A 121,896-nucleotide genomic window follows, 5' to 3' on the forward strand; every position below is an offset into this window, starting at 1 on the left:
TCTTGGATTAAACTATTACAATCTTGAACTTTATACAATAAAAAAAGTCAAACCGAACATCAGTTAAGACGCTTGTACCATTCTCAAAATTGTTAAACATGACATAGGTTATATAGCTTTTTACAACAGAGAGATCAAATATATGCTTAAATTATCACATGGCAAAATTAAATAACAAAACGCATAAAAAACAAATGGACAAGAACTGTCATAATCCTAACTTGGTACAGGCATTTTCAAATGTAGAAAATGGTGGATTAAACTTGGTTCTATAGCGCTAACCTTCTCACTTTAATAACAGTTTCATCAAATTCCGTTATATTTTCACGATGCGTTAAATAAAAAGTCACAATTAATGATTTTGAATCCCGCAGAAAAACGGACAAAATTTAATCAGCAGAACAATCTAATTTTAACATTGTTGGGTGTAATTTTCAGACTTATATATATAAAAGTAATTGGGTAAATGTAACTGGGTCCCTAAACCAAGCAAAAATACCACATAAGAATCATTTATAGACAATGTTAAAACTGATATATTTACAAATGTAAAAATAAACAATCAGACCTATGCCAATTTAACACCTCGTAAACGTGTGGCTGTATCTAATTTTAGAGATAATGACGACATTGTTATTAAACCTGCAGACAAAGGGAGTGCAGTTGTCGTCATGGACAAATCTGACTATGTCCAAGAGGCCATTTGCCAATCAGATGATGACCGGTTTTACAAAAAACTTAATTCGGACCCCACCCTCCAACTCAGCATGGAAATAACAGAATGTTTAAAGGAAATGTGTGACAATAACATCATTGATACAGATACTCTCAAATACTCAAAACCTGAAGATTCTAAACCTGGACGATTCTACTTGCTCCCTAAAATTCATAAACCTTGTAACCCAGGAAGGCCAATCGTCTCAGTTAATGGTCATCCCACCGAGAAAATATCCCAATTCGTTGATTTCTTTCTTCGACCACATGTAAAAAACTTGCCATCTTTTATAAAAGATTCTACATTTTACCTACTGAAATGCAGGATTTAAACCCTCTACCTGCCAACATTACTCTTGTCACACTGGATGTCACCTCCCTCTATACGAATATTCCCCATGCGGATGGTATTGAAGCATGTAGTGAAGTTTGGGACTCTCGATCTCTTAAAATTCCACCTACTAATTGCTTAGTAGAAATGTTTTCTATGGTCTTGAAAAAGAACAACTTCACATTCCAAGGAGAACACTATTTACAGACAAATGGCACTGCTATTGGTACAAAAATTGCTCCATCTTGTGCCAATGTATTCATGGGTAAAGTTGTAAAACAACTGCTGGAGTGCTCCATTGGAAAACCGCTTTCCTGGTATCGATTCATTGATGACGTTGACATGAAATAGGACAAGGGAGACCAAGTATTACAAACTTTGATGACAAATGCTAACAATCAACACCCTACCATCAAATTCACCCATGAAACATCTAATTCCACTATAAACTTCCTTGATACATCTAGCACTCTCTCTGTAGGTTTAATGAACACAGATATATACTCTAATTCTACAGATACTCATCAATACTTGTCGCCTGAAAGTTGCAATCCTCCACACTGCACGAAGCGCATTCCATACAGCCAAGCTCTCAGAATAAGGCGAATCTGCTCCTCTGAAGACACTGCAAAACAACATCTTGGGCAGCTCAAATGACATTTGAAAAGAAAGGGATATACACACAATAACATCAAAAATAGTTTTCGAAAAGCGGAATTCAACTCCAAAAGCAGTCTGCTAACTTACAAAGGAAGATTCCCATGTGTGCTCACTTACCATCCATGCCTCCGAAATAGTTTCAAGACCATTCGTGATCATTGGAAAGCAATCGAGAAACATTCTAAGTTATTCAAAATCTTTCCCGAGCCTCCCATGAGTGCCTTCAAATAACCTAACAGCCTGAGAAATATACTTGTCCGTGCTGATCTTTCCAAACCTAACCACACTGTAGGGGATAAACGCTGCAAATGTTGCAACCAATTGCAGCATTCGTCAAAATTTCACAGTAAGACAACAGAAAAGACAAACAAGATCTTCTGCAATGTCAACTGCAAAAGCTCAAACGTGACTTACGTTCTTGAGTCTCCTAGATGTGATCTCCAATATATTGATGAATCTATACAGCCATTTCACTAACGCCTTAAATAATCGCCACATGAGTTACCTCACAAAAAAACGTATATTCCTGTCAGTCAACACTTCAGGTTACCAGATCACAATCTGAAAGATTTTGATCACATGAAGATCCTTGTGATCGAACAGGATTGTTCATGGCAAAATAGGCAAAAAGGGAAAAGGGAGAATTTTTGGATAAAAAACACTGGGTGTCCTCCATCTAGATGGAATCAATAGAAAGAAATAATTAAATTAACAGTCTAGTGTCTATATTATGATATTCAGGATTTTTAATTTAAATCAATCGACCAACCTTAACTGTATTATTACTGATCTATGTTTACACCTTATACATTATATATCAGTATTGTTAAAACGTTTGTCACCGAAGAAGGCCATTTGTTGAGCCGAAATATTTGCAATTATTGTATAGTTTATATCATCTGTTCATTTTTTCCATCTTTGTGCGATGATATTCATAACTTTTTAGTGTTTTGTTTTCCATCTATTTATCGGTATTTTTACACAATCTTTTAGACTCATTTATATATATACTCATATATTATATAAATGTCTAGAATATAACTTAAACACGCTAGTTAATACGTTGAAAAGTTCTATTAGATTTAGATAGAAATACGCAATATTTCGCTAAACAAAATAGCTTCATCACCGCGCTGAAGTACGTCTATTATTCATAGTACATTATTCATTATTCAATAATGAATAATAAATAGTTCACTATTCACTATTCAATATTAAAAAATGAATAATTAATAATGACATAGTTTATGTTTCATTATTCAAATTAAAGCGGTGAATAGTGAAATAAAAAAAAACAACGAATTGACTGTGATACAACAGCTATATTTCGACCATAAGAGGGTTTAAGGAGGACCTAAATGCCACAACATGCGTAAAAATGAGGAAATTTAAAAAAAAAGAAGATGTGACATGATTGCCAATGAGACAACTATCCACAAATGACCAAAATAACAAAGACATTAACAACTATAGGTCACCGTACGGCCTTCAACAATAAGCAAAGCCCATACCGCATAGTCAGCTATAAAAGGCTCCGATAAGACAACGTAAAACAATTCAAACGAGAAAACTTACGGTCTTATAATACGTAAAAAATGAACGAAAAACAAATATGTAACATAAAAAACGACAACCACTAAATTGCAGGCTCCTGACTTGGGACAGGCACATACATAAATGATATGGCAGGGTTAAACATGTAAGCCAATTTTGAATAATGAAATGGATATTTTAAATAATGGAATAGACTGCTATGCCCCTTCAGCCCCTAATTACAGATATATATTAAACTTCAATCAAAATCTTATTAAGAGAGGAACTCAAGGTATATAGTTAATATGTTCCGCAACGCATATATTTGGAGTAACGAAGGACTTAAATATCGAATACGTCTTAACATTGAGAAATAGCCAATTTTGAATAATGAAATGGATATTTTGAATAATGAAAAGGACTGGTAGGACCCTGAAGCCCTAAATTACTGATATATATATCTATATATATATAATATACTTCGATCGAAAGCTTATTAAGAGAGGAACAAAAGGTAAATAGTCAATATGTTCCGCAACGCATATTACAGGAGGAACGAAGGACTTAAATATCGAAATTCGCGTGCACATTGAGCAATAACTTATTTTGAATAATGGAATGGACTGCTGCAACCCGTCAGATTCTTATTAAGAGAAAAAATAGACACCAAATTTAAGCTTATGGATGGAGGAATTAAATGAGTATAATCGGTATGTACCGCAATACCATACAGATGTTACAGAGGGAACAAATGCCATAATATTTTTGAAAATTAAGAAAAAGTCAATTTTGAAAAATGAAATAGATATTTTGAATAATGGAAATATTTGTGAAAATTAAGAAAAAGTAAATTTTGAAAAATGAAATAGATATTTTGAATAATGGAATGGACTGGTAGGACCTTTCAGCCCCTTATTACAGATATATATATATATTACCTCAATCAAAAGATTATTAAGAGAGGAACACAATGTATATATTCAATATGTTCTGCAACGCATATTAGAGGAGTAACGAAGGAACTTAATATCGAAATACGCCTGAACATTGAGAAATAGCCAATTTGGAATAATGAAATGGATATTTATTTACGGAATGGATTGGAAGGACCCTTTTGTCCCTAAGTACAGATATATATTAAACCTCAATCGAAAGCTTATAAAGAGAGGAACAAAAGGTATAAAGTCAATAGGTTCAGCAACGCATATAAGTGGAGTAACGAAGGACTTAAATATCGAAATACGCATTAACATTGAGAAATAGCCAATTTTGAAAAATGAAATAGATATTTTGAATAATGGATTGGACTGGTAGGACCCTTCAGCCCCTTATTACAGATATGTTTATATATATTATACCTAGATCAAAAGATTATTAAGAGAGGAGCTAAAGGTATATAGTCAATATGTTCTGCAACGCATATTAGAGGAGAAAATAAGAACTTTAATATCGAAATACGTCTGAACATTGAGAAATAGTCAATTTTGAATAATGAAGTGGATATTTTGAATAATGGAATGGACTGGTAGGACCCTTCAACCCCTAATTACAGATATATATTTATATAATACCTCAATCAAAAGATTATTTAGAGAGGAACAACAGGTATATCGTCAATATGTTCTGCAACGCATATTAGAGGAGTAACGAAGGACTTTAATATCGAAATACGCCTGAACATTGAAAAACAGCCAATTTGGAATAATAAAATGGATATTTTGAACAACGGAATGGATTGGCAGGACCTTCGCCCCCTAATTACAGATATATATATTATACCTCAATTGAAAGCTTATTAAGAGAGAAACAAAAGGAATATAGTCAATATGCTCCGCAACGGATATTACAGGAGTAACGAAGGACTTAAATATCAAAATACGCGTGAACATTGAGAAATAACATATTTTGAATAATTGAATGGACTGCTTCAACCGTCAGCTTCTTATTAAGGAAAAAACAATATACACCAAATTAAAGCTTAGTGAAGGCTGTATGTGACGCAATGATAATTACAGATGTAAGAGAGAGAATAAATGCCAAAATACGCGAGAAAATTAAGAAATAGCCAATTTGGAATAATGAAATGGATATTTTGAATAATGGATGGAGTGATAAGACTCTTAAGCCCCTAATTACAGATATATATTATACCTCTATCGAAAGCTTATTAAGAAAGGAACAAAATGTATATAGATAATATGTTCATCAACGAATATTACAGGAGAAAAGAAGGACTTAAATATCGGAATACGCGTGAACATTGAGAATTCTAACATGACGTCCTTCAAACGCTTTGAGTACACACCCGTGGTAAATATGAATATACTGCATTGGCTATTACGATCGTACTCCCAGGTCATATGTTGTTTATGAATGAATTACCCTACGTCATGACATGATGACGTTATAATTTAAGCATTTTACGGGAAAAAACACGCTTCTGATTCCGAAAATCATCACAACAAGGAAACGTAAACAGACGATGCTCAAATGTAGTATAAGCCCATTTTTTTTATACACAGAAGACATATAGGAAAATTATCATTAAAATTCATCTAAATACGTTATTGTAAATAGTTTGAGCATGTCACTTATTCTGTTTGCTTTGTTGTTTACGCCAATATAAAAGTGCGTTAATTTATGGGAACGGCAAATATTTGCCTCCACATAGAGCGCGTCGATCCAAAAAAAATGCCGTATTTGTCCTATTAGAATCGAAATAATTAATGGGGGCTTGGATATATCTAGATTTTACCACGGGTTGTCCCTTTATGCCGATATTTTACCCCTCGCTATCGCTCAGGGTAAAATATTTGTCATAAAGGGCCAACCCGTGGTAAAATCACGATATATTCAAGCCCCCATGAATTATTTCTTAAATAACTTACAGGTCTTCAATGTAGCGAGAAATTCCCGCACACGGAGGCGTCCTTCAGTTGGTCCCTGAACAAATATATACTATTTCAGTGATAATGAACGCCATACTAATTTCCAAATTGTACACAAGAAACTCAAAAATTCAAATAATACAAGACTAACAAAGGCCAGAGGCTCCTGACTTGGGACAGGCGCAAAAATGCGGCGGGGTTAAACATGTTTGTGAGATCTCAACCCTCCCCCTATACCTCTAACCAATGTAGAAAAGTAAACGCATAACAATACGCACATTAAAATTCAGTTCAAGATAAGTCCGAGTCTATGTCAATAAAGGCTTTGATTTTGTTAATATTGCCGGTATATTTAACGGCCATTCTGTTAAAGAACAAATTCCTGGATATTTTGACAATACTGAGCCACCTCTTATTTGTTATATTTACAAGACATCTACCCGGAAGTTTGTATTTAATTATAGTCAATTGTGTAAAGATGTTAATATCAGTGACAATACACCTACGTCATGTTATTGCAGTAATTCCGAATATATTTATGGACCCATTTCCCATGTTATAACAGGAGATCTTAACATCGTTCAAGACCGAGAGTTAAGATCATTCCTCAGTAAAGGACCTACATATCGTCCCCCGTCAATTATTAGTTGGAACGAGTGTCGTTATATCATCCACGACTCACTCCATACTTACTTTATGAAATGGATAAAACGGGAAAAAAGCTGACAAAAAATCTTTGGACTCCTTTTTTAATTCAGTAATGAAGATAGTTGATATACGTATTCAACATTTAAAGAACATTTTACTATTAACAATAACCACAATAAATCTATTTCTCGTATCAAACATAAACTAAAAGAACTAGCCAAGGAATTTGTTTTTGTCCCGGTCGATAAAGCTGCTTATAATATTATTATTGTTTGACGTAAATTTTACATTGAGGTTCTGAAAAAGGAAACCACAAATTCACCAACATTACAGCTGACTCCATTTTCAGAAAACGAAATCTGTAACAAACAAACTTATAGCCACCGCTTTACAAGCAGAGCCAAATACCATGAAAGTCCCAACCATGTATTGGCTTCCGAAGCTTCACAAAACACCTTACAGATATAGATTTATTTCGTCTTCAAGCCATTGTTCAACTACTAAGTTGTCTATTCTTCTTACCAGCACACTTGGTACAATTAAAAACCTGATAATAAATTGTACAAATAAGGCCTTCGAAAATAGTGGAATAAATTACTTTTGGAGTGTCAAGAACTCGTTGGAAGTGCTTGATAAATTGCATGCTTATATTGGTGATTTTGAATCTGTTCAAAGTTTTGATTTTTCTACCCTGTATACCACACTGCCTCACATTCTCATTAAGAAAAAATTCACACACCTAATTAAATGGGCATTCAAAAAATCAGAATGTGAATATATATGTTCAAACTCTTTCAGGTCATTTTTTAGTAGCAATAAACAAAAAAACTATGTTAATTGAACATGCTTTGATACTATATATGCCCTTGAATTTTTACCGGATAACATTTGTGTTCGCTTTGGGGATTCTGTATATCGTCAGACACTGAACTAGTATATATTTGTTTAGGGGCCAGCTGAAGGACGCCTCCGGGTGCGGGAATTTCTCGCTACATTGAAGACCTGTTGGTGACCTTCTGCTGTTGTTTTTTCTATTTGGTCGGGTTGTTGTCTCTTTGACACATTCCCCATTTCCATTCTCAATTTTATACTTAATTTTAATAAAATGTTTTTATGATCTTCAGGGCGATCAATTTTGGGAAATAATTTAGAATAACAATATGCCAAAATAATTTGAACAATTTCATACTTAGGACTGCTATATGAAATTGTGTTGCAATCATCCAAAGTTTTATTTAACTTATTAACCGGTAACGAACAGAGTTTTTTTAACAGATAATGTCTGCCGTTGTTTTTTTTAAATACAAATTAGGTCCGAAATATTGGTATGATTGGCCCGAAATTTTCTTTGATTGCGATTTGTTCTACGACCGTGAGAACGGTTTTTACGAACAGTTTTAGAAACTATATCCAAGATGTTTACGGAATTGGTTCTAGATATATTACCAATTTCCATTATATAATCATTTAGATCGAGAGGGTAAACTGTCTGTATTTTTTAATCCAATTTAATTCAATTATTTTCCGTTATCGTACAAACTTTGAATGCGATTCACCAGGCTGCTTATTTACTACTTTTAAAGGTTGAACTGCTAAATATTTAAAAGGATTGTTGTGCTTCTTAAGATGTTGGTAAATGATACTTTTGAATTTGTTGGGTCTTTTAAAACGATACAGATGTTCTTGAGTGTGTTTAGATAAATATCGTCAAGTTTCTCCTACGTACCGAATACCACACCCCGGTTGGTTTCATGTGAGTAAATAAATAGTACTGTTTGTTTTTCAAGTTATATCAGTTTCAAAATTTGAAGAAAATGTGCGCCCATTAAACGTGGACCTTACCGTATTGTTGGTGGAAAGACGGGGACATTTAAGTCATTTTTAGGCATGATACTTATCGATATAAGGGTAACCACGATTTTTATTGGTAAAAATGTTAGCGATGGTAGTATTTTTAGATAACCGATTTTGAAGATTGAGACGTGTAGATGCCTTTGAACAAGTTTTGTTTTAGTATTTTTTCCATTTTTAAGCTTCATAATTGTTAGTTAGGGAATTATATAATAAAGGAGCAAAGATTGGCGTCCATAATATGAACCAGCATTCATTAATTTAAGTTATGTAAAATTGATAGATTTGTTCGGCTAAACATGTCAAACGCTATCAGTATTAATTACCCGAAAAAGATAGGGTATATTAGGGTAGGACTGATGGCTGACTAAATAGTAGAATGGGGCTGAATATTGAAATAGTCAATTTGGAATAATGAAATGAATATTTCAATTAATGGAATGGACTGGTAGGACCCTTAAGCCCATAATTACAAATGTATATTATACTAGTACTTCAATCGAAAGCGTATTAAGAGAGGAACAAAATGTATATAGTCAATATGCTCCGCAACGGATATTATAGGAGAAACGAAGGACTTACACATCAAAATACGCGTGAACATTGAGAAATAGTCAATTTTGAATAATGAAATGGATATTTTGAATAATGGGATGGACTGATAGGACTCTTCAGCCCCTAATTACAGATATATGTTATACCTTAATGGAAAGCTTATACAGAGAGGAACAAAAGGTATATAGTCAATATATATGCTCCGCAACGGATATTACAGGAAGAACGAAGGACTTAAATATCGAAATACGCGTGAACTTTGACAAATAACTTATTTTGAATAATGAAATGGACTGCTGTCATCCGTCAGCTCCTAACACTAACTAGTTCCTTAATAAGGAAAAAACAATATACACCGAATTAAAGATTATGGATGGATAATCGATATGTGCCGGAATGACCATTACAGAGGTTACAGAGGGAATAAATACCAAAATACGCCTGAAAAATAAGAAATAATAATAAGAAATAGCCAATTTTGAATAATGAAATTGATATTTTGAATAATGAAATGGATATTTTGAATAATGGAATGGATATTTCGAATAATGGAATGGACTGGCAGGACAAGCTTATCAAGAGAGGAACAAAATGAATATACTCAATTTGTTCCGCAACAGATATTAGAGAAGTAACGAAGGATTTTAATATCGAAATACGCGTGAACATTGAGAAATATCTTATTTTGAATAATTGAATGGACTGCTGCAACCCTTTAGTCCCTAATTAAGACGCAAGAGGTAGAAATTACGAAAAAAAATTTACCACTGTTAAGGCCAATCGAGAACAGCGCTGTTATGATGAGGAAATTCTCAAATGGCGAGAAGTAGGACAGGACGCACCCCGGATTATCAAAGACATTAAGGATGTTGACACGAAGTAAAGGTCTGCAAAATTATTACCATGTGCTAGAAAGGGTAAACTTTTCTCACATGGGGATGTGAGAAATTAAACAAGCAGCTGACTACCGTCTTTCTAGCAAAGAGAGAGACCGATGGAGCTGTGCAAATTGTGAGCTATGGGATGAAAAAATCCAGACGTATCGGGTACGTTTCACGACTTCCTTATTTTCTATAAGAATTGTAGGATCGGAAGTGTTAGATTATGCTGTGTTGACTCGAAAACTGGGTCTAAAAAACAGTGAATTTGGGATTGTAGTTTTGGGTGACCTAATTGTTTTTATTGTCGGAATAAAGACATTGATTCAATAGTGAACATGGAATTAGTAGTTGAAAATTTCAAAGCCATGAGAGGTACGACCAAAATGAACCACCTTCGAGGGATTGAGGAAAGTTGGTTGAGAGTTGATAAAAACGAAGACAAATCTTCGTTATCGTCCCCAACCCCACACGAGGAAGCAGATTAAAACCCAGGCAAAACAACTTGGGTTGAAAGAGGTTAGCAAGCTGTCGATAGATTGACTGCTAAAGAAGGTGCAGGAAAAGATTTGGAAAGATAGGAAAGACATTGGGGATAAAATTGAGGTTCATTCGCCGAAGAAAGTCGTTAAATTTTATTTACTACCTGGAATATGACCCCTATTATTAACATGGACGTGCAGACCTCCCTTGAGTTGTCACTGATGTCACGGATGGAACTTATAGAAGAATGGGATTGAACGAGTGATACTTTCACTCGGGAAACTAGATTTTCAACACTGCCACAGACTTGGTTGAAAACCTTGAGTAGATTGATGAAATGATCGTAGAAAAGATTGCCAAGTTGACCTTTGACTAAACTAGAGAAATGGTGAATAATTCCTCGGTCCAGCGGGGGTGTATCCCTTCTGGAATGTACCTTTCTTCTTGGTGATTTGGAAAATCGTGGTGATGATAGCATGCGAACCTGGTTGTTTAAACAAATCCTTTACGTCAGTATAGTTGTGGTTTTACTTTATTGTCGATTTCGAGTTTTTCAAAACTAAAAGCCTATCACTGACCTCTTTATTTTCTCCCATCGGTAAACAGAAAAGCGTTAATTTGCAATGCAAAGCGGTAAGGCGTTCACTGTTGTAAATCTATAAATGAAAATCAATTCTCAAGTTCCATGACTATGATCGCTTTATTGAACTGACAGTTATCAGTTTTGTTTGCAAATTAAAAGAACGGAAAAATGAGGCGATCATAATTTGTACAAGGTGCCAAGTTCGAAGTTGTTGACAAAAATTAATATGACGTCAGGGACCTTCTGACGTAATGCGGAGGAATATAGACGGATAGCCTTGACTTAATTAAGTTACTTTACCAGTACACTTAATTATAATAATAGCAATTGATTACAAAACAACCTGTTGTGTTTATACTTGGTATTGGTAATTATTAAAAAGTCAAAGAGAAAGGACTATTTATCTGCGGAGTCACGCACTCCATATAGATGACGTCATTTATAAATGTAAACAATTTGAATGATCAATGAAGGAGTTCCCCTCAGAAAATGGACAAAAATACGCTCTATTATCTTGATTTGAATAAACCAAAAACAAAACAAAATGTCGGATATATTTTTTGTACATTTTTCACGATTTCATTTAACACCCTCTTTTATGGAGGTCGGCTTGAACATATACACATACAAGAGGTAGAATCTATCAAAAATAAGGGGGTGCTATGCCAGTGCTTTGTGGGAAACTGTTAGTTGATTTAATGAGGGAAACAGTACTGAAGCGTCCATCTTTAAAGAAGTCATGCAGTGCCCTCCCAATCTCATCCCCCTTATGTAACTTCTGGATATTCATGTCTTATTCTTATAACTTTTAGGGAAACAACTGTCCCAGGTAAAAAAAAAAAGGGGGGAAACCGGGAAGCTGAGCGCTCACATATTAAAACCGGCCACACTATATAGTCTTTATATACCTGTCCCAAGTCAGGAGCCTGACTGTTGAAGTTGCCATTGGTTCATATTTTTCCGGTTTTTCTTTTTCGTAAATGTTTTGCTATACATTATTATTTCTTATTTTTCATGTAAGGTCCCATAGGCGGATACAAAAGGTACCTGTCCTTCTTTTGTGGGAAACATTTGGTTGATTATATAGGAAGCACTGAACCTTGGCTGGAACCCCCTTTAAGTGATCAATGCAAAAAGTTTCTTACAAAATCGTGCTATGAACCACTGTCCTTAAATTAGATTTAACCTTGCTTTGATAAACGTCCAAATGTTATAACATTTCTACTGTGCAACTCATGTACCGTACAGACTGGCACATTTAATAATAATCAAGATGAAATATCATTCAACAAATTAAGTATAATTGACCATAAAATCTTTGATGTAGTTGACAACGCCACTCAATGTTAAATTTATGAAGTGTAAAATATTTACTCGCATGTATATATGTATATAATATGTAGTTTCCATTTCTCGTCTCAGCATTTTTCAAACATTGGCTATACCTTTCATGTAACTATTTATGTGTTGCTTATGAATTTAATTGTAACATTTCGTAGTGACTGGATAGGTTAAACCAAAGCCTTCCTAGAAAACTATGACACCAATGATGAACACCGTCTTTTTGCTGTTCCTGCTAATAATGTATGCACGGTTTCAATAAAAAAGGCATTAATTCTTTGGCTTTCCTGGTTGAAGGATTCGTTTTTACAACTCCAGCGTATACACCATTGTTACCATAGTATATAGTTGGTTGACCGTTATGGAATAACCGTTTCACATATGATATCAGATATGTTTCTCACGTCATAACGACAATCCCCTTCCCTTTTCATGAATTTCACTTACTGTATAAAGCTAGTTATCGGGTTTGTAAAAACATGAGAAACCCGACGGTGCCAGTGTTGGACATGTGGCACCTGAGATCATCCCCAGTTTTTGGTTAGGGTTTGTGTTGCTCAGACTTTGTTTGTTTTCTATGCTGTTTTTGTGTACTTTAATTTGTATATTTCATGTAATGGTGTTTTCAGTTTATTTTCGATTTATGAGTTTGACTGTTCCTCTGGTATATTTCGCCCATCTTGAAGTCTATAACTTAGAGAATGATATAAAATAATAGTTTTGCAATTCAAAATATGAATACAATATAAGGCTGGTTAGAATGCAACCATTCATCTTGCTTAATATCTAATAAGTGCAACCAAATATGTAGACATTTAAGACAGGGGGCAAACAATACACAATAACACATGCTTACTGAACACCAGCTTGGTTCGACAATATTAGAATGTATGTTAAACTGCACTTCAATAAAACATAGATTGGTATACAAGCAATTAAAGCTTGTATGTATCCATGCAAGAAAAATAAGTTTTCACCGTACACCAGTGTTGTATGAGAGAATACCGTGAACTGAAAATGTCAAACAAATATGCAAACTTGTATGTTCCAATGGGTATATGATTATATGTTGGTATGCCGACAATCAAACCCATAAATTCCATTGTTTTACAAGGGTTTATTGAAAAGCGGGTTGGTATACGGGAATAAACCCCTGAGTGTTGCAGTTAAGAATTAAGAGCTTTCTTTCAAATTCAAATGAAGTTTAAGGCTATACATAAGTAATTCCCAACATCCATGTAATTCGACCTTTTCATTTCACAATCATACACATCTCCTTATTTTGTAAGGGAGGTATGCAAACATAAGTAAATAAGAAATGTTACTACTCAGTAAATACTTAGCATACAGACATACAGAATTGCCAATACAAACATGAATCCAGAATAAAATTTTAGAATCCATGCAGGCATACAAGTACCTAGCAGAAAAAAGCCAAAATAAATAAAAAAAATCGGTTTATATATCCCAGGTTCGTATACAGGCATACAGACCTTAACTATGCCAAGCCAAAATAAATATTTTGATGGTTCTAAATACACCAGATTTGTATGCAGGAATACAGACCTGACAAATACTTATATACGCAGAAAGTGAGAGTTTAACATACACCAGGTCGGTATATATATGCTATCATACAGACCTGACAAATACTAGTATATGCACAGAGTGAGAGTTTAACATACACCAGGTCGTAGACATGACAAATACTAGTATATATGCATAGAGTGGGAGTTTAACATACACCAGGTCGGTATGCTAGCATACAGACCTGACAAATACTAGAATGTGCATAGAGAGTGAATTAAGCATTAACCAGGTCGGTATGCTAGCATATATAACTGAAAAATGCTAGTTTATGCATAGAGTGAGAAATTAGCATTTACCAGGTCGGTATACTAGCATACAGACATGCAAAATACTTGTATATGCAAAGAGTGAGAGTTTAGCATTAACAAGGTCGGTACGCTGGCATACAGACATGTCAAGTTGTTTGCCAAAAGATGACAAACACATATTATTAATGCTATTCAGTGAGTTTTTAACGCAAAATATATCAATAATCCCAAATGTTGTAGCCTTTTCACACAAAAATAAGTTAAGTGGCATATAAGAATTTCTAATTGTAGATGAGAACGTGTTCTATATACCTTGTGTACCTCTCGTAATAAGCTTTCGAATGTGGTATAAGGGATATCTATAATTAGGGGCTTAAGGGTCGCACTAGTCCATTTCATTATTCAAAATATCCATTTCATTATTCAAATTGGCTATTTGTTAATTTTCACGCATATTTCGACATTTAGGTCCTCCGTAACCCCTCTAATGGTCATTGCGGCACATATCTTTTATCCTAAATTTATACTTTGATTAGGGATTAGAGGGTTGTATCAGTTTTTAACCATTCTCTTTTTTTAAATAAGCTATTTCTTCATGTTCAAGCATATTTCGATATCAAGGTCCTTCGTTACTCCTCTAATATGCGTTGCGGAACATGTTGACTACATATCTGTTGTTCCTCTAGTAATAAGCTTTCGAATGACATATAAGGTTTATCTATAATAAGGGGCTAAAGGATCGCAGCGTTCCATTCCATTATTCAAAATTGGCTATTTCTTAATTTTCACTCGTATTTAGGCATTAAGGTCCTCCGTAACTCCTCTCATGGTCATTGTGGCACGTACCTGGTACATCTGGCTTTTTCGTCCCATAGCTCACAATTTGCACAGCTCCATTGGTCTCTCTCCATGCTAAGACGGTAGTCAGCTGCTTGTTTAATCTCTCACATCCCCATGTGAGAAAAGTTTCCCCTTTCCAGCACATGGTTATAATTTTGCAGACCTTTACTTCGTGTCAACATCTTCAATGTCTTTGACAATCAAGGGTGCGTCCTGTCCTGCTTCTCATTTGTGAATTTCCTCATCATAACAGCGCGGTTCTCGATTGGCCTACTTTAACAGAGGTGAGGGTTTTTTTCCCCAGAATTTCTACCTCTTGAGTCTTGATTTGGGACTAAAGGGTTGCAGCAGTCCATTCTATTATTAAACATAACCTATTTCTCAATGTTCACGCGTATTTCGACATTTAAATCCTTCGTTAATCCTCTAATATCCGTAGCAGAATATATTGACTATTTACCTATTATTCCTCTCTTGATAAGCTTTTGATTGAGGTATAATATAAGTATATGTAATAAGGGGCTGAAGTGTCAAAGCAGTCCATTTCATTATTCAAAATTGGCTATTTCTCAATGATCACGCGTATTTCGATATTTAAGTGCTTTATTTCTCCTCTTATGCCCGTTTTGGAATAAATTGACTATATAACTTTTCTTTATCTTTTGAAAAGCTTTCGATTGAGATATAATATATATATATCTGTAATTAGGGGCTGTAGGGTCCTTCCAGTCCATCCGTTCTTCAAAATATCCATTTCATAAGTAGTATTTAAAATTGGCTATTTCTCAATGTTCACGCGGATTTCGATATCAAGTCCTTCGTTACTCCTCTTATGTCCGTTGTGGAATATATTGACTATATGCATTTTGTTCCTCTCTTAATAAGCTTTATATTGAGACATAATATATATCTGTAATTAGGGCTGAAGAGTCCTACCAGTCCATTCCATTATTCAAAATATCCATTTCATTATTCAAAATTGGCTATTTCTTAATGTTCATGCGTATTTCGATATCCAAGTCCTTCGTTTCTCCTGTAATATCCGTTGCAGAACATATTGACTATACAAATGATGTTCCTCTTTTGATAACTTTTCGATTGAAGTATAATATAATTATCCGAAATAAGGCCGGGACTAAAGGGTCAAAGCATTCCATCTCATTATTTAAAATTGGCTATTTCTTAATGTTCACGCGTATTTCGATATTCAAGAATTTCATTTCTGCTTTATGTCCGTTTCAGAATGTATTGACTATAAACATTTTGTTTCTCTCTTGATAAACTTTGGATTGAGGTATAATATTAATCTGTAATTAGGGGCTAAAGGGTCCTACAAGTCCATTCCATTATTAAAAATTGGCTATTTCTCAATGTTCACACGTATTTCAATATTCAAGTTCTACGTTACTCCTGTAATATCTGTTGCGGAACATATTGGCTATTTCTTAATGTTCACACGTATTTCGATATTCAAGAATTTCATTTCTGCTTTTATGTCCGTTTCGGAATGTATTGACTATATACATTTTGTTCCTCTCTTGATAAGCTTTCGATTAAGGTATGATATAAATATATCTGTAATTACAGGCTGAAGGCTCATAGCAGTACATTCTATTATTCGAAATATCCATTTCATTATTCAAAATTGGCTATTTCTAAATTTGCACTGCGTATTTCGAAATTCAAGTCCTATGTTTCTCCTGTAATATCCGTTGCCGATCGTATTGGTAATATACATTTTGTTCCTCACTTGATAAGCTTTCCATTGAGGTAGAATATATATCTGTAATAAGGGGCTCAAGGGTCATAGCAGTCCATTCCATTATTAAAAATATCAATTTCAGTATTTAAAATTGTTCACGCGTATTTCGATATTCAAGTCCTTCGTTTCTCCTGTAATATCCGTTGCGGAACATATTGACTACTAGTATATGCATTATTCCTCTGTTTATAAGCTTTCGATTGAGGTATACTATATATCTTTAATTAGGGACTGAAGGGTGCTACCAGTCCATTCGATTAATCAAAATATTCATTGCATTATTCAAAATTGGCCAATTCTCAATGTTCACGCTTATTTCGATATTAAAGTCCTTCGTTCCTCCTCTTATGTCTGCTGTGTGATATATTGACTATATACCTTTTGTTCCTGTCTTGATAAGCTTTCGATTGAGGTAAAATATGTATCTGTTATTAGGGACTGATGGGTCCAGCAGTCCATTCCATTATTCAAACTATCCATTTCATTATTCAAAATTGGCTAATTTTCAATGTTCACGCGTATTTTGATATTAAAGTCTATCGTTACTCCTCTCATGTCTGTTGTGTGATATATTGCCTATGTACCTTTTGTTACTCTCTTGTTAAGCTTTCGCTTCAGATATAATATATATCTGTAACTAGGGGCTGAAGTGTCCTACCAGTCCATTCCATTATTCAAAATTGGCTATTTCTCAATGTTCAGGCGTTTTTCGATATTCAAGTTTTGAGTTTCTCCTGTAATATCCGTTGCGGAACATATTGACTATATGCATAATTCCTCTGTTGATAAGCATTCGTTTGAGGTATACTATATAACTGTAATTAGGGACTGAAGGGTGCTACTAGTCCATTCGATTATTCAAAATATCCGTTTCATTATTCAAATTAATTGGCTTATTCTCAATGTTCATGCGTATTTCGATATTCAAGTCCTTAGTCAGTCCTGTAATATCCGTTGCGGAACATATTGACTATATACCTTTTGATAAGTTTTCGATTGAGGTATCATATACATCTGAAAAAGGGCTAAAGACTCCTATCACTCCATTTCATTATTCAAAATTGGCTATTTCTCAAGGTTTATGCGTATTTCGATATTTAAGTCCTTCGTTTCTCTGTAATATCCGTATCTCTGTATATATAACGCCACGATCATCAATGCTTTTTTGAAAATTAACATTCGGTGTAATTAAACAGATTTAGCATGCTCTTGAGGGGTATTTGCGAAAAATACCAGTCATGAGAATGAATTTCCCTCTCTTATACGGATCGCGAAATTTAACACTCTCTCGACAGGTATTTTTCGCAAATACCTCTCCTTAACAAGATATATATGTTTAATGTTCACGTGTATTTCGATATTGAAGTCCTTCGTTACTCCTCTAATATCCGTTGCGGAACATATTGACTATATACATTTTGTTCCTCTGTTGAGAAGCTTTCGATTGAGGTATAATATATATCTGTAATTAGTGGCTGAAGGGTCATAGCAGTCCATTTCATTATTTAAAATATCCATTTCGTTATTCAAAATTAGCTATTTCCTCATTTTTACGCTGATCTCTAACAATAACATCTTCATGCCTTATATATCATGTACTGCAGTACGCCACTAGATTAAAACTGACGTGGAATGGTAACACACGGCCAGCGAAAGCTTTATTATTGTAGAGCCCAGGTGGTCGTGTGATCTAGCGGGACAGCTGCAGTGCAGACGATTTGGTGTCACTATATCACAGTAGCATGGATTCGAATCCCGGCGAGGGAAGAACCAAAAATTTGTTGGGTTGATGTTAAGACGAGTTATATATATACATATATAGATATTATATATATCTTGTTCTTCCCTCGCCGGGATTCGAACCAATGCTACTGAGGTATCGTGACACCAAATCGCCTGTACTGTAGCCGTCCCGCTAGACCACACGATTTTCTGGGCTTCAGAAAAATGAAGCTTTCAGTGGCTGAGTGTTACCTTTCAACGTCAGTTTTAATCTAGTGTTGTACTACAGTACATGATATATAAGGGATGGAGATGTTATTTTTACAGATCAGCTAAATTATCTATAGTTAAGGATCTTACAAATTAATGTAAGATACAGTCACAGAAAATAATTATATTTATAAGTACATCTGAACAGTGACAACTCTACAACAGATTTATCTATGGTGATATATTGCTGTTTGCATTATGTTTATACAACTCGTCTAAACATCAAACCAACATTTTTAGATCTGTAAATTTGCTTTTGCAAATCTATATTTTGTCCCGCTAGACCACACGACCACCTGGGCTTCATAAAAATGAAGCTTTCGGCGGCCGAGTGTTACCTTTCCAAGTCAGTATTAATCTAGCGTCGTAATACGGTACATGATATATAAGGCATGGAGATGTTATTTTTACAGATCAGCTAAATTATCTACTAGTAAAGTAAAGTATCCTACAAATTGATGTACGTTACAGTCACAGAAAATAATTATATTTACAAGTACGTATGAGACAGTGACAACTCTACAACATATTTATCCATCGGATCACCAGCAGTGATGGTGATACATGGCTGTGTACATTACGTATATACAACTCGTCTAAACGTCAACCCCACAATGTTAGATCTGTAAATTTGCTTTCGCAAATGTTTAGTTCTTCTCTCGCCAGGCTACTGAGATATCGTGACACCAAATCACCTAAACTGTAGCCGTCCAACTAGACCACACGACCACCTGGGCCTCATGAAAATGAAGCTTTTGGTGGCCGTGTATATATAAAAAGTAAAAAAGTATATTTAAACAAAACGCATTTGACTAACAGGTCGAACAACTGATGTTGTTTAACACAGCTGACTGCCATTGACGATTGCCCAATAAAATTGATCACAAGATGTAACAAAATTGATCTTAATATAAATTTAATACTAAACAGAAAAAAATTAACTCATGGCCACGATGTAATGTCACAAATATAAGGTGTCAATATTTTTTTTGTACACCAGATCCGGATTTCAACAATAAATGTCTCTTTAGTGATGTTAGGCATCGAAACGGTATTTGGAAGGCCATATAATTTACCCTCATTTTTAGATAACCTCTAGCATTTTAAGAGATAATATAGGATGAACGGATCAAATAAACTGGAGGGAAAATATGATACAAGCCCAAACGAAAAAATATAAAAAAGTCTAAATTGAAAACTACGTTATATACATATAAACAATAAGTATGAAATTCGGTCTATTTCTGCACCCAAATGTCACTGTTATATGTATCTTTCTTCTCATTCCAAATTGAGAATATGTTTGATACCAACCCCCAAATGGATTTGGTAACTATAATAGGGTCCTTTTACGACACAAAGCTCATCACGTGTTACGTTATTTGTGATTTTAAAATTTTGATATCAGCATCATAAAAAAGATAAATACAGAATAGGGATGTGTATATATAAAATAAATCTTTTTGGAATGTTTTATCCTCAATGCTCTTCAACTTCGTCCTTTATTTTGCCTTTTAAGCATTTTTTTTTATTCGAACGTCACTGATGGGTCTTTTGTAGACGAAACGCGCGTCTAGTAACATTAGTGATTTTTTTTTATTCCTGGTCTGTATAATGAGTTTATTTATATACTTAGATGACGTGTTATATTTAGTTTTGAAATATTAATTTATAGTGGATTGGAATTATATTAATTCCTCTCCATGTAGCTGATGCGGCATTTACCTGCTCTTTTATGAAATTTTGAAGATTGTCTATTAAGCGCCAGAGATATTACTCTGTCTCACCACGGGTTAGCCACTTTCGACGGACAATCAATATTTCTTCAAACCATACCCTCAAATGATGTCAATAAAAAACTGATAATTCGAGGTATAAAAATCTCCTCCGGATGGGGATCGAATCAGAAAGTCAAACATATGTGTTCGAAATTCGGTGCGCTAACCACTAAACACCGGATGTCATCTTTATATTTATCTTCAGGTATACATTTTGTTATTTAAGCCAATATTGCTAATATAAGCTATACATATTATTTTCAGATGATGTCAGTAAAAACATGAACAAGTGTGCATGTCATGGTAAGATTTAATTTAACATTTGCATAACATTATTTTAATGGACTTTCCCGAAAATGTGCAGTATAATCCTTGTGATATAAAAGAGAATAATTCATTAAAGAAATGGTGTTAATACTATCGACGTAATTTATTAATTCTGCATGTAAATGACAGTATTTGAATGAAACAATATACCTTTGCGTCTCGTATGATAGTTTTGATAAAGATTTAACAAACTGACAATTTGGTAAAATATGTGACTCAATTAATAAAATTGAGAATGAAAATGGAGAATGTACCAAAGAGACAACAACCCGACCAAAGAAAAAACAACATCAGAAGATCACCAACAGGTCTTCAATGTAACGAGAAATTCCCGCACCCGGAGGTGTCCTTCAGCTGGTCCCTAAACAAATATATACAATTTTCAGTGATAATGAAAAATAATTGTTTTCAAACTGAACATAACCTTGTTTGATTTTGTTTGTAAATTCTGGTTGTTCAATAATGTTTATTTGTTATCAAGTAGTTATTAAAGCAATGATGGAGAATATATATGTGATATGCGATGAGTGTTTAACAGTCTTTTCCTTCTCTTACAATACAGTTGCTTTTTTGGTCTGCCAGCGGCAATTTTGAAACTGGAATTTCTCTTCCATTTTAAACTCATCTGGCCCGAAGGGCCAAGTGAGCTTTTCTCATCACTTGGCGTCCGTCGTCCGTCGTCTGTCGTCTGTGGTCCGTCGTCGTTAACTTTTACAAAAATCTTCTCCTCTTAAACTACTGGGCTAAATTAAACCAAACTTGGCCACAATCATCATTTGGGTATCTAGTTTCAAATTTGTGTTCGTAGACCCGGCCATCCAACCAAGATTGCCGCCATGGCTAAAGATAAAACATAGGGGTAAAATGCAGTATTTGGCTTATTACTCAAAACCCAAAGCATTTACAGCAAATCTAACAGGCAGTGAAATTGTATATAAGTTCATGATCAATCTGCTCTAAAATTTTCAGATGAATTGGACAACTATTTGTTAGATTGTTGCCCCTGAATTGGTAATTTTCAGGAAATTTTGCCGTTTTTCGTTATTATTTTGAATATTATTATAGATAGAGATAAACTGTAAACAGCAATAATTTACAACGAAGTAAGACCTAAAAATCAATCAACATGACCAACATGTTCAATCGACCCCCTCGAAGTTATTGCCCCTTTTAGTCAATTTTTAACAATTTTCATAAAATTTGTAAATTATTACTAACATTTTCAACTGAAACTACTGGGGCAATCATTAAAGATAGAGATAATTGTAAGCAGCAAGAATGTTCAGTTAAGTAAGATCTACAAACACATCACAACACCAAAACACAATTTTGTCATGAATCCATCTGTGTTCTTAGTTGAATATTCACATAGACCAAGGTGAGCGACACAGGCTTGCTATTTGCATTTTTTTTACGTTTTTTATTGCTGTTGAACAGATTACATAAAATTTCGGGCACCTCTTTCGAAGGAAGGTTTGTAAAAATATACTATACGATAAAAAGCCAAATCACAAAAATTCTGAACTCGGAGGAAAATTAAAAAACGAAAAGTCCCTAATCAAATGGCAAAATCAAAATGTCAAACAAAAATGAATGGATAACAGCTCTCATATTCCAGAATCGGTACGGGCATTTTATCATTAATTTTATAACATGATATCAAACCCATAGCCGAAGGGACTGTGTGATTTTTATTGCATGAAAACATTATCTGTCGATCAGTATAATTGCAGTCTGGAGCTGGCATGATTGAATAGAAACTGTTAGTGGTCAATTTATTCTGATTACATATGTTTTGTTTATTCTGTTACCTATTCAAAAATAGGACTCTGACTTTTATCTAAGTATATTGCTTTGTGTTTAATTATTCCGCATTAACCTGAAATATAGGGAAGGAATGATATCCCATAATAGCATAACCTGTAACAACTTTTCTGCACCAAATGTGCTTTTCGATATTTTATGTTTCTTCAGTGATGTTAAAGGCCAAATCATGTGAAAATCCAAAGCTAGATAAAATGATGAACCGCAAATTTTAATAAAAAAAAACATATAACATGAATTCATGGCAGTACCGAACTACTGGTTACTGGTCTAGTATATATATTTGGAGACTATCAGTCCAGTGGAAGTCATAAACGGAACATATGTTGCTATACACATACATACGTAAATTCGCCTCTTGAATGACATCAAAGGCCATATATTCCTAAATTTTAAATAATTTCAAAAATGTTATAACGGTAAGTTTTAAAACCCACAAAAGCCTATTTTCTTGTCATGTCTGGGCTGATGATACCTGGCGGGAAGTTTAAGTCTAGCAGCAAATACATATACACAGTGGTTGTATTACCATAAACGATACTATTTTTACTGCACCAGACACACATTTCTTGTCTTTAGTTAAGCACGAAACAAAAATATTTGAAAATCTAGAGGTTATTAAAAAGAGGAAAAACTATATACATCAAAGAACAAAAAAAGTTAATTCCGATGCCGTGCAATAAATCAGAGCTTTGCATTAGGGAGATATATTTATTAAATTAAGTTAATTTCAAAAATTTTGAAAGAACAAATTTTGTTTACACAAAATCCATACTTTTTTCATTCCATTACTGAGGTACTGGCTCTTGGGCTGGTTAAACACTTTGGGCTATCAGTCAATCAGCAGAGTACTCGACCTAGTGTTATAAATGACCAAAAAAGTACCAAACATGTTTAACTCCTCCGCTCATTCGTTTTTGACCCAAGACATGAACCTCTAGCCCTTGTTAGTTTTGTATATTATTTTGGTTAATTTTAATAATTCAGAATTTAGTTTAAACTTCGGTACAAATGTGCGTTGAAGATATTATTGGCTTTGTGGTGTTTACTATTCTTTGGTTTGGTTGTACTCCCTGTGACACATTCTCCGTTTCACTTCTCTAATCCAGATTAATTATTGCCCTTTGAATTTTCGGCTCTTCCAAATTTCTGGCAATGTGAACCAAAATGTAGCGCTTTAGAGGAGAGGTGCGGCTAGCTGTACAACCAAGTAAAATCCACTATTTTCTACATAAGGAAATGCCTGTACCAAATCAGGAATTTGACATTAGTTTTCCGTTTGCTTTATGTGTATAAGCTTTGAAGAGGTAGAGCCAATTTGCCGCCAATTTGTTTCATTCGATAAGATAGGGAAATCATGTTTTAAATAGCCCGATAGATGCTAATTATAGTACATGAAAATACGTCACATCATCTATTTTCATACCTTGAACAGGTATTCCTACAAAAACAAGGCCATGACTATTGATTTTTTAATATTGATTTTATTTTATTATTAACATCCTTAATGCAAGATGCCATACCATGTAACTTTTCAAGGAGGCAAATAATATCAAACTAATTCAAATCTTGATTTTCTCATTCTGAATATGGATACCTGTATTTGTCATGGTCTTTTAAGGTTTTATCGTCTATAAGATAAGATAAGATAATACATGTATATATTTTAACCGGAGAACATCTTACATCAGTTGGTCATAGATCACCATGTGTTACTAACACATGTTATATTGCCTTTTCTGTAATTTTAACAAATTGGCCCTTCGTTGCGATACACATGCAACAACTTTTTGATGTTTTACCTACAATCCCGATTTGTAGTGTAACTGATTTGTTCTATTCTGTTGTTTTATTTTTCTAATGAGTAAGGTTCCGGTGTAGGGACGGTGGTACAAATTTCAGTACCAGTATCTATACAGTTTGTGATTTGGCGACAAAATTGTTGTTGACTGCATTTGTTACATATAATACCATGTTCAAAAAAGGTTTCGAAAAATTGTTTTTGCTGTTATGAAACTTGTATACAATGGCCTTATTTTAAGTTATGTGTATATTACACCCGCAACATGTATGCTTCATTTCTATAGAATTAATTCTCGTGTTACTGGTTATGTACAGGCACCTACATCAGTTTGACGGCAGTTGTCCCTTGGATGTATTTAATAAATGTAAACACATGAATAGAAAGTAATTCAAGAGTATGGACAGTCATAGGATTGCACACAATAAGCGATACATTATTTATTTTTGATACATGTAAAATTATATACTAGTAGACTAAATAGTTAAAATGAACCAGAAAGACTCTATTAATTAAGCAAACATCCGAAAAAGTATGATAGAAACTTGAAAATTTAATATAACAACACAAAAAATGCATAAGTTCTGAGCGAGGTTCGAACCCTTTCTTCAAAAATCAGCACTTTTTTAGTAGTTCTGTGCTCTACTGGTGGAGCTACGGCGATGCATATCAGTAAGTTCGTTATTAAGAAGCTATATCTGTACAATTTATCGATGTTACAGTTTTTTCTTTAAAAAGTTGTTTTTTATGTTACTAGGACACACTAAACCAATTTCATTTTTGAAGGAAAAAGTAGTATGAATAACGACAGTCATAAAAAGCATAACTTTGTTTGGGTTTGAAGTGTCCTTCTTGGGGGATTCCCTGTTTTTTCCACATAAAAACACCCGAAAATTCGGATATTGGACTCTCATCCTTTTTGAGGGTTAAATTAACTATTGATCACACATATCATACTATATGTAAATCGAGATATTGATCAAATAACAGATATATTCCTGTATTGCAATGAATCACAGTTTATGGACAGTCATACTCAGAAAATTTATGTCATTGTGACAAATGGTTGGCACATTCAACAAGACCTACCGTTATTTTGATGATATTTTTATGTTAAATAATCAAAAGTTGTCTTTGACAATACTGAGCTACCTCTTATTTGTTATATTTACAAGAAATCTACCCGGAAATTTGTGTTTAATTATAGTCAATTGTGTAAAGATGTTAATATCAGTGAAAATCCACCTATTTCATGTAATTGCAGTAATTCCGAATAAGATTATGGACCCATTTCACATGTTATAACAGGAGATCTTAACATCGTTCAAGACCGAGAGTTAAAATCATTCCTCAGTAAAGGACCTAAATATCGCGTCCCCCGTCAATTATTAATTGGAATGAGTGTCGTAATATCATCCACGACTCACTCCATACTTACTGTATGAAATGGATAAAGCGGGAAAAAGCTGACAAAAAATCTTTGGAATCTTTTTTTAATTCAGTAATGAAGATAGTTGATATACGTATTCAACATTTTAAAGAACATTTTACTATTAACAATAACCACAATGAACCTATTTCTCGTATCAAACATAAACTAAAAGAACTAGCCAAGGAATTTTTCAGAAAACGAAATCTGTAACAAACATAAACTTTTAGCCACCGCTTTACAAGCAGAGCCAAATACAATGAAAGTCCCATCTATGTATTGGCTTCCGAAGCTACACAAAACCCCTTACAAATATAAATTTATTTCGTCTTCAAGCCATTGTTTAACTACTAAATTGTCTATTCTTCTTAACAGCACACTTGGTACAATTAAAAACCTTATAATAAATTGTTCAAATAAGGCCCTCGAAAACAGTGGAATAAATTACTTTTGGAGTATCAAGAACTCGTTGGAAGTACTTGATAAATTGCATGCTTATATTGGTGATTTTGAATCTGTTCAAAGTTTTGATTTTTCTACCCTGTATACCACATTGCCTCACATTCTCATTAAGAAAAAAATCACACACCTAAATAAATGGGCATTCAAAAAATCAGAATGTGAATATATATGTTCAAACTCTTTTAGGTCATTTTTCAGTAGCAATAAACAAAAAAACTATGGTACAAACTAGTCAAAACATTCACTAAATTTTATCATCGGTATAAAGACATCATTCGTAAATATAGCTCAACATGCAGACTTCTTATACGTTCAGGTATTTCACATCCAATATTTTATGGAAGTATTCTTTATAAAGCACAAAGGTGTCAGTATTCACCTCAGAAACTTACAAAACCTTTGCATAGACTTATTAAGAAGGGATACAATTACGATACTGTTGTCAAGTCATTAACAATTGCATATTTTTGGCGTTAATATTGAGTCACTGACAAGGTCTTTGCGTCTGAACTAAACACATTTATTCTAAAAACAGTTGTTTTCATGACACGGGTTATGTTCTTCTCATATATGTTTTGATGCTATGATACTAAAACCCTAAAGGGAAGGATTGTGCCTGATGTTCATATGATGAAATCATAATCTTTCAGTCAGTTTAATTGAAGTCTGGAGCTGGCATGTCAGTTAACTGCTAGTAGTCTGTTGTTATTTATGTATTATTGTCATTTTGTTTATTTTCTTTGGTTATATCTTCTGACATCAGACTCGGACTTCTCTTGAACTTAATTTTAATCTGCGTATTGTTATGCGTTTACTTTTCTACATTGGTTAGAGGTATAGGGGGAGGGTTGAGATCTCACAAACATGTTTAACCCCGCCGCATTTTTGCGCCTGTCCCAAGTCAGGAGCCTCTGTCCTTTGTTAGTCTTGTACTATTTTAATTTTAGTTTCTTGTGTACAATTTGGAAATTAGTATGGCGTTCATTATCACTGAACTAGTATATATTTGTTTAGGGGCCAGCTGAAGGACGCCTCCGGGTGCAGGAATTTCTCGCTAAATTGAAAACCTGTTGGTGACCTTCTGCTGTTGTTTTTTATTTGGTCGGGTTGTTGTCTCTTTGACACATTCCCCATTTCCATTCTCAATTTTAAATATACCGCCGATATTTATCCAAAAGGAACTTACTTTTAATACATCTAATGAAAATAGCCGAACTGGTCCATTTTTAGTTTTAGATATTTCAATTTCTAAATGGAAAATCAATCATAAAAATTTATGACAAAAGAGACGAACTTTCACTCCCTACTCTTCATTTTCTTTTTCAAAACAGCGATGTTCCTTTATCTCCACCTTATACAGCGTTTATTTATCCCAACTCGTGTGTTATGCCAGTGTTTGTATTAATTTCACAGAATGTTTCAAACGTAATCACTGCAACACTAGTAAATTATGAAGTCAGGGATTCCGCTACCATAAATAACTGGGTTGAGTTCAATATCGTAGCAGCAACGTAGCCACTACGTAGCTGCTATCAATATTTATGTAGTAGCTAGTCAAAAGCTACACGTTCAATAGTACTACGTAGCAGCTACGATATTGAACGTGGCCCTGTTAACATTATTTTTAAATTACTTCGAATTCATAGATACAGAGATTTGATTCAAGGAATAACTGTAATAGTTTTTCTGTCTAAGAAGAAATAATATAATAAATTTGAATAACCCATGTAGCGATTTATTTTAATTTTAAAAGGATGACTTTGGCAATCATATTTTACTTTTTATACATTGTGTCTTGGATGGAGAGTATTCTCATTGACACTCATATCAATCTTCTTATCTATTTATACTTATTTTCATGAAACGAGCGTCTGGCGCACCAAATTTAAAACTTGCTTTCTTAAATGAGTTTTTACAACCCCTGATTAAATGCCACTCCTAGTGAACATATGCATATGCATAGGTTGCCTAAGCTTTATTTTGCAAACCATTTGTAAATTTTCATTTTAAAATGCTCTTCAACCTTTTATTTTGTTTTTCCAGCCAACGGCTTTATTCAATCATCATTAATGTACCTGATGTAGACAAACACATACATCTGGCGTTACAAATTACATACCTTGTTTCTTTGATAAGTTTTGACAGGATTCCGTTTATGAAAATTATAAATTTAGTTTCATGGTTGGACAGAATCTTCAAAGTCTTCTGAACTTTTTTTATTCAAATCTTTCTCTTAAAGGTAATGAAAGGAAATGTCATATGACGAGTATACATTTATATATAAAGATATGGCCATGGAATAAGAACAAATAATGTTTATTAAAACGCCCGAAATCGATTAAAATTATTAGTTAAAACCACTTTTGCTATTTGTAGATTCGCACAATGTCCATATGGAGTTATGGAAAGAAGAGGAAGCTATGTTCGTTGAGACACATGTTGTAGAAGATATTTCACTGATCCTTGAATCAAAACATAGTGTATTAATAATAGGTGAACCTGGTATTGGTAAGAGTGTGTTGATGCGTCATATCGCGTCAAAACTTCATTCATTAACGAATTATATCATAATTCCATGTTCAGCAATTAAAGATATAACCGATCATTATAAAGATGATATGAATCAGATGTTTGTTCTTGATGATATGTGTGGACGATTTAAAGCTAGTTTTGATGAGACTGAATATTTGCGAAAAAATGTAGAAACTTTCAAAATGATGCTGAAAAAGGGGAAGACAAAAATAGCAGCAACATGTCGGTTAGATATTTACAGTGATGAAAATGTCCGTGTGTCATGTACATTTTTCACATCAAATATCATTAATTTGTCTGAGGAATATTCAAAAGAGAACAGGCTATTAATCTGTGCCAAGTATTTGACCGAAAATAATATCAAGCAGTTGAAAGATGAGAATATAGAGTTTACACCTTTTATGTGTTATCTTTATTCCAAAAATGAAAATTTCAAACTGACTGATTTTTTACATTGTCCTTACAAAACTTACCAAGAGGAATGGAATCAGTTAAAATCAATTGATTCATACAAATATTGCGCACTTTTTCTGTGTGTTCTTCACAATGGCATTGTTAAGGAGTCCTTATTTGATATCTTTAGTGACAATATAAGTAGAAAAAGTGTTTTATTGGAAAACAGTTTTGAAATCTGTGGATTAGAACGTGGTACATCAAGATGTAAAATGGAAATGGTCTTTGAAAGCATTATTGGAACCTACGTACGAAAAACAAGTAATGGATATAGGGTGATACATGATCAAATGTTTGATTTCATGTGTGGTTATTTCGGCAGCGATCCAAAATTTGTCAGATGTATATTGCGGAATGCATGCATTCACGTTTTAAATGAACGCACACAGCTAGAATCGATCAATGAAAAACCTCAAACATTTTCTATATTCATACCACGTAAGCATGACCAGGAATACTTTGGAAGGATACAAAATGAATTACAGCTTGGAAACCAGAAAGAATGTTTTCGCAATCCACAGATGAATCATGACAAATACCGGGCTTCGTTTATCAAAGTCTTAAAGTCAATGGACGACAAGTTTCTTTTTGAAGAAATACATCCTGGAACCATTTCAAAAAGATACAAAGAAAGTTATTTCAAATTTCTTATACTATCATGTAGCCGAGGATATTATGATATAGTTCAATTCTATATATTCAAAGATGCTGATTTAGAAAACATAGCTTCAATCAAAACACCTCTGACAGCTGCTTGTGGAGAAGGACATGAGAACATAGTTCAGTTACTTATAGACAAAGGATGTGATGTTGACAAGGCTGATGGTAAGGGACAAACACCTCTGACAGCTGCTTGTATTGGCGGAAATGAGAAGGTAGTGCAGCTACTTATAGACAAACGATGCAATGTTAAAAAGGCAGCTGGTAATGGACAGACACCTCTGACAGCTGCTTGTGAGGGAGCAAATGAGATAATAGTGCAGCTACTTATAGACAAAGGATGTAATTTTGAAAAGGCAGATGGTAAAGGACAGACACCTTTGACAGCTGCTTGTGAGCATGGAAATGCGAAGATAGTACAGTTACTTATAGACAAAGGATGCAATATATATAAGGCTGATGTTAAGGGACATACTCCTCTGACAGTAGCTTGTCTGAATGGAAATGTGAATATAGTGCAGTTACTTATATACAAAGGATGTTATGTTAACCAGGCTGATGGTTTGGGACAGACTCCTCTCAGAGTTGCTTGTCTTAACGGACACGAGAAGGTAGTGCAGTTACTTATAGCCAAAGGATGTAATATAAACCAGGTTGATGGTAATAGCAAAACACCTCTGACAGCTGCTTGTAAAGGAGGACATGAGAGGATAGTGCAGATACTTATAGATAAAGGATGTAATGTAAATCCCGTTAATGTTATGGAACAGACACCTTTGCAAGCTGCTTGTATTGGACGAAATGAGAAGATAGTGAAGTTACTTATAGATAAAGGTTGTAATGTCAACCAATATCATTTATTCGAGAAGACAGCTCTGACAGCTGCATGTATGTTTGAAAATGAGAAGATAGTACAGTTACTTATAGAGTACGGATGTAACGTAAATCAGAATGATGGTATGCAACAGACACCTTTGATAGCTGCTTGTTCAGGAGGACGCGAGAAGACAGTGCGGTTGCTTATAGACAAAGGATGTAAGTTAAATCAGGGAAATGGTAAGGGGCAGACACCTCTGACAGCTGCTTGTGAGGGGGGACATGACACGACGGTGCAGTTACTTATAGACAAAGGATGTAATGTAAACCAAGCTGATGGTATGGGCTACACACCTCTGACAGCTGCTTGTGAGGAAGGAACTGAGGACATAGTGCAGTTCCTTATAGACAAAGGATGCAATGTTAAACACGTCGATGGTATGAGAAAGACACCTCTGACAGCTGCTTGTGAGGGAGGAAATGAGAAGATAGTGCAATTACTTATCGACAAAGGATGCAATGTAAACCACGTTGATGGTATGGAAAATACACCCCTGACAGCTGCTTGTGAGGAAGGAAATGAGAAGATAGTGCAGTTACTTATAGACAAAGGATGCAATGTTCAACACGTCGATGGTATGAGAAAGACACCTCTGACAGCTGCTTGTGAGGGAGGATATGAGAAGATAGTGCAGTTTCTTATAGACAAAGGATGTAATGTTAACCAGGCTGATGGTAAGGGACAGACACCTATGACAGTTGCTTGTGGGGAAGGAAATGAGAAGATAGTGCAGTTACTTATAGACAAAGGATGCAATGTTAAACACGTCGATGGTATGAGAAAGACACCTCTGACAGCTGCTTGTGAGGGAGGATATGAGAAGATAGTGCAGTTTCTTATAGGCAAAGGATGTAATGTTAACCAGGTTGATGGTAAGGGACAGACACCTATGACAGTTGCTTGTGAGGAAGGAAATGAGAAGATAGTGCAGCTACTGACAGACAAAAGGTGTAATATTAATCAGGTTGATGGTAAGGGACAGACACCTATGACAGTTGCTTGTGAAGAAGGAAATGAGAAGATAGTGCAGATACTTATAGAAAAAGGGTGTAATGTTAACCAGGCTAATGGTAAGGGAGAAACACCTATGATGGCTGCTTGTGAGGAAGGAAATGAGAAGATAGTGCAGTTACTTAAAGACAAAGGGTGTAATGTCAACCACGTTAATGAAACGAGACAGACATCTCTGGCAGCTGACATCTGTGAGAGAAGAAATAAGAAGTTAGCGAAGTCACTTTTCGGCAAAAGATGGGATGTAAATCAGCCTGATCCTTCTGGACATACACCTCTGATAACTGCGTGTATGCTTGGAGATAAAAAGCAAATGAAGGTGCTTATAAAGAAAGGATGTAATATAAACCAGGTTGATGAAATGGGATGGTCAGCTTTGTTAGCTGCTTGTGATAATGGAAACGAGAAGATAGTAAAATTACTTATAGACAAAGGATGTGACATTAACGAGTCTGGGGGTACGAGAGTGACACCAATTAGAGTTGCGCGTTGGAGAGGACATATGAATATCATACAATTACTTAAAGACAAAGGATGTTCACCAGACTGATAGTTCTGAACATTAACCTCGTACAGTGAGAGAGAGAGTGAGAGAGAGAAAAAAAGAAAAAGTACTGTTTCATAGAAACAGAGAATGTGCTGTCATTTAGATATATCGAAGTCAAATCCTTTCCAGCACCCCAACTCCATAGATCACGAGGTGTTTCGAACATTTATTTAGACTTATTGGAATAATTCAATTGATCATGACCACGTTGATCACCAGGACTCACACCATTGTTTGGTAACACTTTTAAATCTTCTAAATACTACAATTTGTATTTAGAGCTCGACATCTTGTGATCTATTTGACTAACATTTCTTTTCCATCCATGTTTATCAATTCAAAACATAGCATATAATATAATTTAAGAATGCAATATGTTAACAATCAATAGTTGCTGACATTACTATTTTTCATAGTAATTATACCTACGGTAGAAGAACATTAGATTTGAAAATGGAAATGGGGAATGTGTAAGAGAGACCACAACCAAACCACAGAACGGACAACAGCAGAAGGTCAACAACAGGTCTTGAATGCAGCGAAAAATTCCCACACCCACAGGCGTCCTTCAGCTGGCCACTAAACATATATATATACTAGTTCACTGATAGTGATATGATGGTACATTTATAAATAAAGTTAAACGATATTTTGTTAACTGGGCTGTACAATGAGTGAGACCTTGAACAGCTACTGGAAGGGAAAAGGAATTAGATTTTGTACTAAAAGTTCTTGAAAGACAAAATTTATTTTGTTTTCTTGATCGATTGATAAAATATGCATTTTTACCCAGGGTTGTAATTAGTGGGGTATAAGATTTCTTACCATGAAATAAAAATCCTCTAATTTTGGTCCATCTTTTTTTTAACCTCGAATGTCGTAAGTTGAGTTTTAGATAATATGTAATTCTAAGAAATCTATATAGTATAATTTACTAATCTATCTTTCAAAAGAAACCTTACATTTACCCTTTTCAAATAACACAAAAAAATCAATACATGAAAGCTGTTTGTTAGAGATATGAGAAGTTGGAAAATTAACTTATGGACATCCAAAGTAATATTAAAAATGCTTATTTCCATTCTCAATTTTCTTATATTATGAGATGAAACACATACTTTTATTGGTTATAACTACACATTATAAGTTGCACTTATGCAAAATAGGCAATGCGTTTTCCAATTTGAACTCATATTACGGTTAACACTGCTGATCTTCAAACTTATGCCGTGTTGATTTAAAAAAAAATTTTTGATTGTGCTGTTTTGATGAAAAGATGACAACCTAATAAAGGAAGTATTTCTTATGTTTCCGTGCAAGGGAAAGGGTCAACTGAAACATGTAACTGTCATACGATGGAACAAAGCGTACTAGGTTACTGGTTCGAAAATAAAAGGATGATTAAATCATCACGTTTATCATAGCTTTTAATTTAAAAGACGTCCATTGTGTCAATATTGTTGAATGCTGTATTGATATCTTCACTAGAAGAAATTTCCGTTTACCTAACATGTGTTAAATTTTGTAATATTCTATCTTTGTATCTTGCTATGGATGCTGTGATCAGGAAATGCGATAGTGTACAATACATATATTTGTAATTTTGTAATTTTTCTATTTGTTGTTCTTTGTCTATAATATTGCGTGCATTTCTTTTTAACACGAACGATGCAAACGGCCAAGCGCTCCTATATTTTGATAATTTTTTCCTAACATATGCTTGCAAAGTTTACATAAACTTTGACAAATTACACACTTGCTAAACATGCATCTACAATTTGTCGTTCATCATTTGTTAGTACAAACGCTACATTTGTTTCCAATTTAAACCTGATTACACGATGTATGTGTTTCTACTTTTGTAATAAGTATGTTTACAAGCAACATGTGCATGTTTAATTGAAATTTCAAACAGGGTCAGTAAACACGGGTTAAACGATGCATTTTTTTTTTACTTTTGAAGCGTTAAGAAAACGATAACAAACGCTACACAACGTTCGCATAATTTTGGTTTGAAGGAAATGCACACAATATATTGATGATACTAACCATACGATTATATCCAAAAGAAGTATTTGATTTATTCCTAACGATATACTATGATATTGATCTTCTGTATTTTCTGTTGTGTTGTTATTTGTGTGCTTATTTTCGTTTTAACTATTCAATAATATTGGACAACTTTTCAGTATATGTCATATCCTATCCTCTTTATATACATGTACTACACGATAATGCTATATATGTTTTGATTGAGTATTTAAACACTTTAAAACTGATTCTTACTGTTACTACAACTTCAATTGTACTGTTTAATAATTCATATATCTATCTTTTGAAACAACAATGTACTATCTGTTATTGATGATTTGTATTATTTTGTTCAGTAACATTTTCGTATTTGGTCAAATATGAAATGTATTCCAATTCTAGTTAATTAAATGGCAACATGTAAACTAAATCAATGTAATTGCTGATTACGCCTTTTAATAGTATAGCACAAGTGAACGCATATTCATTTCACATGCATTGTACTGTATTGATATATTTTCATAATATGTACATACGGACCTTTCGTTGTAAAACATTCAAAAAGTATAAGGATATAATTTGTGTTTATTATATTATGTATATTAAGCATTTAAAGTAACATTGTTTATAGTCTTAAGTCTCCCAAATTATGATTCCATACGCTTAAACTAGGAACCATAATTGAATATAAGATATCTACAATGTCACAATGCCAACTAACGTTACTGTATTCTTTGTAATCAAATCATTGACAAATTGTTTCATACACAGCTACTTTTGCATAGGTACTATTTCTGTACTAAAAAAGTGCAGTACTGGAAATTTACCTTTAATATTTAGTACTATTTCTTTACTTGAAAACTATTGTAGTATTTGGGTATTTGTAATTTACAGTACTTGATTTGTACTAAATATTTTGGTACAGAAATAATACAATATACCATGTTTGAACATCATAACTTTAAGAGATTTGAAATAGAAAAACTTTCAAAAAAATGCAGAAAATGTAACGGTAGTAACCACAAATCTGTAGTACCTAAACTTCAAGTACAAATAAAGTACTGTAAAATACAGGTACCTCAATATTACAATAATAACAAAGAGTAACAAAATAGTACTGAATTTTAGAAGTAGATTTCCAGTACTACTAATTTTTTGTACAGAAATAGTACCTATGCAAAAAGTAGCTGTGTACCTCGTTAGGATATAATCGATAAGCATGCATTTTGATTACTGTTTTCATTATTTATTTCTAGTTACAAAGCAGTTTATATATTGTACAGATCTTATTTAGTTGCTTTTTTACTAACATGTTTTCTTTTTTAATCATTGAGCATCGTTCATTGCATTTCTAAAATATATATTAAAAATAGTTGATTAAAAAGTCTTTCATTTTCATCTTTTTTCAACAAGAATTTTTATTTTTTCAAGCTTAACTTATTCAATTTTATTCCTTTTTATGCGCTCTGATGTTTTTTTCTAGTTGTTTTAATCACATCTCAAAAGATGCCCATAGCTATTATTTTATAGAGTAAATAATTGTTCACAATCAATCCTAGAAAGTGCGAGGTATGTAAAACAGTTATTTATATTTGTCACTAACCTCACAATGCAATGCAGTTCAAATAATTCTTTACCGAGTTGTTGTTATTGTATGAAAGTAAAATTATTATGTCTAAAAATGAAACAAATGATGTCATATCTGTATTTTTTTTCATCTCTTGTTTAGGATAATATATTATTTGGACACAATCAAAAAGTTTGGATAGTGAAAGGAAAGAACATTGTCAATATACTTGGATATTAAATTAAATGATCATTTTGTTTTTGTTTTGTGTTTTACTATTTTTTTGAAAAATTTCGATACATATGAAAATATGAGAGGTTGGCAAGATGTTGCACACAATTGGTTCCCATAGGTAAGTTGACGATCTGCTGAAATATTCTAAATCAATATTCAACAAACATAGTATCATCTTGAAGGTCCAGCATACTGGTTAGATATAAGAAGATTTGGTATGAGTGCCAATGAGACAACTCTACCATCTAAGTCACAATTTGTGAAAGTATTAAATTAATGTAGTAAATTGTTATAGGTCAAAGTACGGTCATGAACACGTAACCTTTGCTCACACCGAACAGCAAGCTATAAAGGGACCTTGTTTTTATGCACAGGAATTTGATAGTATTTATTATAGACAGTGATAGAGATTAACACATATGCAGAATTTTTTTTCGAGTTTTCAAGCATCCACATATGCCTCCAAGCCACTATCCTTTAAATAGTATTGCTCATTTTCTTCAAAACAATCCATTTCGTATTATCGTCCAATGACTTTGACAGGTAAGAGAAAATTGAAAGCGTAACCCCTTACATGAAACCTGTTGTAACGGCACAACACAAGAGTAAGCTGTGCAAAACAATAAACGAACAACAAATATGAGAAACAACAAAAACGACAACCGACTCGTTACCGTCTCCGGACTTTGCATATGTGCAAAAATAAATTGGCCTGGTTCAACATGTTTGAAGTCCCTTAGCCTGGGATAGTGGTGTAACAGTACAAATTAATAATAAAACAAACTATAAAAATCAGTTGACATGTTTGACGCATTAGATCGATATAAATCAGAAAAAGCATATACCCAAAACACGGACCAAACGTGCAATGGTATCTTTACATTCCTCAAGACAAAATTAGACACAAAGATTAGATCTGAGATTATTCGTTCTTACTGTAAGTTGTTTCAAAGCTAATAGAGGTTCAGCTAAACTTCCAAACTTATGAAAGTATTTTTTCAGTCACGAAATCATTGACTTAGAAATTTATCAGTAACACATAGATATTTAAAGTAGTCACTTCATACACATGCATAGCGAACGAGATTAGATATATAAACCCAATAAGATGATACCGAAAAAACATCAACGTCAAATAAAGAAAAAGAATTTGAAAAAAAACTCGTGTATTTTGTCGTACGGTCTTGTGTATTAAATCTAAATCTATGAAAGGATAGTTATTGTTGTCAGTATTTGATTTATCTAGTTAACTTTACTTTGGGCAAATGTTAGCAATATATAACGGACTACCTAGTGTTTCAGAGAACAAAATATCGTCACCATAACGGAAAGGGTTGTTGAAATTAAGGTACCCAATACATAATAATTACATTAGATGTATGTTTCATTATAATACGTTATTCTGTTTGGCTAACTGCACATCACATGTTATTCCGTAAGCAATTGCATTAGACAATAACATTTATCATTTATGATGACACGAGGTCCCACAATAAAGTGCCTAGCAGGTGAATTAAATAAAGCTTGATAAAAATCGTGTTTTCATGATCCTAGCTAAAGAATGTTATTATAATTAAGTATTGAATGCTTCTTTTTGTAACTTTATAGGGTTGTAAAAGCGTTGACCGTGCGTACATTTTTAGAAATGAAGCGCTTCCACGCTCCATACAAAATGTACTTCGGTCAACGCTTTTACACCCCAATAGATTTACAAAAGAAGCATTCAATTCTTAAGTGGAGACTATTCATATAGACTTCTGTTTAGTATATTCGTCTAACAATCACCATATTGCTGACTGCTATGTCGATCGGAACGAACAAAAAACAAACGCTTTACTAGTAAATGAACTTTGTTTTAAATCTTAGAAATGGACGTTTTACTTCCTTTTGTAGTCAGTTCTAAATTATGTTTCAAAAACTGATAAGCCAATATAATTACATTAGATGTATGTTTCATTATAATACTTTATTTTGATTAGCTAACTGCACATCACGTGTTATTCCATAAGCAATTGCATCACTCAATAAAACTTTTCACTCGTAATAACACGTGATCCCACAATAAAGTGCACAGGTGAATAAAATACAAAAATTATAAAAATCGTGTTTTCAAGATCATAGCTAAAAAATATAACTATAAGTATTGAATGCTTCTTTTTGTAACTTTATAGGGTTGTAAAAGCGTTGACCGTGCGCACATCTTTATTATGAAGCGCTTCCAAAATGTTCTTCGGGCAACGCTTTTACACCCCAATAAATTTACAAAAAGAAGCATTCAATTCTTAAATAAAAAATAAGCAGACATTTTTTTAATATAGTTAAATAATCTCATGTCAGATTTCTCCCGTTTACAAGAATTGTTAGAATAAAACGTAAGAGTACCTTTAATTAAATGTTTGCACCTGTCCTAAGTCAGGAATCTGATGTACAGTAGTTGTCGTTTGTTTATGTAATATATTCGTGTTTCTCGTTTCTCGTTTTGTTTATATAGATTAGACCGTTGGTTTTCCCGTTTGAATGGTTTTACACTAGTAATTTTGGGGCCCTTTATAGCTTGTTGTTCGGTGTGAGCCAAGGCTCCGTGTTGAAGGCCGTACTTTAACCTATAATGGTTTAATTTTTAAATTGTTATTTGGATGGAGAGTTGTCTCATTGGCACTCACACCACATCTTCCTATATCTATGAACATTCTGTTTCTAATTAATTTTTGAAGGGGGCGGTATTTTGGTCCTATTTCAGAAAAGTTGTTAACACTGGGTACTGAACGATGTTGATGTCCCCTGTAATAACATGGTCACAGTAAACATATCTTAACTTCGATGTTTCACAGTCTCATAGTGGAGGAATACTATTTTCTATACTTGCGTCTAATGTACATGGCGTATAATAAAGACATAAATTCTATTTGGTTTTTTTACGCAAATTAGAGTTTATCTAGGTGACTCTGTCTATGTAACGATGGAATATCTCAATTTGATACACGGATGATGTTCCAAATCTTATATTAACTACTCGTGATTTTACCCGTGTTGAATATAATGTTTTATCAAAAAACTACAACAATCAATGGAGGTATCAAGTTTTTATTTAAATGGTAAAGTATTAGTTATGTGTTACATATAGTTAAAGACAGACGACATATACCAAAAAGACATTCAAACTCATAAGTCGAACATACTGTGACATGTCAAGCAATGAAATAGATACACAACAGAAAAAAACCCACAACAATCTAAAACAAACAACCCCACAAAATTACGAGGATGATCTCTCAAGTTCCCCGGAATGGATAGGCAGTCTCTACTTCACTTTCATATTACAGAATTTGATAGGATTAAGAATGGGAATAGAGAATGTGTCGAAGACAACAACCCGACTGAAGAGCACAAAACAGCCGACGGCCACGAATGGGTCTACAACATAGCGAGAAAATGGGACTCGGACTTCTTTTACATTGATGTTAACTGTGCGTATTGGTGTGTGTTTGTTTATCTACAACATTGGCTTGAGGTGTAAAGGGGGGGGGGGGGGTGAATTAATTTAACACGCAACATGTTTATCCCCGACGCATTTTAGGAAACATCGATTCAGTTGGCAACTGTGACAAAAAAAATATATAAATGTGAACAGTGAACAGATGCGGGTTACAATTTTGGCGCTTATATGTGCATTTCTTGTTGGGTTCGAGTTGGAGTAGATTGTATGGGGTAAATAGGGAAAACACAATGGCATTTACATGATGTCATAGACCTATGTCTATGTAACCTTGGAATATCTCAATTTGATACACGGATGCTGTTCCAAATTTTATATTAACTACTCGTGTTGAATATAATGTTTTATCAAAGAGTATTTCCAATGTGGTAAGCCATTAAACACCTGAACATTAATAGTCATATAATTAAAAAATATGTTGATTCATAACAATTTTTATTGTAAATAATTCGAAAAGATGCGTCTACAAATGCTCTTTTCAGTATGGAACCCCATTATTAAAGAAAACAATTTTGTCATATCTAACTGAATAATTACCTAAATTAGATTTTTTTTTTAAATCCTTTTTTTTATGAATATATTAGAAATTACTTAGATCTATTAAAACCGTTATTGTCTTGTTACGGAATTTATAGCTTTTTGGTCATATTTCAATAAGGCATACGTGTGTCATAATCTCATACTATGACACTGTACTCAGAGGAAAATAAAATCGGAAAATCCATAATCACATGGCAATATTGACCTGCAACAATATCATATCATAACCATGATACCTTATAGAACTGAATATTTCTTTTAAAATATAGATTGTTTTATCTGGAAGCAGCAAGGTATACACAATTATCTGACAAAATGATTGACAAAATGAACAGGCGTTGTTCAAATAAAATTATAATCTCAGCCTGATCGAATCCAATGTTGTTTGGAAACGGATTTAATTGGATTAAGTTTGTTACGATAAACAATATATTAAGAAATACGGAAATATAACTCAAAGAATGGACAATCTTGTGGTAAGCATTTAAATTTTTTTTTTCTGATTAACGTGTTTAATGATTTGTTAATTGTAAATTTTCAAAATATACATTTTAATTCTTTGTAAATGCCAAAAGTCCTAACCTGTATTGTTAGGTTCTTTATCAGACAAGTACTTAAAGATTTTTATTTACAATGGAAAAGACATGATATTTTATATTAATTTATGACAAATTATTTCTGCTTGCACTTGACATTAATCCCTACTAGCAATAGACCACTTTTGAGTCCATCCGTCACCGGAAAAAACTCGTCAATTATTTGCGCCTTTATGACGTCATTTACCAGATAGAGGGGGTCGCCTGTATCCCTGCACTATTTACGTTCATCAAGCGTCTTAGTGGTCGTAATTGTGCAGGATAAACTAGAAATAATGGTTGTTCTGTAGGTACTAAATGACAATTCCCTAATGACAGCAATGCTGATTGTCAATTTTGCGAATTCAATTTGCCGAATAATTCGTACAATATAGAAATATAGTTTTCCAACCACTCGCTCAACATTGGAATGGAAGTGCCGATGCCCCTAAACGCACAAATGACGTTCACTAAAACCAAAGTTTTTGACGGACATGCATCGAACATCGAAATATTCTAATCTCTCGCATATTGCAAAATCGCCATTCGCACATGACACACTACGTATTCATACTTGATAAAATACCTGCTTGCACATGAAATATTCATAACTTCCACATTACAAAATCCCTACTAGCACTTGGTGAAATCCCTATTTGCACTCTATAAAATCCCTGCGCGTACATGACAAAAATGCCCTACTGAATTGCTTTAACTGCACTTGACAAAATCACTAATCGTATTTAATGAAATGACTTCTGGCACAGGACAAAACCCTATTCCTACATGACGAAATCCCTACTCATAAAAGAAAATCCCTATCGTACATGACAGAATCTATATTCAATCATTACAAAATCCTTATACTCGCACACGAACAATTCAAAACTCGCACAAAAATCCCTTGAAGAACACATATACTGCATTACAAGCCATCACAGACCTAGATATCATACATGTAGAAATGTTTCAACAAGAAAACCAATGTCCTGTTTTATGTATAAAAAAATGATATACAACTACAAACAGCGAAAATAAAATCGTTATCAGGTGCACCAACTAATACACTTGAGAAAACGAACAGTACAAAGCATTTTTAATGTGAGGAGTGCATCTGGATTAATAAACAACGATGCAGAGTTTTAGAAAGAAATATACACACTTAACTTAATTTATTTAAAATAGTAAACGCTACATGTGAGTAAGTTGTTTTAGAGAATGATATTTTACAATTACTGTCTTTGATGAAGTAAATATGCAGTTTTATCATCAGTATAAGAAAATAATGCTTAAATGTAAATCAACATGCAATTTTAGTAATTTTAGTTTCTTGTGTCTAATTCGGAGTTAATAGATATAGGAAGATGTGGTGTGAGTGCAGACAACTCTCCATCCAAATAACAATTTAAAAAAAGAAAAGCATTATAGGTCAATGTAGGACTTCCATTATCATTGTACTAGTATACATACTTTTTAAGTGGCCAGCTAAAGGACGCCTCTGGGTACGGGAGTTTCTCGCTACATTGAAGACCCATTGGTGACCTTCGGCTGATGTCTACACTATGGTCAGGTTGTTGGCGCTTTGACACATTCCTCATTTTCTTTCTCAATTGTAGTTTTCTTGACTTTTGAAAAACTGATATTCACTGAGGCCAATGGCCGAAGTGAATATCAGTTTTTCAAAAGTCAATTAAACCACACATTTACCGAAACAAAAAACAGGAATCATTTCATTTTTTATATTCCGAGAGAAATGTATAGAATGGCAATTATTTACCAAGACCAATTGTACACCAAACGTGTTTTTACCAAAATTATGCATGTAAAAGTACGCGACGTTTTGCGCGGTGGATATCCCTTTTGCGCTAGTGGATATGCTTATTTATTTAAAATCACATAGAAAAAACTACTAAAATTTTATCATATGGAATAACATAGCTTATTCTTCGGAGAATTACCTATCAAATGCTTTTAAAAGCAATATTGTTGAGGCAACGTTAACTGCGATGTTTTAAGATGCCCTTTAGCAAATAAAATCCTAGTTTCCTCATTCAGACCTTAAACTGAATATAGGTCTTAAATCCCAAAATATACACATTTTTTTTATATAAATAAATAAAATAATGCATGCTATTGAAGAATCAATTACATTTGCAAACAAGCATATCATAGCTCAAATCCTTGAATCAAAAACTAATAATGTTATCAGTGTTTTCTATTTAAATCAACTATCCTCCTTAATCTAAGTATATAGTTTCTATCTGAAAGAAACTACTTTTTACATAGAGGATATCTTGACTCTTGGTAATTTAAATATTAGTTAACTAGGTTCCTACAAGGGAAAGATGCCGGTTTTAAGTCATTTGTTAAACATTCTATTCGGAGTATCTCCGACGTTAATTTAAAAAAGGATATACAAAGTTGTGATTGATGTCCAACATGAGTTCTCTATTGAAAACTTAATAAATGAATGAACTTATAACGGTGACCTATACTTATTAATGTATGTGTCATTTGGTCTTTTGTGGAGAATTGTCGCATTGGTAATTATACCACATCTTCTTTTTTATATTACATTATAAGTTAGTTCGTATTGATAGATAATTGGTGAAAAGTAAAATTCTTTCATTTTTTGATTTCTGAAAAAAGGAAAATCACAAATACCGAACTCCGAGTAACATTCAAAATGGAATGTTAGTAATCAAATTGCAAAACAAAAATCTAAAACGAATAGATAACAACTGTCATATTTCTGACTTGGTACAGGCATGCTCATCTGTAGAAAATGGTGGATTGAACCTGGTTTTTGATAGAGGGTTACTGCTCACAAGGAAGCTATTAAACCAAGAGTTCCAAATGGTGAAGTTGAAATCATCCCTTGTAAATTTTACGGACGCCATCACGAGTTGGTTGACCGTTATGGAATAACCGTTTCACAAATGATATCGGATATGTTCCTTACGTCGTAACTACAATCGCCTTCCCTTTCATGAATTTGACCTACCGATTTAGACTATTTACCGGATTTGTAATTACATAAGCAACACGACGGGTGCCGCATGTGGAGCAGGATCTGCTTACCCTTCCGGAGCACCCGAGATCACCCCTAGTTTTTGGTGGGGTTCGTGTTGTTTATTCTTTGGTTTTCTACGTTGTGTCATGTGTGCTATTGTTTTTCTGTTTGTCTTTTTCATTTTTAGCCATGGCGTTGTCAGTTTGTTTTAGATTCATAAGTTTGACTGTCACTTTGGTATCTTTCGCCCCTCTTTTATTGCTAGTTAAACCTTTCACTTGACGTATGACAGTCGCACAAAATCCATTATATTGACAACGATGTGGGAACAAAACAAACAGGCATATAGGAAAAAGTGTCAAAAAGAGGTATAGCAGTCAACATTGTGTTATAATCTTAATCGTTATAAAAACAAACAAATCTGCAACACAAAATTACAAAAAACATATCGACACAGCATATTAGCAAAAATGAAAGTCAATTGAAACATGTAATGAAACTTATACATGTAAAGAAATTCTGATTGCAACACGAGAACTGAGTTATCACCTATTCTACCATTCAATTCACATACACCTTACAATGACATTTGTCATGTCTAGAATATTCCGCTCTGACCACTTCCTGTCAATTCAAAGATAAATAATTAAGTCTGTGTTTGTTTTCAACTTGTTTTCTTCTTGTTAGTACTATCGTATTTTCAATTACTTTTCTCTTACTCTTTCTCTTTCTCAACTTTGTTGGAAAGTTGTCCTTCATTATTTTTTATAATCAGCACGAACCACACTAAAACCCCGGTACTTTCATATATCATGTTGCTCCTTTAAGTTGAAAATCTTTGCAATATCAAAAATGAGTAAAAAGGGAAATAATGACTACGACGAATGGAAAAAAGAGTGGTTATATGTGACAGGCATATTCAATAAAAGATGGACGAAAGAAACCAGAGGGACAGTCAAACTCATAAATCGAAAATAAAGTGACAACGCCATATCTAAAAATGAAAAATACAAACAGACAAACAATAGAACACATAGCACAACATAGAAAACTATAGAATTAGCAACTAGAACCCCACCAAAAACTGGGAATGAGCTCAGGTGCTCCGGAAGAGTAAGCAGATCATGTTTCACATGTGGCACCCGTCTTGTTGCTTATGTGTTAACAAATCCAGTAAATAATCTAATTCGGTAAGTCACATTCATGAAAGGGAAGGGTGTTGTAGTTACGACGTAAGGAACATATCCGATAACATTTTGAGAAACGGTTATTCCATAATCGTAAACCAATTCGTGAGAGTCAGTGAAATCTTGATGACATCCATCAAACATTTGAACGAAAACTTTAAATTAACCACCATTTTTTACATAAGGACATGTCGATACCAAGTGAAGAATATGATAGCTTTTACCCACAAATGATGTGTTTGAGCTCTTCATTTTGCTATTTGGTAAGGGATTTTCCATTTAGAGTTTTCCTCGGAATTCGTTTCGGTATTTTTGTTATATCGCTTTTTACCGATAAGAACGCATAAGGCTTCATTGTGAGCGGCTACCATCAATCAGGGAAATAATGATAGTGCAGCATACTATGGATAATTGTTTCAACAGGGTGGTTATACAAATACTCCATATGCAATTCCTGCTGGAATGCTTTGTGCCAAACATGTATTACCAGCACAGGTATACTTTTGATAAGTGAGTAAATACAACTCTTCTATTCTAAAAAAACATCATCGGCGTGTTGATTTTTTTTTTGCTGCAGACAGTTTTATACCTGATTTACAGCAGCACTATATGTTACCATTTAAACCTATCCCATTGTTACATTATTCCATAGAGCAATGGTTATTGTTTATTTACAGGTAACACTGTTTATTGCTTACAGCCTGATATGTACAGGTATGTGTTACAATTAGATATGGATCAAAATGATATAGGTACTGCACAATATCGGGTGGTATACAAACTATAATTGAACCAAAAAGGAAGAGAAGCGACACACAAAATGAGGTATTCTCGTTTAATACTCCTAGCATTTCAAAAATTAAATAGAGAAGAATCTAAAATGACATATAAAAGTTTACAAATAGAATGCATGCGATACACTAAACAAGTATAAGTTTAATAAACCTGCTATCTGTATAATATAATAACATATTGCTGTTGTAACAAAGTAATTATTCACATGTTGCTGTTTTATTTGACGTTGACATATTTTAATATTAAACATTAAGTAAATGACAAGTAATCAATTAAGCAGATAAGAACAGTGAGGTAGGATAATAAATAGGATTAAAATGTATTATATTAAAGATTCTGGAAAGACTTCATTGATACAATGATAAAAATATTTATTTAAGTTGAGGCCATGTTTAAATTTTGTAAATTAATAAAGAAGAGCCAAATCAGGGTATCAAACAGAAAGTGAGGGAATCGCAACTCCAATAGTTGAATAGAGAACAAAGTTAATCAAATTACTTGTAAACCCATATAATAGTAATTGGGTAATATTACTTTACAACTAATTCCAAGATAACGCAACGTCAAAATAGTAAACAAACAAACAAAAAAAACCTTAGGTCAACCAAGATGGTCACCTACCAAAATGTTGCCTTCCAACTGTTTTTTAAAAGGGACTTTTTAATATGACTTCATGTGTAATTTTCCTTTGGTTTCTTGTTATTTGATGTAGTTTGATTCTATTAAGTTTGAGTTTGGTGTTTTGTGTTTCAAACAAAATATCTTATAATACTCTTTGTGTTTTTGCACATGAACTCAAGTTAACTCCTATAATGTCGTTAGGGTTACTGTTTGCTATATGAAAAATGTAAAATCTCAAAAATACTGAACTCTGAGGAAAATTAAAAACGAAACGTTCCTAACAAATGGCAAAATCAAAAGTTCCAACACATCAAATGAATGAATAACAATTGTCATATTCCTGACTTGGTGCAGGTATTTTCTTTTTTAGAAAATGTTAGATTAAACCTGGTTTTAAAAATACCTAAACATCTCACTTGTAGGACAGTCGCATCAAATTCCTTTATATTGACAATGATGTGTGCACAAAACAAAACGACACGATAGGTAAAAATGTTACAAATAGGGGTACAATAGCAACACGTACCCAACTCAAAACTAGGGATGATCTCACCTGCTCCGCACATGACACCCGTCGTGTTGCTCATGGTATTACAAAATCGGTCATTAGTCTAATTTGTTTTGTTACATTCTCGAAAAGTGGACGGGATTGTAGCAACGACATAATGAACATATTCGATATCATCCGTGAAACGGATATTCCATAACAGTCAACCAACTCGTGATAGCGTCCGTAAATTTACAAAGTGGTGATTTCCAATTCACCAGTTTCAAAATAATATTCATAATTGTGAAACTAAAATCATCTCTTATTTTGTAATGTTTTGTTTTCATACACCCTCAAAGTCAATTTCTAGATTAAAGTTCATATCAAATGATTTACATCAAAAGCTGAAACAGATCAATCGAATGGATTATAACTGTCATATTCCTGACTTGGTATAGGCATTCTCTTATGCAGAAAATGGTGGATTGAACATATTTTTTTGGCTAGTTGAACTTCTCACTTGTATGAACGGGAATGTATCGATTAAGTCGTAAAGCGTTAAGCTTGCTTTTTTTGATTGCGAGTATTGTTAAATGCGATATTATGTCGTATTCCTGAACTTGTATCTTTTTAACTATTGTATGAAATATCAAGATGTGTGCGTGTTTTTCTTTTTGAACGGAATATACTGAGTGCCAATGAAAATGCAACACTTTTGTTTTTCCAAAAAATCTTATGATTTTATTTCAATTTATTGAAAATTACTTTCAAGACAATTGTCGACAACTTTACGGTTGAGTGATTTTTGTAACAAATGCGAAGTAAGGGTTGTTTTGAACGGACATAAACCGAGTTCACCGCTTTTCAACATACGCATCATTTTCACGATTTTGTCATTTTAAGCTTGGCTTGTGTCATGATTTGTTCCGCCCTTATTGTTAAGAATCTGCAATAAACATCTAAGTAAATGCCAGGACTATCTATTTTTTGATTGAGTTAAGTCTGCCAATTGATATTTTATCGTATGTTTTTCTATGTTGTGATGTTATGCTATTGTTTCAGAAAAAAGGAGAAGGTTTGGGCCCATTAAAACGTTTAATCCCGCTGCAAATGTTTGCACCTGTCCTAAGTCAGGAATCTGATGTACAGTAGTTGTCGTTTGTTTATGTAATATATACGTGTTTCTCGTTTCTCGTTTTGTTTATATAGATTAGACCGTTGGTTTTCCCGTTTGAATGGTTTTACACTAGTTATTTTGGGGCCCTTTATAGCTTGTTGTTCGGTGTGAGCCAAGGCTCCGTCTTGAAGGCCGTACTTTAACCTATAATGGTTTAATTTTTAAATTGTTATTTGGATGGAGAGTTGTCTCATTGGCACTCACACCAAATCTTCCTATATCTATCTGACAACCAGCGAAATGCAGTTTTGGGCATGATCCAATGAAGCCCTTCACAGCATACAATTACGAGAAGACTGAAGTTGTAGCCTCCACAATAACCCAAATCATCCACAAAATCAACCAAAATGGATCATTTAATGATAAACCACATCCCGGGTTACAAAAAGCAAGACACGCTGAGCAAGACCGATACATTTGGTCTTTAACATATTCGATATCGTTTCTGATGCTGTCCAGAGGTCACGAGAGTTCAATAGTTTTCACGGTAGAACCTTTGGAGCAATTAAAGTAAAGCAACATTTGCGCAGAAATTGTTAAAGAGCACCACAGTCTTTCCGTAGTGACATCTAAACGGCCGTCTGGCGTAAACATCGAATTAGGTAGACCAAAGATCATTTATTATTAACCAAAAACCGTCAGTGGTAGTTTTATAGACATTTGGCATCCACCTTGGTCAATAGTCATGCTTTTCGACGGATTTAACCCGATCGAGCAAAATTTGACATGGTTGAGACGACGAAAACAACCACCAATATCATAAAGTTAGCTCGAGTTGCTTTGCGGGACAAGTGGAACAACATTCCTCGGGATCACATTAAACGTCTGGGATGATCAATTCCACAGCTCTGTCGAAATCGCGCTGCACCACAGGGTTGTGACATAAAATGTTAGGGCTGTGATTTGATGATTCGACATTGAATTTTTCATTTACCAATTTTGCCCGAAAAAATTACAATAACATATTTTTGTGTGCTATCGATCTATTGCTAAAATTGTTAATTTTCAAGAACAATTTGTTTTAAAAGATTATTATTTCTAATATAAATTTTATTTTTGTAAAAACCAAGTGTTGCGTAATTATTGGCACTCAGTTTACATTTCTTATTAATGGTAATGAATTTATCATTTCAGCATCCTCTAGAAATCTTGGCGCATGCTATCAAGGATGGACTTGGCTTTCTGATCTTTGCTACATAGTAGAACATACTCCTTTGTCTTGGGAAGATGCAAGGGAACGTTGTATTGCCATTGAAGGACATCTTGTACAGTTTGAAGACATACCTCAGCAAACAGAGGTTCAGAAGATTTTGTTTTCTAATATGAATGATGACGTGTGGATCGGTTTGAAAGCAAATGTAAGACAACATCATTTTAAAATAGCTGTGTATATCATTACTATGATTCGAGAACATTTTGTATTTCATTATTTACAGATAGACTGGCACATCAAAGGCTTCGGTATTTTAATGGGAAGAATATTTAGAAAAAGTATTTAGAAAATATGATTTTAGAAATTCTGTATTGTTACAGACTACTGATGTTGTACGTTATCTTAAACTGCTTTTAAATTATAAATTTCAGAAATCTGGTTGGACCTGGACAGACAGTCAGAGTAACCAGTATAACAGTTTCAAAGACCAAACACAAGGTACATGTTAGTAATGAGATTTTTTTTTTCTTAAATAAGAAAATTTATTAAAAAGATAATCCGAGGTAAATTCCAGGGAAAGTCTTAAAAAATGTCTACGTCAATATATCAACCAACGGAATGTACCGTTTAACATAAGAGTGCATTAGTTTTGTTTACATGAAACATGATTAAGATGTTGTTTATAAAATTAGGAGGTATCCAAAAACACACAAATGCATTTTACAGCAAAGTCTGTATTTGTATTTCCGAGTTTTGATAACATTTATTTTATGTCATTTTAATTTTTAGCACATATTTTATCCCCTCTTCATTCTGATATAATTCGTTCCTTTTTGATAGAAGTATCTTTATACAAAAGTTGAAAAATAAGATAGGCAAATGTAGGTTAAATCGCACACAAACATCCTAAACCCTGCCAAATAAAAGACAATTTTTCTGTCCCAAGTCAGGAGCCTGTACTACAGTGGTTGTCTTTGGTTCATTTATTATAACAAGTTTAATAACAAACATACCGAGCACAAGGACAACTGAAAACGCAAAGTCCCTCAATAAATGGCTAAATCAAAAGATCGATCACATCAAACAAATAAAAACTTTTTTTCTTCAATTTAGTTTGTTTTCGTTTGAATAATTGGACCATAAGTTTTCTCGTTTGAATTATTTTTCGTGCCTTTTTTTTAGTTAACTTATATAGTTTTATAATTGTTGGAGTCCGTAGTACTGTGGTCTATAATTGCTGATTGCATCTTCATTTTAACTCTTGATGTATCGTTGTCTGATTGGAAATTAAGCCATTTTTTGTTAATTTTATATGATAATAGTCTACATATACAAAAGATAGCATTAGCAAATAATAAAAAAAAAAATGATTTTGTTTAATACCAGACAATGGCCAATGTGTGATGATGGATAGAAGATTTTGGTATGAAACAAATTGCAGCAATAATCATCCCTTTGTATGTCAGACTGCACCCACAGGTATGTGCTTCTACCACAAAGGTACGGGTCGGCCTGCAACCAGAGGTTCTTTTATGACTCATACACACAGGTCCGTATCAGAATGCTATAATGTATCTTTTAGGCTGCAGCATACAGATGCGTGATATAATGCAAATGCATGCAAGTTCTGAAAACCCACCAAGATTTTAAAAAATTGAACAAACTGTGCAAAACAAAAACAAAAAAATAGAAAATGTTATTTTTTAAAACCTTTAAACAAAAAATTACAAAACAGTGTCCCTCTGTGTCCCTCTGCTTGCCGACGTGTTTCTTTACCCATATGAGGCTGACTTCATATAGCCGATTTACTTCTTACGAACAAAGAAAAGAAGTTGACAGTTTATCTTTACTTTCCGCTATATATAGATGATGTTCTCTGAATAAATAAATCAACTTTTGTGACTATGAACGAATCTATCTTATCGAAAAACAGTTAAGTTTGCCTCATATTTTGACACACCAATCAAATTGAAAATAAGGGTTTGCACCAAAAGAGATGATTCAACCGTTCCAATTGTTGTTTATGGGATTCGTGTTGCTCATTATTTAGTTTTCGATGTTGTGTTTTGTGACCTACAGTTTTTCTGCTGCACTGTTATTAGCCATAGCGTGTTCAGTTTAAGTTAGACTCAAAGGTTTAAATGTCCCTTTGGTGTCGTTCGACTCCCTTCCATAAGAAAATACTTCGCTGCTATCAACTGCGAAAATTAAATCATAATTAACTTTTATCCCCGTTTTATTACTCAAGTTGACAAAACATAAATTTAAAATAACCTAATACGCATCTAACAACAAATAAATCCCAAAGAATATTTAAAAGAATGAAAATAAAACAAAAATATTAGGTACCTGGAACTTTTATCACCTAATGAACTTTTAACTTTTTTTTTCAGAATGTAATATTGCAGATGAATGGCTGTTAACACCAAGCTATCACTGTATCAAGGCACAACAGGCAAACACAACTTGGTACAAAGCCCGAAAATATTGTGAAAAATACAACGCTGATCTTGTTTTATGGGATAGCAATACTGAACTACAGATGTTAAACAATATAAGCATCAGGTACAATATAGATATGATATGAAATAAAAAATAAATTTCGTGGAATGTTTAGCAATCTACCCAGTAAACAACATACTCTCTGCTTTTATCACTTATTCTAGTAATAAGAAAGCAGAAATTTCGTTTTTTCTTCTTAAACAAGTAATTTAGCCATGATAATTTGACTCTTGAATATATAAATGTGCTTCGTTTTCCGTCTGAGATAATCAACTTACTCAAATTTGTTTTCAAAATTTACCTTGAAATGTTAAGTTAAGATCATAATATTCGTATGTAGGTAAAATGACAAGCTGCTTGTACGTCATTGTATCCATGTAACACATCTTGATGGTTCGTAGATGTCTCTATTTTCAAGAAGTTTTCCGAATTTAAGGTAACTTCTTTCAGAAGACCAAATCTTAAGCACCTGCTTATACCTTTTAATTGTTATTTCCCACTTATGGTAACAACATGATCAGGAGTCTGGATAATAGCATATGAAACTTAGAGAGCAGAACAACTAAATCTAGCCCATACACGAGATTATACTTCCATCTTTCATTATGATTATCTATTTCAAAACATTTCAGTTTGTTTGACGCAGGAGATAAATTTTAGAGCGTACTATAAGCAGGAATTTGTATTTGGATTATTTTATTACAGCTTAAACATTACTTTGTGGATAGGCCTTTACTACAACGATACAAATAAGTTATTTACCTGGGTCAATGGAACAGCAGCATCTACAGTTATATCAAGTCAACACACATATTCGTGAGTAGTAATTAGATATAGGAAGATGTGGTGTGAGTGCCAATGAGACAACTCTACATCCAAATAATAATTAAAATATAAAAAGTAACCATTATAGGTTAAAGTACGGCCTTCAACACGATTCCTTGGCTCACACCGAACAACAAGCTATAAAGGGCCCCAAAATTACTAGTGTAAAACCATTCAAACGGGAAAACCAACGGTCTAATCTATATAAACAAAACGAGAAACGAGAAACACGTATATATTACATAAACAAACGACAACTACTGTACATCAGATTCCTGACTTAGGACAGGTGCAAACATTTGCAGGGGGGTTAAACGTTTTAATGGATCCAAACCTTCTCCCTTTTTCTGAAACAATAGCATAACATCACAACATAGAGAAACATACGATAAAATATCAATTGGCAGACTTAACTCAATCAAAAAACGTATGATTACACAATGAACGAATAAATTTGATCTGCGATATCTGAATACAAATGCAAAGTTAATTAAATATTAGAGACAAACATTTATGACCAAAAAGCTAGCAAACAAATTCAAACACAGGACATCACTGAGAAATATTTAACCAATCAATGTTCACTTTAGAAATTTTATAATCTTGAAGTTTATACAAATGTTGTAAGAATAAGTGAAAAATTGAAGATATTACAAATAATCAAAGCTGGTGTACATACAAGATCCATATAAATAAAAAATAACAAAAAAGCATTATAAACAGTATCAACAGGTCGAATTAACAAGAAAATACGATTTGAAAGTACTCGCAGTTACTGACAGCTAGTTAAAAGCCAAAACCAATTAATAATAAAAAATCATGCATCAGAGACTAAAACACATCACAGGGATTTAGTATTTAAACGTCATTTATAGTCAAAGAAGACATGACTTGTGCAATGCCAAAAATAAATGTATCGACAGGTAGTAGTATAGTGAAGAGCGACTTCTATATAAATAAAAGTTAACGTGTCTGTGTCTCTATACATCTCGCCTCAAAAGATAATTAAATTTAGTTATGTTTTAATTTGCTAATGACAAAATCAATATTAGTGCCAATGTGAACTATATTCAGAGATTTAATTACAATATTGGTACGATAACCCTTACTTATAAGTTTGTTTAAAGGTTCGATGAGTTTACAAGGATCACATAGTGATTTCCTCGCTTTAAGTACAAAATTACCATAAAATTTAGGATGTGAAATACCATTTTTAATAAGCTTTCTACAGATATAGCCAAATTTACTAATCAAATCTTTGTATCTATGAAAGAATTTAGTAAAAGTTTTAAGTAATTTATGGTATCGAAATCCCTGACACAACAATTTACCAGTGATGCATTGATTACGTTCTTTAAAATCTATGACATTATAACACACACGGGCAAACTGAACGAGTTGCGATATATAAACACCGTATGATGGAGCCAAAGGCACATTGCCGTCTAAAAAAGGAAAATTAACAATAGGAAATGAAAAATCGTCTCTTTTGTCGTAAATTTTAGTGTGAAGTTTTCCGTTTGAAATTGAAATGTCTAAATCTAGAAAAGGACAACTGCTGCTGTTTATGTTAGATTTAATTAAAGTAAGTTCGTTTGGGTAAATTTTCAGATAACGGTAGGTATTTTTGAATGTATCAACTAAATGTAACAATGATGGGTCTTTACTGAGTTTGGTCATAAACTGAGATTCATAGCAATATAGAAATAAATCTGCTATTAAACGGGCACAGTTGGTGCCCATAGGAATACCTACTACCTGACGATACACTTTATCGCCGAAACGTACATAAATGTTATGAAGCAGAAAGTTTAAAGCTTCAATCATATCCTCACATTTCCAGTAAGTGTATCGAGCATACTTTCCTTTTTTGTTACAGAAAAAGGCCTTAAACGAGTTACAGCAAATAAAATTACAATGAGATTTTTCGAAAGACCATTTTATAAAATACAAAAACTTTTTCTTTATAAGATTGTGTGGAAGTGCTTATTTAAGATTTGTTATGTTAAAGAGCATACTCGAAAATACACATCATAAATTGGATATATATCCTGTATTCGAATTATGAGTTGTTAGCTTTATATATAACTACTTTTCCAAGTAAGTTTTAATAGATGATACAATATAAAAGCACTAATAAAATTTCCATCTATCAAATTAAATTTTCATTTAAAGTTTGGTACCCAAATCATATACGTTTTCTTTTCATCGTTTTAAAATGTTTTATAATTTGTTCGGTCGGATTTTGGTTTATAGCTAACAATACAGTATGGGTTTTACTCAATGTTACAGACCTTACTTTGACCTATGATTTCTAACAGCTACATAAATTGGTCTTTTTGGATAGTTGTCTCATTGTTTATCATGTTTTATCATCTTCTTTTCCTATTGACATTCAGATCTATGACTATAGATGCGAGGCTAAAAGCGATGAAAAAAATCCCTTCAGCTCGTACGTCTTAGTTGATAAAAGACTTCTTTTTACATTTTTGACTGACATCTGGCATTTGCTAACTGAATTTAACCGTTGGAACTTATAGATTCTTCAATTATACCATTTGGTGTCGATTTATCAATTGTCGCCAATTCAAGGTCGAGTTGCAATTATTTGACGCTTTCCAAGTCCGATAAATTTGTAAGCTTTGGCTTTAACAACTTTGTGATTACAACCTGCTCTTAATTGTCTGAACACTGCACGAGACCATCCAGGAGTATATAGTTGTTTTTCTAGTTGTTCTGAGCTATAATTTCCATGTTTCAGTTCAACCTCCAAACAGTGTATAGCTTTGCAACCAGATAATAATCAACAGAAATCGGTAATGTCTCAGCAATCATGTGATGAACAAATTGGATTTATTTGTCAACTTGGTGGGTTTATCTTAATCTAAGTTATATCAAAAACATATTCCTATCGTGCCATTTGATATATAAATTGAATTTTACGTACGATAGCTTTAAGAAAATCAGAGAATATATGTAGTTTGTCCGATATGCATATCTAGATTAATAAGCTTTCAGTTAACGTATAGACAGACCATCTATCATACCTTTACAGATTTCGAGACGATCTATTCACTAAGGATAATAGAAAAATCCAATTATATGCCAATGAGTACTTTGCTAAAGAAAAAACCTTCTGAAGTTATTATGTCTTATTCATTAAATATATAAAAGGAATTTATTTGGTGACCTTTACTTTTCCGTGATTTTTAGAACAGCGAGTCTATAACAACACTTTTCAACAGTTAACTTCTGATATATCTAGTCTCCTAACAAAAGATAGAACATATTCTAAAATATTATTCAAAACAAAATGAAAAATAAATCTTTATCGATCAACATTATGGAATAGAAAATTATCATTTTATAGTATAATGTGCAATTCAAGATGTTTAGAAAACTGTTGTTATTCAATTATTTTATGCAATTCTGCAGAAACACTGATTTTTTTTCACAAGGATATGCATTCCAAGTAAAAAATGTAAATAACAGTAGAATGGTGTATGTCTAAATCACCAAAGCAGCATTAATTCTCAACATATTGATTAAAATATAATTTTTACATACCAAAAGGATATAAAAATTATAAAAAACCCAATTTTCCTCCTTACCCTGCCGATTAATATGTGACCAAACATACATATATATATATAACCAGACAAAGCAACTGTACTATCCCATTTAAGGTCCAACAAATACATATTCTATTGATATGGTATTGCAGGTCCAGAATATCAGCAGATATAATAATAAGAAGGTATGGTATGATTGTCAGTGAGACAACAACTAACAAAACACCAAATGATAAAACAGTGAAACACTATAGATCACCATGAGGATTTCCACAATGAGCAGTACTCAGCTATAATAAAAGACCACAAAATAAGAATTGTAAAAGATATCAAACGAAAAATCAAACGGCCTGCTTTCAGAAAAAAACCAACGGAGGATAAAACAAATTTGGTTCACAGAAATAAGCAACAATTAGATTATATGCTCCTGACGTCGGACATGCCCATTGAGAAAGTGGCGGAGTTAACCCTGTTTTCTGGAGCCCAACCTCCCCTTAACCAGTTGTCTAACAGCAAAATAAAAAAACGAACTGTGGAAACCAGTTGAAAAATGCATAGCTTATGAGATAAATTAAATGTAGAAAACCATGTTGCAAATACACAGACCGGTCGTGGCAGTGTATTTGTACATTCACACAAAAAAACTACAATAAGTAAATATCGGAGAGAACTAGCAGGTAAAGAATGTATTAAACAAAATTTTTATTTCAAATTTCATTATAAGTATTCAATACTTTTTTTTCAATAGTATCTGACAGAAGAAATACATATATAACAACAGATTCAGAACCCACAACCGATGCAATTTCAACAACAGACGAAACATCAACGGCGATGATTTCACCGACGTTAGATGAAAGCATCACTACTGCATTGTTTACACCTTCTTACAAGATGTCTACTAAGGGTGCAACATCTGGGCTCACAACACATAGTGTTCATGACACCATGACAACATATTCTACACAGGATAGGCAATATCATCTCGAAAGAGATGCATTGCAGGTTTGAATATCACACACTCTCTCGCAAATAAAAGCCAGTCTTGAAAGGTTATCTTGATCTAATGAAAGTAAATTTGTCCACTGCGGTTGTATCAGTATTTTTCTGATTTTTCCTCACCACAAAAAAAAACAAACATAGTGCAGTGGATTTTTTTTCTATTTAATTACTATAAAATATATTTGGTGGTTTCGTCAGCAAACCATGTACACATCAGCTCATATTTATATCTCTTTCTCTTTCTGAACTTAATGACATTAGCTCAGAATTGGAACACACAATATCATTTTGTATCTCTTTTCTTGTGTTATATCTCACTCATCAATTGATATTAAATATCGCTTACCAAAGCAAGCACTCAGCAAAACGAAAAATCACAAAAATTCTGAACTACGACGAAAATTTAAAACGGAGAGTCCCAAATCAAAAAATAAACCCAGAAGCCCAAAAGCACCAAACGAGTGGACAACAACTGTCATATTCATGACTTGGTACAGGCATGTTCTTATGCAGAAAATGGTGGATTGTACCTTGTTGTATAGCTCGCTCAACCTCTGAATTGTATGACATGTGCATAAAATTCCATTATATTGCCAATGATTTGTGAACAAAACAAACAGACATTACAGGTACGAATGATAAAAATAGGGATACAGAAGTCAACGGAAGTGACGATGAATTCGAATAGGCTAATTTGCTTAGTTTCCTAGTATAGTTGATGTATATTGTTTAATACATATTAAAAGCATATTAAGGAATGTTTGTACTAAAAAAAATGGCAAAATGAGCAAATGTGTTTCCATCCTCAGGCAATGTTGAGCTTAGAAGAATTTAATTACTTAATTGGTTCCTTTGGTTATATAACTTTTCAAGTTGTGCAATGCTAAAACACCAATGGCTTCAAAATTTGACCTTGAGTGTTCCTGGTGGAAGTAATATAGAAAGGTGCTTGGGACGCATTCAATTCATAAAGTGTTTATTTTATCAACGTTATTTTATGACATCAAAACAACTTTGCGTTTGTTTTTACTTTAATACAGTTTTCTCACCAATTCAATGTCCAGTGTAATGTTGATGGAATAGACAATATGACAAAGGCAGTTACAAGAATTTGTACAAACTATCTAACACTCCTCGACTACACGGTCCTTTTGAAGGTAAGGTGTTGGCAGATTTTCTCTTTTAATGTATGCAATATGAAGCTGTAGATATTACCAAGTACACACTGACATTGAAAATCGATCGAACCAGTCGATCTAATAATTATACATTGACAGTTTTATATAGAAGTACAATATTTGAATGCAGCAACAAATGTCATCTACAAGTATCTCTATTTAGTCGAAATTTATTCGATTTTTGTGGGTTTCATTATAACGTACGATGCTCTTATTAATGCTTTGAAAGTTTTTTTAACACACTTTTAGGAACTGTTTGCTACCATAAAGTTTGATAACCGTACACTATTGAAGACGATAAACCTATGATAACATTATGGTTTCCAAATTTGTATTCCAGATAACGTTAAACTTATAACAACAGCAATAATATAATATCAAGTATTTAACAAATGCAGGAAATATTGTTAAGGCTTTTATGTCTTTAGCTAAAGATTCTTGCGGCAAACATAATCAATTTTACCCATTTTGATTTATTTTCTTTCTTCTATCTACATAAACTGTGTGTAACAACAATCATCATAATAGAATATATTCCTAGTAGTATTTAACAGGTTCTCCTTAAATTGTCTATTTTTACTCATAAACTCTAATGAAAGAATAAAAATAATAAAATGCCATTCACATTTTTAATACAAGACTAAGAAGATGCGGTTGGATCAACAATGAAATATTTTTCTACCTGAGATAACATGATCCAAAAGCATCTAAAGGTATCTGCATGACCTTTAAGAATAAACAAACCTCTTACAGCATACCAACCAATAAAAGGCAATGACCAAAAAACGTAAAATAATTCAAAAAAGAAAGCTTATAGTTTGATGTGTGAACAAATAATTAACGAAAATAACTATGATAAACAGAAATTAACAACAATCACTTAATTGCAGATTCCTATTTTGGAAATGCACAAACAGACTATGAAGAAATTCACATTTCCCCTTAATTGGAACATGTAACAGAACTAACTCTTTTTACCAAAATTTATTGCAGATTCTATTAAAAATCTTGGATAGTGCTTTAAATAACGATATTGAGAGCAGCCTTCACGATTGCCTGGTAAGACACTTGTTTTACCTACTTGCAAAAAAAAAGAGTGTTCACGAATTGCAATTAATTATTCAGGAAAAATAGAACTACTCTTTGATAAAAGGACAAATAACAGTCAATGCATCATCATATAAATTGTTTTCAGAACAAGCAACCCGAACGACACAAACACACTAATACTGAATACGTGTGTTCCAATAAGATAACAAGTTAATGATCCACTAGAATCGTGTTTCTCACTTGAAAGTTTACATTCTATGATACGTTATATTTCGGTTTGATCGTGGAAACGTCGACATGATTATTTCAGCGGCTAGCACAACATCAACGGAGTAGTGATTTCTATGACGGTTCATAGATGTTAGTCTAGGTATAAAACTCATTTGTACTGTAGCTTAATTTCAAGTAATATTCTGTAAATGCAATAAACACCGCTTCAAACAGTAGGTAATTTCATAATAACTCACCACGTCGGTTTTATTGTAGATGAAATAGAAGTTAAAAACCGTTGAACAGATTTCGTTTATATTTGGCAGATCCATCAATATTTTTTTTAAAGACGTACAGTAAACTAACAATTAAGTTAATTTAGATACAATTGCAATGTTGTCTTTTTATCAGATAAAACTTCAACAGCAGAACGTCTGTAAGAGATCATCCATGTAAGTTAAAGAGGAGAATACACGGATGAAGTATTACCTCCCTTATTGTCTTTAAAATGAACGAAAGATTACAAATATTTTTTTTCTTATCAGAACGGTTACAGACATTGATTTACAATTATTTGTCTAGATTTTGTCATAAGAAGAGTTACTATTCTTTTTTTCGCGTCATCGGGTTTCCTACTGAATTGAATTGACCTGACATGAATTTATTTAGCATTGCTTATATGAATTATCTAATTCTAAATATGTTTGGGAATATAAGTTAAAAAACACCACACATATTAAAATATGTCAATAAAGTCATCTTCAGTCATATTGATAATTAACTATTACAGTACTTATGTAAACTCAATTTAACTACATATATTGATAAATGTATAAATACAGAAGATGATAGATGTGTTATGATTGTGTTTACCGCAATTATCCACCAACACAAGTACCAATAATGTATCAACTAAATTATATATAAAATATTTCAGCAATCTAAAGAATCTATAGATTTGATCGAGCCTTTTGTTAGTTTTGCTTTGAAAAGACTGAATATATCTACGAAACAAGAACTTCATCTTCAAAACCTAGGTGAGATAAATAGCAAAATAATTAATTTATCCATAATCCTTTATTACAGAGTTATGGTGACTAAACAAATTGTAAATTTTGTTAACCTCCATGCCATTTGTTTAATCGTCGTCTCATTGACAACCCTTCAACATCTTCTTAATTTTATATTATAATCAAGCGACAGATATATTTAGTACACAAGGAATGTCCACCGTTGGACTTTTGAGATGTATAAATATAGTACTTATGCAGGCGCAGAATTAAATAATCATGATTGATTAAGACTGTAAAAAATCAAAAGTCAAGCCCTTTTCTATCTAACTTTCAAGAGTCACCAGTGACGCCCGAGTAAAAAAAAGGCAAAGTAAAAAACAGCATTGAGAATCATCTATTTTGACGATTTTAAAAATATGGCTTAGGTTATCTAGTTCTGGGTTCGAAAAATCCTATATATTCGAACACGTTTCGTAACAGTAAATCAACAAATATGACCGTATCAATGATATTTCAAATAAAACTGATTAAAAAATTAGATTATTGATAACGAACACAAATCCTTAAACATGTTAAAACCGCATCAAATTATCCCACTGGATATTAGGAAAAATTAAAAAACAAACCTCAAACATGTCACATGTCATTTTTTGTATTTGTGCAATACTCACATTTATGCATCGTGTAAAACATGTTATGACACATGTTTTTTTTTATATATATGTATATGCTATCACATTATAACTCTACATGTGCTTACAAATGCACTTGTTGCCTACACGTACTTATTGTTCTTATATTTTTCAGATTATATTCTAGACATAGTTAACATAAACAATGTTTCAGATACAAACTATAATTTACAGAACGTAAGAATCCAGGAGATAGAACCCATGGGCAATGCAGGTACAACATATCTATACTTTTTCTGCTTTTGTATTTTCTATGGTTGGGTTGGTGTCTCTTTGACACATTTCCCATTTCCATTCTCAATTTTATTTTAAACGAAAATACCTCATTTTGTATGTCGCTTCTCTTCCGTCCACAATAAATTAATCATCATCCACTATGTCCTATAGGTACCATGCATAGTCGCATTTAGCATCCATTCTTAGGATAATTCAGATTGAGTTATTTTGCGAGAAAAAAAAAGAAAAGACTATTGTTTTCGTCGTGAAACCGATTGTTAGTCATAGATAGGACTACCCGTTTAAACTTGCACAAGTACTCAGAGGGAGGACAATTATTTTCACGTTTGTCTATATGTATACAATGATTATACTACTATAATATAGAGACTCTCTGTATTCTTTCTACTGTGTTCTTTGATTATATCTTATATGTCAGATGTGAATATTATACTCGAGGGCCAAATAATATCACGTAGAGTAGTCACATCAAATCGAATGTTGATTTCAGTGAAACATGTATAGTTATCGCATGAATATATGTGAATAATGATCCGAAAGATTTAAAGGATAGTAATCATCAATATCAAAGTTTCATTTTATTGTATAAAATCAATAATCTGAAGCCATATTTGCAGTAGTACTATAAAATAGAGTATTATCTTAAACTTACCCTTCTCATTGTGAAAAAATATGGTGTTAACAAAAATGTTTAATCTTGAAATAAGACTTCAGGTGAATGTTGATGATGTATTTGCCTTTTTGTGATATAAGTCTTTATTTATTGAAAATACCAAAATCACAGATATGTAACATATAAACACAGATTCCTTAGCCACATATGTCATCTCTGTAGAGGTGTGTGGGTCTTTTTTATTGTCTCACCAACATGTTCCAATCTTCATTTAACATTTACCTTAAATAATGTTTTTTCAGTATAAACGTTTGACTACATATGATGTGTAAAAACAAGTTTTGCATGGCATGTTTTATTAAATAATATTAAGTCTTTGAAATCGAAGTAGTAAGAGCAGTTTATAGTTTGAACCTGTTTATACCATGAGTTATTCCTCTTTTATTTTATTTTAAACAGATACAGACTTGGTCTTGTCAATCTTGGTATTACGTCTAAACCTATCAACAGAGGTCAGATTCATAGGAATGAATAAGTTAGTATATTTTGTACTTATATAACTCTTTATCAATAATGTACATATACGTTCATTTACCATTGTATACTGCATATTGTCCCTATCTGTATTTCCCAAAATTTAGGCATAAGTCTTCTATTTTTACTCTATTTATTTTCAAAATTCCAACCTCAGTCTAGTGTTTTGATCTGTGGATGTAATCTTTTTTGTTCCCCATATTAGTTCTAAAAAGTAAATTCACAAAAATACTGAACTCCGAGGAAAAATATATTCAGAAAATCCCTAATCACATGGCAAAATCAAATGACAAAACACATCAAACGAATGCACAACTGTTATATTCCTGACTTAGTACAGGCATTTTCACATGTAGAAAATGATGGATTGAACCTGGTTTTATAACGCTAAACCTCTCTCTACGATAGTCTCATCAAATTCCGTTTTATTTACAACGGTACGTGAACAAAACAGACATAATAAATTAAATAGTCAAAATATGGATACAACAGTCATCACTATGTAACAATCATAAAACAAACAATTTTACCAAAAAACACAAAATCATCTATCAAATTGAAAACCCATTCATTGCTTCACCTGTCTGACGTAAAACATGTATACTTCACATAGGAAAACATTTTGTTTATACAAAACAATCTTATAATTTCACATGGGGAATGTTGGCATACAGGGTTGAAAAATCAAAAGTATGTAAAAATTAGTTTCAAAAACAGACCGATATTTCAAATTGTTCAGAAGTTCTTGAGAATTTCTAAGAATCCACAAATGGTTAATACCACTACGCGATTGAAATAATTTTGTAGTTTGTCGTTCAAAGTATTTTTGCCAGCAAAAAATGAAAGATAAAACAAACACATTGACGGGAAGTACCGAGCCACGTCAGATGGATATAACAGATTAATCCAAACAGTAAAAGTAGTATTAATAAAAGAACAAAGACAAACAAAAGAACAATATAACACTTTGTTTAGATGATAAACAACGTCAGTATGAAGAATCTATACATCAAGACCATCATGTATTATTTGTGAAGTTGATACGGAATATTTATCAACAAGGTCTTGGTACCTTCTGATGAACTTTGTTAGAAAAGGGACGAGACGTTCTTTGACATACCCTGGTTCATCAACTTTCTGCTCAGACACTGGATACGTTTTACAGAGTAGGAGCTGCAAGCTCTTGATTATCGAATAAGTTGGGAAATACTAATACTCTAAACTTCAGTATGTGTACACTTGATGGAAACTTAATTATTAGTTATATTTTACCCTTCCATTATTCCCAAACTGTAACGGTCAGTGTTTAAAATTGTTGAAGTACGCAGATGTGTTATAAGTAATTTATCATGAATATATCATCGTTGTTGCATGATTTCTACAATGCAAATTAAAAGTCATCATTAAGACGATGAATAGGTTATAAATTTTGTGATTTTTAATTTTTATTGGGTATACAATTACAGACTTGGTTTTTTGTCTGTACGCGTTCTTGGAGCAGTCAGATCCGGAAATGCAGTTTTGACGTACATTGATATTTTGATATTTTAATAACAGTCGCTCTGGAACTTGTTTATCCTCTAGTTTATTTTGAACATATTAATTGTTCCAAAAAGAGACAAATGAATTAGACACAAGTTTTTTTAAATTAGTAACGTCTTCCTTATCCTCTAAGCCTGTGATATGGAGTTTTTCCTTGAAAGTAAAATTCAAGTTGCTGTTCCTACGGCCATGATATTACGTACTGGAGATCATAACTTAATTCAACATGAACATTAGTTCAGAGTACTCCAAAACGTCAATTGGAGCTATAAATAATTTTGGATTTCATTGAATACTTCGCCAGTGCATGGGCTATGGAAGTTACGCTTAAGACTTTCAAAAAATGGATTAAAGCAATGAGGTCTCAGATATAAGATATATATCAGAATATAGGAGCTTTCTATTGACAGCTTATTTGTTGAATTCGGAGGAAGAGTTGATGCGTTTGAGCTCTTAGTTTTGCCTTTCGATAAGGGACACTTCGTTTGAAATTGACAATGAACATATATATGTTATATGTTTTTTAATATACTAAAAATGTACCTTAGAGTTCGACAAGTTTTATAAAATATATATAACAGTAACTTTTCCATTTAATGTATAATGATAATAGCATTTATAACTGCCATGTTTTTTTTTTTATATCTTCATTATCGAATCTTTATGATAATGCATATGCGAAATAATCATGTTAATATTTCAATGAATGGGACCGCCGAGTTGATTGAAAAAAGAAGATCCTGGATATATTTTAATCAGCCATAAAAAGTGTAGTTACCACCTATTTACTACATCGTTTATTTTTCAGCAAATTATACATTATATTTGATATTCAATTTCCATTATATTACCAATTTAAAACGTGACTTCTACCTGTAATTATAATAAAATATTAATAGGATATAATGACAATATCTTGTTATTTTAATATAAATTTGGAATAATTACTTAGACTAACCTTAAATCCACTTTGACATCGCAGTACGGACCACTTTAGGGACTTAGTTTTTATAATTGTTATAAAAATGATGACCTTGATGTGCATGATTGCTAAATTTATTAATGAATCGTAGACGATGTAGGAAATATGCTACTCAATTACATTCTTGTTATGACCTGTTGCATAATTATAGAAATGTTATGGTGCAGGTCGATGAAGTAGTATATGTATTCAGGAAAACACTAAGTAGTATAATTTACAAAAGTAAAACAATCACACGACATTTCGGATGAAATTAATTGATATATTTTTTCTAAACTATCTTTAAATATTTTAAAACAACATAAGATATTTTTGGTCACATCATATCATTATGATTATAAACAGTAAATATTACCTTACTACGTAATGTTTTCTAATTCACTTTTCCTTTATAATATTGCTTGGAATTTTGTGTAGAATACTTATAGTATTAGTAATATTAGCCAACTTATTGTATTGTACATGCATAGTTATGACACCCTAACCAAAAAGAAACAAAGAAAAACAAAAACACTAAAAAACGACAAAAAACAACAAAAACAGCAGAAATAGACGTTACGAAGTGAAATTGCTTAAATTACAATATAAGAACAGGCGGTTAATAGGTGTGTTTCATACTTAAATCAATTTCCATTTATTTGGCTCGGGATATCTTTTACTATGATTTTAGAGATCTAGAATGATTTAATTTGCGACAACCAAGAACCCGAAATCAATTTGACAAAGAATTTATATGCTACCAAGTATAAACACTGTTCGGCCTTCAAGGAAGAGCAAACCCGATAACTTATACAGCCCCTGCAAAAAGTCACTTTGAAGGCAAAACAATGGCTTCTACCATACCACTTTCTTTGCAGCAAAAAATGATAGAAAACTACAAATAAATAACGTCAGTTAATGGAAAAACTGTTAACTTATCATTGGAATTATTATACACCTTGTTGCTTGGATAGAGATTGGCACTTATTCCACATCTTCTTATTTCTAACTGCAAGTAAAAATACACGTCATAAATTCAGCCATTATCTTACCATTTACGTAATGACACAAGGTAAAAAGTTTAAAAAGTCCTTTCTACACCATTGGTTTTTTTTAAAAGTCAATCATGTTATTGTAGCCATTTTTCTAGTGTTGGATACATCAAATTATTAGTTATCAGAAGTACAATTTGGAAACAATTAGGCCGTTAATATGAATACATGGTTATATGGTTACAAAGGTATTAGAAAATATTGTTGTTTACTCTAAGATGAGAACTTTCTTTTATAGATCAAATACCTCGTTCTATAGTGACAAAGCCTACATTATAAGTCCTATATTGTCTCTAACAGCATTTTCTGCACACAAGGAGATATCACTTAGTCATATATTTCAAATTCAACATTATATGTTAATATCTCAGGTAAGAAGCTTTAGTATTATTGTGTATGTTGTATTTCATTAAAAAGTCAATGTTACTTCAACTTTATCTGAGGAATAGTTAACAAGGGCATATTGTAGTTATGTTATTCCGTTTAAGTACTTGAAATGCAAAACGTTCTAATGAACGTTTATCATTATAACGACCTCTAAGCTGACATTTGACGTCCATTTTAATATAAAAAAAATCAGACAACTAATAATAACTAATATATACTGGTAAGACCAAACCAAAAATAACAAAAGAACTGTGAAATGATGAGATTCTATACTATCGGTACTGTAATTTGGGTAATCTGTTGTTTAATCATATTCCTAATCGAAGCACTGATACACTTGACTGTCTTTGGTCGCAACACAATCCGAATTAATTTGTTTAAATGCCTGGAAATCATTTGCATGCTCTCTAAAATTACATTTGTTATCTTATGGCAACAGATATTTTATCGATGTCCATATTTCATTAATCGGTTAAAAAGAAAAAACCAAGGTAACAAAAAAATAAAAAAAGAGAGGCATGAAATGCGTCTCCTGATATGTATGCCTTACACGCGATACGAAATGGTTACATTTGACAATAGGGCACAATCAGTACTATTACATATTAGGTGAATAGTCTGGTAGCTAAAGATCTAACACTGCAAAAAGGTATTGCTGGTGAGTTAAAAAACCCCAGCCAAAACGGAACGGTCAACCAAATTGTTATGGTGAACGGAAAAAAACATACGTATAGTCGATTTCAGTAGCAAGGAGGACAATTTAAAAAAAAATCCTTAACTGATAACATGAACGGGGTTAAGCGTAAACAAATAAGTAAACCCTTATCGATAAATAAGGTATGTTACTGCTGAGAAATGAGAAGTTGATAATTGAAAAATCTTCGACGAAAGGAACATAACTGCATCAAATGTCTCTTCAGTGATGTTCGAGGTATAAATAAAGGAAAACGATTGTTGACTGTTCCTTTGTGATTGCCTGTTTCAGATCAGTCAAATTAAATCAAAATTTTTGCAAATATGGTTTTCTTTTATTATTTTTGCAAGATTGCTGTTTTGCCTATCTTTTTATTATAATACGCTGAAAATTCCCATATGTTTTATAATGATATTTGATTTTTATATTTTCTTATTTTTATTGCAGATCAACATATCTGAAGGCGCAAACAATACTGTGTGTGCCTATTATGATAACAATGAAAGGTAGGATTTCCATATGAACAATACAAATCTAATGAATAATTAATATCTAATTGATTATGGTTAAAATATTGAAAACATGAATAAAACAGTTTACTACGTGAAATACACAGGGAAGATGGTTAGATTGTATCAAAACAGTCAAACGCGAAAATTATATTTCGTGATGTTCAAAAACAAATCCCGATTGTGTCCATGTAACTCCACAGACATTATAAACTGTACCTTTGACATTCAATGATGCTCAAGGACACCTTGCCAGTATCAAATAAATCCTTCCAGGAAATCTACTTTATAGCAATATCGGATCGTCTTAACATATTTATCAAATATACACATTGTATCGAAAAGTTTCATTATAAAAAAGAGAAAAAAAAACGCTGCTGTAAACTTGACGTATTTTTTTCTGAGTTGTGAAGTTTAAATCCCTCCGCAAAGATATCGAAGTATCAAAATCTGGCCAAGCAATGTTATTGTCACTTTAATTGGTGCAATTCAACTAACTAGATGTTTTCATAAATAGAATCTATAAATAGTACAGAATTCCCTTTTGGTTTGACACGTCAGGGCATAGTGACATATTTTTAAATTCTTACGTATATAACAATAGTTTTCCTGTTAATTATTAATTTTCCAAAGCTTAATCTTTGACATCTTAATTGTTTTCAGAAAAGACAAGATAAAAAAGCGATGTTTTCGATACATAAATAACAACGTAAAGACTGATCGTTTCAATCGAATAAGAATCTGACGTCTTGACACTGACACAAGTCCCTCTAGAGATTTTAATCCGAACGGATATATATTCTCTTGTACTGTTATTAAAAAAAGCACATTATGGAAAGCTTTAAATGGTAATTATTGGTGATTTTTATAGATTCTAAATCAATGGTTTGAAAGTCGACACAGTAGCGTATTAACTTAAATAGGTGTATTAATCCCAGTCACAATGGAATGCACAGTCTATAGCGTATTCTCGTGGCATAACGATACAAGATGAAAATTATCCCATTGACTGGGACATATTAGGTGAACGTTTGTCTGTAACGACCATTGCTAACTTCTTACTTATTATAGAATTTAAACTGTGGGGTCACCAAAGGTTCTTAACGCCTTTAATAATAAAATAATTCGAAAAATTATTCAGGAACAACCTTTATGTTTTGATTTATATTATTTATATAATCAACACATCGTATTATTCCGGATTCGTTTTTCGAATTGCTTTATTTAGGTGTTGAGAACCTTTGGTGACCCCACAGATTCAGTGTCTTTAACAAGTACATAATAGCAGTGATTGTTACCGACAAACGTTCACCTAATCTGTCCCAGTCAATGGGATAATTTAGGTCGTCAATCAATGGCCAGGACCACACTGTTTTGAATATGATTCTAAATGTTCCCTTGTATACTTCTAATAGATTTTGCATTGATTTCTTAATCTTATCGACATGCACTATGTCTTGATTGAAATGGCATCGGCGATTGTATGAACGACCTTTTTAATTTCTTATGTACTCTGTTTGACAAATAACTGACATGTCTTCTAAACTTAGCCCATCTTGGTAACTGCTGCAGAACCGAAAACAAACTGACCAAAGTCCTGATTGATACGCATAAAATTCACTAAAAAAAATTATATTCTGAAACCTTAAATAGATTTGAATTGAAATCTATGAATTCAGAAAAATTGCGTAACTTATTACAACTATGATGCTGGTGACTTTTTTCAACTGACTTTATTATGTTTATCGCCAATAATTTCAAGCGAGTTTGGTAGGTAGTATCATGATGTTATTGGGCAATATTGGCAAACAGTTTACTGACAATAGTTTTGGTATTGTGGATAAAATAAGCTACATGTACTTTTTGTGTAATTTGGTTCTTTAAGAGTCGACAGAGAAACAGGTAATAGAAAATGAATTTAAAGGTTTTGTCAACGAAAGTCACAAAATTTAAAACTGTATCATACATGAAAGAAAATAAACCACTTTTTAATGTTATTATATAAAGGATTGTTTATGTTTTAGTGTGTGGTCGGATTATGGATGTTTGAAACTGACAGGAAATAGTCATAAGACGATGTGTAAATGTAACCATACAACAAACTTTGCTATTCTAATGCAAGTTCGTGAATTGAAGGTACTGTTTCTGATTTTTTTTATATTATGGCTACTTTGATTTATAATGGTGCAAAAATATTAATTGAGTGTTTGTTGTGAAAATGAACAATTTTTAATTTTTAATTCATGAGGCATAGTTGTATCATATTTAATGTTTATTATGACTTCTACTCTGTAACTGCGTGTTACGTTCAAAAGGGTGAATATAACTCAGTGCTGGATGTTGCAATACAGATTTTCTATCAATAAATTATTAGAATGTCTATTGGAGCAGATGAACAATCAATAATGACGTCAATAGTTTTGCTCATTGTCAATATTGACGGCTAAACGAACTCCTTTAGATTCGTTAGAGATGTCAGTATTCATATACAGGTCTTAGAGTCTTTTACGAGAGGTTTGAAGCTGTCAATTGACCACGGTGTACAGTATGTGCAGAAAAGAGGATGAAATCATAGAATCGTATATCATGCTGCTCATATTACAAGGGTATACTGGTTCGACAAAAGATTTTTGATTGTTTGCGTCCGGAAAATTCATGTACAACTGTTGATAGACCGGCTATTTGTGTTACTTTTAAACATAATATTATTTCGTGTTCATTTTTGTCGGACTTGGTACTTCATTTCATATTAGTTGGAGTAAGAGTAGTTATTTCAGTTCTTACTAGTTCAGCATAGACATTTAAAAAACATAATAGCATTCCTTATACCTTAAATATACACTAGTCAGGTTGTTTTCGATACATATTGAAGAAATTATATACTAGTAAACTTTTCAAATTCTGCCAATATATTTAACAAATCACGAAAGACCCCAACTTATCATGTTGTATGACAACTGCGCGTTTTGTCGACAAAAGACCCATCAATGACCCTCAAATAAAAAACCCGTTAAAATACAATCGAAGTACTCCCATAAAGAGCATTAAGGATCCAACAATTGAGAAATATTTTGCCAAATACAAAACAGATACTGTATTTCAATTAGAGACGGCCGAAATCGGAACAATTATCAATAAATGACAGACTATAAATATGAGCTTCTTTCTGTTGTCTGTTTTCATCTATGTGTACTTAATATTTTGGCAATTACTATCCACTATTAGAAATACAATTTATCTGATCTTGTCTTATCCACAGTTAGATAGTGTCCATGTTTTGGTATTGGACGTTATAACATACATAGGATGTAGTATATCACTTCTCACCCAGCTCATAACACTTACTGTATTTACCTGTGTTGGGTGAGTATAAATTTCGAGTAGATGACTTCAACATTAGTATTTAAGTGCATTTACAAAATAACAATATTCCTTTTAGTGACGATTGTTGTTAATACCAATAACACCCATACAAAAAAAAATAAAACGTGATGACAAATCTCCTCAAGAAACCGAGTGATGTAGAAGTTAGATACAACAATGAATAGATAACCGTGCTGTCTTTATACGTGTTAACCAGTTATGTTTTTCAGATATGTCTTAACAAGTAATTAAGAAAAGAGCTATCAAGTGAAACGGGTAATTAAAGAATGTTGCTATCCTTGTTTTGTTCTTTTGAGAAGAACCGGTAGGAATTTTAACTAGTTTTTGCATTTTGTTTCAGGAACACATAGTGCTTTCAGACCCGGTCTTATCATATTTAAATGCAGGATCAATACAATTAAAACCATTTTTGGAGAACGGTTTTAAAAAGACTAGTTTTTTTTGTATACCTTTGTTATTACACTAACGTTTAGTTGTTGACAAATAGGCCATAGGTTACTAGTTCCTAACAAATATCTTAAATTGTGGATGGAGTTTCGTATTCCAAACTCCTTTCTTCTCATTGTCATTTTATTTTCAGAACAAAATACCATATGTATTGATTTAAGAATATTAGAACTTTTGTATCTTTATAATATAATATAAATAATATGAAACGTCATGATTGATAATCATACATCAATTTCAGATCCTTAAACTCAGAACGTGTGTTTGTTCACAGAAATTTGTGTATATCAATCATTTGTGCCCAGTTAGGATTTCTGTCTGGCATCAAGGCAATAGAATACAAGGTAATCATCACAACAAGTACAAAACTATAGGTAAAGCAGATTCCAGTGAAAGGGAAACGCAAACAAAAAGCAACTATAACAGTTGTAAAGGCGAACAGGAAAAACAGATGTTCTGCTAAGATACTTATTATCCCTTCATGTTTTGGTGACTTTTTATTGTTTTTTGTTAAGTTCCTGTCACATTGACATAAACACCACACAATACACAAACAGCATACAATTCAGTAGTCAATTAAGCATTTATAATACAAGTACTTGATACCATTTCACCTATTTTCTGTGTATAATAGGACCAGGTTTGTTTAAAAATACAATAGAGACAAAAAAATAGTCGAAGATTCACGGATAAAAACATGACCCGAATTGAAACAAATTCGAAATACAAACAACATTGTAGTTCCTATTTTTAATCACCAGCCTCATGCAAAATATATCGTGATAGTAAACCATATAGTAACATACCAAATTGAGAGCATATTATATGCAGAAAAAATACCTTCCGTTGACTGAAAGATATGCAATGGTGTAGATGTATTCTAAGAAGGTGCAATGTAAACAAATGTGCACTTCATACCTTTTCCACCGTGTTTACCTTTTACAATTGCATGAAAGACTTACTAAAAATGTTGTATTTGATTACCACAATTATATATATTTACATGCAGACAGTATGTGCTATAGTAGCAGCTGTCCTGCACTATTTTTACACAGCTGTGTTTGTATGGATGCTTGTGGAAGGGTTACTCCTGTACAGTAAAGTAGTCCAAGTGTTTGGCACAGAGAAGTCACGTGTGACCTACTATTGTATATTTGGTTGGGGTGAGTTTCTGTATCATCTTTATGAATAATGTTGCCGTTTTTCAATAAATTTTGACAAAGTATTTACTTTGACTCTTTGACAAAAATATACTAATTTCAAAAAATTTGAACCAACCATTTTATCAGAAAAAAATACACTGGTTATATAGCAGTTTGAAAAACACTATTTTTTATCATAAAAAAGCTTAATCTTCCCTACACAACACAACGTAATTAAAACGTTTAGATAATTTAACAGAGATATCTCCCTGCAGTGTAATGTACCACCTTAACTTTATTGATTTCTATGTTAGGAGTGCCAGTAGTTATAGTTGCTGTGTCTGCTTCTGCTAACTGGGACGGATACGGGACGTCTACCAGGTAAATAAAGTAATGTCTTTTGTTATCTCTAAAAACCTTTCAGGAACACTCAGGAAATCTGTACTGATAGATTTTCTAGAACAGTATTCCTGGCAATCTACCTTAGAACAGTTAGGCTAGTAGCCTGATCAGTAATAGATATATCTACCGAAAAAAGATTTATGAAAGCACTAACGAGTATAAGATAGTTCTACCCAACCACAGTTAATGATATGTTTAACCCTATCACAGTTCATAGACCAGAACAATATAAAATAGTAAAGAGTGTGTAAATTGTTATTCCGTTTTATAAACGTAGATGCAAAACATGGTATGGGTGCTTCCCATTGACAATTCCATAGAGTGATATGTATATATATGTTATATCTTTTCTCAGGTTAATAGCTGTCTCATGGACAATCTAACAACCTCAACTAACAACATTTCCATTCGTTTCATAGTTATTATTGGGATGTACCCCAATCCTCACATTTTATATAGATGCCGTATGTTAAACATGATCTGGTTGACATATCGAGACACCGCAGAAGAAAACAAAATCGGCTTTGGTGATATTCTTCTTATTCAGTCTGTTTCTTATAATGGGTTTTGAAGACATATGAAAATAAAAATATTATTGTCATTGGATACCAATTGACATAGAAGTTAAAAGCTATAAATCAACGTTTAACTGTTATTATGTTTTGGTTTTTGCTCTTTCGTTGTCATTGTTTCTTCCACTTTCTTGACTTTCAAAGTTGTATTTTGTCAAACTGCAACAGAATATTAGATTCATAGAAGTTTTATTTCAAGAAAAAAGTGCAAAATATTATAATTATACCTTTCCTGTGTTAAATCAATATCTTTCAGTTGTAAAGAAAAATCTGGCCAACTCCATAACGACATAAAAGAAACGGACAAAAATGAAACATTACAAACGAGAAAGCAGTTACAATAGCCACCGAATTTCATTTCCCTGGCTTATGGCATACGAGAAATAAGTGGTCAAAACAGATACCGATGCTGAATTTTTTTTTAGTACGACTTATGTTGATGTGAACTTGTCATACATACTATGAAGTTTATCAAGGAAGTGAACTGCAGTAACCTAGAATATGTTAATGGCTTTCCTTCAATTTGGTGTTAAAAACATGTGATACTATATATTGTACAGTCTCAAAACAAAATTATGTTCTTATTTTCAAATAGTTGTTGGTTATCAACAAAGACGGGAGCAATTTGGGCATTTGTTGGACCAGCTATCGCAATTATTTTGGTAATTTTAATTACTTAAAAAGTTATATTACAAAAATAACCCAACATACATCGTCATGGTTGCCTACAACTGCATGCATTCACTACGTTTGAAATGTAATTGATAATCATACCACATCTCCTTATGTTTATATGTATTTACTTACATATTGTGATTAAGAGAAGGTTTTTTATTCTTCTAAAAAGTAAAGACACCAATACAATGGATATTGTAAATGTAACACCATTGAACGAAGAATTTTTCTAGGAATTTCAATGTTCTTAATAAATTAAAAAAAAAAAATTACTACTTAATCTTAAACTGAAGGACAGTTTATTTTCTTATATTAACTGGAACAACACTAAGTTGAACTGTAATGTCGCTATATCGTTTAACGTAGTGGGTGAACAAAGTGACTCAATTTAAAAATTTCTTTACATTTATAGGTGAATGTTGTTATTTTATGGATGGTAATCAAGATTGTCATATCATCAGCAAAACATGACCAGAAAACAGAATACAGTCAAATAAGGTAGATTTTATAAGTTAAATCATGTCATTAAATATCTGTGTATACAAGTGTATATGGTCATTTGAAAAATACAAAAGGATGTAAGAGATACTACAACTGAAACATAAATTGGACGGTAATTTACCATAAAAAAAGCAAACTTAAAGAATAAAGAAAAGAGAAAAAACATATTTCTCAACGGCAATCTACATTTTGATCGCATACGCTTGGCTTCAATGACTATTTGATATTTTGTGCAGACATAAATAGATTTTGTTAGGCAATAATAAATAATTTATTTTGTTTTGTATGCGAAACTGCAAAATGTTTTCTTAATATTGGTAATTTATGACCTAGGGCTGGAGTAAAGGGAGCTTTGATTCTGATTCCACTACTTGGATTGACTTGGATGTTTGGTCTCATGGCCGTCAATGAAGACTTTGTCATATTTCAGTACATGTTTGCTATCTTTAATTCTCTACAGGTAAATGTGTTTGGTACACAGATGCAATAGTTTTCAAATGTGATTTATATATATATAGATATATAGAGTTAGTGAACCAAACCGACTTCAAAAACATTATTGATTGTATTTAGTTCAAATGTACCAGGATTAAAATTTAGTACGCCAGACGCGCGTTTCGTCTACATAAGATTCATCAGTGACGCTCATATCAAAATATTTATTAAGCCAAACAAGTACAAAGTTGAAAAGCATTGAGAATCCTAAATTCCATTTTTTTTGCAAAGATTTCAAAAACTAAAAGGTAAAAGGCATATAGAGTTATCTTTTCATATAACTCATCACTTTAAAATTCGGATTAAGCAACGTGTTACGCTGGTTGGCAGATGAATTCTACACTTTGTTTGAACGTAACGTAAATAAAAACGGTTTTTGATTTTGTGCCGTGGTGTTACTATTATTTCAAGGATGTCAAGACGGAAAACACGGATAAGTATTTTGTATCGATGAAATTCAGATATCCTATCATGCGAGTGTTTCATTAAACGTTATAGATTACATACACAAAATAAGCAATGTCTGTCATTTAAAAAATAAGAATAATGTTAAGAACATTTTAAATGTCAATCAATTCCTTCTGCATAATTACTTTTTACTTTGATTTCAGGGATTTTTCATATTCCTTTTTCATTGTGTCTTCAATTCAGAGGTAAATCATTTCTTAAAATAGTAAAGTAAACAGAACATCCCCGTTTACTATGAATCTTCATTATATTACTGATTATCTTATAGGCGATATTGCACATGATGATGTCGATTCAATAAACGCAACCCATTGTTATGGGACATACTTGTGACAAGTACACTCGAGCGAGAAATCTATAATACCTTACATAAACAAAATGGCGCAATATGCAGTGATTGGAAAAGTAATTGACTTAACAGGATAGAACAAAGCTACACGTGACAACAATATTAACTGATTATTCGTATCAATTCCCCCAAAATAAGAACACCACCAGAAAAAGACAAATGATTAAAATGACTTTTTGAAACAGCAAGCAAAAAGTAAAATCACAAAAAATGATGAACTCTAAGGAAAATTCAGACTGGAAAGTTCCTGATTAGATCGCTATATCAAATGATAAAACACACCAAACGAATGAATAACAACGGTCATGGGCCTGACTTGGTACAGGTCTTTTCAACTGTAGAAAACAACAGGAAAAACAAACACAGATTTTTCTCTGTTTCAATTCAATAAAAGCATATCAAACACCCAAGTAAATAAACGATGCTGGCGTAACTTTCTTGAATTAACAATTAGCAATCAAATCATCATAGATACCAGAATTGAAATGTTCTATTTGCGCCAATACAATAAGGATAATAGTGACGACGATAAAATGTTAGACGATGCAAATCACATAAATATTTAAACATTAAAGCATATAAAGTTGTAATGGGCTAAGATAATTACAGTCAATACTTTGTCATCAAGGCCTCCATTTGAAAATGCTATAAGAATGTTGTAAAATAGTCTTTACCTATAGTGTATTTTATTCAACGTTAAATCAATCAAATAAATATAAAATGTTTAACATTTATATCCAAAAGGTTAGACAGGCACTGAAAAGACTTCAGGAACGTCAGCGGTTATTGAGAGATTTTACATCATTTTCCTCTGCATCTTCTGTACGTTAATGTATGAATAATTTGATTTTGAATGTAACACGTCTTCTGATTGGCTAACAGGGTTTTGTCTATTGGCACATAGACATCATTTAGTCATGTACCGGACCGTGATGTCATTTACGTTTTTTCCTGATTAACTTAAGTTTAGAATGGAATTAATAATTAAATTTAAGGAATGGCTGTAATGTAATTTTTCTGTTTATTCGAAAAATAATTTAAAAAAATGTGTTGCACACTTTAAAATTACCCGCTTCTCTGGTTATTCAGTGTACACAACATTTTATATGTAATTTTTCATAGACAAAAAAAATATTACGGTCAATCCTTATTGTAATGCTAACAAATATAAACAGTAGTATACCGTCAAATTTTCTTTCACTAATAGCCAACTAAAATAGAAACATTAGAGTGTGAAATACCTAAACTAAAACCGGATTTGGAAAAGGTGACTTCTCATTTTTTGCTACAAAATGTATTTTTCTATCATATACCAAATAATGCAGTTTTATATTTTTCTCTTATGTATCACACAGAGTCTCAAAAGGTCGACAGACGTCAGACGTCAAAGCAATCGTTTACCATCTATCGAAATAAAGTCACCTTAGATAAATAACAAATTTTATGGATGAAAATTTGAATATTCATCTTGGAAATCCAAATATCTAAATGAAATAAACGTTTTCTATTGTTTTTTGAAAGCATTAATACATTATATTTTAAGATGAGCGGTTGTTTTCGATTTTATGCTGTATTAATAATCGATTTGTTTAACAAAATTGTAACAAGTAACAAGTTTACGAGTACTTATGGCTAAAAAACAAATACTATATTTTTTTTATGTGAGCAGGATTTACCTTATAATTTACAATAGAGGTATAACAGAGACAATAAAAAAGGAGCGTTATATTTATAATTGTGATATCAAATATTTAGCTTATGGTTTCAATAACTACCTCACATCATCAGAATATCAAACGATTCATTTTACGGTTTGAATAATGCTTCCAACAAAATAATTAAATGTTTCGATTATCAGACAGTATCAATGAAAACATAACTTCAAACGGAAAAAAATTGTAGATATTTTCAAAAAGAACAAAAATAACTTCAATCAAAATACAACACTATTTTTGTTAATGTTGAAAATATAAAAAAAAAAATAATAATAAAAAAAAACTCAAAACAATAGGTTAATATTTATTTTCCGACTTCAGCCTAAATCGATATTAAAAATAAATAATTTTTATGTTTAAACTTTCCCATTTTTCGTTGAATAGAGGAACAGTTCGTCAAAGGATAAGGATTTGAAGCATAGAATTATTCGTCGGGAACGCACAAATTCTAGTGGCACAACGTCAACCAGTTTAGGCAGTAGAAATAGTATAGCAAGTAGAAGTTCAAAGTTGACAGGTACATTACCATCAAAAAGATTAGGCACTAGAATGAGTATAGAAGACGTCATGTATCACCAAAGCAATAAACGCATTCAAACTAAAATTTACGTTCACATATAGCAGGTCAAGTAATTAACCTTGGTTTGCTCCAAATTTCTCCTTAAACAAAGGAAATTGTCCCGTATTCAGCCTAAGGAAGGCGTTCTAATTACTGAATTTTGAATCGAAGTACTGTCACTAGTTCGGTCGAACCCGGATATAAAAACGTATAGTGTCTATAGAGTGGTGAACCGAATGGGGTTGCAGGCTCGTCTGGTGTGGTACAGAAGAAAGTCCAGTTCAGATTGCAACAGTAGTTCAGACGCCAAATATTCAAAATGACAACATATTTTAGGCTACGAGTCATAGGAATTACAGTTTTTTTTTTATTTTCAGGAAAATGTAACTGCAAAGATATCAGAAAGATAAAACGCAAACAACATAATCTTAAATATAAAATGCAAAAATAAAAAAAATATTTATCTCTTTATTTATCCAAACTAATTTGTATTAGAATAAATTTGATTACATGTAAACTATTTATTTATTTTAGATGATATAGTGGTTGAAGATATAAATGGAGAAGAATTAGAACTAAGTGATATATAACATAGGCGTGTAACCGGCTTACGACGACATCATTTTAAAAAATTGATGGAACTTGAACTTGACTGTTTAAATTCATCTAGTAAATAGAGTAGAAGCCTTTAGTCTTAATTTGGGTGAAATAAATTAACTTTATTTAGCATTTTCTATTTCCTTTCCGTTCAACACAATATTTGCTATATCTATATTTGATATGGACTTTTGCACTCCCATGGTTACATTATCATATAAAATTGTGAAATTTGTTGATTTTGTTTCGAATGCTGTTTGTTATAACATGTTTTCATAGGAATATAGCTGCTGGGATACGAAATATAATTGTAAATACATGTTGATAGATACCAAAGCTAATTCTGAAGAATTTTGTACTCGGTTCAAACCACTTCCACTGCAGTTAACAGCCTACGATTTTCTGTGCAAACACAATACTTTATCGTTGCGGAGAGAGTTATATAAACTGGTTTATACTTCCTACATATTACAAGTAACACTAGACACGGACTTACAAAAATGAATAATTTTAAATGAAACAATTGACCATATGTTGTTTGATTATTTAAATAATGCAAAAGATAAATTGAAAACTACCAACATAGGATATTCAGTTGTGTTTTATATCACAATGGTAAACTGATCTAGTAACGGCAATTCCAACGCAATAGGCAGAATTAGTCGGAAATATATACTAGATATAAAAATGACACTTCTACAAAAAAACATAATTGAAATTGATGACGAATAGAGTACCATTACATTGGTTTACGATCGGGGTATACAAATATTCTAAATTGTAATGTCTAGATTCCACGAAATACTAAATATTTCATATCGTTGACAGCTGGTTTATATGCAACGTTCTTGTTTGAGCAGTTGTCCAATGTCATCGATACTATACGTGTATTGAATTAGAAATCAAATTTAGGATTATTTAAACATCACAATGAATTATTATCAATAAATTATTTGCTTTACTGGTAATTTGTGTAACATAATTATATCAAACTCATTATGAGGGTGTGACTCTGTATACGTTTCAGGAAAACAGAACTGTATGTGCGATATAATAGTAGTCATAATGCGTATAAAAAGGGAAAATATTTGTTTCAATGCAATATCAAAAACACAACGATACCTTTTACATTAGGGCAGCTTCGACTAAATAAACAGATTACTACCAGAAGGTTATGTACGTTAACAGAAAGGGTCGTATGATTTTATATACAACATAGACAATAATACTTTAGTCTCGCAATACATAATTTGCCTTATTCGTTGTATAAAATAGAGTTGAACTAGCCGTTAGTAACTGTTACTCTGTGATTTGTGTCTCTTGCTTTTGAGCTCCGTACAGATGTATTGATTTATATGTTGTAGGTGCGCCATCTTGTATTGTGCTGTTGGTAATATCCAAAGTTATGGTATAGTTCGGAGCTCACAGACATGTTTGACCCTGTCAAATTCTCTATTTGCCCGTCCCGAGTCGACCGCATTTAATTTAGTGGTTGTTGATTGTGCGTGTCTGTCCTTTTTTTGATTTTTGTGATTTGTATTGTTATAAGTTATGCTGTTAGTCTTCTCATTTGAATCGTTTCACACTTTTTGAAAAATACGTTTTATAACTTGCTATACGGTTTTATTTTTTTCTAGATGTTGAAGGGCGTACGGTTATCTGCAATTGATTATAAAAAAATGTATCTTTGCCATATGAACTCATAAGCAATCATATCTTCTCCTTATGTTTATATGAACAGAGATGTAAGGTAAACGTTTATAAAACGAAACAGAAAGAACTCGGACAAGACAACTCGAACCAATGACAACCCGGACAAAGTCAACTTACACCAATCTAACAATATATCTGTGATGAAATATAATAGAAAAGATCCGACATTAAATTCTTGTTTCCAGGATAATTTATGACCGTATATATCAATTATAAATATCCAAACAAAGATACCAAAAATACACAAAAGAAAAAAATAAACAGACAATGGCATGGCAAAAAGGTGAACAGTATACAAAATACAACATAGAAAAACTAAAGACTGGGAAACACGGACCCCACCGAAAAAACGGGGTGGTCACAGGCAAACGGGAAGGGTAAACAAATCCTGCTCCACATGTAGCACCCGTTGAGATGCTCTGGTTAAAATCGATGATGACTCTTATGCGGTATGTTACCGAGGATAAAAAAAAATGATATCGTGGTTATGACAAATAATCCATATCTATCATATGTGTGATTCAGATGTTTCATCATGGTCAACCAATTTGTGATTGCGTTTGTAAAATTTCAAAGGAATGATTTCAACTTTAGCACTTGGAACAAGTGTAAATTTGAAACCTCGCTTTCCTCCTGAGCCCTTTTTGTCTGATACAGATGTCGAGTTATTTGATTTTTTAAATCAAGCGCTGTAAATATAAATATATGGCTTTAGGTTTAAAGTCAAGCGGTGAGATGTTTAGTCTAGCGCATGAGATGCAATTCCAGAGCCGTAGATCTAAAATAACGTGGTGGATACTAGATCTATTACGTTTGACCTAAGATCTAAAGCGCTGCTGAACTTTACATCTGTAGTGCTTGACTTAATATTTTCAGCGTTTGATTTTACATGTACATAGCTAAACATTATGTCCCTACCTCTTGATTTTGAAAAACAAAACTCTCTATCTATAGGAGACCAACAGGGCTCTGTGCTTAGTATTGTTTTGGGATGTTTTTAATTTACAAATCCAGGTCAGAACAAATCCCAATCGGCACTGAGGAATGCTCCATGACGGAATACCATATTCGTTGTCAATTAGCAATGCTCAATGACGCTGACCGGGGTACCGTTGTCAATCGAGGGAGGCTAAATGATCATGCAATTTATTCGTTTCTTTCTAAAAGAAATACGTAAAAGTCCCCCTACATGTATTTCACAAAAGTAACATAATTATGTGAAGGTCTTTTTTTATCCTTACTACCTAACATAACAACTCTATGTACATGTATTCACAAAGATTTGACACATTTAAACAAATCGCAAAATCGTTTTAAAACGCTTAAACAAAGGCAACAGTAGTATACCGCTGTTCAAAATTCATAAATCGATTGAGAACAAACAAATCCGGGTTACAAACTAAAACTGAGGGAAATCCATCAAATATAGGAGGAGACAACAGAAATACAACACTAAAAATTACCACACACAGAAACGAACTAACATATACATGTGTAACAAAGGCAATTTTCCTGACATGGTATAGAACATTTTAAGAAAAAAAGGTGGGTTGAACCTGGTTTTGTGGCTAGCCAAACCTCCCCTTTTTAATGGCAATGTTAAATACAATTAAAATGACAACATTATATGACAGGACTACAATACAAATAAATGGGAGAACATATAGGACAGAGAAACACACGAAAACAAGAACAAAGTTGAAGAGCATTGAGGTCAAAAGTTCCAAAATGTGGTGCCTAATACGGAACGACGTAAACATAAAACAACCTTAACAAGCACATAAAGAGATCAATTGGTAATTTTGTTTTAATATATGATATCTAAAATATGTAGGAAGGATTGTCTTAGCCACAAACAAAATTCTATTGGAAGTTAATCTTAACATTGTCTTTGGAATACAAATTAAACCATTTTGGTTAGAGACGTCCGGCGATGCATAAATTTGCAAAAACAACTTTCAGTACAAGTAGAAATAGAATTGCAGATGATATTTAATGAGAAAGTACTAGTTGAAAACAAATTTGAAAGCATGACCATTGAAAAAAATTCAAATTTAAAAAAGATATTTATTCTATTTTATGTTTAACTTTTAATGGTTTCAATTGTATACATGAATGAACTGCATATTAACAAAACTCATTGTGATTACGTCAACTCATCCAAGAAATAGGTGTCTGGCATAAGTCCGTTTCAGATTATAATCATAAAGCGAGTACAATAATTAATTCAAGAGCTAAAACATAAGGGATTAATATCATACATTGTATATAGCTTCCATAATTTGATATCTTCACCTCTGAGGAAAAACAATAAAATTAAAACCAAACAAAATTTCCAGTTTCAAATCGAAGGCGTATTTTTATGTAAAACAATAATCATGCTACTAGTAAAGCCAGTTCTATATGACCGTGAATCAACACTCCTTTTATTCTCCAACATTCTCGAACAATGTACTCCTGGTTCATTTTCTTCATCAAACGCCGAACAATTAGTACTCCTGATTCATTTTCTACATCAAACTCCGACAAAGTGGTACTCTTGTTCAAACTCTACACCAAACTCCATAACAGTGGTACTCCTGGTTCATTTTCTACATCAATCTAAGAGACAATCATTATAGTACTCCTAGTTCATTTTCTACATCAAACTCTGGTATAAAGGTACTCCTGTTTCAAACTCTTTGACTACACCGAACTCAGAAACAATGGTATTTCTGGTTCATGTGCTACATCAATCTCAAAAACAATGGTACTCTTTGTTCATGTTCAAACTCTACACCAAACTCCAAAACAATGGTACTCTTGATTTCTTTTGTACATCAAACTCCGAACAAGTAGTACTCATGATTCGTTTTCTACATCAAACTCAGGCATAGAAGTAATCTCTGTTCATTTTCCACCTCAAATTCCGAAACCATGATAGTAGTGCTCTTGATTAGTATTCCATATTAAACTCCACGAGTCAATGGAACCCTGGTGCATTTTCTACATCAATCTCCGAAACGATGGTTTACTTGATTTATGTTTATGTCAAACTCCGAAACAAATGAATGGATCGGCAGGTTCAATTTCAACATCAAATTCTCGAACAGTGTTTCAAACTTCCAAACACACTATCACAGAAATTTAACGGGATAATCAATTTTCAAACACGTGATTCCAGAAAAATTAAGGGCTCATTGATTTCTCACACGAGATTCAATACATTTGTGGGATCATAAACTTTCAACACGAGATTCTAGACAAATTAAGAGAAATCAGGATAGGAAACGCAAGCCCTTGAATAACTTATCGTCTGAGAGATAAATATTAAAAATGAATTCGATTCTGCAATCTACCTTAACAGCTTAAAAGGGAAGTTTACAGTGGGAAAGCATATGGCTACTCTTTTGCCGCCATGTTTAGTTTTCAATCCAATCAGATAGATAATAGATGTAAATATAATTCCTATTTCGTTAATTATTCAGTGAAGGACAAAATCTCTATAATAGCGAAAATCATTTTAATGAGCCATGTTTAGTTAATAGTTATCAAAGGTACCAGGCTTATAATATAATTTAATACGTCAGACGCGCATTTCGTATAATAAGACTCATCAGTGACGCTCAAATCAAAATAGTTAGAAAGCCAAACAAGTACATTTTTGTTTAGATCAGTAGTTTTTCTCTTTAATATATATATAAATGTTCCTTCCTTAGACATAGTTTTGGTATATGCGTTGGCATTCTATTTTATGAAACAAAGCTCGACTAATAGTTTCAATCGTTCGAAAAGTTTGAAAAGAGGAAGGGTAAGAGTAAAGAGTAGGGACGTGAAATGTTGTATTATTGTAAGAGAAAAGGGGGACGAAAGGGACAGTCAAACTCATATATCTAAAACAAACTGACATCGCCATGGCTAAAAATGAAAAAGACAAACAAAAACAAAAAATAGTACACATGACACAACATTGGAAACTAAAGAATAAACAACACAAACCCAACCAAAAACTAGGGGTGATCTCAGGTGCTACGGAAAGGTAAACAGATCCTGCTCCACATGTGGCACCCGTCGTGTTGCTCATGTAATAACAAATCCGGTAAGTAGTCTAATTCGGTAGGTCACATTCATGAAAGGGAAGGGGATTCTAGTTACGCAACATATCCGATTTCATTTGTGAAACAGTTATAACATAACGGTCAACCAACTCGTGATGGCGTCCGTAAAATTTAAGAAGGGATTATTGTAGCTAATTGTTACTTGAGGGGAGGTCTTCAACTTTCAGCATATACCAATTCTTTTGACTTTTTTTATTTTCCCTAAAGTTCAAAGCAAATGTGGATTCATATAGTAACTTTGATCCCCGGTTTTGACCTCTGTTAAAAAAATGTTAATAATTTGGGAAGAGGTCTTGGTGCGTAATCTTGATATTTAGCAATATAATATAAACAAGAAGATGTGGTATGATTGCCTAGCTATACCAAAGTTCCGCGTGTGACACATGATTTGGTACACCAAAACTAGTATATGCAACCTCAAATGTTAAAATTGTCGTTTTGATTTCCTGACCTCAGAAAATTCTGTTCAACAGAAGAATTGCATTCTCATCCAATTCTCTTTTTTTCTTGGTTATCGTGTACCATTTTGTACCACCACCCCTCCCCTCCCCTCCCCCAAACAAACCAACACACCCTGTCTCATTAAGATTTATTTAGTTTAATCCTATACAGACGCCCTCGCATTTTAATATAATTCTTAAATGACAAGAAATGAAACCGATTCATTTGTAATTTTATATAAAAGAAAGAGAATGACATACTCAATGGTACGCATAAAACCGTAAAAGCAATAAAATCTTGTTGGATAGACAAAACAATATTCGAAGTCTGGACTGCAAATCAGATTATAAAATAAAGACAATTATCTTTAATAAAAGGTGTCAATAAGTGTTTCCTAAAACATAGAGATATTCCGAATTGATGTATGGCGTTCTTGGATGACATCTTTCAATGGCTGTCTAAAAAGACAGATGACAAACAACAAGTTACATGTAGAAGAGATGTTCTTTATTGTAATTGCCAATGATATTCCATATGTAAATGGAAATCGGTGTGTCCCATTATTGAAAATTACAATTATTCTTCTCAAATCAAATTCCCTCGATAGTACTTCTTGTCCCATCCATTTATTCATTTGCCACCGATAAGTTTCAACAACACAACGAAATGCTTGTTCTACAGGAATTATCATATAAAACTCGAACATAACATACAAGAAAATTAAATTATTCCTTTTTGGTCTTTAGTGTGATTCAATTGATGTTGTCATAGTTAGAACTGACAATGCCCGGGGATAAGAGGTTGTAAGAGGATATTCTTGATTAAGACAAAAACAGATATTACTAACGCACCTACAAATTGTATGCATGCGCCATACGGAATTTATATCCCACATATTCTTAAGTCTTTTATTTTCGAACTTTCGGCTTAACGATATATATTTTTCAAAATGGAAATTTTATCAGTTTTTTGACACGACAGGTAAGTAAATTAGTACTTAGAGAAATCATATAATTTTTTAACAAAAATTAAAAAATAATGAATTTTTTTTTCAGAATTAATAAATTATCGTGCATAAAAAGTTTTACCATCGATTCCAACCATCTTGTTAACACTTTTTAATTATGAATAACATGTTAAAGGCATAGTATAGTGGACATTTATTGAAAAAAAACGAATTGAAAAAAAAAGAAAATGTCTCTTGGTCGAGTATTTCCAAAGTTGTCCTCTGGTAACTCTAATTCGTACTTCTCTTTTTTTTTACTAACAAATTTACAAGTTGTATCCGTTTTCAAAATATGGATTATTAAAATATGTAATGAAGCATATTGATTTAAAACTGTACCATTAGTCAAAACTTAAATTACCGTAGGTAGCAACAAATTAACACTTTATAGTAAAATGATATAAAATGGTGATAATCATGTTTCAAGTCATTCGAATAGCCGCCTGCACTACGGGGGAATTCTCATCATAAATTTTAAATAAGTTTATATTTCTGTCCTATATAGTTTGCTCATTTAGCTTTCATTTCATTTTCAAGACCAATAAAGTGAGACGGCATCCTAATCTTGCACTACCAGACACGTTGTTACACACCATAGAACTGACGAGATTTGACGAGAAAATACAGACCGACCACTTACACAATGGAGAAATTAGTTTTTGGGAGTATTTATTTGCTATCAATGATTTTGGTATGCTTGGCAGACGATGTAACAGACGAAGAATTATTAAAAACGGTAAATAAACAAGCAAATTATGTATTTTTAATTTATTTTGAACAATTATTTTTCAAATATATATTTGTGTATTTCATTATATTTTGACTGTCACATCCACCGTATTTTTTGTATATTAAGAATTTAAATACTTTAATTTCAAGGAAAGCTATCTTAACTTTACGCAATGTTGTATATATTATGTACGCGTCTTTTTATTTTTAGCCATGGTGTTTTCAGTTTATTTTCAATCCACGTGTTTGACTCTCCCACTGGTATCTTTCGGTCCCTCTTTTAAACTGTTCTTTCGTAAATAAAAAAAAAACTACATTCTATTTTTATGTATTATATTATTTCTCAAATATGAAAATTAATAGTCATATTAAAAAAGAAAAAACTCGACATTAAGATTTAAAATAAACTTTTTTTTTTTTATCAAAGTCGGAACATATTATTTGTCCAAATATATTAACCTGCATTCTCCCCAAGAAGACTCACAAATTGTTGCTGATAGAAAGTATATAGTGTGGTCATTATAACTTACATTTTAATTGATGACTTTCTTATTACGAATATAACCAAACATAAAATTCAGGCTTTTACCTATACTATGTCTAAAGTGTGACTTGGACGAAGAGTTGTCTCATGTACACTCATACCACATCTTCTTATATTTTTTGTAAAATAATAATAATAATAAAAAATGGGGCTCAAACCGAATTTATCTAGACTAGAATATCTAAAAACTTTTTTTTGCTTTTTTTTTAGTGTTTGCTTATCAAACGAATATTGTTTCTTCCATAAAACTATAGATGAGTTATTTAAAAAAAAAATGAATACGAAAACTTACTGAATTGAACGTTAAAAAAATGGAAAACAAAAGTATTCATGTGTGTATACCTCGTGTATTACGACATTTCTCCCTCTTAACAATCAAATTTCAATTATTCAAACAGCTCGGCAAGCCTCGTCCTTTAAATATTAAAATTTAACTGTTTCGAGTGGAACAATATAGATTCCATCACTGCAGCAAGTGTATTACGATGTTTCTCCATTCGAGACAGTTTAATTTTAAAATTTCAAGCGCGCAGCTTGTCGATCGTTTTAAATAATTAAATTCAAACTGTTGAGAGTGGAGAAATATTGTTATACACGCGTTATAGTGGTGGAATCTAAATTTTTTTCTACTGATTTGTATACTTCCTTTTCAAACATTTGCAGGAAGTTGTGTTCTTTTTATGTGATGTCATCGGACATGGTCACCTTTTTTTCAGGACGTCACAATACTAGGATATTAAAAAAAATTGAAAAACAGTTTTCTTCAAATCAAACTTCAAATAATCATGAGAACAGATATGAAAACGCCTTATAGTTTTTATTTGTCTTGACTTATACCACTTTCGATGGTATCCACTTGACGTGGCTCTGTACTTATACATCCCGTCATTGTGTTACTGTTCTATAAAAATTTCCGTATTCTTGTCTTTTATATTTGCTTATCCTGACATGTATATGCTTTGCCTATATGCCTTTTTGTGCTTCTCTTTTACATATGACGTGGCTCTGTACTTTTATATTCCGTTTTGTGCATTGTAAATGTTTTTTTTAATATATCTGTTTGTTTCTATAGTGATTAGATAATCACACAATGTTGACTGCTGTACCCCTATTTGTGACATTTTTTACCAATTATGTCTGTTTGTTTTGTTCACACATCGTTGTCAATTTAATGGAATTTTATCATGCGACTGTTATACACGTAAGAGGTTTAGCTAGCTATATAAAACCAGGTGTCTGATTCAGTAGTTGTCTCTTGTTGATGTGGTTCATACGCGTTTTTCGTTTCTCGTTTTTTATAGAAATTAGTTCGTTGGTTTTTCCGTTTGAATGGTTTTCCACTAGTCATTTTAGGGTCCTTTATAGCTTGCTGATCGGTGTGAGCCAAGGCTCCGTGTTGATGGTCGTATTTTGATTTCGAATGGTTTTAATTATTTTTAAAAATTGATTCTTGGATAGGAGAGCTGTATCATTCGCACTCATATCACATGTTCTTATATATCTTATTAGTCCACCATTTTCTTTACGAAAATGCTCTGTACCAAGTCAGGAATATGACAGTTGTTGTCGTTTGATGTGTTTGAGCTTTTAATTTTGCCATTTGATAAGGGACTTTCCGTTTTAAATATTCCGGAGTTCAGTATTTTTGTGATTTTACGTTTCACTAGTGATGAAAAATATGTTTCTCACACCGCTCAAGAAATGTGAAAATAGCACAAAAATTAGAGAAATATCGTAACAGACTTGTTGTAGTGGTGACATCTGTATATATTGTACATGTATATACATTGCTGTTTTAATATTGAAATGCATGTCAATATTTGAGACGAAAAAAGGGGGGGGGGAAGATGAGCTGTCCCAATTGAATTCCGTTCTTGTTGAAAATATTATTCGAATTACAAACAAATATTTGATTACTAAATGTGGATTAGTTTAATTTGCTACGTTTAATTCAACATATAATATTACTTTTGTGTAAAGGAACTTTATAATTCAACTAATTCGTTATACATCGTTAATTATATATTAAAATACCAATTATTAGCTTTATTTCGATTACTTCGGATCATTTTTTTTATTCATCTAATTTACGAGAATAGAATACTACATTCATAAATATATCATTTATTTTTGTAGTGTTACATTTACCATTGGGTATACATGCGCCTCCTTTTACATAACAATCAAATTAAAAGAACACCTGTCCATATGGTTTGGCAAAATTAGAATGAATCGTTATAGAGAAGGGATAAAATGTCGTTGATATATGCAACTTATAACTATATATACGGTCTTTAACGCGGAGCATATTCTAGGCCGCGTATCAGTCTATATATGTTAGGTCCACGCAATGACGAGTGTAAAACAAATAAAAAGAGAAAGACAACGGTTTGGTTAATAAACATAATACATGTAAACGAAAAATTACAATAAAAGAAACTTAACGACCGACAAAAAACGTTGTCAGAAGCCCATTCCTGTTACACCATCGCACCTTAGATTATACCTACGCATTTTAAGGTGACCATCGCACTTTAGCGTGACCATCGCACATTGGCGTGACCATCTCACTTTAGGGTTTCCATCGCACTTGAGCGTGACCATTGCACATGAGCGTTACCATCGCACATTAGAGTTCAGTACCATCGAAAATTAGAGTCCTACATATGCATGCTTGGTCATTCCAGTCCGGACAATATAAATACATGTATATATGTAGACCATACGATATAGGTCTTTTTTTACCATTTTTTCTTCGCAAGTTAGACACGCAGCTCGTTATCCGATCCAATATTACTAACAAGTTACTAACTGAAATCATTTATCTTTAAAATATTATCTGAATCTTGGTTTATCTGTCATTTTGCCTTCGCTAGCCTATAGACAACGCTTAATGCTCAATGTGTATTCTTGCCCCTATTCGTCTTATATAAACGGCAGTTGTTTACGTGCTGTTTCTCTTTTCTATGTATATCATGCAGCACGTATACACCACCGGTATAGTAAGATCGTATGAATAATGATAAAAAAAAAATAGTTTGAAATATTCTGATTACTTTTAACAAATAAAACACCAAGATAAAGAAAATAAGAGGGTTCAATGTCCGAAGCACATTTAAGTCAAACAGTTGACCTATTTTTTATTGGCTCGTTTATATATTTCATGAAGTTATTTTCCAAAATTCAACATATTGTGTTTCGTGGGAAAATAGATACTAGTAACAACATTATTATATTTGCATAAAGCATGTAGCCATTTGGTCCTGGAAATATATGATTCATGCAGACAATGTTTTTTTATTATCATATAGATATAGGAAGATGTGGTGTGAGTGCCAATGAGACAACTCTCCACCCAAATAACAATTTATAAAAGTACACCATTATAGGTCAATGTGCTGCTTTCAACACGGAGCCTTGGTTGACACCGAACAACAAGCTATAAAGGGCTAAAACTACTCAAACTCGTAAATTCAAAGTAAATTTATGAGTTTTGAAGAATGGTTAGCTTATTTTCCTTCTTATTTAAATTGTAGTGAGCGATCCCATTTTTTTAGTGCGTAGATGGTATACAAATTGTGGGATGGCTATTTTAAATATCTATTTAGTAGTGATTTCATTGTTCATGAAGTAAATAAAAAATAAAATATTCAGGGGATTTATAGTAACAAAAGCTACAATAAACAAGGATGCTCTATTGAATTTAACCGTTATTATTCAATTACTCACATGCGTTAATACAAGGCAACACTGTTCAGTTTAAGATTTGCATATTCAGATTAGATTATCGAAGATCGGGAATAAGAAAGAAAACGGTTTTTTAACAATAAGGATTGAGTAAGGTTAACATATGTACATGTTTTCTAATCCATTGCTTTTGTTCTGATTTCTGTAAGTTTAAGTAAAGTGAGATATTGTATATATACGTCAATGAGACCACAATCCAACAATATAAAAAAAAACTCATTAGAATGAAAATACAAATAAAAGCGGAGCGTGGACACAATATTTGTATTTTAATCGGATTTCATATTTGAATAAAAGGATTTATGCATATACTTAAAGAGACAGCAACCCATGTTGTGCAAATGATCAACGCTAAACTTATTTGATATTTTAACTACAATTCAGTGTCCCAAGGTTTTAGTTTGAACATATTTGTTTATAGTGGATTAGGTAACAAAATATTACAAATTATTAGACAAGATCTTTTGATCATCATCAAGAACTTGCGGTCATCCAATGTTCAGTACTTCAGTACTTTGATTATATATATTACACACAAATTGATTTGGTGGTTCACCTACGATACGAGTCCAAACTCTTGTGACAATTAATAACAGGCTAATAGTCAATAAAAATTAATATTCAAATGTTTGCAGGCCAATTTTCGAAGTTCTATTGTTAATAATGCACTACCTCGTATCATAACTGGGAATAAATAGATATGATAAATCTATTATTTAGAACTGAGACCATAACTTTATAGGGGAAGATAAGTAGATGGCACTACTGTCTGGTATCATACGGGAATTAGGTTGTATCAAAGTCGTCCTCTGGTCGTTCACTGGTTATTCGACTGTTCACTTAACTTTTGACGTTGTCGATTTTGTACTTTTGTACTCACGCGGAAGGATATATGAATAACAAATGTACACCGATCACTATTTGTTTGTAGTATTTACATTAAGGGATAAGCAATATGAAATGTGACTTTTAAAATAGTAAATGTAGAAAATAGATTAAAAAAACTAATTTTTATTTATATTTTGTATAATTCTAATGTTTTTGTTTCGATATGTTGTGGGACTTCATTTAACCGATTTTGACCCTCACCACAATCAAATATGTTGAAAATGTTTTTGAAATTTTCTCTTTGTGTGTTAAACTAGTAGTTTTCAGGGTAATTAAAAACTACAATGGGAATTATAAATTCATTGAAATTAAACCTGCATTCTAATATTTTAAATGAAGTTTTTACTACACATATAAAAAGTGAGATTCAAATTTAACTTTTGAATTCCGACCTCACGTGGCTGCGTATCTGTACATCCCGAACAACCAAAACGGACGTCCTTCTTCTTTGCTTAGCTCTAAATAAAGGACAAAAAAAAACATATGACCACTTGTCAATACTCCATTAAACCAGTAAACCCTTTTTTTATTTAATGAAATATTTTGATCTAATGAAGAAGAAAAAAACATTTCATGACGCGAATGTAGTGTTGTCCACCAATAAGTACATTGCGGTTTTAAAACTGTTGAGCCAATAAACTGATTCTGTTTTGATACTGCATTATGTGAACCTTAGAGCTTTTGACGTAACGATTGGTCTTTGAAATGAGCGTGACCTAATTCGATGCTGAGACTGTACAGAATAATTCAAAGGAACGGAAATGGACATGTTGACGCCACGTTTGAATTCATTTCTTGATATTCTTTTTGTCTTCCCTAAGAGGGGCTCGCTAAAGTCATGCTTCAGTGATTCCCTATATAATCAACCAAATTGTTCTCGCAGAACGGGCTCGCCATTAAATTTACACCCAACACTTGAAAATGTAACGTTTTAAAGAAATTGGGATAGTTTAAACGCGGACCGCGAAGAGGAACCTATAAATCTAACTGTTACACAAAATATATTCAAATCACCTCTTGCTCAACATGGAAGCTGGCTAAAGGAAACATTGAGTGTAAATAAAGCAAATATTTAGTTGTGTATCTGTTATTTGTACAATTGTTGGCTGATTGTATGATACATGTTTTGATCCTAATAATTACGTATAAGACAAAGCTTTGAGTTAGAACTATTATTTAAAAATACGGATCCAGTGTCAGATAGACTTTAACAAACAGGATTTATTTTTTTGAAAGCCAGTAATAATAGAAAAGTCAAGAAAGGTCTATTTCAGCTGTGACTAAAACAGTGTGTCATAGTAACCTGACTCTCAGATACTATAGAAGAGGGTTTATCTTTTTTTCCCTTTCTTATCGTTAAATGTCGTTAGCAACTACAAAACGTCATTATAGTTTGTATTTTTCAAACGATAAATTATGATTATATTCTCAACTCATAATTACGTTCAGAAATTGTATTTTTGTACATAATGATCATGATCGTCTTTTATATTTTAGTTACTAACAGACCCATCAAGGGACAGACTTCGAGACATTGTGGATGAAATTTTATTAGATCAAGAAACTCCTTCCCTTGACGCTCTGTTAGAAGCTGACGAACGACAACGGACGTCAGGAAAGAGAATATTTTGTAACGGGGCCGTCGGTTGTATAAACAGATTTAGACGCAAGAATGAAGATTTGGAAGAACAAATGCCGCTGATTAAAAAGCGTCCTTTCTGCAATGGATTCTTCGGATGTGGGAATGGGAAACGGTCCTATAATGTACCTGTGATAAGAAATGAACAAAGAAGACCTGAACAGAAAAGGCTTTTCTGTAACATGGGTGGGTGTGGAAATGGATATGGAAAGAGAACTCTGTATTCTGCTTTACTTGACCGACTTCAACCAGAAGCGGACGACAAAAGCCTTTGAAAATAGGCGCGAAAGATAACACTTTTAAATAAAAACAACAGACAATTTCTAATCAAGATGGTTTTCTTGACGATATTTAGTCGTCTGCGCATTGAAATTGTCGAAAAAAATTACACCAAAACTTTAAAGTAGATAAAAAAGTATTTATATTTTCTTTTGGAGATATGATTAGATTTCTATTGATTTGTTTGGTGCTTGAGTGATAGTGAAAGCCTAAGGATGTATCTCGAACACTATTTTTGTAAATATAATAATATTAGTTGTTTTTTTATTTTCTTTAAAACTTTTTTTCTCAAAATAGCAAGTTACTTTTCGATTGCTTTTGTTGTTGATTTTTGCTGTTAGACTATTTCAAAAAGTGATATGTTATATATTAAAAAGAAAACATGATCAGAAGATTTAAAACGTCTTTTCAAGCAGACGATTCACATGATGTTTGCTTCTATTCTTGAGTTACCAAACCTCCCTTGTAGATTGCATTAAATTTGTTTTAATTTCTAATCTTTTCTTTATTGTTTATTTATAATCATTTTTTACTTATTTATTGAACTTTTTTCATACTTTACATTATGATCTTGTTTTCTTCCATTTTGCTGTAGAAGGGCCTTGAATAATTTCCTCTTTTCCGTTTTAATTATTGTAAGGACTGTTGACAGATTGAAGTTTTCTATTCTGAATAATGCAGATACTGTCAAGTAAATATCTAATTACTTTTTATTTTTTTAACAAGTATTTGTTTTTCTTTTCAAGTTAAAAGAGACGATGGTCGTTTCTACAACGTCATTATAAACATATAGTGACGCTTGCTTTAAAAGGAATTATCCACATATCTTGTTGTAGATTAAATTTACGACTCTTTCTGTCTGAAATAGACCGTTAATTGTACTATTTCTGTCATGGCGTTATGGAAATGGAACTGATTGGTTCTATCTTTACTAGCTCTCTAATTTAGAGATAAATATTTGATATAGTGAGCATACTTATATAATTTTTCATGATCAAGTCAGTGGAATTATATTACACATTAGTGAATTTCAGAAATGTTCATGCTTATAGATTTCTTTTTATCTATAATCACTAATGTAAATCATTGATTATCAAATAAATTTGGATTGAACTGTACAAGTATGTTTGAGTCTAAGCGGGACACAAATGTGTTGCCCTACAGACAGTTGTTCACCATTGACCATACAATATATATGCATATTTCCCTTATCGCGAGCAGAAAAAAACCTACTTAAAATATACATTTACACCAAATCAGATCCCAAATAGACTATCTTCAAATTAAAACAAAACACAACTATATGCATAAAAACGATATGTCCGTTTATGTGTATATAGCATTGATGGGTGTTACTCTGGGGCAGAAAATAATTAAAATCCAGCACAACAAAAGAAACATGACAGATGTGGTATAATTGTTAGTGAGACACATATTCACCAAAGTTCAAATGAAGTGATTGTATGCAATTATAGGCAACCTTCGGATTTCGACAATGAGAAAAGCCCATACGCTATAGTCGGCTATAAAAGGCTCAGACATGGAATATATTAAACAGTTCAATTGACAGAACGAACGGCCTAATGTTTAGCAAAACAATTAACAAAAACCAAATATGTCAGACATAAACCAACGACAACCCCTGAACTATGTGCTCATGGTTTGGCATAGGAAAGGCACACATAGAATTTGTTGCGCGGTTCAATCCTAATTCATTTCTCTTTTTCTGGCGGAAAGACGATTTGATTACTTATCAGTACTTTAATACGGTTAGTAGGGTGCCCAATCAACACATTTTATCGATTTGCCTTAACGGAATAACAATAACATACGGCTATATTTTATATCGTTGGAAAGAGGAGAACAAGCCTCATCGAAATAGCGTTGTCGTCGTTGTCTGCCGTGGTCACGTTTTTTTTTTAATCAGGGTCAAAGGTCAAAGCAAAAAATCAAGGAAAATGCACAGTCACATTTAGATAGCTTGTTTCTCCTACAAATATTTGTTTTGAGTAAAATAAAAACAACCAATTTATAGAAAAATATCTTTTGTATCTACATTTAGAACTTGTTTTATATTTTATCGCCAAAAATGACTGTAGATTGACTTTTTTGCATATAGGGTGCAAATTTGAAATTTTCAAAAAGCTGTTAAATAACAGTGACCTTGACCTATTTCAATTTCTAAATTTGATTTTTTTGTATTCAATTCGGTACAAGTATCATCTAAAGATGTTTTTAAGATCTTAACTTTAATCATTTGTCCAAAAAATAATTGTGATTTTCACGTCTTTTGATAGTTAGGTGTTCGTCAATTTCTAGGAAAAAATCAACTTTCTGTTATTGGGTGTTAAAGAGTATATATATAAATGATTTGTTTCGAAATTAACGTCGAATTTGGTTGAATATAAAGCTCTATGTATAGCTTTGCTGTACAGAAGTACAAATTACTGCAAACAGAGAAAAAGGGGAGGGGTAAAAGTTTTGAAAACAAAACATGTGATTAGAAACAGGTAAAACACCCTATCCTACTTATACAGATGACCAAATGAGCATCAATTGGCTATGATGTTTATAAATATTCCAAAAATATAATAAGGGAGAGGGTTATATACAGTACCGATGTATTTTACAAACAATTGCAAACACAATAGGCGTGAGAAACCAAAGGAACATTAAAAACTTATAAAATGAAGACAAGCAGACTTTAGTATGGCAAAAACACTAAAAAAAGAAATGCAAACAGAAAATTATGATCATGGCTAGTTTTACCTATACTACATTCTATGGTCTCCTGTAGTTCCCCGACCAACGTCAAAGAACATATAGTAGGTTTTTTTTTTTTATTATTATTTGTTTTAATACATATCTACGGAAGCGTATTAGCGCCACACATTTTTTTTTTTTTTTTTTTTTTCCCTATGTTTGCGTTAACGCAAACATAGGGAAAAAAATGTGTGGCGCTAATACGCTTCCGTACATATCTTTCCCCACTAGATAGATTATTATTATATTTCCCACGATTTCAAAATTGAGTAGATGTTTTATTTATTATTTAGAAAATATTATGGACTGCGTTATTTTCATTCGATAGCTAACAATGATTTACAAGATACTCATACAGAAAAATGAAATCTTATATATCGTCATCTTCGTCGTCATCAAAGTGTCTAACTACAACCACACGAGTATTTACATTTTGACATATGTCATTTGCCTGACATGGGCATATACCTATACATGATAGATTTTGTTCGAAGCATATGCAACCCTTTGAAAACACAGAATTCCCCTTACAAGTAGAAACTAAATCTTGCAGCAATTCAGATGACATATGACCTTCGAGATAGAAAGGAACAATTCATTGTCCATTCTGAAGAGGAGAATGTTAAGATAGTTCTGCTACATGGGAAGACATCAAATTTACGTCTGGAGTGAAACTCTTATTACATATTGTTAAAAAAGTAGATTCGCAAGTTTGACAAGAGAGAAATTTTAAATTGTAGCCAATTTTACGCTCAAATTGTTCAGGTCACAGTGGTCTATTTTTAGTTTTGACTTGAGATCATTCAACCTGACAACAAGATCTCGATCTGCATCTATAGGTTCAGCGAAGTCACAATAAGAAAGGTTTGACAAATCGGTAAAATCATCTGGGCTGTCCTTCAAGACTAAGAAACAGTGCGCTTACTGATCCTAAACAGGGTCCAATACGTTGTATCGCATCATGTACATGTAACAGCGTGGTAGAAAGTTACAGATGTCAAACCCGAGACTATTACATATTTCGTGGACAGGTATACAGTAGCGAGCGTTTGTTTATGTAACTTATACGTGTTTCTCGTTTTTTTATATCGATTAGACCGTAGGTTTTCCCGTTTGAATGGTTTTACACTAGTAATTTTTGGGCCCTTTGTAGCTTGTTGTTCGGTGTGAGCCAAGGCTCCGTGTTGAACGCCGTACATTGACCTATAATGGTTAACTTTTTAAATTGTTATTTGGATGAAGAGTTGTCTCATTGACACCCACACCACATCTTCCTATATCTATATAGATGCGAAAATCTTATGTACAAGTTATAATGTCTGTTTGAAACCATAGCTCCTGTGTATGCTGCATGGAGTGGATGTAAGGAACGCATAAGATTATACCATCTATATCTTGTGACTTTCTTATTATCCTACCCATGATTCCTTTCCAACCTATCTCTTTGTCTTTATGAAAAGCATGCATAACTATGTAAAATCATGCGAGTATCTACTACATCGGGCGTACAACAGAATGATTATTAAAACCTAAATTCTCTTTCTGTGCTGATTTAGGGTCCTTGGAAGTGCTAGCTAGAATATGACTTCATCGTGTATCATAGTAACTGTTGATCTATCATGATGCTAATTACAGACGAATAAGAACTTGATTCAGCTTTAGAAAAAAAAACTTTGTTGTGTCTGCTAGTGTACGATTTGTAGCAAGAATGATGCTACAACATTTTGTAATTATCAGTACGAAAATGGTCTAGGTCTGAAGCATCATGCAATAAACTCAAATCTTTCCGTGCTCCCGTAGCCCCGATAAAGCTTTAATTTGTTTGTGCTTATTCCTCGCTTATTAATAAGCAATTCAGTAGAAAAACACTGACATATAACACACTTATCCCATTGTTTTTCATGTCTAATTTGTTTCTGGCTTGATGGACATAGTTTAACAGGACTGTAAATGTGTGCCATATTCCGGGTCTGAAACGTGATCGAAGGATTTGATTTGTATATTACAATTATAACAAAACTATCAATGAAAAAAAAACTAAAGGTATAAATCCCAACAAAAAATATTTCCAATTACAAAACAACGATCTTCAAACTAACTGGACTATTCCAAATATACAATTTGACCATACAACAAGCAAGAAATATAAAGAAATAAGTGACAATGGTCCTAGTTAATGACCTGGTAGTGTAAGCTACAAAACGATTAACGGCACGAGAAAAGGCGTGTTTGAAACAAGGCAGAATTATCACTAAATTTGTGTTTTAAATTGCTTTTTTCTTCTCACCGATTAACATTACACAAAAGATATTTGGCACACATATGAACCATGTGTTATTGATGTAAGCAGAGTAAAAATTCCGTGAAAGTAACATGTAATAAATTTTCTTTTGTTCAAAAAGTAAAATCACAAAAATACTGAACTCAGAGGAAAATCAATTTGGAAAGTCCATAATCACATGGCAAAATCAAAAAACAAAACGCATCAAAAACGAATGGACAAGAACTGTCATATTCCTGACTTGGTACAGGCATTTTCAAATGTAGAAAATGGTGGATTAAACCTGGTTCTATAGCGCTAACCCTCTCACTTTAATAACAGTCTCATCAAATTCCGTTACATTTAAATGATGCGTTAAATAAACAGTCACAATCAATAAAATAGTCAAAATATGGGAACATCAGTCATCATCGTATAACAATTTAACAGGACACAACAACATCTACTATCTACGAACACATGGAATGATTTGAGTGTCTGACGTCAGAAAAATTATATACGTCACATAAATTTGTCGTTCAATGTGCATAAAATAGTTATCAAAAGTACCTGGATTATAAACAATTTTAAATTTTACATAGGCAATGAGCGCAGACAGGGTTAAAAAAATCAAAAGTATGTAAGAATAAATTACAGAAATCAAACTAGTCCAAAAGTTATACATAGAATTTATGAGAATCCAAAACTTTTAAAAGGAACAATTTAACAGGACACAAAAACCTATCCACGAACACATGGATCTACTCGAGTGTCCGACGTCAGAAAAATTATATACGTCACATAAATTTGTCGTTCAATGTGCATACAAACAATTTTAAAATTTACATAGGCAATGTACGCATACAGGGTTAAAAAATCAAAAGTATGTAAGAATAAATTACAGAAATAGACCGAGATTAAAACTAGTCCAAAAATTATACATAGAATATATGAGAATCCAAAACTTTTTAAAGGGGACAATTTAACAGGACACAATAACATCTACTGTCTAAGAACACATGGATTGATTTGAGTGTCTGACGTAAGAAAAATTATATACGTCACATAAATTTGTTGTTCAATGTGCATATAAACAATTTTAAACAATTTTTTTTCATAGGCAATGTACGCATACAGAGTTAAAAAATCAAAAGTATGTAAGAATAAATTACAGAAATAGACCGAGATTCAAACTAGTTCAAAAGTTATACATAGAATTTATGAGAATCCAAAAATTGTCAAAATGTGTTAAATTTCAGCTAAAAAAAATAGCCTTACAAAAATCATGAAATACTTATACTTAAATAATATAAATCTTTTCAGCTTTCGTTATATGATAAATTTAATTTTTAAGCTAAATGATAAGTATCATTTGAACAAATAACACAGGAAGCAATAATTTTATTTTTCGTGTTGAAGATGGTCTGTATGATGAGGTATCTGTGGGTACCCTAAGAAACCACAAAATTTTGAAAAACGTGACCACGGCAGCATACGACGACATTCATGATTAAAAAATATAATGATTTTCCAATCGTTTGCATATAAATATAGCCGTATGTTATCCGTTAACTTAAACTCGTTAACTAGACGTCTTTGTCGATACTGGGCACCCTACTATGTACTCTTTGTTACTTTGTGGTGATTTTGATATGCATTGGGTAGGAGAGTGATATAAAACAATAGCTGGTTTATCTCGTATACATTGTCATGTTCAAGTCATAAGTCGGGAAACTCTTGTCATTTGTCATATTTTTTTATATTTTGAGTTACAATTTGGAAAATGCAACAAATCTTTATGATAATAATGAGTTGTGGTATGATTACAAATATATAGCCACTAGAGTTTAAATGATTTGTATGTAAGCAATTATAGCCAATCGTACGGCCTTAAAATATGAAAATATAACATTAAAAACGTAAAAAAATAACAAAAACAGAATTCTAAGCCTTATTTAATTCAAAGCAACTTACCGGAAACATCACAGATATAAATCAACAACTAACACAAAATTCAGACTCCTGACTTGAGATAAAAATTAAGCCATATAGAATGTGGTGGGATTAATCATGTGTGTGAGCGCTCGACTCACCATAACATTGGACAAAGATGTAACTGCACATGTCAACATGTCTGAAACATAAAATTGTGAAAAATTGGAATTTCGTTGTTAAAAAACAATTCACGGAACTTGAATTGGTTGACTTTTGTGATATAAACACTAATTTTAATAAAAATATGTTTATCGATACAGTGATGTCAAGAATGATTGATAATTATATTGAAGAGTGGAAGTGTATTGTTAGTTCATCCTCTTCCAGACGGGGAAATGGGCGTAATAAATTAAGAACCTATAATATTTTTAAGAAGGAGTATGTTGTTGAAAACTACTGCAAACTGGTTATGCCTTTTTGTGAAAGAAGCGCCTTTGCAAAATTTAGATGTGGGGTGGCTCCTATTAGACTGGAAACTGGGAGGTATGAACATTTGCCGCTGGAAGAGAGATGTTGTTTTAATTGTTTTAATACTGTCGAAGATGAATATCATGTTATTTTACATTGTCCTGTTTATAATGATCTTAGACAAGTTCTTTTTACTGAGTCTCTTAAAATCGATGAACATTTTAATAGTTTTACAGATTGTCAGAAAATGGTATTTTTATTTTCGAATCAAGATATTATAAGATTATGTGCCAAAACCTGTAATTTTATTCTTAAACGACGCCGAGAAGTTTTATATTGTAAATAATAATGAAATACTTTTGTTGTATAATTTTACCATTCAGCACGGTTTAATATTTATTATGTACATAAACATATTCTTTTAAGTGATTATCGTCTCTCATAAATCTGTACAGATTGGCTTATGTATACAAAATGTATCTTTTATAAATGTATTGTGTAGTTTTATACATAAGGTAAGACGTAAATAAAATATTGAATTGAATTGAATTGTAAACAGAATGTAAAATACATGTGAACAGAATGTAAAATACATGTGAACAGAATGTAAAATACATGTGAACAGAATGTAAAATACATGTGAATAGAATGTAAAATACATGTGAATAGAATGTAAAATACATGTGAACAGAATGTAAAAAACATGTGAACAGAATGTAAAATACATGTGAACAGAATGTAAAATCAATTGCAATCGGCTTAACTCAAACCGTACCATGTCTTGAGAACTTTGAACTCCATTGGGTGCATAAAAAAGTGTACCTCTATGATATCATATGCCATACAACTAAGAACATGATATTATACATTTGTATATACTTTTAGTCCCCCTTTGAAGATATAAACACTAGTATTGATTACACATATCAGTGCGGTGTGATATGTTTTCTCGTGCATGCTTCGCAAACACCACATTTAAATAAGATTTGAACTGTGGTTCGTTTGAACAAATTGTTTTTTAGAATATATCTAGGACTATCTATTTTAACTCTGTCTTGTAAATGTAAACAATCTACACAATTGAAGTCTTTGTTTATTCATTTAGTCAATGACCATGTTGATGTGATCAATTTCTTACATGGGCTGAAACGAACATTACAGAGCATGAAGAATCTTTGGAAAAGAAAAGGCGTCATATGAATGAAAACCGAGTCGTATGATATTTCAAGTGGAAATTCATAAATATATAATGATGTAGATATATAAACAGTTATCGTTAAGGTGTGGTTATTAAATGCATCATTGAGGAAACAAATGCTAGAACTAGATAGAATATAACCATTTACCATATAAATAAGTGAATAAATATGAATGTTAATGTCTTAGAATTCCCATGTGGTTCAATTATAATTTAAAAAGTTACATGAAATGAAGTCAGAAATTGGTAATTATCTGAAATAAACGTTAGATCATATCCAATGATCAGATCAGATAAATATATAAAGTGTTCCCGGATCACGTATGATATGTTCCAGACCGTATGAGTATCTGGACCGTATGCGTACTTTTTCAAAATACTCATACGGTCGGACCGTACGCGTACGGTCGGACTAATATTAAGAAGTTGGCAAAGTTAATTAGATGCATATAACAAATTGACATAAAAAAGTTTAATTGTAATTGAAAAAAAAACTTAATATTTTAATGATTTAAAAAATTCACGCTTATTGAATCATGTATTTAGCATGTCGATCACTCAGTAAAATAATTGAATTATGATCACTAAAATTGAAAATATCGGAAGTAAATATAATGTGGGAGGACAATTGTTTTAGGATATTTAGCAACTTTACAAAAAATGCAAATGCTAAGGAACATACATGAACTGCAAAAATGTAAATGTAAAATATATTTATATAATAGTTCTTGAAAAACTGGTCATTATCGCGATATATGGACTGCCCACAGGACAGTGGTATTGACTAAGATAGTGATAATGACTGAGCCGAAGGCGAGGTCATTATCGCTGTCGCAGTCAATACCTCTGTCGTACGGACAGTCCATGTATCACGATAATGACCAGTTTTTCAAGAACTGTTATGTTTATTTCATTGAGAAACCATGTTTTGGGAAATTCTCATAAATTCAAAACGCCTAAAGCGAACTAGAGTAGTTGTACGAATTCTATAGCAAAGAGTGAAGACCAGTCGTAGTAATACTGCCATTCATTTAGTGCAACTTTTCAGTATAAAAATTCTTAATTAAGTTCTCTTTAATTAAACAATTAACGAAAAAATATAATAAACAATTCAACAACTTAAATGTAATATTAAAAACAGGAACATGTTTTATAACAGGTACGTCTTTCTAAACAGAGAAACCACGCCCCACCGGTCATCAACAGAGAAACCACGCCCCAACGGTCATTATCAGACGTAAACCATGCCCCACCGGTCCATATCATGTAAAAGTTCATTAACGACCGGTTTTCTGGTCCGTATTGTTCTGTTAATGACCGATGAAATTTATTACTGAAGATTAATGAATGTCATGTGACCCCTTTTTATCCAATAAGATAATCTCATTCTCAACCGATATGAAATAATAGAACGTTACTTGTGGTGGCTATTGTAACATTGGTTGAGCGGAGTACCAAAATTAGGATCAAGATATACAATTAAACAAAATTTTAATATATAATTTCAAATGTTCATTTGTTTATTTTATCCGTGTAATTGGTATAATATTAATTAGACTAGTAAAACTAAAAATAAAGACTGCGATTTATGTTAATTTGTTTAGATGTAACCAATACGATATAATAACATGAATGGTTAGCTCGTACTGGACCATACGCGTATACTCATACGGTCCGACCGTACGGTCCAAATACTCGTATGGTCTGGAACATATATACATGCATAAGTAAATCCGTATTCTTGACTTGGTGCAGATTATATAATGGAAGAAATTCGTCCCATGGAATGGAAATTGACATCTGTAGCTGTCATCAATGACCAGTAATCAAAGAAAACCGTATCGTGTACCGTTTTATGTTGTCATTAAAGAAATAGCACATATAAACATATTTAATGCTATTTTACGAATTTTTCCTCTGATTTTGCTGACTGATAATTTACTTTTTCAGAGGAGTCGAGTGCTATAAAAATTATCGCTAGAAACTAAGGGAACACGTGCCGTTTTCAAAGAAATTAACAACGTCTTCATAGGAAAATAGCGATAAGCAGATTAAAACGGCGCTAGCGAGAAAAACGATAATATAAAAATATTGAGACTTGGATGGAGAGTTATCTCATAGGTACACATTGGAACTCATACCACATCTTATTTATATAAGAAAAACACACCGTTATAAATTGTTAAATTGGAGATTAAATGTAAACAATATACAAATATTCAGGTTAATAAAGTGGGAACCCAGATTATTAAGGGAAGGATGGAGCCTTCAAATTAGTTTAGCCTCGCTACATTCGGTACGTGCATGTCCCAAATCAGGAGCATGTTACTCAGTGTACACGGTTGTCGAGTGTTGCTGTATCAAATTTGTTTTTCATTAATCATCTTGTACATAAATAAGGTCATCAGTTTTCTCGTTTGAATTGTTTTACATTTTGCATTTCGGAGCCCTTTTTAGTTGACTATGTGATATGGGTTTTACTGATTGTCGACGTCCGTACGGTGATCTATTATGTATTTGTTACTTTCTGTGTCAGGTGGTCTCTTGTAAAGAGTTGTCTTATTAGCAATCATTACAAAATCTTATTGTTTTCTATTGATGGGCAGCGTAATACAACTTCCAAAGTCAACTAATGAAAATAAACGAAGGTTGGCTCATCCTTGCATTTGGCTGTATTGAGCAAACATCGCGCAACGAAACATTATACATGTTATATATGATTCTAAATTTCCTGCCATGTTTGACAGTTAATGAACTAAAACATTTCTGGTTTATTTCAAAAATACAAACACTGCACGTAGAAGGTTAATTGTTCGAGGAATATTTTCCTTAGTAGGTACTTTATCAATAGCATTATGTTTGCTTCTGCAATAAAATATATTCATTCATTCATTCATTCATTCAATAGGCGTCTCCATGTACATATGGCCACGAAAAACGTTCGGAATTGTCAACGTATAAAGCAGATATGTTTTAACACGGCGTTGATTCAGCGGTGGAATTGGTCACAGGCATTGTCAATTCTGCATTGCATTGTAACTAGTAGAACACCCTACAAACACAATATTCGTCTGCTATAAAAAGAAGAGAAATAAAGGCATATTACCACAACTGAATATACGCACAAAAAAAAAATGAATAAAACACCGACGCAATGTTATATATGCCTGTCACAACCATTGAACTTGTAGTCCAGCGGTGGTAATTGTTTGTTGTAATTAATTTTATTTGCTTGAGTATTAGTTTTCTCGTTGAGTTGTCACCCTTTTGCCATACTTTACGAGGACGTTTGCGTTTTTTTTTAAATCTGTAAAGTGAACACTTAGTCTATCAATATCGACATTTGCGCTTTGAAATTTGAAACACCAGAACTTAATAGAACGGACACCTGCGCCTTTTATGTGTCAGACCACCAATTAAAAATCCCTATCTGTTCTGCTTTCTAAACATTTTACCTTAAGTTTAACTTCATAGAAACCAAGTATATAAATATCTTGAATTGTACATGTTTCAGCTTTCTACATGCCAATTTTCAGCATACCTTTAACGCCTCGAAAAATTATCCCTGGTTTTCTGGAAATCTTAAATTAGTAAACGGTAACTATGGAGCGCATTAATCCTAAATTTTAAATGCAAACTCATAGACAAGTAAATTTTGGCTCAAAATGGTCTAGATATATATTTCTCAAAAAGTTTAATTTCTGCAAATTTGTTGGTTTATAGTTTAAGAAAACAAGGTCATCAAAGCACTATTTTGTGTCAGAGTAGGGCTACTTTTACGTCATACATGTATGTTCTTAATTTGAGGGAGTAATAAATTAGTGGTCTGGCACGTATATACGTATGATGATAGTTTACATGAAATATTAACCAAGTTAATCAAATAGAAAGAAGAATGGTGGTTTGAAGACGCCGGTTTATATATATAAAAAAAAAAGTAGATGTGGTAATATTGCCAATGAAACAACTCTCCACATGACATGATACCAAATGACACAGAAACTAATATGCATACATGAATGTATTGTGTTTTGGATATTTATACTTTTTAATTTTTTTTATGAATTAACAAGTTAGAAATTACTCTGTATTTGAAGATTATCAACTGATTTTCAAACTAAAGGATGTTTCTCAGCTGTTTCTCAGCTGCATTGTTATTAAAGGCTTGCAACCCTGACATGAGATGGCAGTTGAGAATTATTCTAGAGTTTGGAAGATCATTGATAATAATGTGCTTTTAGTTTTTCGGTTATGTATACTGATACAACATTTATTGTAAGACTAATAGAAAATCATTAGACTTTTAACTCTCCAACTTTTTCTTCTTATGAATATTGTTTATAAATTTAATTTGTAGTATGGGAGCTAAACTGGCAAAAAGAAGAACAAAAATTGCAGAAATTAGACAAAAACGTGAAGATGAACTTTTGAGCAAATCAAAAATGAATAAAGATGAATTTGACAAACTTACAAAACAGCTGGTAAGATATTGAATAATAAGTATTTCACACTTTTGTTCAAATCTTTGATTTTTATATTAAAAATAGAAAAAATATTAAAAAAAAAATACTTCTTTTTGTGTTCTCATTTCAGAGCTAGTTTTTAGTGGATTGAAAGTAGGACATTTGTTTTCTTTTTTTCTGGGATTCTGTTGATATATTTTAATAAATTCAAAATAGGCACTTTACTAGTATTTGTTTATATGAATAAAATTGGATGTATTGGAAATTTGAAATAAGACAGCAACCCCCAATTGCAATGTTGCCTTTATAGGAAGCTGAACTTGCAGCTGAAGAGGTAAAAATAGAAATGGAAAGACAACAAGCTTTGATAGATTTCAAAAGAAAAATGGCTTCTGAAACAGAGGCTCTTTTAGTGGAGCAGGAGAAAGAATTAGGAGTTCTGATTGGTAGATTAGAGGTATGTGTATTAGCTTTTTACATTAGATATATTGATAAACATTTAAAAAATTATGATTTAGTTGGAATGTTAAACATGAATATATAGAATGATAAAAATGTAATCACATGAATCAAAGTAAATTTGAGTGTAAATGTACCAAATATTTGTCACTATAGTTTTTTTACTTAAACAAAATAATAGATTGCATAAGAAGGTTGTGCTTATTATAATACAGGAAATTAGATACGTACCTTTCATTTAAGTAATGATGTATTGTTGAGAGCATGTCCTTATGCATTGTGAAACACTAAAAATAGAAAGACATCTTGTGGTCAACAAAGTTTTCAACAAAATACATGTTTCTATGCAGTATGCTTTTAATTGCTTCAAATTTAAAAAAATGCATATGAATTTAACAAAATTTATCAAAGATCTTCTGTGAACACTACATTCAATGGAGACAAGACAAGACCCCAGTCACAAAAATAAGGATTTGTTTTACAGTTTTTTAAATGAAAGGATTATTGCATGAATATTGGTAAGGCAGCAACAATTTGATTTTCGGGGGGGGGGCTATGTTTTTATTTCTGTGCAAACTTTTTTTTTCACCAAAACCTGGAAACAAACTATTTTTTCCCAAAAAAACCATAGCCTCCCCAGAAAATCAAATGGTTGCTGCCTAAGAAGTATCCTTAATAGAATACAAATGGATGTTTGTTCCTAAATAAACAAACCTAGAAACAATGATTAGTTTAAGTGTTTATAGTAATGTATTGTATTTTACAGATTGGAGCAGCCAGGAGACAAGCTTTATTAATAAAACAAGACACACAGCTACAGAGCTTACAGGTATGGAATCAAAATATTTGAATAAACAGGTGTACATTTCTATTTTAGGATTAATTCCTCAAATTAAAGAATAAGACAATAGACCACTAATCAAGTTATGTCTTTTACATGAAAAGTTGGTTCATTATGTATACCTTTATGACAACATATACCAGATAGAAGGGACCTACTGGATCTTAGCACTATATAAGTTCATCAAGCTTTATTCTGATTGTTGTAATGCAAAATAAACAAGAAATAATGTTTGTTCAGTAGGTACTAAATCACAATTCTCTAATGACAACAGTCCTGTTAATAGATGATAAGAATTTAATTTACAATATACTATCGCTATTCTGTGCCATTTTCCTTTGATCTTTTTTTGTGATAATTTTCATATCATGCTTCTCGCTTGATATGAAAAAATTATTGCTAGAAAGTAAGGAGGTCACGTGGCGTTGCTAACGAAATTGACATTGAAATTGACAATGTCGTCATAGGTAAAATAGCGATAAACAGATTATCATTGGTCATCTCAACTCGATTGCTTTTCTCACTTTTGCTGTTCCAGCTCAAGTGAGAAAATCAATCTCGTTGAGATAATCAACGATAATCTATAAATACATCCAATATAGAATCATATTTTTCAAGGCTTTGCTAAAAATGGCATGGGAAGGAAGCGGTGATCCCCCTAAAAGCACAAATGATGTCCACCAACACCATTCCTTTTGGCAGAAATGATGAAATCTGGAAAGTGACCTATTAATATGTAGATGTGCAGTTTTTTACCTACATTCTCAAGAATTTTTACAAATTGAGATCTTACCAAACACATCTTTTTATGCTCCACCTACCATAGTAGAGGGGCATTATGTTTTCTGGTCTGTGCGAGTGGGGCATCCATGTACTATGGACACATTCTTGTTAATATTAAACATTTAGTAACATGAAATACATATATAGATATCTTTACTTATACATGTAGGACCACCTAGAAAAGAAGTTAACAGATGGTACAGTGAAGACATCAGCTGTCAATCAGATTTTACAGCAACACAAAAATCAAATGGAATATGTCCATGACCAGATAGAGAATAAACGTGAACATCAAATACAAGTTATACAAGATAAAATCCAGACTAAAAAGTTAATGAAGGAACAGTAAGTTTTTGTTTATATGGATTTACATACTGTGGATTCTTTATTTTTGTGGGTACAATTTTCATGAATGAAGGAAAACTTACATGTTCATGGATATTCTATTTGGTAATCTGCTAAAATCTGCATACAAGCCTATAGAAAATTTGTTATTTATGAACATTGAATTTCATGGTTTATCTGTTCCCATGAAATCCACGAAAATTGTTATTCATGGAATAGTTATGAATCCACAGTATATAGGAGGAAGATCTCATTTCTGTAGAAAGAGTTGACTTTATTCTCTGAAACGATAGCCTTTAAAAAAAATTTGAATGGCACTTGTACTGGTAGTACCTCAATTTGTTGACATGCAGGATCTTTGGGAGTCACATAAAAGAATACTTCAGGCATTCATTTTCTGCCGTTATGAAAAGTTAGATGTCTCTGGAACTATGATCAATGCATGCAAATAGTTGTAAATCTGCCTATAGACCTTTTCCTCTCCTTGAAAATTATTTGTCTCATATAATTAAATTGGTTTTCAAAAACTTCATAGCCTCTAACAATGAAGAGCAACCATAAAGTGATGTTTTTGTATCATGTTCAAATATACCAAATTCTTCAAAAATGTTTTGTTTATTGGGCCTAAATTAATATATTGTTTGTTTCCCCAATCCTGACCCTGCCAAGCAAGGTGTGGGTAGGAAGGAAGGAAATTTTTTTTTTTTTTTTCCAAAATGCCTGAATAGTATCATAGTATTGGACGATGCTGCAAGCCTGAAAATCTGAAATGAATAAAATAATTTTCGACTTAGTTTTGACAATAAAATTTTATGAGTAGCACCCTTTTTGCAGGGTCGGTCGGGATTGGGGAAACAAACAATATTTTATTTTAGGCCTTGCAATGACAGATAAAATCATGATTTGTATAAAATCCTGACTAAAGGATGATATATAAAGAAAAACTACAATAAAAGAAAGAAATGCAACACAAGGTAATGAATGTTAAACATTAATTTAAAGGTTTTTATTTAAGCATACAAGAAATTTTATCTGATTTCAGAGAACTTCAAGAAGAAAAACATGAAGAAAGAGAGACAGTTAAATCAGCTTCTATAAAAAGACGAGGTGCAGGGTGAGTTTACTTAAACGATTGAAATGAAATCAATCTTAATAATTCCCAATTTGATGAGTTGGTTAAAATGATCGAAAAAGAAGTGAAAAAAGCTACTATATACAACTTTCAAATTTCTTCATTTTTGTATGCCCCACTGGGCCATAATGTTGTTCAGTATGTTTGTTAATTCATTTGTCCAATCCTCAGTCACTTGTCCATCTGTCTGTCTCACTTCAGGTAAAAGTTTTTGGTTAAGGTAGTTTTCGATGAAGTTGAAGTCCAATCAATTTGAAATTTAGTACACATGTTCCATACAATAAGATCTTTTTAATTTTAATGCCAAATTAGTGTTTTGACTTTAAATTCAAGATCCACTGAAAATTGAAAACTTTCCAGCTTATTCAGTTTAAAAATAGGCCAATTTTGGTTTTAATGAGGCTGAAGTCGTAACTTTAACACGGTCCACTGAACATAGAAAATGAAAGTGCGATTGGGGGTTCTATGAACGCATTCTTGTTTTGTAAATTCCTGTGCCACAAATACTTATGTTATTACATCGCAGTAAGAACTGACTGTTCAGTGATGTTGTTTAGGCCATAGTTATTATATTTTTAGTTTTACAAAATTTTTTGACAAAACCAATGGGTAGGAGGACGAAAAAAAAAACAAAAAAAAACTGCTGCTGCTGATGATGATTTTTTTTTAATACCAACCGTCAATATCAAATTTTTTTTTTTTTTATTTCACCAGGAGATTTTCTACTAGTTTAACAACTATTTTTTTTTTCTTGACAAGGTTTGAATTGAAAATCAATGTGCAACAACTTACTAAATCACCAAGAGCATAAATTTAGATTCTTTCATGCAGTTATGAACTAAAAAAAATTTTTTTTTTTTTTGCATGAAAAACACTGGGTCGGAGGAGAAAAAAAAATAAAAATCAACATTTTTAATTTTATTTTTTTTCCTATTTAGCAAAAATTAGGGTAGAAGGGTTCGTAAAACTAAAAATAAAAAAACTACGGCCTTATGCTGATTAACCTTGAGTCAATCAGTATAACTTATATAAAAGAAAGACTTGAGATAAGTGTATTATATTTTTTTTATATTACTGTGGATTCTTTTATTTTCATTGGTTTCAATTTCCATGGTTCACCTGTTCCCACTAAATCCACGAAAATTGGTATCCAAAGAATATAAATGAATCCACAGTATTAAAATTTGTAAACATGTATTTGGTATAAAATAGTGTCTCGTAAGTCAGTTTTTGACTGGATATTGGTTATTTTATTATGTATGTATATTGTGTATGAATAACTTTTATTGCAATCAATATGTGACATTTTAATAAACAAATTATTTATTTATTTTGTTTATTATATTTTTTTTATACAAGCTGCATCAGTCTTAAAATTAAGTTATCTAGAACAACAACACAAAAGACACAGAGATGAGCTTGACTTAGAAATGAAGGCTGAGCTAGAAAAAAGCAAGGAAGCATTGAATAGAGAATTAAAAGTTACTCTGGATACAGAATTGAAGGTAAATAGCCTAACAAATGACAATTGACATTTTCTTTTCTCTTTGGTACCTATGATAAACTTTGAAAAGGAAAAATCAAGACTTTTGAGTCAAATTTTAAAAAGATACCTTGATGTTTTTGAACAGCAGCTTACTCAATCTTCTGATTGTTCATACAATTCAAATGTGTAGTATAGATAGAATATTAGGCGTCACCGCTAAAACAGAAAAAAATATCTCTAAAATTCACATTTAATGATAAAATTTCGAAATTACTAGGAAGTACAGAGAGTTGTGAATGTAAGGGGTCCATGAAAACAGTGTACAGTTCCTGTTCATTTATCTACAAAAGTCACTTTATAACTTACAAGAAGTTAAATTTTAATGTTCAAATCGATGCCACTATATTCAAGTACTCAAAAAAATATCTAACAAATCAAATGATGCAATATTTAATTACCCTTTTATTGAACATTTTTCCTGAACAGCAATGTATACATCCTCTAAATTAAATGAAACTGCAATAATAGTTTCTGGCATATTATTTTTTAGCAACAAATTTGAGAAACAGTTTTTGGCTCAGTTAGCTACAGCTTCAGACTTATCAAAAAGAGAATTAGAAAATGCAGTAATGATACTGCGATCAGAGGTAGTTTTATTGTTATCCAATGAATATATAATTTAATAGTTTGGTTATGATTGTACCAGAGTCTAAATTGCATGTATGTTACTAATTTTGGTCACTGCACAGCCTTCAACAATGAGGAATATCCATAGTTTAGTCAGCTATAAAAGGCCCTGCATGATAACGGTTAAGGTAAAAGAAAGAGCAAACCAATTTATAACAAAAAACAAATAAGACAGACATGAACCATCAACCACTTAATTACAGGCTCATTGGTACAGGCACACAAAGAATGTGTTAAATTGAAAGGGGAAACTTGGCAGATGTGAAACAAATAGTTAATGCTGCACTTTAAGATGGACTTTTTATACTTTCCATTGAGAGTGGTATTTATGTGTTTCTCTAATTCTTCGTGAATTTATTCCTTTCTGCAACCATGTATAAAAAAAATTAATGTGTTCGTTTGATCTCAGTTTATCATTGGTTAAAATCTGATTATGATGACAAATTTTCTTGCTTTCCTCTGAATTTCCTATTGTGAGGGCATGAAAAAAGGCGACCATGTCTAATGCTTTCACATAGTAAGATTAACACATCTTTTGGCAGATCATTGGTAAAGAAGGAATAAGTTTGTCTACATATTGTTTGAAAATCATTAGAGAAACAGAATCTACCACCACCTCTCGTGTAAAACTTTATTTATCCACTATCAACAGTTAAATTTTTTGAAAATTTAACTGTCTCAAGTGTATAAATGTTGTATCACACTCGATGCAGTGGTAGAATCTATATTTATCAGGTGGTACTGTTGTAAGCATGTGCTCCTGTTATTGCTTATATGCACACAAATATTGAATAGGGACAGGGGAAACACAACTGAAAGAAACACCTGATAAGTTCAAATTTAAAAAAAAAAAATCTAAAAATTAAGTACTTCATGATATGATTAACTATGTTTATGTATGCATTCAGGGACAGAAGCTTTTAGTTGATAGCATTTGATCGCACAAAGTATAAAGCTGCATTCCCCAAACAAAATAATTTTATTAAGTGTCGACAAAGACAAGTCAGTTTTAACATCCTCACGGTTTTGAATAAGTATTAAAAATATAGATTAAACCACATTTGCATATGCATATTTGGCAATGTTATCTAACTTTATTTTTGTAGACCAAGCAAGTGTGAACATTGATCAAACAGAAATTTGCTAAAAATTATGATTATGGTTATGGTTGTAATTTAAATAAATTAATCCATCTAAATTTGGCTTTTTGTATTTAAAGATACTGGTGGCAATGAGCAGGCTGCAAAGAAACTAGGCAAAGAATTACGCCAGGGATTGCAACGTGCCAAAACAAACTTAACTTTGGATGAAGATGGTGAAATAGGTATGTTTAACTTTTATATAAACTGTTAATTGCTTCATTCTTTAAAAAGAATGACAATCTTCAATACTTTCAATCTTGCAAATAAACATGATTGCCAGAGGAAACTTTTGATTCTTTTATTAGACTTTTTTGATATGTTGGTAATTGATAAGTGAGGAGACCCTTTTGTAAGATTCACCATTCTTTTTTTTCTTCAAATTGGCCAAAATGAGATGATACTGAGGGGCAATGAAAATTGTTACTAAAGAAAAGGAAAAGACAAAATGGCAACAGTCAATGCAAATACTAAATGGAAAAATAAAGATTGTGTAATTTCAACCTCCCAAAGAAACCAGGGTTAGACTGAAGTGCTTTTGGCTATAAAAGGCCCCAAAATGACAATTCAAAAGAGAAAACTAACGACCTAATTTATAAATAGATATAGGAAGATGTGGTGTGGATAAAGTCTGCTTCAAGAATGAATTTTAACATAAATCATGCCATTTTTTTACAGTGCCAGTTCCTTCTATGTAATATATGTATTTCTGTCAGTTTATGTTTTTGGTGAATATAAAATTGCACAGAGTGTTTTTTATATTGAATTTCTTGATATTTAATAAACACTTAATCCTTCCATCTCAAACCATTTCATCATCTCATTAGGGTAAGCCTTCAAGGGCATATATCATTGGTTGGTTGGTATTCATCTCAAGGTCATATATCATTGTTTTGGTTGCTGGTTGTATGATATTCATCCCATTTCTTTTTCCTCCGTATATTCATATTGAAAAAAAAATTGGGAAATTGAGAAAAGTAAAAAATATATAAAATAAGCCAAGTTTATATGATGTTGTTAAAACTTAGTTTCTCTATTGCCTAAAGTTTCTTCTTAAAAAGTGCATAATATATATATATATTTTATCAAATTTTGTGGATTTCCAGAGGACTTGACAAAATAAAAAGATAATGGTCCTCATATTAAAGCGTAAAATTTAATCAAGCATATTCTTTAATAATAGAATATTTTTCTTTGTAATTTTATTAGGTTGTGAAAGTTGGCTGAAGCACATTTTGCATGAATCACTGAAATTCTAATTATCAAACCATTCATAGCAAGCATTGTGTAGCTTTTTAAAAAATATAGAATTTTACTCTCATACTCAAATTCTAAATAATCACCTTGGTTGTCTTGTGGTAGCCTGCTTTACAAGTTACTCTTGGTCAGGTCAAATCAAAGACACAATTCTTCCTAATATATACCAGTAGTCATTTAGTTCAAGAATTTCGTAGAAAACATAGGATTAAAAGTTATTTCACCTCATTCACATCATATCACACACAAGGAATTGAAGCATTAAAATAAGAAAATAATCCCTGACATACATCAGAATCAATATCATTTCTATTTTCATGGGTAAATTACTAGATGATTTTATTGGATGCAGTTTGACTTTGGAATAAGGTAGTTTTGGTTTTATTGTATTGTTGGGTTATTGTCCCTGTATCAATTATGCTACAGCTTCTAATGTTCTAATTGATTTTAATTTTATGGTTGTTTTTTTTTAATATTTGTTACATGTATATGAAAGAAAACTAATAAAAAGCAGAAACATCATTTTGCTTAAAATATTTCATATGTCACTTAAAAAAATATTCAGTTTGTAATATCTGCATTTTTACAGCTCAGTTGTTTTAGTTTTTTACATAAAGTTGTTTGCCCATATCTGGTTTAGAAAACATAGACAACATTATAAACCTACAAAAATGCAAGATCTAAGTGACATTTATTAAAAATGACTTTTAAAAGTATAGCTTTAATGTTTGCAGAAATTATCTTTAAAGAATCGCCATAAAGGAGACAAATTTATATATTTGTTCTTTTTTCTGTTGTTTATTTGTCATTTGACTTTTTTAAAACAAGATATTGTTTAAAACCAAAGAATCTGTTTGTCACCTTTATTTTATTATAATTCTATATGAATAGTATTGGAAATATCATTATTGATATTTATACTGTTACTTTTTAGATTACATAAGAGGAAGACCTAGTTCTGGTTACCAAGGAGACACTATTAGACCAATGTCAGGTTCAGTTACAACAAAAAAAGGAAAGAAAAAAGGGAAAAAGTCTCAGACCTCTGTGTATCCTAGGGAACCAAAGGAAAGCTGGACGCATCAAGACTATTATGATAGCGATGAATTACTTTGATAAACATTTATCATTACCGGGTACTTTTTGATTTGTAGTTTCATTCCATATTTACAAGTATGATAAAATATTTTTTTCAGTAAAAAATTACCAGTCAAAAAAGAAAAGAAAAAAGATTTTAACAAAAGCTTATTATTTGAGATTCATATTTTTTTACTATTTAGGAAAGACAACTATATAAATTAGACATTTAATATAAAATATTTTTTATATATACTGTTTTTTTTTACATTTACCCAATAACACTTTTTTTATTTATTTTTTCCCAAAAGTCTTTTATTCAAATTAACATGTTATGCTAAAATTAAGTTCTTTTTCACATGTTTGAAAATAAAGAAATGGCTGTAACAGTTATTGGCAATTGAAGAGGGCGGTAATGGGTGTACCTTTTATGAGGAATAACTGGAAAAAAATTGCCAAATGACAATAATGTTAATTTTTGGGGCATGACGATAAATTGTGCACTTTCTTTTAGACGCATCAAAATTAAATGATTGTAATGAAATCACGGTAAAATTTTAATCAATTTGAGGCCCACTGTAGCCAAAAATGACCTTTTGATGCCTGACGGTAAAGGGCATTACTACCCTCATTGTTATCATCTATCGTCATTAAATCTTCATGCATAACCTATTGACCTCAGCATTGTTAAAAGAAGCATGTGTCACCTAATTATTTTTTACTTATTTTTTATTGTAAAACTGAATATTTATTTCCTATGGATTTTTTTTATCATGACTGAGTGTTTGCCATTGTCTTTTATACATGTCGGTGATGCAGATTTTATTTTTTTGATAGATTATCATTATTATATTTTTACTCTGATCATTTCAATATTGTTATCATTTTATTAGCTAGATAGTATTTTAAGGTTAATCTATGTCATTGCTTGTAGGTTAATAAATCTCAGTGTTTGTGTATACTTTATTTATACGTTTGATTATGCCACGTTGACATTTATCTACCATATGACGAAGTTATATAGTAGTAAAGGCATAGACATAATACTCACTTTTCCAATCTTTAGAACATGAATTTCTTTTTTTAAATACACTTTTGCCTAAGGATTTGCTAGATAACATCACAGATGAATAACTTATCTAGATAATTTATAAACCAATAATATACAAGAGTAATCAGGCTGTTTTCTTGTTTGAACTGTTTCACATTGTGTCATGTTGAGGACTCTTTTAACATATCATATGGTACAGCTTTTGATCATTGTTGAAGGCTGAATGGTGATATCACCTAATCAACTACCCATGAGGATCTCACATGGTCAGGACTATAGAGATCTATAATTGTAAACATCCAAATAATTTCGTCTGTGATTGATAGCTGTCTCATTGTATAGTTTGTAAACATACCACATCTGTTTATTTATATGTAGACATGTTTAAAAAAGGGAGATAAGCTAGTAAATTCTAAATTTTGATTTTACTGTTCAAACAAGCTTAACATTTAGACTTGAATGAATTTTTAATTTATAGGGTATAGATTTTATGAAAATATATAAAAAAAAATGTATATAAATTTTATTACTGTGACATCTATTACATGTACTGGTGTTTGCATGATTTTTATAAGGATTTGTACTCAAATTTATTTTACTGCTCAATTATCTCCCCTTCTGTTTTTTTATATATATTATTGAAATACATTATTGAAGATTGTCTAATTAAATGATCTTGACAACAACATTGACATTTTTACAAAACTGGTTTTATTTTCATTAGCAAGTTAATTTCTTTTTTACATACTTTTACATTTTATAGGATAAAACAGATGCATTTTGTAAATGAAATAATTATTCTTGATTTTGACTGTTTTTTACGATTTTTTTACAAAACAAATAAAAACAATGTATGTTGTATTTTTACTTTCTCTTTATAAATCATAAATGATTGTTTAAGATGTAAAAATTTACATTTTTAGTGAGGAGTAAAATTTAAAACGTGAAATGCAGTTATGCAAAAAGTAAAATGAGGTTGATATTTATCAACATCTTGTTATAAACATATTATAACCAATCTCTATTTGCAAATATTGATAAGTATGGCATATTGTATTTTATTGTTTTATATACAATGCAGATGTTTTTCATAATGACATGTTTATTTAAAGTTGCATGGCATTATTTTTTCTTCTGAAGATCATAATTTGATTTACTGGTAATTGCACCCATTGCAATACTTCTGGAATAATTTTTTTTCAAGAAAAATATTTTTATTGCTCAGGAATATGGTTTTATTTTGCTTCCTATTAGATTTATACTAGTATAAATAAACCAGGTTTTCTCTAGTGATTCAATAAAGTAGAGAAATAGAAAATTTTCCCGACAAAAATAATCAAAATACAGGACATACATGGGATGGATAAACATTTTTCTCTAATTCTATTGAAATTTATCCCTTTCCGAACCCATTGGATAAAAATATTTAATCAACGTGTGGTTGCTGGTGATCTCAAAAGATCATTGGATGATTTTCAGGGTCATGACCTTTTTAGCTAACTGAATGAATCAAAATATGATAACAGGTGTTAATGAACTTGACAACTTCGAGCAATGTGAAAGGCACTCGAAGGGGATTTTCGGTAAACAAAAAAAGAAAATGTCTTTTTAATCATTAGAGAAACAGATTCTTACATAGTTACTCGTGGATTATCTGATTTATCCAATCTCGATAGTTAAATTATAAATTTTAAAGTCCTCGCCGAGGCGGCTCGGACTTTAAAATTGATAATTTAACTATCTTGATTGGATAAATCCGATAATCCACTGGTATCAATGTAAGAATCTATAATACATATTTTTTTTATGCTACTCACTCCGATCAGAATATCACCACACTTTATTCATAATGTACTATGATGGCATAAATTTATCAACAATTAATCAAATTATTACTTATTTTAGTGATTCTGTATATATGTATGTGTGTATGTTAAAAGTGAATAAAACCAAAAATTAAAGAATTTAGGCAAGCTAATATTTGATTGGCACATTGAAAAAAAAGGGTATTCAAATCTGTCCAAAATCAGGTTTTGCTAAGGGGAAATTGGAATTAAAAAAAAATCAAAATTGTCAACATTGAATTTGTTGAAATGCATGTTATAAATCATAACACTGACAGAAAAATTACAAATTGTATTTCTGTTTCTTTGAAAGTTTATGTTGAAAGTTTAAACTAGTCTACATATACTACAAAGTAACTTTAAAACTGTGTTGCAGAAATTCTTCATTCTCATTTCAAAGAAGGGATATTAGGTATTTTAAGGAGCAATTTAACACTCTTTTTAAATAAATTAAAAAAGTTGGCATATTTGTAAACTTTGAACAAAATGCAATATTTCTTAGAACTCTAAGTATTTTCATTTGTTAGTTAAATGATGAATATGTGGTATTTTTTCATACCACACAAAAAACATGATTTTGATATCAATTTTTAACTGTTGTATTAGTTATATCATTCCACAAACAAAACCAGTGATGTGTTTTAAAAATTTGAAAATTTAATTGAAATTCCTGATAATTGTATCAAATAAAAAGATTTTCGGAAAAATGCCAGTTTTTGAGGGTATAACAGTTAATATAATATTTAATGCACCATATTCCCTCAAAACTCAAAAAGTTTTAATATTTTAGGGTATCAGGGACATTTCTTATCACACCATATCCTTTGTTATTACATCTTATGTCCGTCCATTTATTTCTATTGTCTGTGATATGTACAGGACCATTCTTATATTTCGTCGCTGGGCTTCTAAAATGTCGTATATGACTTTTTTGGCTAAAAATACTTTTTGACACCAATGGTCTGGGCAGGAGAAAATCTTTGGTATTACAAAATAGCATGCAGTTATACCAATCAAAATGTGTTAAGTAAGACATATTACAAAATTGCCAATGTCAGTTGTTTTTAAGGTTTGCTTCCAAAATGTTGCATGAAAACTTGAAAATCGTTGTCGAATGGCTTTAATTTGGGAAAAAAATAATTGTACATTTCTTTATTTCTGTGAAAATAATTTAAGTTCTTGGATAATACAGAAATGTAAAAGTTTTTATTTCACTGCTATTTACAAAAATGTTCAAGTTCACATACAACATTTTGGAAGCATGCATTTTGCCAAAATTTTCAAAGCCTGTTTGTGAGATACTTTTTTCTTGAAAAATTTGTAATGTACAACATTTTAGAAGCCCAGTGAGGATTTATTTTGTTTAATATTGTTACTTATCATTGTATTAATAAATGAAGTCTACACACTAGATATTGTATATATGTTTTCTCATGGCTACTGTATATGAATGCAACAAACAAATTAGTAAGTGAATTGATTTGTATATCCCTACTGCAAAGGAGGGATAAGTTCCGTTGTCTGTCTGTCTATCATTCTTTCCTTCTAATTGTCAATCCTTCTGTCCGTCCATGTTTTTGTCAATCCTTCCTTTTTATGATTGCCGGTGAGAGACTAAGAATAAGTTTCCTGAAATTTAGTTTTATTTGATCATGCTATACTGTTTTATGTGGTCATTTTTTGAATTTCCTGTTTACCAAGTTTTGAATTTTTTTAACAAAGCTAAGGACTTTCTTATCCCAGGCATAGATTACCTTAGCCGTATTTGGTGCAACTTATTGGAATTTTGGATCCTCAATGCTCTTCAGCTTTGAACTATTTTGGCTTTATAAAAAAATTTTATAAGCATCAACTATTTATACATTTTCAGATCAAACACTTATAAACAACCTGTTACTTGAATACTTATATATTATTATACAAAGTGGAAAACTGCAAATCAAGACTTTATGAAATCTGGACTTGATCATGTGAGCATTCTGATTTGCATACAATTCTTATGTGCATCTCATGTGCTTCACATGTGAAACTCATGTGCTTTTGTTAGCAATTTCTGATTTCTGTACAGGATATACTGGCTTCATGGATTTAATTGAATGCTCATAAATATGTAAAGATGTGGCAATACTTGTCTGAAACTTAACCAAGAAGACTGATAATTGACAAATAAACCATGAAAATGAAGTCAAGGTCAGATGAACCATGCCCAGCAGACATTGTACAGCTTACATTACTTTCATGTTACAAATAAATTTTACCTATTGCTTATACC

The 121,896-nt window shown here is 32.1% G+C and overlaps 5 protein-coding genes across 6 annotated transcripts; all 5 read left to right on the forward strand.

The window, feature by feature from the left end:
• Positions 1 to 45,429: 45,429 nt before the first annotated feature.
• On the forward strand, positions 45,430 to 52,061 carry LOC134716696 (snaclec agglucetin subunit alpha-1-like). The gene is made up of 7 exons (XM_063579702.1): positions 45,430 to 45,504; positions 45,665 to 45,736; positions 45,919 to 45,955; positions 49,456 to 49,679; positions 49,906 to 49,972; positions 50,861 to 50,953; positions 51,868 to 52,061. The coding sequence occupies exons 1-7, from the start codon at positions 45,430 to 45,432 to the stop codon at positions 52,059 to 52,061; spliced, it is 762 nt and encodes a 253-aa protein (XP_063435772.1).
• Positions 52,062 to 62,830: 10,769 nt separating this feature from the next.
• On the forward strand, positions 62,831 to 79,119 carry LOC134714034 (adhesion G-protein coupled receptor D1-like). Its single transcript, XM_063575283.1, has 14 exons — positions 62,831 to 62,903; positions 66,696 to 66,828; positions 67,986 to 68,044; positions 70,072 to 70,183; positions 71,307 to 71,410; positions 72,120 to 72,222; positions 72,888 to 73,041; positions 73,335 to 73,401; positions 74,590 to 74,656; positions 75,082 to 75,167; positions 75,504 to 75,630; positions 76,277 to 76,318; positions 77,227 to 77,304; positions 78,582 to 79,119. The coding sequence occupies exons 1-14, from the start codon at positions 62,896 to 62,898 to the stop codon at positions 78,816 to 78,818; spliced, it is 1,377 nt and encodes a 458-aa protein (XP_063431353.1). The 5' UTR covers positions 62,831 to 62,895; the 3' UTR covers positions 78,819 to 79,119.
• Positions 79,120 to 86,136: 7,017 nt separating this feature from the next.
• LOC134715640 (conoCAP-like) lies at positions 86,137 to 95,557 on the forward strand. Of its 2 annotated transcripts, none has more exons than XM_063577964.1 (3): positions 86,137 to 86,154; positions 87,148 to 87,346; positions 94,016 to 95,557. In XM_063577964.1, exons 2-3 carry the CDS (start codon positions 87,254 to 87,256, stop codon positions 94,430 to 94,432), a joined length of 510 nt encoding a protein of 169 aa, XP_063434034.1. In that variant the 5' UTR covers positions 86,137 to 86,154; positions 87,148 to 87,253; the 3' UTR covers positions 94,433 to 95,557. The 2 variants fall into 2 exon arrangements, with proteins under 2 accessions (XP_063434034.1, XP_063434033.1); XM_063577963.1 differs by lacking the exon at positions 86,137 to 86,154 and adding an exon at positions 86,273 to 86,585.
• A 10,657-nt stretch (positions 95,558 to 106,214) lies between these two features.
• On the forward strand, positions 106,215 to 111,170 carry LOC134716697 (centrosome-associated protein CEP250-like). The gene is made up of 6 exons (XM_063579703.1): positions 106,215 to 106,261; positions 107,418 to 107,541; positions 107,834 to 107,980; positions 108,749 to 108,811; positions 109,776 to 109,951; positions 110,994 to 111,170. Exons 1-6 carry the CDS (start codon positions 106,215 to 106,217, stop codon positions 111,067 to 111,069), a joined length of 633 nt encoding a protein of 210 aa, XP_063435773.1. The 3' UTR covers positions 111,070 to 111,170.
• Positions 111,171 to 111,211: 41 nt separating this feature from the next.
• Positions 111,212 to 117,848, forward strand: LOC134716698 (uncharacterized). Its single transcript, XM_063579704.1, has 4 exons — positions 111,212 to 111,221; positions 113,133 to 113,216; positions 114,476 to 114,580; positions 116,587 to 117,848. Exons 1-4 carry the CDS (start codon positions 111,212 to 111,214, stop codon positions 116,766 to 116,768), a joined length of 381 nt encoding a protein of 126 aa, XP_063435774.1. The 3' UTR covers positions 116,769 to 117,848.
• Positions 117,849 to 121,896: the final 4,048 nt, after the last annotated feature.

The sequence above is a fragment of the Mytilus trossulus genome, chromosome 4 (assembly GCF_036588685.1).
Source record: "Mytilus trossulus isolate FHL-02 chromosome 4, PNRI_Mtr1.1.1.hap1, whole genome shotgun sequence".
Lineage (NCBI taxonomy): Eukaryota > Metazoa > Mollusca > Bivalvia > Mytilida > Mytilidae > Mytilus > Mytilus trossulus.

Excerpts from the sequence above, each read along its gene's own strand:
- LOC134716696 (XM_063579702.1), top strand. The coding sequence starts at position 45,430 with ATGTCGATACCAAGTGAAGAATATGATAGCTTTTACCCACAAATGATG. Across the intron at positions 45,505-45,664 it reads GCTCTTCATTTTGCTATTTG|GGTGGTTATACAAATACTCC; the intron begins GTAAGGGATTTT and ends TTGTTTCAACAG. Across the intron at positions 49,973-50,860 it reads TTTCAAAGACCAAACACAAG|ACAATGGCCAATGTGTGATG; the intron begins GTACATGTTAGT and ends GTTTAATACCAG.
- LOC134714034 (XM_063575283.1), top strand. Across the intron at positions 68,045-70,071 it reads TATTATGATAACAATGAAAG|TGTGTGGTCGGATTATGGAT; the intron begins GTAGGATTTCCA and ends TTTATGTTTTAG. Across the intron at positions 71,411-72,119 it reads ACTGTATTTACCTGTGTTGG|ATCCTTAAACTCAGAACGTG; the intron begins GTGAGTATAAAT and ends CATCAATTTCAG.
- LOC134715640 (XM_063577964.1), top strand. The coding sequence starts at position 87,254 with ATGGAGAAATTAGTTTTTGGGAGTATTTATTTGCTATCAATGATTTTG. Across the intron at positions 87,347-94,015 it reads ACGAAGAATTATTAAAAACG|TTACTAACAGACCCATCAAG; the intron begins GTAAATAAACAA and ends TTTATATTTTAG.
- LOC134716697 (XM_063579703.1), top strand. The coding sequence starts at position 106,215 with ATGTTATATATGCCTGTCACAACCATTGAACTTGTAGTCCAGCGGTG. Across the intron at positions 107,542-107,833 it reads ACAAACTTACAAAACAGCTG|GAAGCTGAACTTGCAGCTGA; the intron begins GTAAGATATTGA and ends TTGCCTTTATAG. Across the intron at positions 107,981-108,748 it reads TTCTGATTGGTAGATTAGAG|ATTGGAGCAGCCAGGAGACA; the intron begins GTATGTGTATTA and ends TGTATTTTACAG.
- LOC134716698 (XM_063579704.1), top strand. Across the intron at positions 113,217-114,475 it reads TAATGATACTGCGATCAGAG|ATACTGGTGGCAATGAGCAG; the intron begins GTAGTTTTATTG and ends TTGTATTTAAAG. Across the intron at positions 114,581-116,586 it reads GGATGAAGATGGTGAAATAG|ATTACATAAGAGGAAGACCT; the intron begins GTATGTTTAACT and ends GTTACTTTTTAG.